Below are 144,179 nucleotides of genomic sequence, written 5' to 3' on the forward strand. Positions count from 1 at the left end.
ATCTGCATTCTTAGTCGAGATGTTTATGAGTCAAATGGATAGCATAAAAGAGGTTTTAGCGAATCAACTACTTTGTTGCAATGGTGAGTAATGCTATTTAATTTGATGCTAAAAACGATCTATTAGACACGTGTTACTACAACTTTAATTATCTTCTTTTATATTTTTGTTTGATATATAGCGTTGATCTGACGGTTGAAAATAACCCCATCGAATGTCGATTTGAGTAATTTATTTAATTATCCGAGAATCACAGATTAATCTCAATGAGGACAATGTCCTTCAATCATAGGATAAGGACAGATGGATTACAATTTTATCATTATTATTTCAATTTCAGATAAAAATTTACACACAAAATTGGTTGATGCGATTGATTACATTGAGCATGGAGACATGAAGTTTACAATTTGGCCAGGATTCCCAATGGACTTAAGTTTGTTCTTGGTATATTTCGGATTTATTACAACATATACGATAGCACTTTTGCAATTCAGATATTAATGTTAATTTTAATAAATTGTATTATCTCACGATGCAATACAATGCGACACATGTAACAATAAGACACGACATATCACAATACGACGCGACACGACGAGATACTACAATGACGCACCGTCATTAATATAATATTGTTCTTGTTTTTCCATTATAATAAATGCACGAGTTTGAGAGTGGGAACTTGTTTTATTTTAATTGCTGGTTATATGAAGAAAAAAAAAAAGTTTTGAGTTTTATAAATCTGAATTATTGTAGTAAGACGCTTAAAGAATCCTAAATGATTATTCTATTGAAGCTCAATAAATTTTGTTTCACATGGTCACGTACCATTAAAATTAATTTAGAGGCCAGTTTCACAAGTTTCCATAAAATTTCACGTAGCAGTTATAATACACATAATGAAACATAAAATAAAATAAGATATTTTATTTTTAATAGAACATGATACACACTTAGGCATGCATTATGTTACCTGATTAGAACAGACACTTATGTTTATGCGCGACAGAAGCGTATAGATATGTTCAGCTGACTGCCAATCTTCACTAGTTGCAGAGACACTACAAGAAGAAGAAGAAGAAGCGTCCAAATATGAATAGATAGATTAATATAATATTATGCCCTAGGTAAATTTTACATTTATTATTTTAATGAAGGTAGGGACATAGAAAAAGTCAAATTAATATCAGAACTCAATGTCTATTTCTACCGCCAAGCAGCAATGAGTAGTCACTGTTGTGTTCCGCTTTCGAACATTGTAGCCAGTATAACTCATGTTTCAGGATTAGTTGAATACGAAAGAATACTTTGTAATTCAAGGTGTTGGATGGTGTTTCTACTGTTTATGTGTGGTCGCACTGCTTACCATCACGCAAATGACAAGTTCGTCTCGTCATTGAACGCAATAAAATACGGTTAGCTAAAAATAATAATATCATTAATAAATTTGTCAATAATATAGTAAGCGTTATCTACAAGGAATTTATTTAGGTTGTTTTTTTATATATCGCTATTTTGTTCTCTCCAGTATCTCGAAATATTATTAAATATTTTTGGAGCCCTACAGAATATGCTGTTACTCATTAAAGCGGTTTTAGATGGTTGCTGATGAAGTTTACTATTGTCGCATCTATGTCGAATGATATAGTCAGATCAGACTTTCGTCTATATAAATTGGGAATGGTTTTTATAAACATTGCGCTTTCAAATATACATAGATTTCAAATATACTTGAAATTTTACATCACTTAATTACTACTCAGAGGAAACAGTAGAGCACCTGTGAAGGATTCATATCATTTTGTTAGCGACATGAAACACCTACAGTTAGTTGACAATGAAATAATGATCAGTTTTGATCCAGTCTCTCTTCACGAGCTTACTAGTATATAGTTGCATCAAAATATTATTTAAGAATTAGCAGAGTAACTCCCAACTCCCTGTGGAATATGCAGAACTACTCTAACATTGCCTTACATCTGGTTATATGTTGTGAAATTATCAATTCTATGTATGATGATATTACGGTCATTGTAGGGAGTCATGAGATTGGAGATGGCGCGAACCAAACTTTGTTTTGAATTTTGACACAGCACTCTAGTCTAAGTGCATTTAAAGTACTGGAAATATTATGTTACATCTTCTGTATGCAAATTGTTTCTAGATCATTGGTGAATTCTCACATAAAAACATAGTAGACAGTTTATTATATCTATGTATAACTTTATGAAAATTAGCAATTAATTTTGTCGTGCTTCTCATCAACGTTATAAATAAAGTATTCAAGGTTGCGTAATGTACGACAATAATAATATCAATAATGTAGTCCATAGTATTAATCACTAGTCTTCACTACTCGGTATTCGAACGACAGACGTCCATCAGACGAGTAACGATTACCGAAACCGTTCCTAGCCATCGAAATGTTCAATATTATATCCAAAATTTGTAATTTTTTCACCTCTGTAAATTTCGTCATTGGATATCGGTTTTGCTTGGGTTTATATTGCAATTATGGGCAAACTAAAATTGCGCAATACATCGGAAAAGTTTATTGTGTTGTAATACATATAGTTTTCGTGTATATTATATTTATGAAGATGCCTTCATTTTCTGTGGCACCAGCTCCTTATTTACATAATTCAATATTTATATTTGAATTAACCGTAAATACAATGACCGCATTGACAATGGAAGAGAAGTATTTCATTAACTTTTACTTAAATTTCAAAGCCTCTGATGTTATTACGGACGTACAAAATAGAATACTTACAGGAGTCTATCCATTGATAATAATAATAATAGGCTTATTAACTGTGGTCATGGATTTATTTTTATCATATTATGTAGACGAACATTTTCATTTAATAAAAAATGTTATCGAATTACTACCATATTATGCAATATATTCCAATACACTTTACATAATTTTGATCTTCGAGTGGACGCAAACCAGAATCCAGCTGTTGAAGAAAGTTCTTATCAGTGATTTGAACGAAAACATTACGGAACAACAAAAAATTGAGATTTTAAAAATGTACTCCAACAATTATATCGTTCTGATAAAACTATTGCAGCAAGCTGGTGGATTCATTAAGTTTACGGTTTGTAAAGACATATGTTTATGAATTTTGCATATTTTTAAATTTAAACATATAAACCTTTGCCTAATGATTGCTTAACATTAAGTATTGAGATAGTATAAATATGGCCACTGATGTGAAATACCTAGGAAGGAGCAAAAGAAAGCGCGCTCAAGTAAACAAACTCTACAGCTTTATATATTAGTATAGAGTTTCTTCCAACAAAGTGGAGGAAACAAGTGGTTACAGCTGTGTATGCATTTGAGAATCAACGAAGGTGCAATCTTGACTCAAAAAGAGATCATCGTAATAATAAACCACTTTCAAATATAACTTACAACAATGACCTTTTATAATAAAATTGTAACAGCCCGTTGTCTGTACGTTTTCATGTCTATAACCACGTCATGTCATATGAAACTGTTGCTAAAGAACTAGTATTGCCTACTTCGCGATGGTTTTATTTCTGTCTGCAACCGAAAAATATGTAAATCGGTTACTTATAGTGTAAAGATGTTTGATGTATTTTTTCAGATGGCTGCAAACATTATATGGTTGTCTACCAGAATTTTTCTCTTAGCATATTACATCTTAAATAATGATTTCGATTTGGTAAGCATATATTTTTTTATCTATCTCTATTTAAATTATGTAAAACAAAAAAAAATTAACTGATCCTCCAAAATTGAGATATCACACTTCAGTCACCATTTTATTCTATAGTGATCTCCCATATCATACTATATGAAGGTCACTAACTACTTTCCCTTAAGCGTAAATCGTGTAGTTAGTCATTAATATTCTATTTGAACAAAACTAGGAAGTAAAATTTCCCTTTTCTTTTAATATAAAACCATCTTTAGCAGACTTACTGAAATAAAATGATGCCCCCTTTTTTAACACGCTTTTATTTCATAGACGTTTTTTATCCAAGGACGGAGTAAAGCTGTGATAACAAGTCTGTTTCTCAGTGCCGATGGGCACTGTGATTGGCTAATATTGTTGTATCTCAATAATAATAACAGCCCTATGTCTACGCACTGCGAAGGCTGCCATGCCGTCAACAGTGAGAAACCGACTTGTTATCACTGCTTTGCTCCGTCCTTAGATAAAAAACGTCTATGAATAAGGGGGTTAATATTTATATTGCTTTTTAAGAGATTGGCGGATGGAAAATGGATAACTGGGACCACTTACGCCTCATTAACAATTTTCCTTCCTATTTTGTTAGTTGAGATAGCAAATCACGGTGTTGACACTTCGAGATCTGTCTTGGCTCTTCAATTAATTGATGTTAAAGGTATGCTATAAATTACACATCTAAAGAAGAACGTCATTTTTACTAGGTAGTGGGGAGGTCGTGTTTATGTCCAAACAATATTAGCAAACGGCAAAGTAACCCCGCCGAACCTGATGGTAAGCGGAGTGGGGATTAGACTGACTGATGATTATGCCTCGCTAGTCGTCGCGATTATGCAGGCCTGTTTGGTTACCAGATATACACACGCTGATCCAGGAACGCGACACACTTACGACAATATGGTGGATTTTACACCTAGTGTAGTGTGGTCTATCCAGGCAGATACAAATATCCTGCTACCCGCATTAATACGAGCACATGGTTTTAAGCCGTCGATATAGGTGCTGCTTTAGTGATGTGGTTGTATTGTGGTACTATTACCGTGCTGAGGTCTCTGGCTTGTTCGGGTTGAGTAAAATAATATTAGATTTCTTTGCTCAGTACCAGCCTGGTGAGTGAAATGTTCTCAATATAGCAAAAGGCTCGAACCTTAGCATATTGTGGGACGGATAACCATAGCTGCCAACTCGCGAGCCTTTTTCAATAGCATGCATTCGCGACACCTTCATCAGATATACACGTGGGCCATCATTTTGTTGCAGATAAAGAACTACGCCGACAAATATACAACGCACTGGATTTGATGAGTGTACATCCACTGTCAGTGTTCATATGGCGACGCTTCCCGATGAACATGACTATGATGATTGGATTTTTTAACCTCGCGATCTCTTACTTCATAGGATTGATGCAGTTTAAGTATTAGTCAATGCTAATTAACTTCAGCACTATGTGTCTTTTTAGAGATATCAGTATTATAAAATAATTATAAATGTTTGATATGCATACTTCTGATCAATAAAATATAGTTTTACAAATATGGCTGTGTAATATTTGATAAACCTATAAGCAGATGTACAAAGCAGATATCTTTTGTGCTAGTGCTAGATCCAACAATGGATGTAAATTTGATGACAGTAGCAGTATGAATTGGCTATAGTGTCTGAAAAGTCCTAGGTTAATAGAGTTGAAAAAGTGCTAGTGATAAAACTCTCGTAAACGCGAAGCTGTATGGGTACCAATGTAATGTCTATTTCTGTTGCTTAGTAACATTGCGATAGCACTGTTGCGATCTGAAGGACACTGCTGGGAATAGTCCTCCTTTATTACTGAAAGTGTTTAGGCTTTAGTCCACTACGCTGGCCTTGTGCAGGACGATAAACTTTACATACCATCTAAATTCTCATGGAGATTTCTCAAGTTTCCTTACGATCCTTTTCTTTACCATTCAAGCGAACGATAACTGACAATCAACCAACCCTTTTTAAAATTCTAACACAGTAATCAAATCTACGTAGAGTTGGCTGTAAATATTTTTGTAGTTTAAATTAGTTCTTAGATCATTGGTAGACATTTTTTTATTTTATTTCTTCGAATGACGAGACGAGCTTGCCGTTCGCCTAATAGTAAGCGATACGACCGCCCATAAACTGTAGAAACACCATCCAACACGTTGAAATACAAAGTATTATTTAGTATTCCACTGCGTTCGCCATCCTGAGACGTGAGATGTTAAGTCATATTATGTCGAGTAGTTACACTGCCTACAGTGTCCTTCAAACCTGAACGCAACAGTCATTACACACTGCTACTTGGCGGTAGAAATACAATATCTATTTCTATCAATGGTACCTACCCAGGCGGATTCTCACATATGAGAGACCTACCAACAGAAGACTCCCAAAAGATTACATAGCAGGACAATTGATTACAGCTTATGGTATAACTATTTACAAATCACTTAATGCAAAGTTAGCAATTAATTATGTACTAATTTTAAATTCTCATCAATATTAAAGCGAACAACTCAAGGTTTCGTAATTTACAAAAATAACAGTATCGACCATGAAGTCCATAATAATTATTATAAGACTTCATTACTCGGTATTCGAACGTCACCTTCATCAAACGTGTAACGTGCGCTGAAACCGTTCCTATTCATCGAGATGTTAAATATTATATCAAAATCATGGAACTTTTTCTCATCTGTAAATTTCATCATTGGATATCGGTTTTGTTTTGGTCTATATTGCAATTACGGTCAATCGAGAACTGCGCAATACATCGGCAAAGTCTATTGTGTTATAATATCTGCATTTTTCATCATAATTTTATTTATGTACATGCCTCCGGTTCCATTTGCATCAGTGATTGGGTCCTTTTATGTAATGGCAACGTTACAAATAGCGATAAACACTTTTTCCGCGTTACAGATGAAAGAAAAACATTTCGTTAACTTGTACTTGGATTTCAAATCCATTGATGCTATTCCAGTTTATCCGTTTATAATAATAATTATAAGTGTCGTTAGTATGATTATGGGGCGCGTTGTAAAATATTGGAGACAAATAAATTTTCATTTAATGCAGGATGTTTTAGAAGTATTGCCCTACTACGTAATAAATACAAATATGCTATTCTTAATATTGATCTGTAACAGCACTCTGGCTAGAATTAAGATGTTTAAGAAAAATCTGATCAATGGATTGAACGAAAACTCTTCGGAGACCGAAAGGATTGAGATTGTCAAAAAGTACATTAACAGTTACAGAATTTTGATAAAACTAATGAAACACGCTAGTGAATTGAATAAGACAGTGGTAAGTATGTAACGCTATATTATAGTATAAGATATAAAATACTATGTTGAACGTGCAGAATGAATGATAAGCATACTTGAAGTTTATCGCAAAAGAATGTGAAATTAAGAATATGAAAATTATTATTTATGCGAATTGGAGCTTTATTTGCACCGGGAAAGCGTGGCTAGTCGGTAAATGCTATCATCTCTGCGCGGCGTCACAGCGCGATACTTGGTTAATTGTGGCCTATGGGTGAGCTCAGTTGGAGTACCTGCGTACCGGAGGATACCATCGACGTTAACCACAGTGTGAAGCCAACCACGCCCACTGCCGTCTTTTCCGAAGGTTACACAACGCTGAAAAGAGTTGTACAAAGTAGTTAAGATGATATTAATGTTAACTTTAATTTTCCATTAATGTTCGCAAACTAAAAGAAATAATTTATATTATTGTATTTTTAAACGACTTCAAAAAAGGAGGAGGTTATCAAGTCGACGTGGTTTTTTTTTTTTGTATGTTTGTTACCTCAAAACTCGATCTTTTATGAACCGATTTAGAAAATTCTTTTTTTATTCGAAAGAATTTCTCTCCAGATTGGTCCCATAATTTTTTTTCAACATCGCTTCGGTAGTTTGGTTTTAAAATTAAAAAACTAGAATAATTATGTCGTCCAAGAAAACGAAATCGCGAATTTAGCTTTCCTGTGACGTATTTAGTTATGTTTTTGCATTGAGTTTGGTTGACTGTACTTCTCACATACTTATACATCCGAGATAGTCCGCTGCCTCAATTGCCAACAATACGGGCATGTGCATAAGTTCTGCACCATTAAAACACCAACTTGTGCCGTTTGTGCCGAGGCACATGAAACCAAGGCTTGTCCACATAAGGACAATCGTGATTTTAAGCCCGTATGCGCAACTTGCAAACGTTTTAAGAAACCACACGACCATCGCTGTGGGTCTCAGGAATGTCCGTCATACAAACATAAATTAGAAACCCTCATTTTGTCAACTAATTATTAAATAAATTTAATATGGATAACTTTATTATCGGACAATTAAATCTCCACAACGATAGGGTGGCGACGTCGGAATTAGATACGTTAGTTCGGGATTATAAACTCGACGTTGTACTTGTACAGGAACAATATCAACACGCTCGACTGCGTAGCAGAGTCGTACAGCTTGATAGCAGCTCACGAGCTGGCATTTATGTAGCGAACTCTAATTTCACTGTAACTTCAGTGCGTAATCTCATGACGTCACACTGTGCAGTCGCGGAGGTTTCAAATCCGAGCTGTAAGGTTTTCATAGTGAGCTGTTACTTTCAATACTCGGACCCGGTAGGACCACATATACACCATCTCCGCCAGGTTTTACGATCACTTGCAGGTCGTAAAGTAATTATAGGCGCTGACGTTAATGCGTCATCTACTCTTTGGTATGGCAAATATCGATCCACCGATACCGATCGGCGTTGCGCCGTCGAAGATTTCATCGCAGAGATGAATCTTGGTATTCACAATACTCCCGATGCACCACCAACTTACTGTAGCCCTACGGGCGAGTCTTCTATTGACGTCACACTTTCTAGTGGAGACGTTCGACTTGATAGGTGGCGTGTCCTGCCGGATGCGTCATGTAGTGACCATCGCCTGATTGTGTACGAATTCTTGCCTAGATTGACACAAGGTTTTATTCATAACAACTATGATTTTAGATATAAAACTAAAGGGGCTAACTGGGATTTTTTTAGCTCTTTATTTGCTAGACATGCCAGAGATTTTACTCGCAATGATCTCTCACCTGAAACATGTGCTGAACTTATGTCGGCCACGTTCACATACTGTGCAGATGTTGCTATCGGTCGAGGTTCAATTACAAATACTCGTAGATGTGATTGGTGGAACGAAAATCTAGTCCACCTACGCCGAATTTTTCGTAGGGCGCGCAGGAGGTTTAATAGGCTTAAAAGCGTTGTGTCACAGGTGACACTTTTACATCTGCTTTTAATGAACTTCAAATTGCCAGGTCGCACTATAGAGCAGCAGTACAAAAATCGAAAGGTAATTTATTGCGTAAAATCGCCGCGCGGTTAGATAAGGAGGGCCCGTGGTCTCCTTTATACCAAGAGTTTAAAGCAAATAGACCAATTCATTTATCTTACATCGATAATATTAAATTTAATAATAGCTATACGACTGGTATTGAGGAGACTACGGAAGCACTGTTGCATTCACTTATACCCGATGATATCATTAATGACAACAATTATCACAACCAAATTAGAATGTGGGCCGCGGAATTGCCAAACTCTCCATTCTCAAACCTTGCGACATTAGATGAATTTATTACCATTGTTGCATCTCTGCCGTTAAACAAAGCCTCCGGCGAGGATAAAGTGTCTAACAAGATGATTAAAGAAGCGTGTAAATCAGCCGGAGATTCGTTACTTTCTGTCTTTAACCGATGTATTGCTGAAGGTATATTTCCGCGAATATGGCGCTCCGGTTTCATTCGAATAATACCTAAAAGTGGCGACAAGGCTCCCGATGATCCCAAGTCATATAGACCTATTACGTTGTTACCATCTTTAGGTAAACTTCTAGAACGCCTCATTGTCCCTCGTCTGCTACCGGGCGGACCAGTATTTCACAAAAATCAATTCGGATTTACCATAGGTAGGTCGACTACAGACGCGGCAATATCGGTTAGAAGAACAGTAAGTATATCGGAACATAAATATGTACTCGGTATCTTCTTAGACATCTCCGGTGCCTTCGACAATGCTTGGTGGCCTATGATACTTCTTAAGTTAAAAATACGAGGCTGCTATAGGAATATATATTCCTTAATTTACTCATACTTCTCGTACGGAACATCCAAACTGAAACTCGGCCACCATGCCGTGTCGAAGTCGCTGAGTATGGGATGTCCACAAGGCTCAGTTGTAGGTCCTTATTTATGGAATTTAAGCTTCGATGATTTTCTTTCAATTCCCTTACCTGTAGGATGCACTTTAACCGGATATGCGGATGACGGCCTCTTACTAATAGAATCTAATAGTAGATCGGGACTTGAAAGTTTGGCGGATACGTGTTTACAATTAATATCTGAATGGGGTGAAAGAAATCGCCTTACATTCGCACCTCACAAAACGTTCCAACTGCTTTTAAAAGGTATATTAAAATCACCGCCGCGAATAAAATTTAATAATATTGTTGTAAAAGGAAAGAATCGGTTTGTTATTTAGGTTTGATTTTAGAACGAAATTTTTCCTTTCTAGAGTATATAAAAACGTCGGGGAAAAATCAAAACGTAACTTTTACGCCTTGACAAGGATATCGACCTCTACGTGGGGACTGTCTTTCACTACGCTCAAAATCATCTATGGAGCGACTTACTTAGCTTGCATTACATACGGATCACCTGTATGGGCCGATAGGGCAACTATCGGTGCTGTGCGCAGGAAACTGCTCCAGAGTCAACGATTGGCGTTGATATTCTTGTGCAAGGCGTATAGAACTGTTAGTACAGAAGCTTTGCCTGTCCTCGCGGGTGTACTCCCTGTCGACTTGGAGGTACAGCGTCGCGCCGCTATGTATTACTCAACCAGAGAGGATATGGATAAAAAGTTTCTTACGTCTCGCGAGCTCTTAAGAATCGATAGACTATTTAAACCGCACACTGATGTGCACAACGAGTTATTAAATGAATGGCAATGTAGGTGGGACTCGTCTTCGAAAGGGCGTTATTTATATAAATACTTTCCGTACGTTCGCGATCGCCTAATTAAAACTTGGCTAGAAATAGATTACTGTGTATCGCAATTTCTTACCGGCCATGGTAATTTTAAGGGTAAACTGTTCTCATTTAGGCTGGTTGATTCTCCTGCGTGCCCATGCTCTACACCTGGTTACGAGGTTGAACAATCTGCTCATCACGTACTTTGGGAGTGTGGTCTCTGGCATGAAGAGCGCAACATCATGTTAAATAGTATGCAAATAACATCTGGGGTTGTATACTACATGGACCTTGTTGAGACTAGACGGAATTTCCGTGCTTTCCGGCGTTTTTGCCATGCCTATTGTAATCAAATCTAACAGCTCATGTGATAGGACCCTTTCATTTAATTTTATCCGTGGTGCTTTATAACTAGCTTATCTAGTTGTAAACGTCCCTTTCCCTTGAGGTTAAATCGCCTCCTTACATCATAATTTTGTCACCCGCATTGCTCTGGAGGGAAGTGGACAATTAATATTTCCAACTCCTCCCTATTTTTCTATTTGATTAATTTCGTTGCGGGATAATGACATATTAGTTTTCCCTGAGACTCGCCGAGCTTCACTGCTCGGTGTCACAAAATGCGTGCCACTGCTGATCCTGGCTTACAGGAGTTGTAGTGGTGGGTGTGAGGGCGGGAAAGTCTCTATACTTATACATATAGCATAACACCTTTTCCCCGTGTTAGGGGTAGGCAGAGGTGTAAAATTTCATCGCGATAGTCGTACTGTGTGTGAAACATATCAGTTGTGTTTTTGGGTTGGGTTTAATTGACTCTACTTCTTACATACATACATATATGTATATAACATCACACCTTTTCCCCTTCAGGGGCAGCCAGAGGTGTTGGTATCGGTTTTGTTACACAACAACGCGATAGTTGTACTGTGAGCCAAATATATCAGTTGTGGTTTTGCGTTAGGTTTGCTTGAATCTACTTCTTACACATATATATATATATATATATATATATATATATATATATGTGTAAGAAGATATATATATATATATATATATGTCGGAGGAAGCTATGTGTCCGGTTGATTGTTATTTGCGTGCATAACGCACAATAATTATTAATCTAATTTTATTAGATTTGTTACATTTTTCTATTACTTAAAACCTTACGCATAAGCCATAATGTAATAGAAGTTTATTTAAAAATTATAATTTACGAAACGACCAATCAGAGCAAGGCACGTGCCTCGAGCGGGGTCGAGGCGCCATCTTTACTATTCAGGTAGGCCATGAGTGCTTTGGACATTCGTTGAAGGAATCATGATAGTGACTGGTCGAGTTGATCGAGTTGGATCGTTGAGAATATTTGTTGGTTAAAGTAAGATCGGTGCCCTGAACCCGCTGCTCGGTCTTAATTGTCCACTTTTCTATCTTCATTATTGTAAAGTGACAAATATTGTTTAATTTGAATTCGAATATAAAAATATCTGTTGATCATTGTGTTTTGTGCTCGCATTTTACCCTGATAACGCCCACTAAGTCCGCAACCACTAATGATGATGTCGACGGGAATAATGCTTCTCCGACATCAGAAGTGGGATCGGTGCAGGCACAACACGTGAGTGGATGGATGGCGGCAAATGACGGATGGTGCACGTTATTCGAAGCACATTGAAACCAATATGAAGCTACTCGTGGAGGCGCTAACCAACTCACCGAATATCTCGGATAAGGGCATCACGCTACCTAAATTCCAACTGGCACATACAAACACTGATGCCCAGGCTTGGCTGTCAACGGCAGGCAATCTGCTTATCGGATTGTGATATAGAGGGAAGTAAATTAATTCTCATACTTAGTAAGGCAATGAAAGGCTTGCCCGCAACATGGTTTTCTCAGATAGCTTTTCCTAATATGTAGTGAATAAATTTAAGGAAATTGTTATTTCTCGTTTCGATACGTTAAAAAAAAACATGTGCAGTGACCAATGACGTTTTACAAATAGACGTGTCATGACTAGCAAAATTGCACAAAGGAGCAGCGTACTATTTACTATAGTCACATACTTGTACAGCCCTTGCAGCTCACATTGATATGGCCCGAGCGTCGACCGCCGTGACCATCTAGTTTATTGGTCTCTGGTCGCCATGACCAGCCATGACAATCGAATGTAATGTATTTAATGGTTAAAAATGACTTGAATAGTGTATGCTTATTACTAACGTATGGAATGAAACGTTTTTTTTCATTCACAGTTGGAGTATAATTTGTACGTCGTTTAAAAATACAGGAAGGCGTTTTATTTATTAAAATACAAAAACCTTGTGGGCCAACTAGCCGTGACAGTGTTGGAAGTCAACTAATTGAATGTCGGGCAATTGCCTTGCTTTTGTCTTGCCAATATTGAGCTCGGACAACGTGTCTATATAATGAAAACATCTTAGGCAGCGACTATATTAAAAATGCTTACTGGTAGACCGTAAGAAGGAGAATGTCTTGCTGCAAATGCAAGTCGTTTATTTATTTTACTTATTTCACGATGGAGTAATTAAGACAAAGAAGAAGTGATAGTACCCTTAATACTTGCACACATGGGACAAATTGAGCCACGTTTACAACGTAATATTTTTTTTGTTTTTTCTAAAGAAGTAACGATCTTTCAGTCGACTACTTAACATGCAGAAGATAATCCCGACCTCTGAGCGCCGAAACACCGCCGTTGCTACACAGACTCCTGTTACTTGTTACAAGAGTAGTGTTGAGGGTCATGTGGCGTGGCGGTGCTCTAAAATATGGCCAGTTGCGAGAAGTAGCGCACAATCTGCCACCGTACCGAGCGTTGTGAAGCGAGTGGACGTATGTGGTATGAAACCTATCACTGGGATAATTACGTAATTTGGTGAGCAGTTCTCATTTTGTTTTGATTCCGGTGCTGACTGTTCCCTAATTAAGAAACAGCGTCTCTCTTAAGCTTGTTGGTACATTGTAGCGTGCAATTGTTACTTTGATTGGTATAAGAAAATGCGATGTATTATGTGATATTTTGATTGGACGCAATTTATTAGCCTTAGGTTTATCAGTATACACATATCGAGCAATAAACTTAATATAATTGCGAGGCCCTCTCTAGTTAATATTTGCAACGTAAGTAAACGTAGTGGCTGATTTTCTTGGCTTGGATACCGATATACCTGATGATTTTAAACATAACTAATAGAACTTCTTAGCAGCTTCAAGAACCCATTTGTTGAAGGCACGCCTACTAGAAGAAAAAGAGGTGAGTTACAAATGACTTTAGTAGATCCTAGAAAAATCGTGCAACGGCAACCATGTCATTGAGTCCTGAAGAGTAAGTGATATCTGCCGGATTTATTACACCAAACAACTCGCTCTTCTCTAACCCAATACTCTTAGTGAAGCAGCGCGATGGCACACATCAAATGTGCATAGAAAACCGAGAATTAAACTCTAATACTCTAATCGGTGATCAAGTTCAAAGATTATCCGTCGTGCGATTAAATTAGTGTCGACATGGCTAATGGATTTAATTAAATTCCTGTAGATGTAGAGGCAAATTCGATACAAAAACCGCATTTATTATTCAGAACTCTCATTATGAGTTTACTGTAATGTATTTTGGCCTACGAAATGCAACCTCTATGTATCAGAGAGTTATTAATACTGCTCTAGGCATCGATGTATACGTACTACGTGCTGGATCTGGTGTTCCGTACACTCATTGTGTTCGACTCAACTGTACTGCGATCCGTACACCTGACTTTAGTATGAATTTCGACATTGACAGCGTGCGGTTGTGTGTGGAGTGACGCTCATTATAAGGGAGCTCGAGTGGGTGTAAGCCTGGATGTGAATAAAAAAAAATGTTGATCAAATAAGTGAAATTATTTGTTGTTCAAGTGAATGAATGGGTTTAATAGTAACGTTTTGGTTGTCATTTTGGTTAAGATTTTGAACAAATAGTTTATATGGACGTTCGTGTCTATAGAATATACATCAATGGCTCTAGGTGACTTAGCGCAATCTTCCACAATTGTCTACATGGATAATTTAGTGAAACCTGCGAAAAATGTACAGTTTTTCATTGGTCAATTATTAGTGGTATTCATGAGTAAATTTTTCCCTTGGGTTGGGATAAAACTTAAGAGATGGCATGTTATCAACATTACTGGCTTCCCAGTATTTCAAGATACATCATAAAATTGCATAACATATCGAGTAGCTAAGTTACGAAGTGGAAAACAACCGATAGTGTAACGGTCCATACTGAAAGCTGATATTTCTTAGCTTACAGTCCACATCGGCGCCACAAGTAAGTTGAGTGGCAAAATGATGAAAGGAATATGTTTTCATTCTAGCAGACAGTTTATTATTTTATTTTTATTTTTACAGAAAACTATCAGCTAAAACAGATATAGTTTGAACAATTATATAACTGAAGGCCAATTTAAAGTTTTCACAGATATGTGTGAGTTTATGTTAGAAGTAATAACAGGCAGCTCAGAAGATTACAGAGATCAGATTACATAAATAAAAATTAAAATGTAGAGAAGTGACACGTATTATAAAAAGAAAGCATTAGCCAAGACTTTTCTTAGTTTCGAGACACTTTCAATGAATTAAATATTCTACTGAGTCTGGTTATATAGGAGCTTTGATGATAAACTTACTTCGCAGTGCGTACATGTAATAGGCTTGGTTTTCTTATATGGCTAGTATGGATATGTAATCCTATTTTTGTCCGTAGATCAGGACAGTTCACGGAACTATTCGGAATGTAAAAGAGATACGCTAAGTCAGCTATGCGCCTTCGTTCCTCTAAGGGATGAATGTGATTTTTTTGTAGTTTGGAAGATACTTATGGGAGCGATAGTGTAAATATCTCACAAATTTTCTCGGAATGCTTTCAATTCTGTCGATATGATGACTATTGTAATTTGGATTCCATACTTGTGAATAATATTCGAGATGGCTATGCACGAGAGTACAGTATAAAACATTAATTGTTTTTATATTGTTGAAGTCAGACGATATTCTCATTACGAAACCTTAAGGTTTAGATGCAGCCTTGATGATGTTGTTAATGTGGATATCAAACTAAATTTTCGAGTCGAACGTTACTCCTAAGTCTTCAATAGAGTTGACACTGGTTAAGGAGTTTCATCAATTGAGTATGTAAATTCAATGAGGTTTGGCTTTCGTGTAAAGGTACAGATATAGCATTTAGAGACGTTTAAATCTTTAAATCTAACTTGTTTAATCTACCGTTATTTGTAAAACGAGTAAGGTCCTCTTGTAGTGCGAGATTATCAGCTCCAGTAGCAATATGACTAAATATTTTCATATCGTCTGTTACTAAAGGATTTCACAAGAGATAAATTCATAAGGTAGCCTGGCAGGCGTGGTGGTGGTTATGGTTTCGTTAAGCTTTGAAATGCCAATTTGTTAGGCCATTAAAAAGTAGAATCAGTAGAATGAGAGGCGAGGTGGCCCTGATAAGTGTATAAGAGGCGAGGTGGCCCTTGATAAGTGTATAAGAGGCGAGGTGGCTCTAGAAAAGTAGTGTAAGAGGCGAGGTGGCCATTGTTAATAATAAAAAATGTGAAACGCGATAGACGACGAGGTGACTGTTTCGATACTGCGGACTTAATTCAGTATGTAATGTGGAGTCTATTGAGATTCAGATTGGTTACGGAAAGCCTAATTACTATGATAGCGCATCTATTTTGTGAAAATACCTTAAAGAAAGTTGTCGCGCAGAAGCCAAAATGTACACGATTTCCTTGGTCAGGAGTGGCCGAACTATACTATTATATTACTCTCTTTTCTGCAGGAAACTATGACGCGCGGCCTTCAACATTACACGAGGGCGTGTAATATGTCAGGACGGCCGTGTCGGAGGAAGCTATGTGTCCGGTTGATTGTTATTTGCGTGCATAACGCACAATAATTGTTAATCTAATTTTATTAGATTTGTTACATTTTTCTATTACTTAAAACCTTACGCATAAGCCATAATGTAATAGAAGTTTATTTAAAAATTATAATTTACGAAACGACCAATCAGAGCAGGCACGTGCCTCGAGCGGGGTCGAGGCGCCATCTTTACTATTCAGGTAGGCCATGAGTGCTTTGGACATTCGTTGAAGGAATCATGATAGTGACTGGTCGAGTTGATCGAGTTGGATCGTTGAGAATATTTGTTGGTTAAAGTAAGATCGGTGCCCTGAACCCGCTGCTCGGTCTTAATTGTCCACTTTTCTATCTTCATTATTGTAAAGTGACAAATATTGTTTAATTTGAATTCGAATATAAAAATATCTGTTGATCATTGTGTTTTGTGCTCGCATTTTACCCTGATAACGCCCACTAAGTCCGCAACCACTAATAATGATGTCGACGGGAATAATGCTTCTCCGACATATATATATCACCTTTTCCCCTTTTCAGTGGTACTCAGAGGTGTAACTCCTTAGCGCGATAGTCGTATCGTGAGCGAAACACAACTATGCCATTGAGACGGTCTATTTTTTACTAACACAAAAAAGCAAAAAATTAAAATAATTTTAACAAAAAATTAAACCGCATTCAAAAACCACTCAAAACCAAAAAATAATTTCACATAACAGTTATATTGTATACCAGTTTTGGAGTCGGTGCCTAATTGAAATTGCTAGTTAAGCTAGATAAATACTACCAATATACGAAAACAATGTGCTGCCAGCGTACAAAGTCGGCAAGTCAGATCGTCACCGGAGATGAACGCATCGCCGCAACACAGCAAATGGAAGCTATTAAGGAAATATTTAAATTTGTGAACTGTACACTACCCAAATTCTTCCCCTGTTAGGCGGTTTAATTTTTTGTTGAAATTATTTTTATTAATTAATTATGTTTAATTTTCAGCTGACCGTTAATATGATATGCACATATTTAAGAACTATTGGCTTCGCATATTATTTCATGTCTTATGATTTCATGATGATGAGTTTAAAATTGTATCAATCTTCTATTTAATACTACATTGCGTTGGTAATAAGCTACATAATTTTGAACTCTTTTGATTGTTAGGATAAAATTTATTATCATTTTTGTTGTGTTTTAGTTATTTGAAGTTAATATGATGTGGATAGTTGGGATAATTTATGAATCATTTTTAATATTTATGCCTGCATTACTGGCTGAGTTGATAGAAAATGAAGTCGCTGCGTCTAAATCGGTTTTGGCCCTTCAGCTCAACGGTATCAAAGGTATGTCAGTTCAGAAATCCAAGAGGAAAAATAATTACCAGGTACTGGATTTCAGAACTTTTAGTGTGTAATAATAATAATAATATCAGCCCTATATTATATACTGTCCCACTGCTGGGCACGGGCCTCTTCTACTACTGAGAGGTATTAGGCCTTAGTCCACCACGCTGGCCTAGTGCGGATTGGTAGACTTCACACACCCTCAAAGTATGCAGGTCTCCTCACGATGTTTTCCTTCACCGTTAATGCAAGTGATAATTCACAAAGAATATGCACATAATTTTCAGAAAAGTCAGAGGTGTGTGCCCTTGGAATTTAAAACTGCGGACGTTCGTCTTGGCAGTCCGTTCCACACCCAACTAGGCTATCGCTGCTTAGTTAGTTAGTTAATTTGTATGCAAGGTATTAATACAATTTGAATTTGGGTTGTGGAATCTGAATTCTTCTCGTTTTCCTGGCTTTGTGACTTCACGTTCACGTGTGCAACAGACTGATATGATAAAAATATCACAAATAAATAAAATACGCTCACTAGTTAATCTGAACACGTTTGAGAGTGACGGTTGCAATCCTTATTCTCCGGTTCTCCGTAAATTGCTCCCGCAAGCTTTTGTAGTATACGACAACTGATTTCATTGTTTCTTTTTTGGCACTCCCAAACGTTTTATTGTATTTTTAGCTCGAGCCTATCAACAAAAGAGGATAACTTCATAATATTCATTAACTATATTCATTATTTTTATGCATGCATGAATGTATGTGCTATGATTTACAAAGTAAAGTAATTTTGTGTAATTTGCCCACGGTGTCAATAATGAATTCCAAACAAATTTGATTATTTTCACTGCCTGACAGATGTGTCCCAGCCCAGTTTAGTATGGTTTGATAGATTTTAGGTGAAATATCTGGGTATTGTAATATTAAACTATATTTATATATTCTAATGTCTATGTGTAATCAGCCCATAACATTGCAAGGAGTTCTTGGCTGTATTATTTCAATACGAGATTGACCTACTAGTTTTGTATTTTATTGCATAAAAAGATATATTGTGTGAAATGTTTAATACTTTTGTTGCAGATAAAGAGCTACGTCGACATATATACAACGCCCTGCATTTGATGAGTGTACGTCCACTGAAACTATTCATATGGTGACGGTTCCCGATGGACATGACTACGATGATCGACTTCTTCAACCTTGCAACAGCTCACTTTATCGGCTTGCTGCAGTTTAAATATTAATCACAACATATAATTTACATTGCTTATTACTTATAATGTAGTTGAGAATGTTAAATTATACCAGATTGTTTTACATTCATTGATCTATAACATTTTGATTAGTACTATTTTAAGCGATTTTAATTAAGGTCAATTTTTCGAATTGATTTATATAGTAATAGAAACTAATTTTAATGATTCTTTTTGCATTGAATTTAATATAGAATTTTATTGATATAAGACTGTGGATTTCTAAAATACAACAGAAATATCTCTAAAATGAAATAGGATTTAAACATGCGGTACGGCTATCCGAGTGAATGTATCCCACTACCAGCATAAAATCATACTTTGACACATTGGATTTATAAATTCTAAAATTAACCAAATAAAAATGGCATCTAGTTTTGGTTAAGGATGTTGAGGTTGAGGCAATATAACTGTGGATTGTTAAATACTAATGCTCTTGTAGTGCAGTGGTTGGTGAGACAACTATGAATCGAGGTTTTATTGCATCAGAATTAGACCGTAAAACACTCGTTAGTTGCCACCTACTTGCATTTATCGGATATTTGCATGTTACTGTGGGATCAGAAATATGTAGTGATTATTTGGTCTCAATGTTTGAAATAAAACAGCGAAACTGAAGACTTTTTGACAGAAACGAAATCAACTTCGACAACCGCTAATAATAATAACTTCTTTAAATCCAGTTCCACATTCTGATCCGAACACTTAATAACGAAGGCTCGAGCAACACTATTTGGTATTACTGAAGTGGTTAACGTGCTAATAGTAACTAATTAAATATGGAGACTAGATCAAAAAGTAAATTTTTACGGCCATTTAGTGTGAGCGATCGCCGGAGCGCACTTTGAGCTGACGCTGAGTGTCACAGCATGCGTACAATCAGCGGCAGAAAGTTGAAAAGACGAGCTTCTACTGCGTCATCCGAAACATCACCATCCTCCTACTGAAACTATAGTCTTAGTCATTTAATTCTGTAGCCGTAGAGGTTTTGCTGGTAGTAAACACTAGCCTATAAGTCTGCTCCCAGCAATGGCCAGGCTCGCGTTCTAATAAAACGTATAAAGGAAATGAATGAGTTCCTTTCACGAAATTACCCCATTATCACACAATACGAAGGAGGATAAGTGATTATTTAGAACTACCCTATACGAAGTTCACAGCAAAATTTCCATCGGTCGTTGTATCTAAACAAAAAAAATCTGATCAATGGCATGCTATTGTCAGAAATCATTGAATTCCTCCTGTCTCTCTGTAACTATTCAAAGAAGTTACCCGTCATCTTCAACTTAATAACTTCCTAGCATCATACAATAACTTGTAATTAAGAATACAAAAACGAATAGTTCACGTATGCACTGGACAGATGATACTAATAACAAGGGAATACTACAGAATCTCACGTTGAATCTAACAGCCTTATTAGATTTTTGATTAAAATATTTAAATACAAAATGCACATACAAAATAGGTATTTTTCAAAATACCTTTTTTTCAAATAATATTCTTTTATATAAATCAATGAATGTTAAAAAGTTTAAGGGACTTTATTGAAGTAGATACGTACTTGTTCTTGAAGGGAGTGAAATAAGGGTTGACTGTTAGTAATGAAAACCAATAGTTTTTCAAGGTAGAGATACAAAAATTTCATTATATTTGCACTTTGATAAGGTATTCTTCCTGGTGGTGGAAATATGTATTCGCTCGGATAGCGAATACCTAATGCATTCCAGGTGTAAAACCCGGCACAGTAAGTGTGTCGCTTTCGATAATGGTATACCATCATCCGGCTTCTAACAATATTATATTTACCAGGGAAAAGACATTCAAATACGGTGGCTGATTGGGGGAATCGAATAATCTTTAATTTTATTGTAAAAGTAAAAAATTATAAGCGTGGTAATTGTCATATTTTATTTAATGAAACTTTACTTACATCGTAAAACTAATGCTATTGTTGAAAACGAATAACAATATCAAATTAGCTTATTATGTGAAACATTTGTAAAACTAACGAACGACGACGAAACAACTGAAAACGCATAATTCTTTGGGGGGTTATGATACCTCGTGTTTGAACCAATTGTGATTTTAAAGAAATTAAGACATTATCTATCAAATCATAAAATCTACTTCAAAAACTACAAACCAAAAAACATAAGAAAAAATCTTTATATTGTTTTAAACAAAAAATAATATACAACAGTGAATTTATAAACTAATTTACACTTAATTTACTTAACTAAAAGCAAAGGTTGAGATTGTCACAATGCTATCAATAAAAGTGCAAACACCATCAAAAACATTACATAATATATTGGTATAATTCTAAACTTACTAGTTAATATTTAAATTGTAATACTGCGATTATATACGTGGCACTAAGGCTAATATGTTTTAAGAACAGGCTGAGGTCCATGGAGATATCTGGCCATATCTGGAATATGATAGGCGACACTTCCAGAAAATCCAATGCATCATACAGACTGTTGCGTAGATTCCTACCTAAAATAAAATAAAAAAAAACTAATAAAGATATTTCCTTATCCAAGGTTCTTCTTCGAGTCAAATATTATAAAAGCAATAAGACTAGGTGACAAAGGTCAATCACAAAAAAACAGTTGAATGATATCCTTACTGAAATTACTATTTTAATTATATTCATCGGTCTTAGATAATAAAGTAAAGTCATGCATTGAAATCTATTTTTTCCACCTAAGTTACGTGACGAGCAAGTTACTCGTCCAAAGACAAACGCTAGAGATATTTGCCCACCAACAGTAGCATCACGATCTAATTTTTAAATACTCAGCTTTCACTGAACTGTGCCCGTCGTTTTGAAACACGAGATTCTAATCTCGAAAGGATCTCGGCAGTTCGTTCCAGCTAAGTGACTGCATATATCACAAATTTATTTATCAGTTGTACTTATTTAATTAATAACACAATATAAATGCAACACGTACCTTTGTACTTTATGAGCAAATCAGCCAAAATCAGTTTAGTTTTCCTTAATTCATATCCACTCAGTTCCAATAGCAATGCTGCTGTGTATATTACCCAAATTTCAAAAATCGTCATGAAAATCAACAATATTAGGTGATGCGACAGCTTAAACAGTTAATTGTTTATATTTATTAAACTCAAGACATAATTAGAACTAATGTTAGTTACCCAAAAAAAACTCTCTACTTACATAAAAAGGGTGAGTTAAAAAAAAACATGCTAGCATTAAAATTCTTGAAAATGCGCACAAAATGCCATGAAACACCTGTAAATTGATAGAAATGGTTAACAAAATTATGAAAACAATTCCTAACATATTCATTTAAGTTTTTATGTGGACTTATTTAAATGGGATACATAATTACATACCGTAATCTTGATGTATGACCGGCCGGATTCCAAAGAGTTTTGTACATTTCTGTAATCGGTTACAAGTTTGTTAATAGCATCGATCTTCACTTCAACTGCAGAATTGTCTTTTAAATCTTTGTCCAAATTCATTCGCAATAAACGCATTGTAGTGTACAGACTTTGTGTAATGATAATTGTTGTATAATAATCCGCGAACGTTGCTAAGTACCAAATCATATCTAATAAAATCTTCCAGGTTCGCCCCATTTTATTTATAGTTAGTAAAAAAAATACATAAATAACATATACTATAGCTGTATAAGCCAGTGGTATTAGACAGTTCGGCCGGTTGTCCTGCATATTCCCAGAGCTCTGAAGTTGTGAGAAGTATTTGAAGAAATGTTTTTCTTTATAAATTATATTCTTTGCTGTATTAAATATGAGGTGATAGGAACCTATTACGTTATGTAAATAAAATTCTAACGAAAAATTAAGCAACGGTACGTCATCTAAATTTATTATTATTTGTGTTCCACACAATGTTACACAGTATATTATTACAATAAACTTGATACACGTTGACTGGCTAACTTCATAGTATAATCCCAGAAGAAGTCTATGTAACATCATGAATTTCACTGACTTTATAAAATTCCACATTTTTTTAAGGATAGTATGGTCAGATGGATGACACATGTCGTTACAGTTGTGTTTAGACGTAGGACGGTTGAGACCAACTAATGGATTCGATACATTTGATATAAAATTGGCTGTCTGAATGCATTCCATTAACTCTGTCGAGTGTCTTCCATAATCTACCGCTCAGGGTCTGATCAGGAGCATGAACTGCACTCTCATCGGTTACAATATTTATTCTAACAGTTTTCTAAAGAGTATTGTGGCCTTAATAGCAAACATGTGTGAAAGCAAATATCCTACTATCGTTTTAAACTTACTTATTCATAAAAACCAGGAAACCCTTTAAAGCAGCGATAGCCTTGTTGGTTGTGGAACGGACTGCCGAGACGAATGTCCGCAGGTTCAAATGCCAATGGCATACACCTCTGACTTTCTAAAAAAAAATATGTGTGCATTCTTTGTGAATTATCGCTTGCTTTAACGGTGAAGGAAAACATCGTGAGTAAAACCTGCATACCTGAGAAATTTTCCATAGGAATTTTCGAGGGTGTGTGAAGTCTACCAATCCGCACTAGGCCAGCGTGGTGGACTAAGGCCTAATCCCTCTCAGTAGTAGAGGAGGCCCGTGCCCAACAGTGGGACAGTATATTATACAGGGTTGATATCATTATTGATATGTATGGAAAAGTTCATCCTGACACATTTACATCGGAAAGATTTCAAACAAGCGGTTGAGTGCAAAATCTGATAAAACATATTGTAAGGGTTAGTATTTATGTACCGAAAGCACACGGCCCTGCCACTGCTCGGACGTGTACAGCAGTGGACTGAACATCTAATGTGCTTTAGTGTTTTCGATTACTGCTTTATAATTATAGTATATCGCTAGCTCGCTATTACAAGGTTCTATGTTCCATTTTTACACGAATTGAATTATGTGTATCCCATAATTCTATATCATTTTCAGCAATAAATTCCAATAACCCTGAAAGTTAATAAAAAGGCCCCCCTTGAAATAGTGTCGATCCAATATTTTCCAAAATGAAAATTTTAATCTCGTTTTTTCAATAGTAAAAATTTACGAAGGCCCTTGTAATAGTGAGCCAGGGATTTGTCCCTCTCATGTAACTAATAGATATTAGGCTAGTGAGATACTGTCATTGATCACGGACATTATATTTTAAGTGTTTCAATTCATATCAGTTTCCATAGCAATTTGCTCTTCAGCTTGCCTCATTGCTGAAATAAACAAATGTACATTTTTATATCTTAAAAATAATTATAAAGAAGAAATATTTTTTTCTATGTTCTGCAACTCAACAAATTCAAGAATTTATTGTCAATTTTTTTAGTAATTTTTTGTTCCAAGAATAAGCCTTAATACGCAAGAAGCCGCGACTAAAAGGTAGTAATAAATATGAATAGATACTATAATGTAGGTTGAGAAATAAGTTTCTAAAACGAAGAACTTGCCTTCGGAGAGAATTGAACTCTCGACCCCTGGTTTACAAGACCAGTGCTCTAACCCCTGAGCTACGAAGGCTGCAATAGAGACTATAAAATAATGATCTTCTTTAATAAAATAAACACAAGTATCACAATGTCTAAAATTCTCGGTTTATCTCATCTCATCTTCAGAAAAAAGTGTTTTATTTTGAGACATAAAATAAACACATTAAATCCAGTTCGCAGACCAGGCAAATACAAAAGGTTTCCTTGTAGAACAGCCAGTATCTCCTGAGCTGCCACCAATTCTTTGCCGATTTGAAATTACCACTTACTCTCTGCACTCTCTATTAGATTATACTCCATGATAATATGTCGCAACCATATCGCTCGTGAATAAATTTTGAAGGCTATAAAATATAACCCAACTGCATTTGCATACTGAGCAAGAGTCCCATCCCATCAATATACCATAGATTTTATTACTGGTGCATGAGTATTCAACTCCTGGTAAGTACATACAAATTACCAAATCGGTGCGATGGAGTAATTGACGTCACATACGTTCAAGGACTGTCGTGGCATGTAAAAATGGCTCCACTGATCTTAAACCGAACATCGCGTCGGATCAAACAAGATGGTTGATTGATGTGATGATAAGTTTAGGAATACGATATTAAAATATTATCTTCAAACTAGCTTTTGCCCGCGGCTCCGCCCGCGTTATAAAGTTTTTCGGGCTAAAGTTTTCCGTTATAAAAGTCACGATATATATTTTCCCGGGAGCCTATGTTCTTCCCAGGGTCTCAAACTGTCTCCATACCAAATTTTATCCTAATACGTTGGGTAGTTTTTGAGTTTAACACGTTCGGGCGGACCGATGCAGCGGGGGACTTTGTTTTATGATATATTTTTGTAGAACTTTTTAAGAGGAACAATCCCGTCATACATTATTGTTGTATAACTTTAACCGTTTACGCAGCGCACGCAACAGAAGCTCTCAAAACTAATAAATTGTCCCCGTTTTTGCATCATGTTTCATTACTGCTCCGCTCCTATTAGTCATAGCGTGACGATATATAACCTATAGCGCTCCAGGAACAAAGGGCTATCCAACATAAAAATATTTTTTCAGTTCGAACCGGTAGTTCCTGAGATTAGCCATTACTGCTCCGCTCCTATTGGGCATAGCGTGATGATATATATAGCCTATAGCATTCCAGGAACAAAGGGCTATCCAACACAAAAAGAATTATTCAGTTCAAACTCCTAGTTTATGAGATTAGCCATTACTGCTCTGCTCCTATTGGTCATAGCGTGATGATATATAACCTATAGCACTTCACGAACAAAGGGCTATCCAATAAAAAATGATTTTTTTAGTTCGAACCGGTAGTTCCTGAGATTAGCCATTACTGCTCTGCTCCTATTGGGTATAGCGTGATGATATATAGCCTATAGCACTCCACGAACAAAGGGCTATCCAACGCAAAAAGAATTTTTCAGTTTGGACCGGTAGTTCCTGAGATTAGCCATTACTGCTCCGCTCTTATTGAGTATAGCGTGATGATATATAGCCTATAGCACTCCACGAACAAAGGGCTATCCAACGCAAAAATAATTTTTCAGTTCGGACCGGTAGTTCCTGAGATTAGGCATTACTGCTCCGCGCCTATTGGGTATAGCGTGATGATATATAGCCCATAGCATTCCACGAACATAGGGCTATCCAACGCAAAAAGAATTTTTCAGTTTGGACCGGTAGTTCCTGAGATTAGCGCGTTCAAACAAACAAACTCTTCAGCTTTATATAATAGTATAGATTATGTTTGCAGTTTGCCGAGTCTAACAATGCCTCGAAATGACTGGAAAAGCACAGTTTTTACACGTTGCTATCTAACAGTAAGAATAGACGAGCAGGAATTTGATAGACGTTCATTGGCGTATTTGTATTGCGTGCGCGGCATGACACCGCTCTGAGATTCCAGATTCGAATCCCAGGATGGGCAAAGTAATAAATTCTTCTCAATACCTGGCCTGGAACCTAGAATGTAGCCGATATGGCGACACGTCAACTCCCTATCATATTATGGAATGGAAAACCCATGGTGTAAAGTAGATATCTTGACTACACCCCTGGCTACCTTTTAGACACAAAGACGTGGTTTGAGATTTATTTATTTGTTTGGAATACTAAAGAGAGCCATCGAAACAAAAATATCAAATAAGAATTTATTATTAATCGTAGTATATAGTCGACATAGAATTAACTCTTATCTACGATACGACATACCTAAATAAAAATAAAGTTCCATTAAATTATTGATCTCTAGATACATTACTATTATATAAATACAATATGATTACTTATTACTTGGTATAACATAGTATTATTGAATACAAAAATAAAATTATCGAGTCAATGTCACGCGGTATTGAACGTGTTTTCTTCATGAATAGTTTTACCATCCAAGTTATTCAAAACGAAATCGAGAACGTAGTTTGTTGTGTCCCCGTGACACAAGTTCTAACCAAATCAGAACAACCACATAATGAAAATACTAAATATTATTTCCTCAGCAGATTTCGTCCTTGGTTATAGACTTTTACTTGGCATGTATTACGATGTCAGATGTTCCAAAGTGCTTATAATACTGGGAAAAATGTATGGAGTTACATCATGCGTACTTCACTTATCAATGTATTATCTAATTAATTATATGTCAAAGAGTTTTAGCGCAACCTCAACTTATGTGCATCAAATGTCTATAATCACTCAAGCGCTGTTATCTACGGCAGCATCACTGGTCACGAAGGAAAAATATTTTATTAATTTCTACTCAGCTTTCAAAGACAACAAATATTTTGGAGGGAAAAAAGCAAGCGCTCTACCATTTATTTTGATAGTCTTTTGTTTTATTTATCAATCAATTTATAGAGCTTTCAAGGTGTGGGTGGGAAGGTCACCTGATATTTTGGTAGCTTTCGGAAATAGTGCATATGTGTTTCTTATTCAAGCATATTTTTTTCCACTGATTATGATTTTCCATTTGCTATATAATGAAGCGCGATTGTGGCATCGCCATATGAAAGACGTTTTTTGTAAAGAAGCAACAGAGGAAGAAAAATTTTATGTTGTTGATAATTTCATAAATGCCTGCCATTACCAGTCGAAGACGCTGAAACCATGTAATGTGTACATTAAAATGACGGTACGTAAACCCAAAACATTACATAACAAAATATTTACATGTTGTAAAATTTGATTTTTTTTTCTAAATCTTGTTGTTGTAGATATCGTTTGGACTTCTGGGTGTCACTTTCAGGATTATAGTCATTATATATCACTTATTATGCGAAGAATTTAGCGTAAGTTTATTTTCGTTCTAGAGACAGTCAGACATTTACTATTTCTTATTATTTTGCCTGTTCGACAGCCAACTAAATTCACACTAGATTTAGTTATTCATCTAAGGGTCACACCACAATATTAAGACTAAGGATATTTAAAAACAAACTATTTTTTATATATAATAAAATTATTGATAATCATAATTAAATTGCCAGCTCAGCTAAAGATCTATTGGGCATATAAACATAAATACATGAATTCCAAAAAAGATTTGAATGATTTTTGAAATTACAGAGTATTTATATATTAACACATTTCATTATGACCTCATGTAATGAATTTATATCCGTCTTCGCATCTCCATTCTTAGTCGAGATGTTTATGAGTCAAATGGATAGCATAAAAGAGATTTTAGCGAATCAACTTCTTCGTTGCAATGGTGAGTAATAGTATTTAATTTGATGCTAATTTAGACATGTATTTACGACTTATATTACAAAATTTTACCATACGAAAGCATAACAATACGTGAAGTGATTAACATCGAGTTTCTTCATACACTGTTACAGTGAAAGCTACTTTTCCCTAAATAATTAAGGTCTCGGGAACTGTAGGAATATATAATAATATTATTATAGAGAAATTCCCTTGAAAAAGACAGTATAAAGTCTTATAGTTTTAATATACACATAATGTACTAAATAGGATGAGGATCCTACGATTGAGTAGCCAGAAATAAAATTTTTCGATTATAACATAAAAGTTATTCCTTAAAACGCCTTCAAATTAGTCACATTATAAGAGCGCTGAAACCTCGTAATGTGAATCCATACGAATTGCTATAACCCAAATGACACTTAAGTAAAAGACTTAAGAGCGCATTCAATTTGCCCCTGAGTGCCGCGTGGCTGCAGCGCGACAGCCGTGAAGGCGCCCTTAGACAAAATTCAACATGAACAAATTAGAAATGACAGTTGTATGAATTAAATTGTTTTATTGTCTGATTTTTATTTGATGGATAACTTTGATCTGAACATTGAAAATCATACTTTCGAATATTAATTAAAATAAATATGAATTACCTGAGAATCATAGCTTGATTTCAATAAGGACAATGTCCTCCAATTATAGGAAAGGGCCAGACAATTAATAATTATATAATTATTATTCCAATTTCAGATAAAATATTACACACAAAATTGGTGGATGCGATTGATTACATTGAGAACGGAAACATGAGGTTTATAATTTGGCCAGAATTCCCAATGGACTTTAGTTTATTCCTGGTATATATCGGATTTATCACAACATTTGTGATAGCACTTTTGCAATTCAAATATTAATGTTAATTTTAATTAATTGTGTTATCTCACGATGCAATACAATGCGACACATGTAACAATAAGACACGACATATCACAATACAACGCGACACGTCGAGATACTACAACGACGCACAATCATTCATATAATATTGTAGTTATTTTTCTAGTATAATAAATACATTTTGTGAGTGGGAACTTGTTTTATTTATTTATTGTGGAACAAACAGTTATACAATGAAATTATGATTACGTAGTCAACTACGTATTATGTTATAGATCTATAATTACCTTTATGTATTACATAACAATCAAAATATTTAAATATCTGTCAAAGGTAGACGAAATAATATTAAATACAAGTATAAGTCTTATTATTTATTATAATAGTAATTTTACTCTGGATTACAACAAGCACAATAATGTAGCTTCGAGAAATAATTTTGTAAAAAGTTATAACATACCCCATATCCTGCCCGGAAATATAATTTAAAACACACATTAACTAGCTAATCTAGATATCTCATTTTATTATTTTTTATTTAGCCTAGAATCGAATGTAGCGGTTTTAATTACCATCTTGCTAAAGATAAATACTATTGCTCTGCCCATCCTGATTCAAATTGACAGGGGTTATGACGTCAACAAGTTATACAAAACTATAAAATTCGTAAAGCTTTCACTCTTTTATCTTAAAACAGCATTTGCAGTTTTCTAAGACAGCATTTCCTTAAAACATTGTGTAACGTAATATTCCTTTTTAATCATTTCTGTGTCTAGTCCATTGAAAAGTTACATTTGTGAACGATTGCTTCATCTCTGCCAAAGCGATTCAGGATCCAAGTAATTCGCGTACAAGCCGACAACCGCGGGTTTGTGTTGTACGTAATGAGAGTACAAAAAAAGTATTATGAACCTTATAAACACACGTTCTGATGACGTTGCAATGGACATTGCTTAACATTGAATTTCTTAACATTTTCGCTTATAACTTTTTTATTTATAGTTCTACGACAAAAAGTTACTGGACCAAAGTTGTAGAGAAAATTAATTTGCAACAAAAAATGTTTATAATTTTTTTTTATCTGATAAATAGTTTAAGAGATACATCGTAAACACCATTTTAACTCTTATTTTCAAGATTGCGGCCGTGGGACAAGGGTGGCGACCCCACAAACTTGGTTTTAGCTTTACACTGACCCCCCCTACACTTCAAAAAAATAAAATTGCGTCCTCTAAAAAACGCAAGGTAAGGCCTAAAAAATGTAACATTTCAATGGACTAGTCCGAATTAAACGCAAACAATTTTTGTGCTCTATCAATTATTCTTTAGTCAACGACAAGAAATAGTAATCCAAATTAAAAAATAATTAATGGCAGGCTCGCACCCTATCACATCATGTGACGGTACACATAGGCGAAAAGTGGATGCCATGGTTGCCCCTCTGCCTACGCGGGGATATAGATATTATATGAGTGTGTAAAAAAATCCTTTAGGCCTTTTCAGCTGTTAATAAAGGAAAATATTATCTGAAATCGCACCCAATGCACCATCGATGCATCGAAATAGAATCGTTCAATAGATTGCAACTACAGTAGCCTCCGTAGCTCAGGGGTTAGAGCATTGGTCTTGTAAACCAGGGGTCGAGAGTTCGAATCTCTCCGGAGGCAAAGTGGGAACAATTTTTGTCTTTTTTTATTACTACGTATTTACTGGTTGAAAAGTGCAAATAAAATATAAATACGGAATGTAGCATCCCTACTGTAGATTTGAATTGATATTTCGAGATTGAAAACCTGAGTTTATATAATATCAGCCGTGTATTATATACTGTCCCACAGCTGAGCACGGGCCTCCTCTATTAGTGAGAGGGATTAGGCCTTAGTCCACAACGCTGGCCTAGTGCGGGTTTGTAGACTTCACATACCCTCAATATTCCTATAGAGAACTTTTCAGGCATGCAGGTTTCCTCACGATGCTTTCCTTCACCGTTAAAGAAAGCGATAATTCACAAAGAATACACACAAAATGTGATGTGATGAGATTACATCCTTCATGGCGTGGTTTCCCATAACTTCTTCCTTAAATTTTGCTTATAAGTTTTACGACGGTGCATAGTTTATCGATATACCTATTATAAATGGTTATTTTCTTATAAGATTTGTTTAATAAGTATTATTATCCCAACTTAAAATTGGCATACTGTACAATTGCCATAAAAAAATGTATTATGCTCATGGCACGTACACTTGTTGTGACACCACATCACAACATTATGCTGAGTGGTTACTTACCAGTCACGACTGCGAGCAGCCATTTTTATATTTTATTATTATTTGTAATTTAGTTACATTATATTTGTTTATGTTGGGACTGTAAAAATAATAGTTTTTCTGTCTTTCAATGCATGTAAGCAGGTTTAAATAAAACATAATTTTAAATTTCATACTTTATTGACATCAATATTATATTTTACCAACGTTAAATTTTAAGTAATGAAGCCTAAACGCTAGAATGAGTTTTTTTTCTGTTTTGTGTACTGAGCAACAATTAAAAATACCATTCTTGCTGTTCAAGATTGTATTTCTCGAGAACTATATGCGACATCTATTATTGGTCACAGGAATAAGTACTGACGTACAGTACACGTACTTTATCGCGATTGGTGGATTGTTTCCCTCCCTTTTACGCCACGAACGTTGTTAACACACTTTATTTGCTTTCTATTGTAACGACTAGGTGAATTTAAAAAAATTGTAAATTCATGTTCAAATATCCGAAGTCTATTCATTTATCCCACGAGCCAAAATTCAAAATAAATATAAATCAGCACTAAGCCACAACACTTGCTTTGATTATACAAATTAGCTAAAATTTGAACTGTAATAATGCGATGACGTAAGTTGCTGTTAAATTTATAAAATTCAAAACATAACTAATATCCATGGGGAAGGTTGGCCAGATGACGAACTTGATGGAACACGCCTCTATATAATCTAATGCGTCGTTCACACTACGGCGGAGGTTTTTATCTGAAATCATTAAAGATAAATTGTAACATAAATATTTTTTTATTGATCACAAACACAATGTGCCCGATACATAGCAATAGTTAAATAATATGACTGCTTTGGTGGCGCAGTTGTACTGCATGCGCGGTATGGCAGCACTCTGAGGTCCTGGGTTCGAATTCCGGGTCGGGCAAAGTGATATTAGGGTTTTTCTTGTCAGTATTAGCCCGAAGTCTGAAATTTGTGCCCGATATAGCTATAGGCTCATCCCCTATGACATCACGGGTCAAAACACACTTGGTGAAAAGTGGGTGTCATGGTTGCGCCTCTGCAAACCCCTTCGGAGATAAATGCGTGATGTGTGTTTATGTTTATAATATTATAGCTAAATGCCATAATAATAATTATAAATGAAGACTGCATGCAAATTGTACAAAACAAAAAAATAATGTATCTGAAATTACTAATATATCATTATAATACTGTAAAGATTAAATGTAATTAAATAATTAGACTAATATTATAGGTATTAATATTCAATTAAATGTCTTCTTTGTCTTTCTTCCAATGTCGACATTCGGGAGTATAGAAGAGCATTCGACCGTGTCCCTAACTCTATGTTTACACTACACCGGCATACCAACCAAAACCCGCGGTGGCCTTCAGCGCATATGGGACGCCTCGGGATATCTTGTTGCACTAGATAGTTGCGCGAAACCGTCCCTGATGCTAACTGTTACCTATGTATAAACATCCGTACTTCCAAAAAACCGAGTTGTTGCAGGTAAGCCTCTAAAGCACTTAGGTAGCTACTGAAAAGCTGATAGTTTAGCTAAGCTAGGGCTCATGTTCTCACCGGCGAGGATCGCGACGCGTTGTCCTTTTATTTCCCCCTATCTGCTAGCTTGAGCTGGCTACAGCTTTATAAATTTTATCCGTAATTTAAAATGTCCGTTTATAAGTGAATTTAATTGTAAGTTAGAAATAATAATTATTATTCTTATACATTGTTTTGACGTATCATAAGTGCAACTTTGTTCACCAACGTGATAAACAATCTATTTTATTATTAAAAGCAATAATATCTAGCAGTAGAAATTACCTTCATATTCTGATATCTGATCAGCCAATATAAATACTGAATTGTCAATTTCATTTTTAGCCAGCTCGACCAAGAATCCCGGCAAGAATATAACGCTAGCTTCGATAGCCATTGTACCGACTGACACTATCATATCCATACGGTTCTGCAAGAAAAGTACTTTTAATTACTTTATTTTATTTATTTACACTTCATATACAGAGAAGTACATAGGCGGACTTAATGCCAAAGGCATTTTCTTCCAGTCGACCTTAAGGTGGTGCAGAGATAAACAAGGTAGGTGCATCTTTAAATAGCGAAATAATATACATATACAAGCACGGAGAACATAAAATTTACGTTGAAATATGAAATTTAAAAAATTATCACCTCTATGTAATAGATAGATAAGATATAATATATTAGCAGCATTATTCTTACAAATAATCCCAAAGTATTGACGAACATCTAAAAAAAAATTATATTAGTTGGTATATGTTTTGTCTTTTTAAATGTGTGTTCTGTTTTTGATGTTAATGATACAGGCATGGCCTAGTGTGGCCATCGTTGTTATTACTTATAATAGTGTAATTTTTGGAAAATAAATTTGCTTCTTATTTATTTCTTGTTATTGCGTAGATACTGTTATCTCTCGCCCTAGAAACATAACACAAGTTGCCGACAACAAGCTGTAAAAGTTTCAATTTCATCCGATTATTAGGACTAAACTGCAGCTGCAATAAAATTGCTAAATTGATCAACAGTTGCTGATTAGTTGAGTATTTTGTGCCGCGTGTTTGATACAATAGTTGATTGAATAAGCGGCGCCTTAGTTTTAAGACGGTGCCCTCAGCAAAACGGGGTGCAAGCAGTACTTTTAGAAGCTTTCTATTCGAAATTTATTACACATATAAAAAATAATTAAACATCATATTTCTGTAATGGATGTTTACTTCAGTATTTTTTCATTAATGTGGACATTATTTCATTAATTTGACCATAAAAATGCTACTAAAATTATAGTATTTGTTTCCTCCTAAAGTACACATAATTTTAAACTCTATTTGAATGACAATTTAATTAGGATTACTTTGATACTTTAAATTTGTTTTGAAGGAAATTATTTGTATATTTTTGCATATTTCCAACCGTAACTAATGCGCCGTAAATTTATGGAAACGATGCTCAAGGCCGTTTTCTAGAAGGAGAACCTGAAATGTCGTTTAATACGTACCACAATCTTAATAGAAGTGCTCGCCATTTTTATATTTGTCACCAAATCTTGGTAATCACAGATAAAACTATCGACAACCATTTTTTTTCCCCCGTCTGATATGTTTTTATTCAAACCATGTTCTAATATTTGCTTCAATATTTTCGTAGTAGACAATACCCAGTGGAAAATTATTATTATTGGCAATATACATGCGTTTTTAACTTGAGTTTGTAAGAAGTCTATAGCTAATTCAATATTTGAACAAACATCGTCACCACAATAGTCGAACAATAAAGTACATATCATTTTCAAGCTGGATAAAATTAGTATAGAGACAATTGGAATAGCGCTGGACGGTTTCAGTTCAAGCCCAAATTCATTGTCGTAATAGGTTTTAAGATTCGAATAGAATCTGAAGAAAAACATTTCACGAGTAACCAATGATGTGATGGCATTAAATGCTATTAAAACTATTACAAACATATCCATCAAATAAATAGCCGGAGGCACGTTAATGACGTATTTAAAAAAACACGCATTCATTGCTATAAATAATGCCAATATGATGACGCAGTATAGTTTGGCTACAACTTGAATAAATTTTGAATTGCTGATATCACAGTATAGACCGAGTAACAACCGGTATGCCATCGTAAATTTAACAGAGCATAGAAAAGTCCACGTTTTCAAGAAAATATACTGAATTGTATTGCACATGACGAGTTTGATAGAATACTTCAAACTACGGTTCGAATACACATTAATATTTTATTTAAGTCTATTAGATCGACGATATTGGACGTAATATTTAAAATTGCGTTTTGAAACATGATGTTTGATATATTTATTAAAGTATATCAATTTTATTGTTAGAATTACTGTAGTTTAAAATACCATGAGGGAATATAGGCTTCTAATAATTATAAAATACATTTTAATGTCCAATTTTTCCATGAATTAAATTAATCCAATTATTAATCCATTAATCCACATTTTTTTATATATCTTTTCTATATAATTTTCTGATTCCAGAACAAGGTTCCATAATTTAAATTCCATTTGATATATTTTGTAGGCTTACGGTGATTTCAAGACTAAGAGCTTAGTTAAGTTTACGTAGTTCACGATTTATACACAGATATAAAAATATATCAGTTATGTGGGCTAAACTAAAGTAAGCTCAATTCTTGCTCCACGATTGGCATGAAGGCGTTCATATTATACAAGTATGGTATCTTCAAACGATTGACAGATTTAAGACAACAAAAATATGCTGCGGATTAAAAAAGAATAGACACAGCTTTTATGAAAGATCCAATACAGGATCATCCTATTTTTGATTTTATACATTATTCTATATATAACGGTAAATAGTACGAAACACTTCTACAAAAACTGCATTGAAATTGGTTAAAAAATAAGCCAGTAATTCATAGTTAATAATATATGTGTTAAAGAAGGCGCGTAGTGGAGTTATTGCTTCATCTCTTTCTTTCACACGCATCGTACGTCCGATGACGTCACATGTGGGTATTGCGCCTCTGTTCTATTCCTTGACACATACTTTTTCTACTGAAATTCAATGGGTTATAACTTAATACCTGATTTTAATGTTTCCTTCTGCATTAAAATTGACACGATGTAAATTTATTCTTATCATATGAAGCTGAAGAGTTTGTTTGTTTGAAGACGCTAATCTCAGGAAGTACTAGCCTAAATTGTTATTTTTCTTATTGTTGGATAGTCCAGTTATCGAGGAAGGCTATTGGCATTAAGCTATGACCAATAGAAGCGATTATCAATGAAGAATGTTGCAAAACGGGGAAAATTTTGCTCTTTTGGGAGCTTTCGTTGCGTGCGTTGTGTAAAAGGGTAAGAACCCGGTAAAATATATAGCGGGACTTTTAGTCCAGAAAACTCTTTCAGGCGGGTGAAACCGCGAGCAAAAGGTAGTATGTGATAAAAGTAAAAAACAAAAATGGGTCCAGTACTTAGTTTATTGTTAAATATAAACGTTATGTTTTAATCAAAGTAAGTGTGTTGAGTTAGAACTAATGCTTTAACAATCGGGTCCAACAATGCAATCAGCTAAATATACCAGAAAACAGAATACTTCAAATGTAATTAGTTCTAATAAAATACGTAATTAGTTATAACATTTCGATAATATTAAACTTTAAGTAACAAATAATGACTACACGTATGTTAACATAAGGTAAGAAAATTGTTTAAACCCATTGTTTTCGTAAGGGCAGGATACCATTTAATTAGTTTTATAATTCAGAGAGTTTCTATGTTACGTAATATTTTTTAAAGCACAATTAGATTACCCTACTTCTTAAGATTCTTTTAATTATATTATAAATGAGAAAGTTAGTGCAAAGGTATTTATATGTTTTAAAAGTAAACGCAGCAACAGCTGGACGAATTTGGATCAAATTTGCTATATGGCTACCACCATCTCCTATGTCATAGGCTTTCTATTCCGGTAATTCGCTCCCATGAGAAATAAAAAAATCATTTTGATATGATTTTTAAAAGCATGGCGCTGTGAATGTGAATCGTGTTATAATGTTGTAGCGAGAAATATTTGTCACGTGAACAAAGCCTCGATCATCACTTAGTTTTGAATAAAACGACTATTCACACGTTATTCCTAAGTCACGGCCCTGCATATAGAATGAATCCACTTTGCGAACAAAACATGTCCTTAATACTCGATAAACTAGAAATTCATTGCCATAAATAAGTTCAAAGTTATAATTCCGTGAATTTGAAGCGACCTCGAACGTTCAAGCGACTGGCTTTGTTCCAAGGTCCTTGACAATTTGTCATAGAGAATAGTATTTTTTGCTAAGGAAACAGCGGGAAACGGCCCCACTTCCCGAGGGAAAACATTCGCACAGATATTAACACAATGAAAGTGGAAAACCGCAATGTTGGCGATAATAACCATACTTAGTACCTTGGTCTTTATTATTTTCATTTGTGTTTATCAGGTCTACCACTATAACGGCTTTGACCAGAGGAAAGATTATTTCTTAGAATAAATAATGATTTTGTAGGCTACCGTTTTTATCTCCTGCGAAGTATTCTTTTGTCCTTCAAAATGTGTAATGTTTAACAGCGTTTCTTGTTAATTTGAGGTTATGTTTTGGATTTAAGCATATAGTTTAATCTGTGTGGAATGAGAATAGAACGGAACTTTGTTAGTTTTGCTATCAATGCGACGAGCTTGGCATTCGCCTGATGGTAAGAGATACGACCGCCTATAAAGAGTAAAAACACTGATCCAATACCTAGAATTACAAAGTATTGTTTGGTATTCCACTGCGCAAGCCATCCTAGGACATGAGATGTTAAGCCTTATTATATCTAATAGCTCACTGGCTACAATATCCTTCCAACCGGAACACAACGACACTCCATACTACTGCTTGGCGGCCGAAATAGACATTGCGGTCGAACTTATCCAGGTGGGCTCTCACATATGAAAGATCTACCACGTCGAAATCATATCGCAAACGGTAAAGTTTTCGTTACGCCATAAACATTTCATTTCATTGTGCTGTAAACAGAACTCTGTGAATATAAATAAGTATTGTATCGTGTCGAGCCTCGCGTAGTTTCTATTTTAGTAATTTTATTGACTCGATAGAGAATGTATTTTGGTGTTCCATTTATAAAGTTAGGATAAACAGTTGTTTCATTATATACAATAATATATAACTGAATGCAATGATGAATAAAAAAATTACGATATATTGAAAAAGATATATCATACGCATTTGAGATATTATTGAAAGACTTTAAGTATTTAAAATAGTAAGAACTAGGCAGATAGTGTTTGTGGTGTTTCGGGCATAAAGCTGTGTTTGTCAGTATTGCATTGAGTCGATATACACATAGCGATAAATTCTCATAATTCAAATAGAGAACTTCTCGGGTATGCAGATTTCCTCACGATGTCATCCTTCACCCTTAAATCAAGCGATAATTCACAAAGAATACACACATCATTTTTAAAAAAGTCAGATATGTGTGTGCAATTGGGTTTTGAACCTGCGGACATTCGTCTCAGCAGTTCGTTCCACAACCAACTAGGATATCGCCACTTCGTATTAAAACATAAATAACATTAGTTATTAACCAACTTCAAATAAAGATGCTAAATGTGTGTATCTTTTAATACAAATTACACTAACATTTTAACAGGTGTTAATAAAAATGCGTATATTTCAACAATTAATTTCAATCGCTGATTGATCATCATGATGGGAGCTGATCGGACGTCTCGTCCAGTCAATGATCAGAGATAAATGGCTTGACGGGTCTTCCATTGAATGCTTAACAAATGGTCCAAGCCGCGCCGGTCTTGCGTGACGCGGGTAACCTATTGTGCGTCCGTTCCATGTTATTTTTCGTAACTTTCTTACTTATATTTTATACTTTCATGCTTTTTTTGTAGGGGTAGGCAGAGAAGCAATTTGTTGCTAGTAGCTGCTATTATGCTCCTGTTATTTTTCCGGTTCTAACAAGCCGGCATAATTGTGTCGACTGAGGGAAAGTTATGGCTCGTCAGTAGTTACTTTATTCGACCCCACTACATTTATCATCAATAGCAATGGAGTTACTTTCATCATCATCATTTCAGCCGGGAATCGTTCACTGCTGGACATAGGCCTCCTCCATTGAGCGCAGGGTCCGGTTCTGGGCCGCCCTCATCCGTCGGACTCCGGCGACCCTCACCAGGTCGTCGGTCCATCTTGTGGGAGGCCTGCCTACGCTGCGGCTTTGTTACGGGGTTACTTTGACTAGCCCGCCAAAAAAAATAGTTGTCTCGGTTTTAAAATTATTCATTACCAATACGAATATTTAAAAGAAATATCTTCAATATTAGCTTAGATTATCGTAATCATAAATTATTTGTATACGTGAGTTTGCGCGTCGATCATTAAGAGTGGCTAAAATTGCATCATACCACATACCACGATAAAATAGAGGAAGGATTTTAATGAATACTGATTATAGTATGCCCATTTAGAGTTAAAAAGCAATCCATCCAGCAATGTCAGAGGCTCCATATAACCCGATTTCTGCCGGCTTGCCTTTCGTCATTTATGTAAAATCTAGTATCATTAAAATGAATTCCAGACTGCATTAATGCCTGTTATTAGTACCTAAAAGTTGTGTAGGATTCTTTTTCATACAATTTTATCCTTCGCCATCCAGAATAGTCCTGCGTATTTTGATTCTAAATACATATTGTAGTTGCCTTTGATTTGTACAGAGCACACTTATGCTTAATAACACCAATGAAAGAATAGATTGCATAAAAAAATGTTTACATAGTAAGCATTGAGACCCTACTAAGCTTACCATCAGGTATGAGTTCAATGTACCGTGGCTTAATAAAAAAAAATGTAATGCCTATTTATTGGTGGTAGCGTGGCCGCTATACTACGTGTAAAACCTTGCAAGTATCCGGGTTCAACTTGTGTACATCTGATTTAAAATAGACCGGCATTATCATGTCAACTGGCAAGGGGTAATCATCTCTAGTCAGGACACTATCTGATCACTCCAATTACGATCCGATGTAGTGTCACTTTGTCGTCCGCATATAAAAAATATTCAAAAAATAAAAGTAAACACGCATTATGAAATTCTCAAAGCATTATGAAGACTTAAGACCGTCTCCGAAGTATCTTCGTAAAACCGGCTATCTGTCAACCCGTGTCTTGTCTCACAATGCTCCTTTATTTATATGAATATTTCTCGGACTTCGGTTTTCGTAACAAAAACCATTTTACGTGAATGGTACGCAATCTATAGTCCCAGGAGTTTACGTTCAGTCAATAATTTATTTCTTTGTTAGTTTTTTGTCTGAATTATTTACTCAGAATAGTTTGATAAATGGATTGTTGTCGTTTAGTGAATTTGTGGAGAACTTGGACGTCGAAAATATATTGACGTAATAAATATCATAATAGCACGAATTGAATAGCAATAAAAGGTTTTTATTAAAGGTCTTATACATTCATAAACATATTGGCGGTTGAAAGGCTAATTGACTTACGCTTAAGCGACAATTTTTTTCGATAAAATTTAACTACGTTAAAAATCATAGCATAAAGTGCTGTTTTAAAATATGTATGAAACTAAGTAACTGAAAATAAATGTCGCTTAAGTCAATTTGCCCGAAGCCTTTCAACCGTCGATATATAGTTCTCAAGGTAAGTCTATGCATACAATTTATTCCAAAAATATGTTGGCTAGTTCTAATTTTATTTGAATTTGGATCCAGGTTCGAATGTTAAATTTACTTTTCAAACGACCATCACCTCAGTAACAACTCTGCCTCGCTATAACATATATTAGGATACTGAAACTTTGATTAAAATAAAAAGAAATATCACCGACAGACACACTTTCACAAATGTTTCACCAACCAACCGACCAGGGCCCTTATTCTGTATGATAGTGTAAGCGCGTAACGCGGCCGTGTCATGTTATCTTCGAGAAATATGCGTGGAATGGTATTCTGTAAGTCAAATTTCTATAGTCCTAAACATGATGCGTTGTGTTACGTGCTTGTTACGCACTGTCAAAATAACGTGCGGGATAGAGAATAAGGCCCCTGTACGACTGTCAACCAATTACCCCGGTCTGTCAACGCTCAGTGTTTTATAGCAAAAAGTGGCACAAATACTCTCACATTTTTTATATATAAATGCTCAGCAAAGTGGCTTCCCTGCACTTGATGTTAAGCGACATGATGCCTATAGAACATGCCGACCGAAGATACAAGCATCTCTGGACGGTCGACAGTCATGCCGGCCTGCATGATTGCTTCTACACCCTCCGTTTGAAGGACGCCAAGTTATAAGAAGGAATATTTTATGCTAACACATATTAGCTAATCTCCACGTCTCAGGACTTTCAGGACAAGAACTCATAGTCTCAAAACCGTGTAAAAACCTAAACGACATCGCAACAAAATTGTGTTAAAAATACAGTGGTAGTAAAATATTGGTAATAAATAATAGAAATAAATATTTGTACATAACTTTGGGCATATTCTCTCAGAATTTATTAATTAAATTTTCGTGAATAGTTCATTAGTAAAACGTTTATAATTTATTAAAATTTTAGTACTCTCAGTGTAATATTGTATAGAAAGGTACATGTACCAGGGTTGTCTTTTGAGACATTATTGGCCACTACTTCATCTGACAGACGTTGTCCTATCATAGTCTATGAATATTTAATAATAATTGCGGCTTTTCGTCTTATTTCTTCTCAAAACTATTTTGGCAACTAAAGTTGTATTCTAAAATTCACAGTCTTCAAAGTGAAATTGTAATAGTTGTAAAATTTTCCAATTTTCTTTTCAAATGTTCCGCTCAACTATCTTATATTTTTATTTTGTAATAAACTTCTACTGACAATAAATAATTTAACAAAAAATAATTAGTGAAATTGTTCCATTTGGTCACGCGTGATGCGATGATGCAAGGGAAATAGAGATTCAGTTATATACTTATGTTTTATAAATTTAGTTCTGCAAAATACAGGTACGTTACTATATCATTATCTTAAAAAAAATATTTTGAAATAAAACAATTAATTATATACTTCGACATTTTATTTAATCACATGTAATAAAAAATGCTCACCATCGACATTCCGATTTTAAATAATTCACAAATATCAATCCGTGCATCGTAAGATTAAATTCACCATAATTGAAGTTATGAGCAAATTAGTTCATTCTCTATATCGACTGACATGACGAAATTTAACCATTAAAACTCTATAGATTTAATTTATTCGATATTCAATTGTTCCGTTAATTAATTACAAGCTGCAACAGTTTCGTGGATATCTACTGCAGCTTATGTTTTTTTTACAAACCAAACGTTTATTTCGTTCCTAATTTAAATAAAACATGAATACTTAAAGGATTTTTTAATATTAACCTATGATTTATCATTAACAATTTAAAAATTTACAATTTAACAATTATTATTTTTACATTTAAATACAATTGCCCTATCGATGTGCGATAAGAAAAAATAAAGTTATTAATTATCTAAATTCCAAAACGTAAGTTTTCATACATATACAGATTATTTAGTTTTATTCTAATAGCTTAGAGCCTTATTCCCTTACCTCTTTAAGAGTAAATGAATTTAAATAACAAAATAATATCTAAATTACTTTCCTTAACATTCGCTCATCAGTCATTTTCGAAGTTAAATTGCTTATATCAACACTAAAACTATTCTAAATCAAAAAAGTCAGATGTAAATTACATGGTAATATACACATGCGTTTAGTAAGCGTGGAATAAAACTATAGGTCAGCGAAAATAACGGAGCGCAGCACTGAGAATTTTTTACTGCCAAATTATTATCGACATTGTATTCATTGAAATAATATTCAAAATCTATTAACATAAGAATACATTGCATTAAATTGTTAATTTATTTTGGATATTATTTCTATGAAGACTATGTCGATAATAGTTTGACGGTAAATTGACTGCGCTGCGCTCCGCCATAATATGCGCCAGCCTTAAATCTATGGAAGAAAACAAGTTCGAAATTAAACGTCATGTGTGTTAGAAGAGTATTTATAAATTCGTTAATGATTTATATTAATTTATAAATTCATGTGCCATTTAACAGTAAACACAATTTTACTGTATATAATTAAAGAAAATCTTTGGTATTTATCAAAATATTTTAATAACATTTTAACTCAATAAACTGTTTGAATAATAATATCCAAATAAAAAATATCATCGAGATCTTTCAAACCAATATTACTGCATTCCATTTATATACAATTATTTTTGGACTAATCATATTATTAATTTAAAAATATTAATTTATATTTATTTTTACAATTAAACGCAACTTTCTTGGTGTGCTGCTAGTAAGGGCGTTCTTGTGGTAACCACCTCTCGATGCGATCTGATGGCGCCATTCACGCCGCTTCTCCCCGACTCACTCTGAAATTAATATAATATAAATTAACACACTGCCTCAATGGCTTAGTTTTATTACATTACAAATATAGTGCCGAGGTCTCGGATTTGATTCCCGGGTTGGGTAAAATGATATTGGGTTTTTCTACAGTATCATCGCGGAGTCTGAAACTTGTGCCCGATATGGTGATTTAGTACCTTCTACCATATCATGGGACGGAATACACACGGAGGAGTCGGTGCGTCATTTGCGCCTTTGTTGACCCTTTTGACGATAAAAGGCATGAGTGTGTGTGTAAATTAATACCATTAACCTTATCATTAGGATTGTACAATAAATTTATAGTTAGTACTAAGTAAAAATATCTTGAAAAAGGACTAAACAATTCAATTTACTATAGCTCAAATGAATTAATTGAACAAAATTAAAGGATTTTTGAGAACAGCAATTGAACAAATTTCATTAATCAATATTGAGTTATTTTGTTATTTCAATCAAATATCTATTAGTTTCAAATTAATTTCTTAATTGATTATACTTTGCTCAAGCGGGAAAGTAAAAAGCGCATGCTCAGAATTCATTAGCAACAATAGGAAACAGTGCCAATATTAAACGGTGAATTTATACAATAAAACAATAACTTATTATAATATAATGAGCAAGGTGACGTAGTCAGTCGTGCGAAAAAAGAAAGAAAAAGGGCGCGAAACACAGCCGGCTGGCTCAGCGGACCACTGCGTTAGCGATACACTTTTGCTTGCATTTTGCTTAGGATTTCGATTAGGGATTCCGCTAGCTATATTTTTGTTTTTGCTCTTTTGCTTATTTATTAACTAATTTGATTAAAATTGTTGTCTTTTAGTAAATAAGTTATATTTTTGCTATAAGTACTAAATACTATTTTAGTTTGGAGTTAATGGTCAAAAAAAAATTTGTTAAATACGCTAAATATATATTAATTATTAATAGTTTTAATGCGCATTAAATAGCATAAAAACTATAATTTTAATAGACGTAGCAGACGTTTAACAGTTTACGACTATTACTGAATGTAGGCGTTATGACAATCCTCATTCACATGATATAGCTTCATTGAACGAAGAAATTATTGCTAGCAATTATCGTACGCCATCAGTGATTGTCGGGAGATTGTTGCTTACTGTTCACACGCAGGCGAGAACTAAAATCGCGTGCAATTATCACACAAATATCTCTAGAGAAATTGTATTTTTACGTCCACAGCAAAGTGATCCTAGTGCACCTAATGGTAAGTGGAGTGGGGTCCAATAGAATGTCGATTGATGAGAGAAGATAATAGGCAGTCAACACGGCCGGCTTATGAGAACCAGGTATACGTGTAGAAATCCGGCATAGTGGCTCACGTATGTGTGTCATGTTTCGGGATCAACCTGAATATATTCGGCTATAAGAGGTCGGCAGAATTATGTTGCGTACCGAGGTGTAACCACTTCTCGTCAGTCGACATTCTATTGCACACAACTCCACATACAATCAGGTCCAGTAGGGTCAAAATGCCGTGCACGTATTAAAAAAAGTAAATAAGATAAAAATCAGACTATTTTGTACACTATATTATACATATTTTCTTACTTCTATAAATTTGATAAAAAATTTAAATCTGATATAGAGACCTGTGACGGTATTATTTTTGCATTTTATTCAGATATCAGATTATATCGGATATTCGACAGCCAGCTTTAAAAATTAATCTAAATCTATTCAGCAACATGCTTGAAAAATTGTGTAGCCGACCTCCTATCGAAGAGTCAATGGAAAATAAATGTGACAGCACAGAAGCATTAGGAATGTTAGTAGCAAACCTGCGAATCAGTGTACTGGGCGTGGGTTGATATCGGCGTGGTTGGAGATTGCGTGCGTGCCAAGCTGTGGTCGCTGCAAGAGTTCTTTGGCTCGGGCGTGGTTGTTACTGCGGAGTACAGCGGTGGATCTGGCGGGCATTCCGTCACGCCTGCATAGAACGGTTGGTAAGTTACTCAAACCAAATGCATACTAATCTAGAAATACTTGAAACCTTGTCATGTTTACAATAGGGTTTTTTTTAGAAAAGTTCAAAAATTTTCTTTTACTTTAAGTGGTTAAATAGGTAGGTTATCATAGGCATTTTATTGTTTAAATGTGTTTTGGCCAAGTTGTAAACTTTCTTTCATATTAAATAAATAAATTACTTGATGAGCAACCCACTGATGAGCTAATAACTGCTGCGTCAGTGGATGCTATTCAGACCCTACTTCACTTACCATCAGGTGCAGTGGAGTCAATTTACTGAGTTCGTATAATGAAACTATGCCACCGTGGTGGACTTAGGCCTAATATACTTGCCCACTGCTGAGCACGAGCCTCCTCTACTACTGGAAGGGATTAGGCCTTAGTCCACCACGCTGGCCTAGTGCGGATTGGTAGACTTCACACACCTTCGAAATTCCTATAGAGAACTTCTCAGATATGTAGGTTCCCTCTCGATGTTTTCCTTCACCGTTAAAGCGAACGATAAATTCACAAAGAATACACACATGATTTTTAGAAAAGTCAGAGGTGTGTGCCCTTGGGATTTGAACCTGCAGACATTCGTCTTGGCAGTCCGTTCCACACCCAACTAGGCTATCGTCGCTATTTAATAATAGTGGAGGCCCGTGCCTCCTGCTTCGGAGAACTGGGTCAAGACATAATTCAGTAAAAAAGAGAGCTGGTATTATTAGAAGTGCTACCGTCGCCGCAGACGAGTTTTTTGCGTTTCATACGGTCAGTAGATTGGCGTAAGTCCAAAAAATTTCAAAATCCTGATTTCCTTCTTTATAAATATTTACCATTTATTTACTTTGATGTAACACTTATGATTAGGTAATCATTGTTTAAAATAAAGTACTGACATAGCATAATGCCTGTTTCCCTTTTCAGGGGTAGGCAGTTATGTAACACACCCACATTTCGTCAGCTATGTTAGGTCCCATATTGCATAGGATAAGCCTTTGGTCACGTTTCTAGACTCTAGGTACTAGTAGGACACCAACAGCAAATTATATGTAGACGTTTGGTAAAAGTAAGGGGCAAACGCTAAAACGACTGAATGGATTTAGATGAAATTTAGTACTTCGTTATACCATACATTATCGTAAAAGGACTATTTTAGAACGCCACCTCCTATAAATCACATTAAACTGCTAATTTCTTTACACATTCATATTCAAATTCTAAATTCTTTATATAACTTACAAAACACTAATGTAAAATCCGAGGATATCTATTTCCTAGGAGTAAACGTCGACTTAGCCTTCATTAACCACTTTCAGAAGCTCGTATAGCCTCCGCTAAAAGCTTTCTCGTGTATAATTATGAATGTAACGAGACATAACGGTTAAATGTTAACGTGCGAATATTTATAATTTTTTAACGTATATTAAAACTATCATTTAGAATAGAGAAATTCCAATAATAAATGTCGGTTTTCTGAATTTTAAACTTGGAAAGTGTAGTATTTTAGGTCATTTAACATTTAAATATTATTATTCTGCCTCCAATGACAAACTTTCTACCAAACATAGTAGAAATAATGATTTCTTATGTTTACGCGAATGTTAGATATCTTCTAAATTCTAAACTTGAATAGTGTAGTATTTTAGGTCATTTAACATTTAAATATTATTATTCTATCTCCGTAATAACTGACTTTCAACCGAATCTAGTAGAAATAATGACTTATATTTACGCGAATGTTAGACATTGAAATAAAACTATTTCTGGATTTTATCGTGTTTATTTATATTATTATTGTCTCCCGACGTTTCGAAGACTTTGCAGGCTTCTTGGTCACGGGGCCGACTGAGGTATTAGGCCTCCGTGTGGCGGTACAATTAGTATCCTCACCGCCATCTCGTCAACATCAATAGAACTATGAGAAGACCTATGTGGTATTGACACAACTGTAGTGATTTATCGCATAGCAATCACGCAAGATGGCGACAGACAATCCTGAAGTACGCTTGCACAAATTGCGCGACGTGCAGTCTGTCAGAGAGGCCGCGGCCGGTCAGGCGCAACATGTGCCTGACTGGGAATCTTCCCCTTCCATAGAGAAACGTAACCATCTGTTCCTCTACAGTGGCGTCAACCTTTACGCCGCTAAAGTCCGTAAGTCAAAGTTACAATATCTACCTAAATTTTATTTAATTTTTTTTAGCTGTTGACGGTCCGATCTACGCAGAATAAGTTCACAGTGTCTAGAAGTCTGACTTAGTAAAAATATTCCGTAAATATTTGTTGTAAATCTTAAGGACAGTAGTGTCATACTTTTAAATCCATGAGATATGAGTTTGAGTGTGTATTAAGACCTAAGTTAACGTGTGGAAGTAGCTTGTATCAAAATTCTCAAATAGCTAAACAAGAACCACGTTAAATCTTTTAAATATTTAAGAGAATTTTCTTAATATGACTTCCTAATATCATAATGTTGACTTGAGAATCGAACCTTACGGTTCCCACCCTAAGGATGCCATCTAAACCAATGTACCCATATAATTTAATAACTTTTTGATTGTAAAGTTATTTTATTCATTCAATAAATACCCTATTATTATTGAACAAAAAATATTTTGACTCAATTAATCTCTCATAATATTAACTTCTGGAAATGAATCCAATAACTAAATTCACAACGAAAATTTAAAAGAAATAAGCTGAACGTTTCATTTAATTTAATAATACATTTCATAAAACCCGCAGCGAATCTTAATCATTCGCTTCCAATCCAACTAATTTACATAGAAATGTAATTAGGCACAGACTGCGAAGCCGAATGATCGCGTAAAAACGTTGCATCCAACGAACAGCACAACCGTGAACCGGAGTTGCAACTAAACTAATTATTCAAGCTAGTTGGCCAAGCATCAATCCGTTGAAATAAATAAATAACGCAAGAAGCTCAGTTAACTCAGCTAATACTTTTAGCTGGCTAAAAAAGCGTTTCTGCAAATAGTTGCCGACTTTATAAGCAAAGTTTAAGGAAGACTCAGCGTAACAAAACATGGGCTAACGTTTGAGTTTTAAGTTTTAACCATACTGTTTGGAAACATCTGTGCTTTGCTAATTTTAGCTCGTTTTCACATGCTTGTTCTGCCGAGTTATGATCTGCGGATAAGATGCCTTTCTATAATGATATAATATATGGTTAGCGCTCATATTAATAATATCAACCCTGTATTATATACTGTCCCATTGCTGGGCACAGGCCTCCTCTACTATGGAGAGGGATCAGGCTTTAGTCTAATACGCTGGCCTAGAATGGATTGGTAGATTTCACACACGCTCAAATCTCCTATAGAGAACTTCTATGATTTCTTTACGAATTTTCCTTCATCGTTAAATCAAACGATAATTCACAAAGTATACAGACATAACTTTAGAAAAGTTAGACGTGTGTGCTTTTGGGATTAGAACCGCGGACATTAGTCCCGGCTTTCTGTTCCACTTCCAACTAAGCTATCGATGCTTCAACTTTAAACACTAATGAAAACCGGAAAATGAAAGCATGTGAAATATTTTATCGATAAGTCTATCGCGAGGATATGGCATTCTCATGTATAAGGTTAGCGTTAAGGATTATAGAAAGACATCTGCTTACGGCCCCTGAGATATTCTTCATTTGCAATATATCTTGTTTGTGTACGAGTAGATCATTTAGTTCGATTTGCATTAATGTAATGAGCTCACAGTAAGCCGATATCAAACCATTTGTAAACGTTAAAATGTTCATAATTAACAAGTCTGATTAATTCATAAGTTTCATGTAATGTTATATCAAAACGCTGCCTATGCATTAATAAAAATATCTAACACTTGACATATCAACAACGCATCTATAATTTCTTTTTCATCCAATCACAACGTAGACTTAACATCTAAATATCACCTACAGGTGTCCTAAAAACACAATCCTTCATATACCCAGATGTAGCCACGAAGGCATACTTTATCGTGAATTTTTAAAAGCGTTCACATGTCCGTGCGGAAGAGGGGAAAAACTGTCGTTCCTCCGGGGTACAATTGACCCCACTTGTCAGTTTCAAATTGTTCGTTGTCGCTTGTCAAGTTAATGGTCCCGTACCATTGGGAATTTGGAACCGATGTCCATCATTGATGTATGAAATAGAAAGAATTTCCATACCTTTTGAGAATGGAAACTGGGCGAAAGTATTTTCGGAGGCGTTTCATTTTGAGTGACGTTATTGTCATGGCAGCATTTGCTTGTTATAAACATTAATAATTATTTATAGACTGCAAGTGAGTATAGATATATTTATAAACCTTTTTAAATTTACAACATACTGAAAAGTCTTACGCCATATTCCAAATTACTCAAATTATTTAATTTGAAATATAAATCCGCGTTCATATCAAGTTGGGACTTGACCTGAATCATTGCTTATTTGAATTACACGATAAATCCCACGCGAATACGGAGCGGCAACAAGATCATTTGTAAAATGCATTTTATCAAATTACCTTTGCTCAGTGGAATGAGATCCGGATTCCGGTCGTCAGTACCGTGAGGAGAATTCCGCTTCGGCATTATGACTTTCTGGTTCTTCAGCGTCGGTATTGTCACTGCAAATAAATTAGTCTTTACTATTTGAATGAGAAAAATGTTCATGAAATGATAAATATTCATTAGTGTATTCATCTAGAGTTCATAATCAGAGATTTAATTTATTATTACTTTGTTCAAAGAAGTGGAAAATTGAGAATCTTTTAAAAAAAATTAAATACTCTCTTATAGTTAATGTGACGAGACGCACAATCTATTATTATAATGCTGATACATTTTTTTTATAAACTTTTCTCGACACTATAGTAAATTAACTAACTGATGTAAAAGTAAAAACACCAATGTAAAGAATACTCCTAAAACAAAAGACAATTTGAACTAACAAATGAACAAACTCACATCCCGTGTTCTTAAACTTTAGCAAGAAGCAAATAACCGCGAAGTTTTACATAACAACACTCAAATACATTTTGAAGTAATTGAAGTGTCCTCAAATGTTGACGACAATCTTGAACTAACTTTACGGAAGTTTACCGGAAGAATTTGAATAAATATGTGTTTTTTTCATGATCATTAAATAACGCGATATTATTAATACATTATATATTATAAGAAATTAATATGAAGCATTTTTTGTGCTTTAAAAAAACTTTTATTATCGTCTATTATTTTGACTGTTGAACGTAAAAACGAAAAGGCTAAAATATAGAATAATTCTCTCATTTATCTTAAACGAAATTTCTAGCATGTGTTAACATTTTTCGTTGTAAACTTCGTCAACGTCAACCAAAACCCTCTCACAACTAAAACAAGACCACATAACTAAACACTAGCCTTACCTTCGTAATCCCTAGCTCTCTGTCGCAGTCTGGTTACGATGAGTGCAAGACATAGTATAACTGCGACAGTTATTGCTGCACCGAGAACACCTCCCAGCGCCCAATTCACCTCCCAGGCTTCTTGCGCTTCTGACAATTGATAAGTTTAATTAATTCATAGTTTGACTGGAATAATCATCAAGATTAATGCTGATTTTATGTCTAATATCTGTGGGTAAGTTTGACTTGAGTGCTTGTGGATTTTCATTGAATTTATTACTATCACTAAAATCAACTGAATATTAATTTTTATTGGTATTTCTATTTTAACTGCTATACAAACGTCATCTAATATATGTTAATTGTCTTGCTATATTGAGGATACTAAGATTTTAATTGCTAGACGAACGTGGTCAAGTTAATTGTCTTTCTATGTTGAAGACCCTAAAATTTAACATCAAAACATTATTGTATAACTTTGACCTACAACGACTAGAAAGGTCCTAATATGTAGGTATAATGTATATTATGAGATACGCTAGGTTCTAACAATTTGTCAGCTGGCAGTATAGGACTTAATAGTTAATCCAATGTTAATGCAATGGCCTATTTAATGTAGTGGATAGCAGATTAATCACGCACTATATTAATTTGTAGGTAGAATTAATAAATACGTATTTATTAGAAAGTAAGATTAGAACAGATAGGATGATATTTAAGGGGGAGTTTAAATATTATAACGCAATTTATGGGGGGACGGGACGTTGCGGGGCGTTACAGACACAAGTGGGGGTTCCTACAACTTATTATGTAACATTGTTTTTTTAATTTTTATAAAAAAAAGAAAAGATAATTACAATCTCCTAATGTTGAAAATGTTTTTCGTTTATGATTTATAGGGAATCCCTCTATGGTACTGTACGTCATTTTTATTTTATTCTTGCAAGTCGGCAACCCTTTTCATTTGTTATAGTAACTTAAGTACTTTAGCAACTTTCCGGTACTTTGTACTAACATAATTGTGACATTTAGATAAAAATTGTCACTTTAGTGTTACGTAACGTTGTGGAGGGATAAGGTTACAGAAATACGATACGGCGCTTTACATGGGGAGAAGCGAGGTTGAAAAATCTACTAAATTGGGTTTGTTCCAACGATAGTTCATTGCAGAGCATTGTGTATCCTGTGAAACTGATTAAATTTTTATTTAAAATTGGGTTTTTTATGCAGCAAAATATGAAATGAAATGAAATGATTTATTTATTTGAATCTGTAAAATGTTATACATTATTTAGATTCCGTCAATATTAACTCTACCACCAGTTCGGAAAGCAGTTTTCACCAGAGAAGAACGGGCAAGAAACTCTGGTGTTGAAAGAAATATAATATAGTTCTTTGTATTACAAGAGCGACCAAAGCAACTGACAAGTCCCAAAAAGCAATCACTCATTTTTCTAAATATACATTAATATAATACAGACTAAAAAAGGTTTTATCAGGAAGAAGCATTAATATGTTTTAGTAATATTACATTACTCTTCAACAATAACGTATTCCTGTTTCAATTGTAGATCAGTGCGTAAAAACTTAAAGTCCGAATAGTATTACTGCTGTTTATGGATTGTCAAAATCTTTATCACTAGGAGAAAAGTTTTCTCGTCTGGTAAATTAATATAAAACTAAGATTTTTGCTTCAAAACTGTTGGAAATAACACTAGCATTAAAAAAAAACTATTAAAGGCATCTGCAGTAAATAAAATTGCAGAAAACAAACTTAATGACGCTGCCGATCGCTCTTCATATAAATAAGAGTCGAAACACACGAGAAACAAATTAGAATTGCTAAATTTAAAACCAGGAACAAAACAATGGATTTTAATTTAAAGAACTTAACTCGCGAGAGAAACGTGAAACTACTAAAAAATTCTTTAGTACTCCGAACTTGATAAAATGGAACGACTAAAGTATCTTCGTCCCGTCTATAGAACTTAAACTAGTTGTGCCTCTCGTAACCTTTTTATAGCATTTCAAATATGCTTTAATGGATATGGCGCTCAATATTTCCTTTATTAAAAGAATATTAATTAAATTTATAGATTTTATAAGTTAATTGATCGACCACCCGATCATGTTGTGTTTGCCTGTTCAATATCACTATTTTTTTTTTCTATTCTCATGATTGAAAACTATGATTGTAAATGTAGGCGAATGCACGCTGTACGCCGTTATTTAAGTATGAATCTATGTTCTCTTTTATTTGCTATCGCTAATTTTATTTTATGCCGCTCCAGGTTTAGTCGATTGGATTTCATCTTATCCCATGTTAACGGTGATGTGCGTGCATTAGCTTATATAACTATTGTGACTATGTACAAGAAAGACTTGGAAAAAATACAAAAGAAGTACTGAACAATTGATGACAAAAAGAAAGCCCGGAGTTTCTTTCTGCCTTTCTTCTTCGGGTAGTCATCACTTAGGTAGCTAGTGAAAGGCTGGTAGGTTAGCTAGGCTAGGGCTCATGTCCTCACCGGTGAGGATCGCGACGCGTTACCCTTCTATTTTCCCCCTACTTGCCAGCCCGAGCTGGTTACTTCGGTTTGTACCTAGTCTTTTGTATAAACTTTATCCCTAATTTAAAATCTCCATAGTTATATAAGTGATTTTAATAGTTGTTTAGAAATAATAATTATTCTTATTCTTTGTTTTGACGTATCATAAGTGCAACTTTGTTCGCCTACGTGATAAATAAAGTATTTTATTTTATTTATTTTATTTTTAAAATTCGGTCTAACAAATTTTTCCTTACAGCTTACATTAGCTATGGCAGTTTCTTAGAGTTCATCTATAGTGAGTAAAAGTCTTTTTTAATTTCATATTTTTTACAGGCACCTCAGAACGACTTTGCAGCACCTGATGGTAAGTGAAATGCGGTTCAGATAGAGTAATAACTAACGTGATGCATATCCGTCGCCAGTTGACACAATTATGTCGGCCTGTTCGAACCCGGATAAACTTTAGAGTTATAATTTTAACCCAAGTGTGTAACTGTGTCGCAGTTAATAATTTTTATGTACGGAGCCTATTTGTAGACATTTATTATACAAACAATAGACTGGGTACTATGTATTAGCGAAGTCCACTTAATACAATTGCTGTTGCGTTTCGATGGATCAGATGTTTGAAAAATTTCTCGAGCACCCACCGCAAACCAACATTATACAAATCCATACTAATATAATAACAAAAAAAAACCTTTATGCATATGAATCAACTGCTCTTAACAACTGTAAAAAACCAACTGTTTTTTTCCCTGTATCATGTACTTTTATACCTTAAACTGTTAAAAAAACATCAGTGTTTTTTGCCTGCTATTTTCTGGTAAGGACTGCTTTCCGAACTGGTGGCAGAGTCAATATTGACGGAATCTATATAATGTATAACTTTTTACAGGTTCAAATAAGTTATTTCATTTCATAACTCACCACGCGTAATTTTTAAAAATTCATTCCGAGTTTATTTGTCATATTGTCTTGCCTACTCGAAAATAGAGTATCATAATAATATATTAACAACATACACGTAATTACAGAGGTATGCGAGATTGTCTGCTCCTCAACCGGAATAATTTATTAGTTATAACCCTAAAGTGGTACTTAACGTTGTTAGTTAATGCTATTCCTTTGTCGGATATATGATATGTAATGATGGTCAATGAACACTACTATCTTACTAATATATGCGAGTTTTTGAAGATATTAATAATATCAGCCCTGTATTTTATACTGTCCCACTGTTGGGCGCGGGCCTCCTCTACTTCTGAGAGGGATTAAGCCTTAGTCCACCACGCTGGCCTAGTGCGGATTGGTACACTTCACACACCCTCGAAATTCCTATAGAGAACTTCTCAGGTTTGCAGGTTTCCTCACGATGTTTTCCTTCACCGTTAAAGTAAGCGATAATTCACAAAGAATACACACATAATTATTTAGAAAAATCAGAGGTGTATGCCCTTAGGATTTGAACCTGCGGAAATTCGTCTCGGCAGTCCGTACCACAACCAACTAGGCTATCGCCGCTTATGAAGATATTAGTTTGTTATAAATGCGAAAATAATATCGACGGGTGAAAGGCTAATTGACTAGAAGCCACATTTTTTTTTCCAAAAAATTTCAACTTGTTTATAAAAACACAGAATAAAGTGATGATTTTCAATTTGTGTGAAACTTACTTAGTGTTGCAAAAAAATGTTCCTTAGTCAATTATTAGCCTTTCAACAGTCGATGTAATAATAGTTACATTTTACTGTGACAGTTTTTAACCTAGCTTAATAATGTAACCAACTTATGTCTTCTTTTACAAAAAGGCAATAGAGAAATTTAGAAACTCAACCGTCCTATTTTCGGTTATTTTAATTAAGAAGAGACAGTCTAAGTCCTTCAACAGTTTTAATTACTTAAGAAGTTACAAAAGCTAAACACCAAATAATACGAACTTCGTTCTCCGCATTGAGCTTAGCAATTTATAAGTAATATCTTTATTACAAAAGGAATAAAATAGGTAATTGCCGGTTCAAATAGGTCGAGAGAGGCCTTTGAAGAGTGGAAGACCTACGGCTGATGTTAATATTACTAACTCACCAGTTCTGGGTGCTAATCTCGGCGCAGTCTCAACAGTAAACGAGACGTGTTCTGATCTTCCTCGTGCATTGACAGCATACACGATGATCCGCAGCTGCCTTTTCGCTCCCAGTCTTCGCAAATTCCAGAGAGCTGCTGCATTACTCATGTTTACAACCAGACCTTCATTGGCCCACACTTCTGCTATGAAGACGCAGTGGAGACCTCCTTCGTATCCTACGAAAATAATCACATTATTAGAAACCTTTTTCGAATTGGCGATGACACTAATTAATGGTAACTACAAGTAATGTACACCAAGACATATTGCAGTTGGCGGTTATCTGAATTACATCGACTTATCTAATTGCATATACACCAATTAACCCAGTACTAAGTTTATCTAAACTATTATTTATGCTTGCACGCCAATGTTGGGACTGCCCTGGATCTGATGGTACGTGAAGTGGTATTCAAATACAGTATCGATTGATAAAAGATGATTATCCCTCGCCAGACAACACAATTATGCTGGCTTGTTAAAAAAACCTTGCTACAATGACAAACGTCATCAACTTTAATAATATACGAAATACCTGGTTATCTTCAGTTTTCAAAATATTTTCTTGCAATATTTCTCAAAACTAATCAACTAATGGTAAACTAATTATCGTGAAAAGGTCATCGTAGGAACGGGTTTTTATCAGATCATACGGGCCAAAAGAAAATTTGACGCCTTGATGAACCACAATTTCATTTGCGATTAATCTTGGTCAGAGATGCCGAACCTTTAGCCATGGCACGAGAGAAAAACATATCTGTAGCTATAACATTAATTTCGATTATGGCTAATAAGTTTCCTACTTATCAACTTTCATATTTTTTTGAAGTCATGTTTAATAAACTCCTTTTTTATCATGTTACATATAATTTTAGACAATATAACGAAATTTCGTCCTTTGTGACCCAATATGAAAATAAAGGCAATTGGATTGGGAAAGGTAATATAAACCTTACCTTGATACCAAGATTGAAACCTCAGATATATACTATAGGATTCCTTTGATATTTTAGTTCATTTCGTGGAATTATCAAATATGAGTGTTTGTGGCAAAAATAATATTATATTACATTTAGATTAACAAAAAGGCCGGTTGGAAATTGAAGATTAGGAGAAAAGAAATTTCGTAGGTAAGAAATATATAATGGAATAGATATGAGGGTTTCGATATAGAACTAAATGTTGTTTATCTATAAGATATATCAACGATTTGGTTGCTAGGTTTAGTTTTATCTCTAAATATTATTGGAGGCGCCACGTATATGGGCCTCCAAAGGGGGGAGCGGCGAGCGGAGCGAAAAACTAATATAATAAAAAAATTAAAGTTTTTTTTCTGTTACCTCAGAACTTTTAACTGGATGAACCGATTTTGATGATTCTTTTTTTTTTATTTTTAATGTCTTTGTTATATTCCAAATTACCTGCAAGACACATCAAATCCAAAGAGTCGTGGGTGAGGTTGTACACGGTGCAGTTTGTAGGCGGGTCGGGCCGTGTCGCCGGCATCATTGTGTACAGACATGGCGACGTCTGTTGCCCGGCTAGGTTGGTCGCGCGACACGATAACGTGCCGTAGTCGTCGACTGATACCGGTGTGTATGTTAGGACTGATCTGCCTTCCTTCTCTTCCACTGTGAAGCGGTCCTGTTAAAAAAAAAAAAACAATGTGACCAAGGATTAAATATAACTATACAAGATGCTTTACTATAATTAAAGCTAACATTATGTATGAGAAATATGTAATTAATTTAACCTTTGTTTTACACCTATCGGGAAAGTATTTCCATAGAAGAAAACGAGGTAACACTAGTTTGATCAGTTATAATTCAGCGTTAGCTGTATTGATAAATTAATTAATTCAAGTTATTTATTGTCTCTTAGCCTTGTTTTATACAATATTCTTGATTGCTTGGAATTAACATATCATTTTTGGATCAAAGTTGATCGAACGTATAAAATTTTCTATAAACGCAACATCACGGTTAGCTAACTAGATCAGTGGACCTTATTGGGAAATAAATAATTTTCAAAACCGTACTGTACGTGCATCAACTCCACTGATAAAGTAGAAAGAGACTTTAGAGTTTCACTTGTAATGAAGTGTACTAGAACTTGTCGACATAGCTTAACAGATTAGGAAGCAGCCGGTAATGGGCTACAAATTTGCGAACCAACCAATATAAGTTGGGTGGAGTTTTAGATCGGATTTAGTGTCGTGTTCTAGTGTGAGTTGATTTAAATGGATTAAATAGTCACTTTCTTTAGGGTATATTTTTGCTTAATTTCTCGCCAAGGACTGGGGCGCCGTGGTTTCAAAACCTAAGTCAACTCTGTGGGGTTTTTTTCTTACAAATAGTATATTTGCCCGGATTTGGATTCCCCTGGAGAGGCTTGATGTCAAGTAGGTGGCTGGTAAAATATGAAATAGTTTCTGTAATGCTTAACATAGTGTTGGATCAACTTCATACTCAAGCTGGATAAGGGGAAGTGAAGTCCAAAATTTTGCTCTGGGATTCGAACCCAGGCTTTTCTGTTCTACTTACTGCGTGGGTATGTAGAATATAATATCACGGACACTTAATTTGTGAATGCTAATAAAAATCGATTGAAAAATACCTCAATACCATCAAATAATGTAATCAACATAATGCAAAAAAATTAAACGGAATCCTTTAGTGAATCGACCCACGTACATTATAAATATCAAACGTGTGAGCCCTTGAATGTCCTTTATGCAAAATCCACCTCCGCCTCTTTAAGCCCCCCAAAAATAAATTAGGGTCCCTATCTCGATATCCGACGATAAAGACAAAGGCTAATTCCACACAATGGACCCACTGACGGCCGACATTCGTCAACCGCCCGCATGCGGACGGCCTAATCCACTGCTCGTAGGCAAAAATTATGGTAAGTAAATATACTTGGGTTGCGGTTTGTTTGTGAATTGAATTACACTGTTTCAGCGGATACTTTTTTGTGTTAGGTTTCACCGCATTTCTAACAGACCTACAAAGCTTTTCGGGGAATGAGAATGATTTTCTAATAACCTAATGGTAAATTTCTTAACAAAATCTGGTCTTTATGAATATTTATTTACTTATTTGTAATAAGCACACCAACAGCACTACATATTACATCAATCAATATTATAAAAACTATAAGGTACAGCATCTGATATGTGTGCTACTAATAGGTGAACACAGCATTTACCACTAACAATACATTGAATTAAAATCTAAAAACATAATAATAGGAAGTAGAAAAGAAAATTTTAAAGTACTAAAAAATATTAAATCAATGAGTAACAATTATATACTAAATAATTTAATATGCATATTTTCGATGCGAAAACGATCCTTGTGTTTGTATTCCTTACGGTTTATAGCCGCATACTTGGCCACCAGAATATTAAATAAAAAATATGTCTAATATCTAACAGTCATCCTCAGGGCTGAAAAAATATGTGTGAATTATTTTAAAATATTTTATTTAGAAGGAAATCGAGTCTTTTGCTTTTAATTTTACAGTGGGCTCGTTGCTGCGTGTATAATATTATGTCAATATGAAGAGATGATAATTTATAATAGTCCTACATTCAAACTATGAATGTTTAATAAAAACAAATAATAAGCCTTTATTTCTACTACTCATATTTAAAATTTAATCTTATACGCTAAGAAATTTTTGTGACTTGATATATTGTAGACGTCGCCTCTGCGGCGTAGGTTTCTCCTAGTTTTCTCTACACTTCTCTTACGCATGCCTCTTGCATCCAGTTACCTCCACATCTTCGTCAAAACATATCACTCCACCTTATATTTGGTCTTAAATTTTTTTTTTTGTTTTCTCGTGAATACCAAGAGAATAATAATATAACCCACCTGTTCGATTGCCTATAGCTGTAAAAATACTTTCAGATATTTTTAATCTTTGAGTAACATAATATATTCATTACTTACTCATTCTACAAGCCACCAATGTTACTTTGCACGTTTCGAAAAAAATTTATGACACCGTTAAAATATATGACACCCATAACTTAAAGTGATACGTTTTTATAAGTTTTATGACATTTTTACGGGCCTATACTATATCTAACTTAATTTGGACTTAGGTGTACTCTTTGACATATCATCGAGGTTGATATTTAGAGCGATATTAATCCAATATACTATATCTCAGAACTTGGATATATTTATATGTAACCTGTCAGAATTCACTGAAATGGCTCATAAATGTATTGAAATAATTTGTTAAAATTAAATCTGTATAACATCGCATTAGTTTCAACTGTTATGGTGTTATAATATATGTATAAATAAATAAATATAAGATGACACCTCAACCCTTTATAGGATAGGTTGAAGCAACGCATCCATACTTTACTTAACGCGTTGGTACACTGGGTCATTTCGACGTTATGTTAATAAATGAAACCATATACTTGTCTTCTTCATAATAACACTTAACAATAATTTATTCTAGAGGCTAAAAAACGGTGTGAGTTTCGAAAAAATAAATGTTTATAAAAAGTAATTTAATTTTCATGTCCTAAGGCCACTACTACACAAAGAGAATTTCTCGGTTACATCGCACTTTCAGATAGAAATACTCACTCACACACAGATTGGTGATTAAAAAATTATCAAAAACTCTAAAAACTTAAACTGTGATTTTTGGCGAAAATATCCTTTATTCATAGATGATCTTGACACAGAGTTAACAAAGGTAAAACAAATATATGAATTAATTTCGTACGCAATGTAAAAATAACCTTGAATATCTCAATGACATACAGGCATATATCATGCCCATACTATGATATAATATGGAGCGAGCTTATCGCCATATCGGGCACAAATTCCAGACTCCGCACTGATACTAAAGAAAAACCCAAACATTATGTCCGAATCAGTATTCGAATCCGGAAAATGAGAGTATTGGTCAGACTGCGAATGCCATCGAGGAAGTCCTATCTCAATAATTCTGTTGTTAAATATCAAATCCGGAGCCTCAATTGAGCCCCTCTTTTTACTAATCCAAAAATTTCTTTCACGGCGAAACGCTACTATGACGTTATTTTACAATGTGTACGATAGTTTATATCCACTCCGACAAAACTTCATAATATATGATATTTTACCATCAATAAATAACATGAGAGGGTTAGGCTTAATACTGTGTTGGCATTAGTTAATGACAGTTACGTCATTTTTATTCTAAAATTATAACTGTGTTAATTCTTTGACATTGTTTTTTCAAGAGAGAGAGTTTAAGTTCTCTTAAAATACACAAGATAAATTGTTATTTATGGAGTACTAGCCTTTGCTCGCGGCTTCGCCCGCGTAAAGATGGTTTTCCAAGATAAAAGTCCCGGTATATGTTTTCCTTGGATAAAAAGTAGCTCACTATTCGGTAGTTTTTAAGTTTTTCGTGTTCAGACAGACAAACAGACGCTTCTCGGTACTTTAATTTATATGTATATAATATTATTATAAATATTTAAACTACTTTCATGACATGGATTTCCAATATTTGATGATATAACAACTTGATCTTTATACTTGTATATAATAGAAAGATAATACCTTTGTACAATTCATGGAAATACGGTTATTGCTTTTTTATCTATATAAACAAAATATTTTATTCGAAACCTACTGAGTTCAAGGACTCTGTCAGCATAATTATAGGGCAATTTATTTTAAGAATAAATACTATTATATATTTACTAATAGTTTTGTTAATAAATGATTTTAATTGAAAATCAGCGCAATAGTAAGTTAAGTTGGTACCGTAGCAAGGAACTGGATGAGGGTTCTCATTATTGGCACAATGGGTATGTTCATCATCATCATAAGCAACCGCAAGATATTCACTAGTGACCATAGGCTTCCCCCGAGATTTCCAAATCGATCTATTGTAAGCGACCCGCATCCAGCGACCAATGCGACTTTTACGAGATCATCTGTCCACCTCGTGGGTGGACGTTCGACGCTGCCCTTGCCAAGTTCATGGCATCCACTCTATATATAAGACGTATGCTATATTTTTTAAACATTTTTATGTATGTGTTGTACTGTTATTGCTCCAATAATAAATTTCCCTTACCTACCCGGTTAAGATGCTTCTACCTTGCCTACTACTAAGAATCCTTAGTGGCACGCTCTCGAACAAAATTAAAATTTCCACGAACAAAGTTAATTTCACCCTTTAAATAATAGAGATTACAATAACACATGTCCGGACATTAAAACAACGATAAACTTACCAAAACAACAGAAAACCCTAATTTTAAGACCTTGTATTTATGTAAATCAACGTCAAACAAAAAACCGTCTGGGACTACATTATACGAGTTAATTAACAATAAAAACTCATTTTGAACAATACGTTCCCAGCATCGAAAGGAACGATGGAGGTCAAGTGGGCAGACACTGGTTACGAATTTGTCATGAGATTTACAACCATATTTCTATTACGATATGGCGCATTCGTGGGTGGTAAATGTTCCGGCTGGGTCAGCTCTTTAGATGCAGCTGGCGAGGGTTTGATTGCCGCGTATTTAGATAAAGACTTGAAATTTCAGAACGAAATGAGGGATACAGAAATGTGTTTTTAGGAACATGATGTTGAATGTTTATTTTGTATTTGTAGGCTGGTGTTTTGTGGTATTTTATTATTGCATTGTTTTAATGCGAGTATTTTTATAACTCAATGAAAAGGCAACTTCAATGAAAAAGATTTCGAAAAAAAAATATGAGCAATGTTAGCAATTTGGATCTCCTTAATATGTAACTTCAGACTTAAATTACAATTACAGATATAACACAATTTGAAAATACTTTTAAATCTGCCACTTATTACAAAGAAGTAAACTTTATGAATTTGGATGTAACACTACATACAAAACTAATTAAGATTATTTGAGTTATCCTGAACGAAGGTGAATATGAGGTACTTTGATTTTTTTAATTAATTAAAGTGTTTCATCTCCCCTTACTACTACATGATATTTTTTAAAGAACTTACTTACTTCTACGTGAGCATAAAATTGAGCGAATTCTCGCTCAGCCTTTTTTATCCTCGAAGGGACAGATAGAGGTGTTCCTAATGTACCCACTTTTCGCCGTGAGTGCTGACTCTCATGATGAGAGAGGACGTGCCTACCGCCATATCGGGAACAAATTCCAAGCAATCAATCAAAAGCTGGACTATGGTAATAAGTTAAAAAGTATTCTCGCTTAAAGGTCAAAATCAACTATATAAATAATTTCAAAGAGTAAACGCATACTTTTATTAATGGGTCCAGTAAAGGTACTAGAGGGAATAGCTCAGAGTCGTTCTTTTTATATATCTCAAAGTTTCCCGTTATTAACAAGGGATTCTGTGTCAGAATTATTAATAGCTCAATGGCTTGAAATGATTATCTCGTTTATTTAAAATACTTAATAATCTTTTTCCAAGATGTTAAAATAGAAGTAGTGTTTACGAAACTAATTGATTAAAAGAACGGAAACCAATTTGACCATGCCTATATTGATCGACATCGTCCAGTCTGAGCAGTCTGGATGTTTTTTATGCACAGCTAAGTGACCTCACTGCACATGATAGTATGTGAAGTAGGGTACAATAAAATGTTGTCTCATAGGATGATTTCCCATATGTGATTTGCATGATAATTTCTTATGTTTACGCGAATGTTGGACATTGAAATAGAATTACTTTTCATTTTTTTCGTATAATTAATCCTTGAAAACTGCAAAGCTTCTAAGGTAAAAATTCAACAATAAATGGAAACAAATTGCAAATTACTTTATTTCAATGCATATTTATATAGTTGTAATAGGTATACGTACGGGATCGACCTTGATGAACCCCACGGAATTGTTCAGCGTCCACTCGAAGGTATTAGGCGGTGGGTATGCATCCACCTCGCACAATACTGACGAAGGTTCTTGTAAAGCAGCACCGATCAATCTTACTTCCTTCTTCCGACACAGCGGCTTATCTGTAGCAGAAATTATCTATCATTACTCTTATTTTTTGCTAATGACGAGGTGAGGAAGCAGCTCATCTGGTGGTAAGCTTTCTTCTATACGTGCTCGACAAAGTGACTCCACTGCCCCTGATGGTAAGTGGAGTGGGGTCCAATAGAATGTCGACTGACGAGAGATGGTTACCCCTCGACAGTCGACACTAATATCTATGAATAGTAATACTACACAAGTATAAATTAGAAAGAACTACAAAGCACTGCGCATGTCACCTTGAGTTAATACATTGTAAATTACAGAATTCGTAGTAGCACAGACGCTATAATGACCTTTACTAGGTGTTTTTTCTATCCAAGAAAGTTCTTGGATTTAAATGTGCAATAGATTCTAAATATCTGAAGGTTGCTGCTTCTATAATAATATCAGCCCTGTATTATATACTTGCCCACTGCTGAGCACGGGCCTCCTTGACTACTGAGATGGATTAGGCCTTAGTCCACCACACTGGCCTAGTGCGGATTGGTAGACTTGACACACCTTCGAAATGCCTATATAGAACTTCTCAGATGTGCAGGTTTCCTCACGATGTTTTCCTTCACCGTTAAAGCGAACGATACATTCACAAAGAATACAGACATGATTTTAGAAAAGTCAGAGGTGTGTGCCCTTGGGTTTTGAACCTGCGGACATTCGTCTTGGCAGTCCGTTCCACACCCAACTGGGCTATTGCCGCTGCTGCTTCTAACTTAAACTTATTTCTCATGTAGGTATAATGACAGTTTCTTTTTTATACAGACATGGGATACTGACCCAATTGTACCTGATGGTATAAGTGGAGTAGGGTTCAGATAGAATATCGAACGACGAGAGATGATCGTCCCTAGCCAGTCGACACAATTAAGCTGGCCTATTTGAAATATGATTTACACAGCCTGATCCCGGAACGCGATTTATTTAGGTCACTATAATACAGGGTTCTATTCATTATGTATGGTGCTCGTAATGCATCTACGCCCAACTTCACCATCATTCTTTCTCTTTTGCAGGCATTATTAAAGTCTTCAATATATTAATATGAGAAGAGTCAGTATGCGGAATCATTGACGTGATGCCGTCTACTGTTTTCAATCAGAGCAATTGTTACGTGATTGACAATCGCCATTAAGTATCGGAAACCTTTTAACATCTATCAACCGGTGACGCATGAGCTGGGATCTGATCTATTGAATAAATAATGTGACTATTCAGTCCATGAAATAGTAATGCTTATTTATTTTCAGTTAGAACATCGATTATAAATTGATATTTTAGGTGGTAGATGCTGCAGACTTGTTTACGGCATATAGTCCCAAATTAGATGAAGCAAATTTTCTCGCCTCGCACATACGATTTTTGAAAAGACATAATAAATTCCGTGTTTGAACACAAAGCCGAGGCAATTCTTGCTTGCGTTGAGAGGCTCGCCTAAAGAAACTTGCCACAAAAAATTCGCTCCGTCTAATTGAGGCTTAAAGAGGCTGGTTCTGCTAAGTTCAATGTGAAGTGGCAACTTTGCCATTGTACGGCCAGTAAGATCTCCAAACTACCAAGTCTCCTTCTTAGAGGTAAAATGGCCTTTGGAAAGATCAATAAAGGTTGGTAGCAGCCACTCCTCAAACTGTATGGTGATGTGTATTTTGTTTTTTTTCTTCCTTATTGCTTTGAATGACGAGACGAGCTTGCCGTTCGCCTAATAGTATACGACCGCCTATAAACAGTGCAATACCTACCCACTATGCAATACCTTTAATTACAAAGTATTGTTTGGTATTCCACTGCGCTCGCTATCCTGAGACGTGAGATGTTAAAGCTTATTATGTCTAGAGGTTACACTGTCGACAATTTCTTTCAAACCGGAAACTAACAGTGACTACATCCTACTGCTTAGCGGCAACAATAGACATTGTGGTGGCAACCAGGCGGACTCTCACCTATGAGAGATCTACCACCAGTTGTTTTGTTTTATTGAAATTGTAGTGCATGTAATTGAAATGGATGCTATTTCAGTTTACTTTTATAGGTTTACAATGGCCGTGTCGGCTTTAGACGACCTATCATTGTAAAGGTATATTTGATGCTATCTGCGAAGGCTACTGGAATACTATAATTTACTATACTATGTTATTTTATTAATATTTTTTATTGAACATTATTTATTGAATATTATTGTTTTATTGAACAGTATTTTTAATAACACATTTGGTGCAACATTTACTCCTTTAATAAGAAAATAAAAATTTCAATTAAATTTGTATAACATCAAATAATACAAATAATTCAACTATCACTTCTTTAATAGTTACCATAATAATAATTTTACAATCCAACCCCAAAGTAGAACTTCCATGGACAGTGCTCAAAAGCCAGTAATTCAATTCATCCAAGTCACATGTCACCAACTATCTAAATTATTTATCTAACGCGATATAGTTTTAATGGCCACCGTTGTTTCTTTCATTAATCAAATGGACAATTTTATTAAAGTGACACGCGAATGAAAGTTTAACTTGAACTTTTTCAAGTCACGACAACGTATGTTGGGCCTGATAACGCTATGTTATATAATAATAATAATATCAGATCTATAGATATTAGCCCCAGCAGTGGCTGGGCACGGGCCTCCTCTACAACTGAGAGGGATTAGACCTTAGTCCACCACGCTGGCCTAGTGCAGATTGGTACACTTCACACACCCTCGAAAATTCCTATAGAGAATTTCTCAGGTATACAGGTTTGCTCACGATGTTTTCCTTCACCGTTAAAGCAAGCTATAATTCACAAAGAATACACACATAATTTTTTAGAAAAGACAGAAGTATGTGCCCTTGGGATTTGAACCTGCGGACATTCGTCTCGGCAGTCCGTTCCGCAACCTACTGGGCTATCGCCGCTTAACGCTATGTTATTATCGCAAAACTGACCCCCTTAATCATAGACGTTTTTTATCTAAGGAGGAAGTAAAGCTGTGATAACAAGTCTGTTTCTCAGTGCTGACGTCATGGCAGCCTTCGCAGTGCGTAGCCATAGGGCTGTTGTGATTGGCTAATATTGTTGTATCGCGGTTAGAGTCTACGTAAACGATGCTTTTTAATTAGGTGACTACTTCAAACGACAGTCGCTGTACTTTTAGACGGGTATTACATCAAAAACGCGCTTCAATTGGTTAGTAAAGTTGTGTTCATGAATTTTACACTTTATAAAAACAAAGTAAAACTTCTGATCTTGTATGTTTTACATTCTAATAATTTAAAAAATACTTCATCAACCTACCCAGCCAGATCTAGTGGCCTCTTAATAAGCAGACATTGCCAGCGGGTTACAATCAAGTCACTGGCTCTATAAAACAGCATGAAATACTTACAAACAATTTGCACATGTAATGGAGGAGACCTGCCATCGCCCTCAACGTTGGATGCGGTGCAAGTATAGTTGCCAGCCTGATGACGCGAAACATTCCGAATGGCCAGGTTTGTATTACCGGTCATGATTACACCCGTTGCTCGGTTATGCTGGAGTACAACACCCTGGAGGAAGAAGTATGTTAAATTAAATTCGTAGAAGGTGATTCCTTCTTCACCGAATTTCGGCTACGTCGGCCAATCTCAATGGAGATCAACCAAATACGCCGGAGATATTATAGTGCACAAGTGAGTGCAAAATACACGGGTTCACGCTGTTCCTTCACTCTCATAGTCCTGTGAGATGACAATCCGACATGACCGGAGAGAGATCAGACGCAGGACCAAGGGCCTTACGTGCTTAGTAGGAGTTACCTCCTGTAAAAACTACGTCAAATCTTTTGTGTGATATACTTGAAAAATGTGTTGCGCCAATTTCATAATGGAGTGGAACGTTTTATCCCAAACATAGACGAATAAAACAATAGACAACACGTTTCTTTCTTTACATAAAAATGTCAGGCTATTTCTTTACCTTTGGGAATTTCTATGTCCTTATTACAGGGTCTCTTATTATGAAGTAACTGGAGTGGCGTATATATTTGTCAGTATACTTGGTTATTCAGAGCTTTTGATATTTTAACTTGCTACCTTTGGAAGTGCAAAGAGCAGTGGTCCATAGTATATTTAGTTTCATTAGAGTCAATCAATAAAAAAAAAAACAATAACTTATCTATTTGAGGTATGTTCCATTTTTATCTCGTTTCTTTTGAAATACATGAAAGAAATACCTTCTGTGACGAAAGCATTTTCCACAAACATCAGTTTTATCACCACAAGAAGCAGTTTGCAAGTACTACGATTCGGATTGAAGAAATTGTACCCAATGTAATAGTTGGTTGTTAACATATTTTGACACTGTTTGGTAAATTTTAACGTGCTGTAGCACACATCGTCATTATTTCTGTATGATATTTGTATGATTAGTAATATCATAGACAAGCGACTTCAATATAGGCACATTTCATGAAAAAAGCAAGCTGTCGTTATGAAGGGATACATCGACGCGTCGGCAGATATAAGAATTATTATAACCTCCAAGATAATCTAGTTGAGCATATTTTTCCCGACTCAAGTCCTCATAAACTTCGTCATACATGCGAAACGCTTTCATGCCAGCGAGCGCGTTTAATTTAATAATCATAACTTTGTTACGTCTCATCCTTTGCATAGGTTGTTAAGTGATATTTTTATAGGCTTATGTATGACATGTATTTTTATCACGTTAACTATAGCTGCTTACTTAATTTGAGTGGTATTCGCGTATAGATGGTTATCGAATCAGAATGATTAAATTTTTTTTTTCGGGGAACTGCCGTGTTTATCACCGGGGTACCCTGCTAATGGAGTACAAGCGACCCCCCGGCATAGCAACCACGGCAGCCCCATGACGAGTTGGTGGGCCCTACCGCTATCACTGGAGGCGCGGCAGCCTGCAGCTAGACGATCTTAGGGCCCGGGAGGAAGAAGGGAAGGGATAGAGGGAAAGAAGAGAAAAGGAAGGAGTAGGAGTTACTAGGATAGTTGGAAGGGAAGGGAAATGTTCACAAACCCTTAGATAGACCTCACTGTGAATTTAGCAACCATGAGATATACACACGAGCTGAGTGCCTAGGGTCGCGGCAAATGTTCCCCCGTGCATGGGCGTGCATTTGGTGTGGACACCAAGAGCACAAGAATTGCCTCGGGGAGGGGGGGGATACATGGTTCATGGCATCTATTAGTTTAAGAATTTTTAAAATTGGTTCAAGAATCGTGTGGATGGAACAGCTAATAGCAAATGCGAATCCAGTACGCGTACTTAACATATACACGCAGTGCTTATACGCCACACACTCGTATCTAAAGTGCGCTAGGCCCTTAGTGTTGGAACTAGTGACTTACATTATGTTCCCATATGACTTTGTAAGCTGGAGGGTTGGCGTCAACGTCACAACCGAAGTACGCGTCATCACCCTCTTCTATGTCGTTAGGGTTCATATTCGCTCCAAGGTGCATTCTTGATACTGGGATATCTGTGAACAAAAAAATATTTCTTAAAGGAAAAGCAAATATACTATCTAGAATTATGATATAATTTTGCCAATTTTCGCTGAAATACGACTGCTAGACTTCAAGACACTGTGAGCTCATTCGGCGTAGATCGGACCACTGATCGGACAACAGCTAAAAAAAAATATTAAGTTATATATTTATAAAATGTAGGTAAACATTGTAACTCTGACTTTGCGGATGAACAATACCTCAGTCCCCCCCGTGACGAGAAAAGAGAAGTGTCAGGAGAAAAGTAAAATATTGAAACCGCGATAAAATAGTTTAATTTAAATATCTAACATTCGCGTAAACATAAGAAATCATTACGCTGAAATAACGCTAAGTATGCTGAAAATATTAGCAAAATATAGATTAAAAAGAAAAATATAATATATTTCTTGTATATCTGTACAGCTTCAAGAAGCTTACGTATCTATGTATATCTAAGAAAAAGAACACACACGATAGTTAAAATGTAACAATACCAGAATTTAATTATCGCTAACAGTAAAAGAAAAACATCGCAAAGGAGGCACTTAACCGGCAAATGTCTGTCTAGAAGATAGTCTCGATTCAAATACCCTTCTGAGAACAAATTTTATTCTTAGAAATAGCAGGTAAGGAGAACAGTTACAAGAAACGCTTGAACAATACGAACGTTTTATTCTAATTCTACAATGCTTTCTTTTAAAAGAGCAAATGCTAGTTCAGAAAACCATCGATGTGACTTGAATTTGATATGCTATTTAAATGAAAAGTTAATCTAATTATTGTACTAATCTTAACTGACTATTGCTATTCAGGAACAACCATAATTTATTTATTTAGTACTTCATATATAAAAGTACTAGATGCCACAGGCATTCTGTACCAGTCAACCGTAAGGTGGTGCAGAGATAATCATGGTAGATGCATGAAAGGAAGGATATTCTATAATTGAAGCTAATCTAATTAATCAATAAATCAACCTGAGTTATTGATAGTAGGGATATATTTTATATTTGCTCGGATAGGGACAACCGTACACAAGGTGTTAAAAGCCGCCACAGTGTCTCACATAAGTGTATCGCGTTCCGGGATCAGCCTATGTATATCTGGTTCCAACAGGCCAGCATAATTGTATCAACTGCCGAGGGGTAATCGTCTCTCGTCAATCGACATTCTATTGGATCCCACTCCATTTACTAGTTGCAGTGGGGTAATTTTAACGTGGCCGCATAAAAAAAATCTACAAGTGTCGCTGATTTCTATACAAGGCCAGTTAATGTGGAGTGACAATGACACAAAGACGAAAATCTCTTGAATTCACAAGTAACTCTTCGTAGGTACTACCGCATAACCAATTTCTACCACCAAGTAACACTATTCGTACGGTTGAAAGGTAGAAAAATCAGTATATGAATTGAGGATGAGACTGCAGGTCAGTGCCCTGCGAAATTTCATAATTCGAATTTCTTGATGGTGTTGTTACTTGTCATGGACGTTTTGCCAGACGAGTGACTGGCTGTCTCACTGCTGGGCAGGGGCCTCCTCTACTACTGAGATGGATTAGGCCTTAGTCCACCACGCTGGCCTAGTGCGGATTGGTAGACTTCACACACCCTTGAAATTCCTATAGAGAACTTCTATGTATGCAGGTTTCCTCACGATGTTTTTCTTCACCGTTAAAGCGAACGATAATTCACAAATAATACACACATGATTTTAGCAAAAGTCAGAGATGTGTGCCCTTGGGATTTAAACCTGCGGACATTCGTCTTGGCAGTCCATTCCACACCCAACTAGGCTAACGCCGCTTTTTTTAAATCTGCATACTCTCAAAACAAAGCTCCACACTGATAGTTGAACAGTTTCAGAAATTGGACGCGCATCTATCCTAACTAATATTGGATCGAATGCACGAGGTTGTGGTAAGTCTGATTAAAATTCAACTGAGATTGACTGATCAGATGCAAATAGATTTGAATGTATTTGTTTATTTGGATGCAGAAGTTTTACTTTGTTTTATTTTCGAAATACCAGATGGTTTCAGATGAAGTTATTTCTAGGTGTATTTTGGTCTGATATATTTTGTTAAATAGGTATTAAAAGTTATTTTCAATAAAGGTCACAATAAAATCTTCCTTAAGGAATATTATTATTGAGGAATATTGTTAACTTAAGGGAGCTGGCATTTATAGCACATTTTACTAATTCTACCAGCAAAACCTTAACTATTCGCTTTCTTAATCGCATATTCGAATTCCAGGCAAATCAATATCAAAATTGTTATAACATTATTTTGAACATGTAGATTGCTAAGAGTATTCTATGTGTAGTTTGAAGGATACCCGTATCCACTTACAAAATAAATAATCTAGGTCATTAAGTACCAGAAAGTACTCTATACAATTGCTGTCATAAAAAAATTACCACAACAGATCAGATTAAACACACGAGGAGCGAATGCACTGTTCTAACTACAATGATTGTAACAACTGCAGGAAACGAATTAACTTCAACGAACCAGTATCACTTGGGAGATATTTCTCTCATTTGCTATAAACAAAAGTATAAAACGTTATGAGTTTTTAATACAATATATTTAGAATCATCTGGCAAAGCAGAACGGAGTAAAGTTGGGAAATAAAAATGAATAGAATTTTACAGAGACGGTTCACTACTTTGATATACGTTACTGCTATAAGTATATAATAATGCAACCAAAAATTTAATTAAAAAATATTAATTGATTCCTAACCGAATTTCGGTTACATCGTCCTATCTTAACGGTATTCACTCGCTTTTCCTTCACTGACATGAGGGGAGAGATCAGGCGCTTGACCAACGGCTTTACATACTTTCCGGGACACAGGGGTATCCCACCGCCAACTTCCTGATTCCGAGCTGCGACTGAATAATTTTTAAGGTGGAAAAAACCAGTTACAATTATTTTGGCCTAACCCGGAATTCAAACCCAAGACCTCAGCGCGGTAGTCGTACTTGTACCTTGTACAATTACTACACCACCGAGGTAGCCATAAATATTACCATGGGATATGAAATAAATTTACAAAATTTCACCAACACTTACTAAGTACCAAAACCAGATATTTATTCTATAACCAGATGACTTCACGCATAATCTTTTGAATATTATTTAAATTAGTAGCCACAAGAAATTAAGTTTAAGATCACTTATCAAAGGTAATTAATTAAGAAAATTTCTTTATTAATGAATTTCGACACTTCGCTTCATTAACGGGGCGTAGTCAAGCCTTTTTGTAATTAATTTTAAGAATTTTAAACATTTTATTAGTACAATAGGAACGTCTTGAATTATTGAATAATTTATATTTAAAATCATTTTGTTAGCAAAAATAGGTAAAATATGTAATCAGTTTAGTGCCATGGGCGTGAAAAAGAGCGAAAATACTGTTTTATATCTTGGACATATGCACAAAAGATTTATGGCTTTCGCGCCTCATCGCATACGTGTGTTTTTACAGTAGAATCTTTTAAATATCGGAAAAGAACATAAAAATGCTGAGAATAGCTCAATATTTCAGAAATAATTAACATTTCCCACAGCATTGCGGAAGTTAAAATATATACTAACGTGGTACTGAACTTTAGACATTAATAAACGTTAAAACAATATACTATTATGTAAAGCTGAAGGGTTTCTTTGTTTGAACGCTCTAATCTCAGGAACTACTAATTCAAATAGAAGAATTATTCAAGTGTTGCGTAGCTCATTTATCGACGAATAAATACCATCGCGCTATCACCGATAGGAGCGGAGCATCAATGAAAAATGTTGCAAAAGAGAAAAATGTATGCCTTTGAGAGCTTCCGTATCGTACAAGGCGTAAAGGTTAAAGTTAATCAACAAAAATGCATTCCTCTTAAAATTCTCAATAATATATTATAAAACCAAGTCTTCCGCCGCAGCTGTCGGCCTATTTGAAGGTGATAAAACCAAGGGCACGCACCTCTAACTTTTGTAATGTTATGTGTGCTGTAGTGTGTAAGTATAGTGTATAATTACCTTTATAATATCTTGTGTCATCATTTGTATGTATTTGCGTAATTGTAATATTTTATAGTTATGTGTCACTAATAAATAAAACCTAAACTGGTTTGACGTGTGCTCATTTATTTCACCAAGTCACACTACAGTGCATTCTTTGTGAATTATCGCTTGCTTTAACGGCGAAGGAAAACATCGTGAAACCTGAATACCAGAGAAGTTCTCTATGGAAATTTTGAGGGTGTGTGAAGTCTACTAATCCGCACTAGACCAATGTGGTTTGACTAATGCCTAATCCCTCTCAGTAGTAGAGCAGGTCCGTGCCCAGTAGTGGGTCGGTTATAATACAGGGCTGATATTTTTATATAGAATCCATAGGTACATAAACTTCTATTCGCAGTTTTGGCCGCATAATAAATAATATGTCTAGTAGAATAACCATGGCTTAGTAGATCATAACTCTCAGATCGAATGTGGCTATCGGATAAAAAAATAAAGTAACTCCAGAATTATCGTGAGCAAAGAAATATGATCTTTAGCCTTTTAGTATTAGGATATAAAGTGTGCACTCACAATATACGTTCAACGGCAGCTTGGTTTCAATTGTCGACCGGTTGAACTTGGGATGCTCTGCCCTGCAGACTAGTACTTGTCCATTGTGCTCCTTCAAAGGCACCCACTGGAGTAATGACTGCGTCTCGTTGGCGTCTTCCTGTAGAAATTATTAATATAAGAATATTCAAAGGAACTGCATCAAAAATCTTTAGAGCATCTTTAAAACGTCGTGGTAGTGTTGTCGTGGTAATTTTTTATTTGGAACAAATTCTAACCAATCTCAACCTTATTGTTGTATTTATAAGTATAATTTTAGACCCCTCCATTTATAAGAAAAACAAGAAAGAACTGAAATAAAAACTAAAAACTATTTAAACGGATTTTATCGCGGTTTTTTATATTATTATTTTCTCCCGATGTTTCGAAGACTTTGCAGCCTTCATGGTCACGGGGGGGACTGAGGACAAATAAATTATATAGGACAAACAAAAAGAAATATAGGGACCCGCGTAAAAGAACATATAGCTGACGTGAAACACCGACGCTCTACGAAGTCTGCAGTCGCTGAACATTCTGAAGGAGGCTCCAATCATTATTTGCGATTAGACAAGCCACAAATCCTTGCCAAAGAACACCGATTCCTGCCTAGGATGATTCGCGAGGCTATTGAAATTAAAAAACACCCAAATTTCAATAGGGAAGATGGTTGGAAGCTTGCACAAGCCTGGGATCCTGTTCTACATTTAATTAAATCGGATCCCAAAAGACCGGCTGCCAGACCTCAAGACACTGTGAGATCATTCTGCGTAGATCAGACCGTCAACAGATAAAAAAATTAAAAAGTTGTATATTTGAAAAATGTAGGTAGATATTGTAACTTTGACTTTACGGATGAACAACACCTCAGTCCCCCGTGACCATGAAGGCTGCAAAGTCTTCGAAACGTCGGGAGAAAATAATAATATAAAAAACCGCGGTAAAATCCGTTTAAATAGTTTTTAGTTTTTATTTCAATGTCTAACATTCGCGTAAACATAAGAAATCATTAAGAAAGAACTGTCTCGCCTGAGTAACTCAAAATATTATAACTTCATTGATTCGGCAAAAGAGGCAGAAAGGGTCATTACCTAGATATATTTTTTTGACATAAGTAGCCGTCAGTTATAGTCATTAGTAGTGGGAAGGAAGTAATGAGAAGTAAAGAAAAAATTAAATAATAAATTAAAGTCATTCGCATCTATTCTTAGAGACGATAAACTAATTTTTGTACTTTTTTTTGGGGTGCGTTCCCATGTAGCAACATGTATATTTCGAATGCTTTCATTTTTCACTAATGTCATCTCGGAATGCTTCCTATATAGAGCAAGAGCTCGTGAACCCCAGAACTTCATTATTTTATAAAAGCCGAAAGTTTGTCAGCGCATGCTCCCAACACAGGTAACAACGATGGGCCATTATGAAGTTTGGGCTACAGTGGCTTTGGCAGGTACACGGTACTTAATGTGTGTAAAATACCGATTTAGTTTCATCAAATAATAAAGTGAGATTTTATGGTATTACCTTCAGAAAATTATTAAAAATCACGTTATTCATTGACAGACACTTAACATCGTGGCAATCCCTTGCCAGACACCCTTAATGTTCATGAAGTTATAATTTTATTTACGTTATAGTATATAAGCTGATTTTTATATATAGTACTTGGGTAATAAGTAAATAATGTTTCCTCGTTAGCCAGACGTTTTTGATACACACACACCTTTAATACCGTGTACCTGCCAAAGCCACTGTAGCCCAAACTTCATAATGGCCCATCGTTGTTACCTGTGTTGGGAGCATGCGCTGACAAACTTTCAGCTTTTATAAAATAACGAAGGTCTCGGGTTCACGGGCTCTTAGACTAATAGCTAATGTTTTCTGCCAACATTTCGTATGACTTGTACCCGTAATATTTAAAATTAAAAAAGTTTTCGATACAAATTAAAACGAAAACAAAACCGTACCAGTTAACGTAACGCAAACCGAAACGTACTGCATTCCGGTATCGATTCCGACGTCAAACTAATTTCACGTTTTGCGTGAGCCGAACGGCGTGTTTGATCGTCGCTATTTAGGTCGAAAACTGAGTTCCGTGCAGTGCCGTACATTGTAAATGAAACAAGGAAATGTATAAATGGAATTATAAGTTCCTTGGTTTGCTTTGTTAGCATGTTAAACAACGACGGAGTTAAAGGTTTGCCCTGCGTAAACTTCCACGTTAAATATTGAGGTGTGTGGTATGATATATAACTTCTTATGGAAGTAGCTGAATGAGAAAGGGAGTGACCTAAACGTAGGTACCATAGTTCCAATGGTCATACATTCTGCAAGAGAATTATGAATATTCAAATCTTTGGAAGAATTATATTTCATAGAAAGTATATTGAAATTAAATGACATTCTTGTTCCAAAATCAAAATAAAAGTCTTAAACTTTAAAATATAATTCAAAGATTCATTCTGGTTCGCAGATAGAATAAATGAGCCAAATGAAGAAAAAATATACAACACTAATAGCTAGGAAAGTAACCGCCAACGGAGTCACGTTTACGTTAAATAATAGAAGTAATTCTATTACTTAGAATAGAATTGTGGAAAATCTGGATAGTCTCTTTTAAAACAAAAAGATATTAATAGCCACTGTAATGGAATTGATTTTATCGTCTTTAGAGACCATACGACTAATGAATTACGTTAAATACTCTCCCGGCATGAGGCTGAATGAGTTTCCTTTGCTAGCGCAGTCTTTTTATGTTTTTTTTTTTTATTTAATAGCATTAGTGTGCCAACAATAAAGCTTTTCTTTGCTTTACTTTTTTTCAATAATACATTATATTGCTACTTACACTATTATGCTATACGTTTTAAAGTCATAATGCCCGATATTGACATTAATTTTCATATGTTAGATTGCTACGCATCCATTGCTCCAGGCAAAACAGAATACAGTTTTCAGAGTAAATTAAAAAATTCTTTCTTGTGGAACAGAAATAAAAAAAAACTACGAAAAAGGTTATTAATGGGCTTTATTTTCCAAGAGCGATTTCTATCAAGCAACCTTGCTTGGACAGGAAAATAATTTGAAACATGCTTATAATTAATGTGCTTAGTATAATTTTAGTTTAATTTAATTATTGTGATAGTTATTGCTAAGGAAGTATTTTATATATATTTTTTTAGATGTAAAATTCATTTCAAAGTAATATGCTTGGCGAATTTGTGAGATCTTATTTTACAATTATTTTTTTTATTTGGAAACAAAGTTTTTTTCTTTTTTTTAATGGCAATTGTACATTATACCAATTTCAAGTTAGGCAAAGTGATCTTATTTTACAATTTAACTTTTGAATTTGGAATTGCTGAATAAAGATAAATAAGAATATAATTGTGATTGCAATAACAACTTACCAATTGCTTTGATATGGACTTCAACTGCTTCCCTCCAAGCCACCAGGTAATGTTCGCTGGTGGTCGCGCTCCAGTGGACTTGCACAACAACTCCGTCCTTCTGCCCACGGAGAGGGGCTGTTCCCGAGACAATATCTCGACCGTCAGCGGCCGCACTGAAGGAAAAGTGAGTAAATAAGATAACTTTGAAGCTAAGAATATGAATATGCATTTCTTAGTTTATAATGATGTAATAATAATAAGGACTTGACGCCAACAAGACTGCCTTGGTGGTGTAGTTTTACTGCATGCACGGTACGACAGCGCTCCGAGGACTTGGGTTCGAATCCCGGGTCGGGCAAAGTGATATTTGGGTTTTTCTGCTCAGTATCAGCCCGGAGTCGGGAATTTGTGCCCGATATGGCGATAGGCTCGCCCCTATCACATCATGGGACGGAACACACTTGGCGAAAAGTGGGTGCTTGGTTGCGCCTCTGCATACCCCTTCGGGGATAAATGCGTGATGTTGTGTGTGTATATAATAATAAGGCGTGCTTATCTGCATACGGTATAGGCTATACATATAATAGTATTTTAATTTCTTAATGCATTGTTCCTGTGGAATATGTAGTGCATAAGATTTTGAACTGCATCACGATCAATACCCAGTAAGAAATAAATCTTATTCGTATGTTTTCGTATAAAAACTCGGCCTTCCAACCGTGTTACGGTTGAAATAATAAAAATAAAATATTACAAACTGTTTCTCGGAACGTTATATCATGTTACCAGTGCTTGCCCAGATTAGGAGAAACAGTGTGACATTTTTCTTAGAGCTGACAGGATGAGCCTACATGTCTTACGGTTTTATTCGCACCCAAAACCTGTCTTGATATCAGAATGACATTCCGAAAAATATAATTTATAGACTTACACATGATAAACAATGAGGAGTGGACAATATATTTTAAAAACTCTTCAATATCAAAGAAAAAATACGGAATAAACAATAATTGGATTCATAATTTCATTTTGAACCTTAATATATCTTGGAATAAATGTCGTTCCTCGAAATTCTTTATAGGCATAATACTAACAAATTGTCATTAGTAGTTCGCAATCGATTTATGACTATTCATTCAATTATTCATTTTAGAGACCAGCTTAGTTGTAAGAACACCATATTCAATATTAGATGATTCCAAAAACAAAGGTAATGCAAGAGTGTAGCCAATTCATGATCGATATACCAGAAAGGATTTCCAAACCAACATACATCAAAAAGCTATCACACAAGCAAATACGATGAGTTTAGAGTCAACAAAAGCAATAAATTGGATTCGAATGTTTTTCCTCACAGTTGTATTTGTTTGTTACTTCGTTCTGAAGGTGCGGTGGGAATGTTGGATCCAGTTTCGAATTTAAATAATGCTTGCGACAATTCAGTAACAAGAATACTATATAACACTTGAATTTTGAAGCTGGAACTTTAACATTTCCATTAATTTCATAATAGTTTTGACTTTCAACTGCATTTATGATAGGAATTGTGTAATTCATAGTTTTCACGAAGGTGAATGCTGCAAATTAATTTTATATAGGTACAACTAAATACTAGTATGCATCTTTCTTAGAAGATGAATTAGTAGAATTTTTTTAACGCTCAACTACGGTACTTAAGGAATTTGTGTGGAAATTTTCATATATTATCAGCCCTCTATTATATTCTATTCCGTACTAGGCACGAACCTCCTCTACAACTGAGAGGAATTGGGCTTTAGTCTGCCACGCTGGCCTAGTGCGGATTGGTAGACTTCACAAACCTTCAAAATCCCTATAGACAATTTCTCAGGTATGCAGGTTTCCTCACGATGTTTTAGTTCACTGTTAAATCAAGCGATAATTCATAAAGAATATACACAATATAATTTTAGAAAAGTTAGAGATGTGTGGTCTTGGGTTTTGAACCTGCAGACATACGTTTCCGCTGTTTCACAAGTTCCTGTCAATTTTATTTAAGTGCTATCATACTGAATATCAAATGAAATACTATCCATTTTATTACATTGTTTTATTACCATATATTTAAGAGCTACATTAGTCGGACTTTTGTATTTGGTCGGCTTATACATTAATGCGACTAGTACCATTTACTCAGTTGTATAAGAGGCCCTAAATATTATAAATAACCACTAAGTAGCATACTTGAAATTGTAACAAATGTAGCATTCGGTAAAATTTTATCCTGTTATACAACGCCACATAACTGCGTGCGAGAGTAATATATCGCGCATTACAAAAATACCTTCCTTTGAGATCGCATTCCTTTCGCATCGTACGTTTGAATACATTTCGTTGATTGTGCTTTCTGGAAGGAAGTACGTACGAATACGTTAATGGAAAAGGAAACACAAATTAACAAGAAGATATGTGTTGAATTCAAATTAAGCTAAATGTATGTCTTGATTCGTTTGCTTTGCCGTCCGCTGTTGCTTTCGTATATGTTGAAATTCTAAACATGCTCGCTTTAGCGTAAAATCGGGAAAAAATATGTGAATTTAACGTTTGGTAAAATTATGTTAACGGAATATTAGTAATGATTAAGTTAATTATTTTTAATTAGATGTTTAACCTTTGTTAGCTATCTTAGAGCCTGTTTGGATGATACTACATATTGTAGTAAACAAAGACGATGACGGTTTTCTATTTATTTATTTCTATAATTTAGTGTTATAATTTTGCACATCAGAATATCGATTGCCATGTGCTTGATAGTCTCATAGCTAGCATAGTCTAGCTTGCACTCATATATTGCTGATATAGTTGCGTTGACCATATATTTGACTGGAATAAGAGCTGATGAAAGACCAGAAAATAAGCAAATTGAAAAGTACATTACGGATTACGTGATCTACTTACTAGACATCAATGACTCCTCATAATGATGTTTATAGTACGCAGTGATTATCAAGATGACTCACTTCATCATCATCGTCATCAGCCAAATAAAGTCGACCGCTGAACATAGGCTGATGACTCACTTATTCGTTTGAAAATGAGGAAGAAAATACTTACGATAAAGGTCCACTCGTACAGACGCCTTCTGGGGCGGCGCGAGGAGGGTATTATCAGCAGTGCAGGTATACACCGCAGCTAGGTGAGACCTAGTGGCATTCCTGACGACTAGGGTCAGCGACCTGGTCAACCCTGAGGGTTGAAGATCACCAGCTCCCAGAGTCGTGAGGACTGAGTCACCTTGCAGCCACTGCAATCTTGGTGTCGGTGTACCTGTGTAATAATAATATATTGTATTATACACTGTCCCATTGCTGGTCACAGGCCTCCTCTACTGCTGAGAGCGATAAGGTCTTAGTCCACCACGCTGACCTAGTGCGGATTGGCAGACTTCACATAGCCCCAAAATTCTTATAGAGAACTTTTCAAATTATCTAAAACCTGTGTAATAATATATTTTGTGACAAATATGAAATTTAGTTTTTTATTCTTTTATTCCTTTCCAAACTTTTATTACATTGTCGTGTAAAGACAATTTAATGTTTCTAAAGACATTGAACATTACGAAGCTTAACATCTTATGTCTCAGGATAACGAGCCCAATGGAGAACCACACTTTGTAATTCAAAGTACTATACGCTGTTGCTACTGTTTACGAGTGGTCATATCGCTTACCATCACGCGACGGGCATACTCGTCTCGTTATTCAACAGTAATAAAGAAAAGACACGTTGAACTTCACTGCTCGATGGCATACATTTTATACCACTTAAGATCATAGCTTATAGGAGATGCAGTTGTAACATCAGTGTGTACAATCAGATTCGTCTTAAAGGAATTTTAATATAATAATAATAATATCAACCCTGTATCATATAAGTACTGTCCTACTGTTGGGCACGGGCTTCCTCCACCACTGAGAGGGATTAGGCCTTAGTCCACCACGCGGGCCTAGTGCGGATTGGTAGACTTCACACGCCCTCGAAAATTGCTATAGAGAATTTTTCAGGTATGCAGGTTTCCTCACGATGCAGGAATTATAGCCTAAATAATTATTGGTAATTATTATACGTAATATAACGCTCGAGGAATGAACCAGCATAATGCTATTCAGTTACTAATTTAGGGTTATGTTGCAGTGTTCATGGATAAATGTGTCCGATTGCTAAATTCGTGTAATGGTAATCCATTAGGCGACTTGTTTGCCATTCAATTGTACAAAAGTAACTAAATAATGCAAAGTGTTAGTATGTAAATCTTTTACTTTGTGAAATCTTTATAAATACTATTGTAATGAAAATTTAACAATAAATGTATTGACAAAATTTTAATATAAATAATTTGACACATAATGTCTTAATACGTTATATAATTAACAATATTTTCTAATTAAGATAAAAAGTTACAAGAAAAAAATAATTTTTCTTCAAAAAAGCAAAACGAAACGTTAAATTATTCAAGTTTACAATTTTCTAATCCCCTCAAACAATACATTAATCATGAATAATTGCGTGACTAATGAGAAGTAGCACCGTGGTACGAGATTTGCTTTATTTAATATGCTAAGTTACTGCTTTTTAAATTTCTAATAGCTAATTAGTTATAATTATTCATGGAATAATCTCTACGACTTATAGTTTGCAATTATTCTGTAATAACTTTTAGAATTTATTTCAATCTAAAATCTACACTGTCGATTAATTCTAATTTATTATCACCAAGAACCTTAATGTGTTGTATATTAGAACTAAAATCTTATATAAACGAGGCGAAAATCTTAGTTGAAAATAGTTTTGACTTGAAATTAAAAAATAAATTAGTAAGTTCCATACTAACCTCCAGTGACTGAGCAAATCAGTTTGAAGTCTCCCCCTTCGTTGTAAGGACCTGTCACTCCAGATATCTCCTTTCCATATTCGTCAAATATCACCGGTTTACTCGGCAGCTCTGTATGGAAAGAAATTTCAAAGTTTTAATGGGTTTTTATTAACTAAAATATAATGTATTCCGTGTTAGGGAACACTAATTTTGTGTATAGAAAAGATCTTAATTTTATTTTCAGAATCAGTTCCCGAAATTGTAAGTACACAAAAATATGCTTTTAATAGCATAAATATAAATTATTATAGCTTGTAAATCTAAGTAAATACAATCACAAACTATAGTTTTAGATTATTGCCTCGTTTTATTTGAAGAAACAAAGCAAAATCAATTTCACGAACCAACACGTAAAACTAAACCGCTTCTAATGCGCTCAAAGTGAATACACCCATTATGAAGTAAACACTAACTGCATACGTGTCAGAGTACTGTATAATTGAGTGTCTATTAACTAAACCTTATAGAAACAGTACACACACTGACTCTGACAGTTTGAGGCCAGTTGTTCGCTAGAATTGTATGCAGTACTAAGCATTACTGAGAGTAGTCACAATAGTTTTTGCTACGGAAACATTTATGGAATTCTGAAATTGGTGTGTTACAATTTTCAAAAAGTTCTTTTTTAAACGCGCACGGCACGTTGGCCCCTTTGCACCTGATGGTAAGTGAAGTGGGGTCCAATAGAATGTCGATACAATTATACTGGCCTGTTGGAACTGTGGGCTATTATAAACAGGATTGGCTATTAAATGAGTAAGTGGAGCTGGAACACCTTGTGATAATTCAGAGTCAAAATTGCATTAAAATGAATTTGACAAACCAACAGGACTGGCTATTAAAAGAGTAAGTGGAGGTGGAACACCTTGTGATAATTCAGAGTCAAAAATTGCACTAAAATGAATTTGACAAACCAACAGGACTGGCTATTAAAAGAGTAAGTGGAGCTGGAACTCCTTATGATAATTCAGAGACAAAAAACGCATTAAAATTAATTTGGCAGACAAACATATTTTTATGATTGCAAAATTGTATGTAGCTAAGTCCTACATTAACACACTAATTACTTCCTATCCCAGAAAATTACAGTGTTCTTTCCATCAACCGAGTACAAAACTAATAAAGTTCCATCAAATGATTATATGCATAGACGTGGATAAATTAACTTAGGCTTTTAATACGAGCGATGAACATACGAAGTAGGAACATTTCGCACTGTCTGAGCATATGCTTTCAAAATTCGGATGCTATACTGACCAACGCTTGAATAATAAAAGTTAATCTCATACTACAAACTGTCGGAATCCCTAGTGTACGTCTGAGAGTAATAATTAAATAAGTTTTCTAATTAAACACGGCTATAAATATTATTGCTATTATAATAAGTAATACCAGCCCTTTATTACTGTCTACTGCTACGCACGGGCTTCCTCTACTACTGACAGGGTTTTAGGCCTAGTCCACCACGCCGGCGTGCGCGGCATGCTGGTGGTAGAATATATTTCGGGATCAGCATATATATATTTGGTTCCAACAGGCCGGTATAATTGTGTCGACTGCTGAAGGGTAATCTCTCGTCAGTCGACATTCTATTGGACCACAATACACTTACCATCAGATGCAGTAGGGTCACTTGGCCGCGCAAAAAAAATAGGATATCGGAAAAAGTTCATCATTTTTGGATATTCGCAAATACTTTAAGTTATTATACACCCTACTAGTTTAATAATTTATTGTGAATTATGTTACTGTTGTAGGTATTTGTATGTCAATATAAATATAAGTGATGACGGTATTCTGAAATAAGACTTGATTGTATACTTGTTGTTGGGCCAGATTGAACAGTTGTAAAGCTATCGACGAAGAAACATTTAAAAGTAGTTGTTGTGAAATATTAACGTTTCCTTGAAGAAAGTGTAATGTTCCTACTTTTAAAACTTGGGTTACGATTATTCTACGCGGACCTCTTCGCAGGCAAAGCGGTAGGGAAAAAGTAAATGAATAAACTCCATTCTCTATGTGGCATACCATTTTCGTATCATAAAACACAATCAAGCACGAAAAGTAATTGCTACGCAACATCTAATCAAATATCACTTTACGTAAAGCAATTCTATGAATAATGTCTGAACGTACATTTCTGTTCAAATTATTCATTTTTTATCTACGACTTACGTCGTCCATTATGTGTTATTGTTGTTTATGAAAGTAATGTTTTATTGCTAGGTATGGAATTAATATTTAACGGTATGCTTAGACTGTGTCTGTTTTGTCGTATCAGCAATGTGCACCTTATTGGTTTGATTGTCATTTGAGCCAGCTTAATCCATCGTTGTCATGGTACTTATGAGTCGTCAATACAATGCTGCTCTTTTTCTAATTAAATGTAACGTTATATTATTGTGGCTTAAGCCCAGATTTAATGTAGGTATTTTATCCAAATTTTTAGTAGACATTGCTAATTTTATGAAAACCTAGTACGTCACGATAGAGCGTTGTAATGCCAAGTTACGTAACTTTGAAATATAATAATGAGGGAAGCACTCATAAATGCAAGTATTAATTACTCATAAATGCAATGAAGATGTCAAAATCAATAATTTTGGAACTAACGTAGCAGGTTCGGTAGCCAAAAGTTTCTGACATAGCTTAAGTCCATAGGTGGCGGATACTGCTTACCATCAGGTTGACTGCTTGCTGGTTTGCCCATTAAGGTAATAAAAATGAGTTCCAATTCCAAGTTACAAGGTCTTATGAAGTCTTGTTTCCCAGCAACTCATTAAAAATAAACACGAATCAGCTCATGCCTTTGATCTCATCCTCGAACACAAAACGATACAAGAAAAATCCAAGTCGGCCCAGAATGGATTCCACTTATCTGCGAACAACTGTTTACCTCTGTTTCCGGCGAAATTTATTCACAATCAAAACGGAATCAGAACGCGGCGAAACGCAAAAGGCATCGGACGAGCTCGGAATATTCACAAATTGTGGATAAACAAACTACAATGAATGTGGTCGAGGAAATGAAAACGTTTTCGAAACAAAAGGTCGGATCGTTGAGGTCCCGAGGGAAGGGTCTGGCACTATCGGTTACTAAAATGGAACTTTGTTGCACTCTGAAGAATTTGAATGCTTTGAATCGAACGGTAGCTAGCGTAGTAACAAAAGAAACTTGAAGTTCAAAATTAAAATCAGCTCGAGTATCGACATATTTAATTACAATATGAAAAGACAGTTCTTCTGAAGTAGAAATAGCGTCTTGCATAAAACCGAGTTAAAGAACAATTTATATCATTTTATTTTTGTGAAAAACTAAACCATTCTAAAGATTTTCTAGAACATCAACTTTTTCGTTAGGAAGGAACTAATTTTGTTAAAACAAAACAAATTCTTTTTAAGACCAAGAACAAGACACAATTTTCTACTAAATAAATTTTCCTATATCTACTTAAACAGGACTATCTCCAAAGCCTTACTACTCTAATCACAATATCTCGGCAGATAACATTAGGGAAGGTAGAAATTACCGATGATTCCCCGAGATTTCCCGCTAATGGATTCTATTAAGGAAACAAAGGAATGTGTTCGGTCATAGATAATTAAGCATTGTTATGTACGGTTTTATTGGGATCTAATGGAGGTTTCAAAAGTGATGTTTGAAGACTTACAGTCGCAAAGGTTTAGAATAGCTAGATATAATTAGAATTCCTAGAATAGATAATACTTTTTTTCGAAGCAATTAATTTAACTATAAATATGATCAATAAATACGATAAGGTTTTTTTCTGGTCTGATGTAGAATTTGACTTTTCTCTTCACACGAAGTCTCATTGAGAGCTACTTGATATTAATTATGATTTGATTCGAGTCTAATATCGATATTCGATTTCTTTTCTCTTTCTACTATTAAAATATATGTCGACAAATTTTGAGTAAAATTAGATTTTTTAAGCCATTTTTTTATTATAGTACCTGGGTTGATGTCATCAGGGATTAAGCTACCTACACATGCATTTGGTGAAGTAATATTAGGTCATATAGCAACATGTAGAAACAATTTCATTGTACTTGTCTTTAATCCAATAAATAAAACATAGCTAACAAAAACATTTCTCAAAAAGTAATAAGAAAACAAAGAATAATTCCACAATCACAAACAACGATAACAGACCAAAGTAACTCATAAGTAATAACAAAGCAATTTTCAAAGGTCCTCACAGTACACCTTTAATCTGATCTCACAAAATAAAATGTTCCCTTTACACATATCGTAAAAAGTAAGAAGCTCGTAACATAAGCTGGTAATCCATTTTAGTATTAGGATTATCTTGATGTACATTCGAGATACCCTCAAAGTCCTCATAAAATTTTAATTCGCTAACTGACCCACATTTTTACTGTCAGCGAGCTCACGTAAATCATCCTAAGGCGAGTTTTGGGATAGGGATGCCGTGCGAGGGTCTGCTTGTCGATGTATTTATGTAGATAGTACACTCGGGCTTGTATGAAAGAAATTAATCATGGAATGAAAATATATTCGGATTGGTTTCGGTCGAGATATCTAAATATAATAATATTAGTCCTGTATTATATACTGTCTGTTAGGCACGGGCCTCCTCTAATACTGAGAGGGATTAGGCCTAAGTCCACCACGCTGGCCTATTACGGATTGGTAGACTTCACACAACCTCAAAATTCATATAGCGAACTTCTCAGGTATGTAGGTTTCTTCACGATGTTTTCCTTCACTGTTAAAGCAAGCGATAATTCACAAAGAATACACATATAATTTTTAGAAAAGTTAGAGGTACCGATGTATATTATGGGTATTCGAACCCTTGGGTTTCGAACCTGCGGACATTCGTCTCGGTAAACCATTCCACAACCATTTCGCCGCTTTTCTCTAAATATATTATTATTACATTTTTAGGGTAATAGCTTTTAAGTAGTGTTAGTGAATAATTATTTATTATTTAAAATTAGTTTCAAAGAAGTAATTTTTGGTACTTAAGATAATTTACGAATGTAAATGTTATACTTAACTAGATACAGAAAAAACTAGTATGTGAAGTTACGATCTATTAAAATGCTACATGATCAAGCTATAGTTTTAAACGTATCATAATTATCAATACCCCGGTCGTCATCGACAAGTATAATTTATTTACACAACCCTCTCTTTCCTTAAACTTTTCGTGTTGATTCCCCAGGATAAGGTCGGGTCAAGTTTACGATCGTACTAGTTTCATCGAGATTGCGCGACGACTTTTCATAGCTCTGTTACCCCTCTGTTTCAGGTTGAATTATTTTATTAAAAAGAACAAAAAAGGCAAGAGATACGGCACCGAGATTAGGTGAAAATTTAAGAGTTCCGCCTATCCGCCTCCAGATTGTTACGCAGATAGGAATATAGTTTTTCAGGTACCAGCAATAAAGAAAAGGTCTGGTGAGAACAAAGACGCTGTAGACAATGCTTTGCGTAATTAAATAAAATTTCTGAATATTCCCAGTTGACGTCAACTATGGTTGTTAATGAAGTATTTTTATTATTCGACGATAAGCCTCGAAATAAAACAGCGAATGTAATTTTAGATTACTGAGATAAATTCTGATTGACGTTAGCCATTTTTCTTCGTAAGTCTAGTTTGTAGACGTAACAAATGAGATTACTATTAGTCTGGTTTAAAGGATACATTAGAGATGATTAATCAAGTGCTATATGTGTCGCCGCAGTGTCCAAATTGTGGCAAATGGTGGGATATTTATCATTAAGCTACAAATTTATTTTATATCTTGCAATTTTAGTCCAATTTCTATGACGCTTTTAGTTACGTGTGTCATATCGTATGTAATTTTAGAAAAATGGATTTTATAATCCTTCGAGATTCATTAGATTTTTGATCAATAACAACTGAATGAACTTTTTAAAATATTTATTTTAAAGTGCTACTAAAATATATTCTTAGTCTTGAATAGCAAACTACCTACAGATGGCATAGATTTAATATCGTTCGTGTTAGCCTGATAAACAGTTTTAGCAAAATAAAGCCGGCACTGAACAAGCTGCCCGTATGAGAGCTGTAGTCAATAGCTAGCCTTTGATATGATGATGAGGTGACTGAGATATGCTTGTTTGATGCCTAACAAAGGATTAGGGCTGGCTTATTACTTCAGTGCCAGGCATTATATGCATACAACTGCCTTGGCGGCGTAAATCTATTATTGTGAGGTATGACTAACCACTGTTAGGACGTGGGTTTGAATTACGGGATATTGGATTTTTTATGGAATTTGCTACCAATATGGCGATAGGCTTGCACCCTACCACAGCATTGGAAAGTACACACATAGCGAAAAGTGGGTGCCCTAGTTGTACCCTCTGCCTGTCCCTTCGCGGGAATAAAAGGTGTGATGTGTGTTTGTTTTGTTTTATTAGTATACATCTCAAAGATAATGTAGCTTCCTATTAGTGAAAGGACCGACACAGTAATAGATTAACACTTCTAACCAATATAGATTTGAGCTATATAACGCAAGAATAGACCTAAGATATTCACGTAGGTAGACGTTTTAGAAACAAATCTCATGTGGTGTAATAAAATTTTCAATACACTTTACAAATTACAACTTTAGTTGTAATAAATATTTATGGATCACACAGACGTTGGATACGAAGTGGTAATTATGGAGTATAGGCCCCAATATGTTGGCCCTCTTAAGGAGAACATAAGAAGCTATGACATTGAAGTCAAGACTCAATTATAGCTAAAATTATAAGGGTTGAAGAAGGAAATTTACAAGTTAAGCATTCCAATATTTCAATGTAATGGTATTTTTTATTTTATAGGTATATTTAACGTTAGTAAAATCAAGTTCTAATTTAGTTTACTTAGTTTTTACAACATTTCTTTAATGTTTGTAAGTACTCTGTTGTATTATATCAATATTTATCCTCATTTTTTTCAAGCGAATGCTCTAATCATTTGTAATAGGATCATGAACGAACAGTATTGTTAAGCACTCCATTATATATTCCAAATACGCCGTAATGTAAAGAAAACAACACTCACCTATGACATCAAGAGCAATCCTGTAGTTCCTAGTGGGTGAGACTTGGAAGTCGACCCTGCAGCGATACGTGGCTCCCTGTCCCTCGCCTGCACGTTGTGGACGCGAAGACCTGAAGACGGCGTGCTGAACCAGCGAGCCCTGTCCGTGAACGGCTCGTCCGTCCAGTGTGCTGTTGGTCCTGGCACTCGGGTGTCGTAACTGTTGGAGAAAAGTTAGTTCATTAATATTGTTCTGATGGTAGTGAACGATGATATAGAGAAACATGTTAATATGTAAGCTGCTAAATATTGCACTGACTGCAAGGAAGAACAGGGAGAAACCCTGTTATGCGTTGAGGTCTTATTTCACAAGTATCACAAATTCGAGACTAAGCAGAAAAACCGAAATATCACTTTGTCCGATCTGGGATTCTAAGACAGGACCTCAGAGCGCTGCCGTACTTCGTATGCAGTGAATATGCAGCAGTATCCCTGTATATTGGACAGTTGGGATTTTTCAGGATAAGATTTTCATACAGGTAATGGAACACCTAGTAAACGAATTCCAACAATGCTTGAAAAAACGTCTTCCGCAATAATTTTTTTGAAGAAAACGAAGATATAAACGTGTTTATAAATTGAACAATATAATTGTACACTTCGATCTTCAAGCCAATTACATGATAAAGATGAATGAAATCCACTTCTTTCTTAAGATACATGAGCGTAAACATCCTGAACAATTTAGTTGGATGGATTCTCAGTTCAATTGCTTACATCTCGTTACATTTGCGAAATTGATTCTGTTCGATGGGAGACAATTTGTATACACAAGCGTAGGATGTGTGCGAAGTGGATGGCCTTTAATAGCCCGTTAACGTCGCAAGTAATATACGAAGCAGCTGACTGTTAGCGCGTCAACTTCTGACGACATATTTTGTTGGATATTTGAACTAAATATTTTATGTTATCGCTTCTTTGGTTATCGCAGCGACTAGTAAGGTCCTAGTTCGATACGTGGTCGGTTATAAAATGTTGTTAAGTTTTTCTAAAATTGATCAGTAATCACCCCATAGCCATCCAGGCCGACGCCTAATCATAAAAACTAATCCAAGTTACTAATATTAGGGTCATTTCTACAGATATTAGAGCTAATTCACATTATAGTAAGATAAAAGATGGTGGAAATAGAAGGTAATGTAGGTCACATCTGCATCCGAAGATGCTAAATGAAACAATTATTATAATTCCTCAATGAAATAGCACTAGCAATATCTACGAATGCGTTAAGAACAAATACGACGTATATATTCCCCATGACTCGGGAGTTATCAACTTATTAAACTACGGTTAAATTTAAACTAAGGTCTTGTATTCTTTATAGCTCTGTGTACTATAGTTAGCTGGCAGGGTCAATTAAAGCAAGTCAGAAACTTTGGTATAACAATTTTAATTTGAAATCGTTGCATGTCTGGAGGAATGCGATGCAAACATCAATCTACGATATGCTAAGTTAGAGCATAACTATAGCATTTAAAATATGTTAATAGCTTTTATTTAACAAATTCTTTATGTAAGGCACTGCGAAGACGCTGGAAATTTAATACCAGATCCTCGACACAAAATGGCAGCAAAGCGCTGTCGTATTTCATTTATATACAATTACTATGAAACTGATAGCTACTTGAACCTGCATTTATTAGTTATCCGTGCAGCACCTTATTAAAATTGAACTTACAAGCTCATTCGGTTGGAAAAAAATGTTATGTGACATTGAAAACCAACATGACACTCATGAAGCATAAACACGATAAAAATTACAGTAATATAATTTTATCACGTCTTAGAAATTTTGACAGAGACAAAAGTTTCGAGCCGGCAGCGGGGCTTCTTTGCATAATTGCTTCGGGGTTGAGTCGCTCGCTTCTTGGATACCGAAGTGACGAACATTGAAGTAAATTTTATTATGAACTCCACGAGTTTGGCAATGCACGACCTCACCTGAACTTGTCAAAACAGCGGAAAATTTTAAGTTCAATTTTCACTTTGTTGTGTACCGGTCTTGTTCTTGTGTACGTTGTGTAAATAACTTCCTTATCTATTTCTGTTGATGATGTAAAATTATGTTATTATTTATGAGTGTTCTCTCTTACTTTTTCAAGTACTGATGTATCTTATTAGACTGCTTTAAGGAGTGTTTACAGTTGAGCAGCCAGTAGACTGTTATTCCCTTTTTAATGTAGATAATATTTTTTAATTATGAATTCGAAGACTTGTGGAACAGTTATATTTCTTACAATAGCATGGCGATGGGGTTAATGCGAAAAGGGAACGAAAACCAAAACTTGAAGGGGAGTTCCTAACAAATTTCCTTATTACTAATTTACATGTTGCAAGAAGCATACAACGGAATAGCTGCCTTGCACGAACTAAACAGACTCAAACTTGTTCATAAGCTTCGACTAAGAATAGAATTTTACTAAAATATTTTGTAATAAATATATTTCACCACTTAAATTCTTTGACTCCGTCCAAAATGGTTTAGCAATATACATATAAACACACGTTACTCACTAGCAACGGTTTACTAAATCGGCTTTTAAATCTTTAGATATTAAACTTGAACAGCACGGTCTTGCGGGGTTTAAAAACTTTGTGTGAAGAGTGGTGCCATTTTGAAGCGGGTGTGGAGGATTTTATTTTGTTTTACATAATGTTTGCTCATCTAACATGCTTACCGTAGAGATTTGCAATATTTGCTCGTATGGTATGATTAATAAAGTACTTATTAGCAGTTTTTGTTTGGGGAAGTCGTAAAATACCAAGACGAATAGTAATAGAGTGATGTTACGTTGCGGAACTTTGTAGCCAGCGTAATTACTGGATGTTGTGGGACTTGTTTTGTCTCTAAATGTCTAACACAATTTAAGGCCACGTAAAATTTGTAATTCGACGTGTGTTTTGATCAGTATTTATAAATCATCAAGGGAGTCTTGTCATTTAAAAAAGTATTTAAAAAAATGTATTTTACAAGACTCACACCACGTAATGTTCGATAATGCTTATTTGAATAAGCCAACGTTACAATACGCTCCGAGGTGGATAAACCTGGCTTATATCATCTGATATGTTCTAATTAGTACAAATTACCGCATAATATTCGGCACCGTTTTCAGTCAGTTGAGACGCAGAGCAACAACGTTCCTAATTATGTACTATTTCACAAAGCACCCCACCTCATACGCGGGTAATGACTTACTTTCCTGTACGTTTAATAGCCGTTTTATATTTTAGCTAAATTAACCCGCAAATACTTTTTAGCCAGAGCGTAGGGTACAAAATTAATCCCATTTCTTGTGACCTGCTTCTGTTCGGTTAATGACGTCAGTTTTGTTAAACCTTTGATATGTACGCGTGTTTGAAGTGTTACTATGAATTTCTAATGGGTTTATATTTTTTGGACTTTTGCTTTGATTTAAAATTTCATTACTATGGAGTACTGTTGGTTGAGCGGGTGAGTTGACAGTGAAGCCGCTCGCGTGGTAAGCCAGTATTAATGACTCGTGAGTGAGTTGCCTCATTTTTGGTCGCCTCGTATATTCCCTCGTCAGGCATTTCCCAGCTGTCGCCGGTAAGCCGATGACAGCGTACTGTGCACGATACATACTCGTTATTGTGACCGGATGAAGCGAGTCGAGTTACTCTTATGCGAGTTAACGATGGCATAAGCTTGCCAGTTAACCAACTTGTACTGTTTACAGAAGAAATTCTGCCAAAAATAAGAAAAAAAGAAACATAAAATTAAAAATTATATCGCTGTTTAAAATTAAAGTTATTGTTATTGAGCCATAGTGTCAATAAAACGAGAATATCACAAGCACCTAATGACCGACTTTGTCTATAACAGCGTCTGTAAACGAGAAAGTAAATTCCTATTTTTAAAATATTACAGCTAATGTAAATTCTCTGCATTTTGTTTTAAAGTCTAATATCGTATAAATATTGCAGTACTATCAACTATGTCGTTTTATATTAGACTCTCAGTACATTCTCATCGTCTATCGCTTCATTTAAAAATGCAAATACCTTCGAATTGAATCGCTGCCTACAATTATTGTTCATTAACCTCAAGTTAAATTAATTGGCTTGCAAACAAGCGTATCCCGAGGCAATGACAATAGAATGTGTATTGTTATGATTATGTATGCCTTACGGCAGCGACAAATACTGATGAGCCATGACGATATATCAGCCCTATATTATATACTGTCCCACTGCTGGCCACAGGCCTCCCCTACTACTAGGAGGGATTAGGTGTTAGTTCACCAAGCTGGCCTATTGCGTATTGGTAGACTTCACACACCCTCAAAATTTCTATAGAGAACTTCTTAGGTATACTGGTTTTTTCAAGATGTTTTCTTTTACCGTTACAGCAAGCAAAAAAGTCAAAGTTGCGTGCCCTGGGTTTAGAACCTGCGGACACTCGTCTCGATAGTACGTTCCACTTCCAACTAGGCTATCACCGCTTTTTACCATATGGGTAAATTGTTAGTAGCTTAGAGGTTGTAAAAACAGAAAGTCCCGCATTTGATTTTAGTCTGATGTTTACGTTAGGTTAATAGATATCAACCCGTTAATAAGTTTAATTACGGGTATGATAAAACAGTGTTAATACCACAACTGCTTCGGCACATATAAGGTATGTGATACTGCTCTGAGGGCATGGGTTCGAATACCAAGTCAGAAAGGTGATATTGATTGATTGATAATCACAAAGTTTTTGATAAATGCCCGGAGTTATATTATATTATAATTTGTGACTGAGATAGTAATAGGTTCGTCCCCTGTGATAGGGGATGGGACCGGAACACACTTGGCGAAAAGTGAGTGATTGCGTCTTGGCTTATACTTAATTGTCAATAACTAACTAGCTCTGAGGTCTTGCAGTATATTCTTATTAGTAAATTTTGCCTATCAAACCGAATGGAGTGTTGAACCTATAGCCTCTACACTAACGACGTGAGCCATTAGCAATACTACTGCGACCAATACCGGTTCCTGTGAGTTCAAAATTTCCGTAAATTTATTATTATTATAATGATTTCTTATGTTTACGCGAATAAGAAATAAAAGTACGGATTTTATTGTGGTTTTTTATATTATAATTTTTGCCCGAAGTTATGAAGATTGCAGTCTTTGTGGTCACGGCGCGGTTTGACCATTTTATAATTCTCGATAAGTTTTTTTTTTAATATAGAACACGAAATTAAAATCACCAAAATGCTTAATTATTTTTTTTAAAATACAAGTTCATCTTGCAATTTCTGTATGCAGTTGAATATAAATTCAATTATCTTAAAACTGACCATACATTTATTTATAAGTCACAACTTACCATTAGAAGAATTGATATCATTTTGTTTAAAAAAATACTTTGTCCTACCAAAATAATTTTCAGTGTATTTGTTTTACCTTTTAAATTACAGGAAGGTTTACATAGGTTCTGAAAAGAAAATACCCAAAACATAGAATTAATTCCTGTTAAATTATACTAAATAAACAGTTTCTTTTCCTCCTTTAGTGTTAGTTTGATCTCGGGTGGGGCAAAGTAATATTGAATTTTCTATTCAGTATTAGCCTGAAGTCTAGACATTGTGCCTGATTTGGCGATAGATTCACCTACTTGGCGAAAAGTGTATGCCATGGTTGCTTCTCTATCTACATCTTTAGGAATAAAACGAATTTGTTAGTTTGTTTTGATTTTTATTATCAGTTTGTTTCTCGACTCAAGAAATAAATTCCCAACAACCTTAAAAGAGTACCGAATTATTTTAAAAAAATATACGAATATTTACTATGGCTCAAATTTGCCTACTCTAATATAAATACCATACTATTCATGTAACTTCCATCCATTAATTGCACCCAACCTTGGTGCAAAAGTAGTCTCCATACAAAAACGTAATAAAAGTCCATCGATTATACCGAATATAACTCGATAAATAGAATTGGCAGTTAAATCGCATTGGCTGAAACCACCCTTAATATCACCTGCACACCACCACTTAATTACAATGTTTATATTCATAAACAGTATACAGAACCCATTTGCATTGTGAGACTACATAAGCACAAATAGCTTCAAATTGATCATACCGGCACTGAATGTTCCCGTATTGCGGTTTGTAGTTACGCGCGTACTAGTGATGAGCGGATTGATATCCGATGTTTCAGAATTCGGATATTGAATGTAAATTTTTAATGAAATTAAATGGGACATTTAAATTTCATTCATTATGCGGTTATGATTAAAAACGTGATGTATTTTAATTAATGTAAATTGCATTATGACGTGGATTCAGTCGGTATTAATGTGTCATTTTGCGTTTTGCTGTTGAGAAAATACCCCGTATTTATAACCAACGTAATGTCGACTATCGAATTGTAAAATCCGCCACAGTAGCTTCAAACTCGTTAACCGCAAAATATATTAATCCAAGTCCAAAATTTATCCAAAATTAATAATTTGAACATTCAAAACTAAATGAACATACTTGGATACTTTGAAGTATAAGCTATTAAAAAGAACAGGTCAATCTTCAAATCACTAATGCTAGGCAATTAACAAGCAAAACTTTAAAGATATATAGGGATTGGAAAATTAATCGATAAAAATCCGATCCCATCCCATCACTACGATAGCAAAGCTAACCGAAACTAAATAGCAACACGCTACGTGTACCGCGCCCGTATTGATCTAGGTGTTTCTACGGCAAGGTTCATAACCGATTGGGTTCAAAAATATCCGAACGTTCAATATAGTAGGACCTATTGACTTTACGAAACGAGTGGATTGTATGGCAAATTATACGTTATTTACAAAACTTCTAAGAGGAAGCTTAGTACTTATATTTAAGGTTTATTATAAGTAAAGTTTCCAAAGTTTGTTATTAAAGTTGCTTGTTAATTTTTTGTTGGATCCAATTCTTCCCCAAGCCATTCCATTGTGTTCCATCAAAATTATGTACAGGCTATACTAGCGCTCTCCATTATTGTACGATTCGTAATCGTACTTTAATGTAGGGTCAATGTAATCTACAAGGCTCGGTCTTTATTTGTGGTCGCCTGCTTGAACTTAAAGTTACCACGTATTTATAAACCACATTTATATTCACCAAAATACCTGCCAGCAATCATTTACCTTCAAGCCTAGTATGCTGGGATCCTAAGAAAATGTAAACTAAAAAAAACTTCCAAATAAATCCCTTAACAAAAGCACCCCGAGAGTTACATCCAGTATTATTTTTAATAACATTTAGTACAAAATGTAAGCGAAATAAATGTTATTAAGGTACTAAACCGAGATAGTTCTATTATACGTGGCTTCTATATGGCCCTAGAATGAAATAATAAAGCGCTGTGTTTACCTTCCCGCCAAGGGTCGGCAGTAAACATATTCTAGTATCCAATATTTTGTACAGAATATCTCTATTCAACTGATTCTATTGTATAGGGTAGATTGGGTTATAGGAAACGATTTTTATAACAGAACAAACATGGAAGTAACGCTGTGGGTTTTCAAATAAATGGTCGCTTCATAAATGGAAGGAAAAAGAAAAAAAAACGAAGTCTCCACTGAAATGGATTGGCAGGTATGTTTCATTTCAATGGATGAGATAAAAAGTATACAATGTAGTCTGGTAAAAACTCAACTAACTAATGAACCATGGGACGAAAGTCCTATTGCAACCAACATAACTACCTAATAGTAGCAATCCAAGCGAAGTTTGGAATTACAAAATACAGCAAGGCAGTACACTGCAGTGGCCTTAGAAGATCGTCTGTAGCTTCACTCTATCAATCAATAACTTTCTAGTGGCTTTTAATCCTTAACAAATTACGTAATTTGCCTTAATTTTATTCTCACATGAACACGATCTTTGTAAACAACTCAAATGATAATTTGAAGGTGATATCTCGTCTTAATGTTAAAGGAGTTCTTCAATGACCCTTTAAAGAGCTATTTCACTTATCCGTGACTCTCGCAACACGAAACCAATTAGGAAAAAGTTATAATTGGCGCGTAAAGTGTTAAAGATGTTTGAATAGATTAAGTCATTGTAAATGCCTTGGAATTTCCGTATCCCTGGGATAAGGAATAAGGAAGTTTTAATTTGCGGGGGCTGTACAAGTTGAGATTTATTTATTTATGTTTTCACTAAACCTTGTCTTACTGTGTGAGATAGCAACTCACCTATATACGTATGTTGTAGATATGATTTGGATTACATTTTATGATTAGACGTTTGGTTGACGTCAACGCTTGCTAGGGATCCCATTTTGGGCACAATGGTTTGACTGGAACAAACCCACTATAAATCTTACCTAATTAAGGAATCAAATACAGAACTTTTCACTCTACGATAAAGAATAATAAGAATCATAATTTGTCCCTCCACGTACGTACGCAGTATATCAAAATTTACTTCCACTGACCTGCCTTTTACCATCACAACCAACCATTCTAATTTAAGATGTAAAAATCTAAATACAGGTCCATAAAAATGACGATAACAACATTCAAACTGAGCTAAGCATTTCATCGAGTCAATTAGACTCGTTGACCGTCGCAACGAAGTCATGCCCGAGTAGACATTATTAATGGCATAGAATTAAATTTAGTAGACAGTTTGTTTGTGTTGAACCTTTCGCATATTAACGTGGGTTCGATGGTACAGAATTCTAAAACGGAATCTGAAAGTTGCAAAGTTTGCTTAGTTTTTGCCTGTCCTGTACAGTGTGTGTGTGTCCTGTGATTTTAATATCGTTAGATTTAAGGCAGATTTTTGTATGTTACCTGGTTAGTTACATCAGTAGGTTGCAGTAAAGTCTGCTATAAAAATAGCCGAACAATATCAAAACTTCAAACTACCCGTACGTCAAAAAGATGAAGAAATCCAATTTTAGTTTGTAGTTCACAATTTTGGGAAATGCTGTTTGGGTATAGACAGTCGAGATGTCTGTGAGTCATTTTCTCGTTTTTTAATCCAATTCTATTAAACCCATTTAAGCTTCGTAGAACCGCGTTCCCATAACAACCTCTCATAAATTACTACTCCCTTAGCACCCGCGACTCCTAAACTAATATAAAATTCAACTACACATCTCCAAACTCACGTTCCCATCAAAACTATTTTCTAAGAGGTTACGTCTCAAACATGCAACAAAGTGGCTCCAGCGATGTCGCGCAGTGTATTTAGAAATTTCCATGTAACTGTTAAAGTTGTGAATTGTTCGTACGTCCTCGGATGCTTCTGAACACAGCGCTAGTTACCCAACTTAAATATTAACGTGACGTGTGACACAGTTTTTGAGTGTTCTGACTTCGCTATTCTTGTTTTACTGAATCCTTGTTTAGAGAGGTTTAGGATGACTGATCGTGGTTTATGATTAATGTGGACACAAGTGGCAGTGACATAATTTTATAAATATCGTTTCTTATTGACGAGGGATATATCAAGGATAAAGTATCAGTATTACTTAAAAGGTTTCTATCATAAATTATTTCTCTTCTTTTACCGTAATAATATTATACAAACTACAATGATCAGCGAATACTGTGAAGTTAACGCCTCGAGCAGTTTTAAACTTCGTTCACTCCGAAGATTCGTGAAACTAACATTTAGGAACTGGAATACCAAATTGGAATCATAATTCGGTGGAACAACGGTTAAAATTACGCTATCGCGAGTTACCGCCGGGCTTTTGTACCCTCAAATTCCAGATAGATACTTAAGTTTTGATATTTAACTGAGTCGGCCGCTCATTGCTCGTCGGAGCGTGTTGTGACAATATTTAGTTTGTGTGCCGCATTGCGCCGCGGCACACAAACTTTTTCCATGCTTTATATAAAATTTAAATACGACGCGCATGTATGTAGGTCAAAGCCGGCCATATTTCGGGAGGGCTCCGTAGTGGAATACGTGAAATATTATGAGGATGGATTGTTTGAGGAGGTTGAGTTGTGCTTTTATCTTTTCAGATGATTCGCTGGAAAGAGTATTTGAAAGCGCTGGAGTTTAGTAGCTCTGGAACGAATGCTTGTGTTATGTTTGTTTATTATATTTATTTACATTATTGTTATTTCGTGTTTGTGTCTATATTGCAAAACTTATTATGCTTTACTGTTATTCATATCTAGTTTAAAATGATGTGATACAAATATGGTATTACCGATACAAATGAGACTGAAAAGAGTCATCGTGAGCTCGACATAAAGACTGTTTCTTAAACTCATACGACATTTGCATATGACTGTAATCTAAAGGTGACAATTTAAATATCCTCATGTGTACCATACTCATGTATATAAATTAAGTATTTTTACAGTATATTAAAGGCATAGTATACGAAACGTATTTTGCATGAGTTCAACTGCAAGCAAAATTTAGTTAATACGTAGCCCCACTTCGTCTTTCTAATTATTACAGTATACGTTTTTAAACTTAAAAAAATTGCAAAACTTGATTTCTATTAGCATATAAAACCCATTGTAAGTCGTTAATTCATTTACTGACACGAACATAAGAACATAAAGGTAATAATAAATTAAAGCAAAATATACTTTTCTGTTAAATTTACATAAAGGCTTTCTTCGTAGTTTGTTGAAAAAGCAATCAAAAAGGCAATATCCAAACGGTCTTTAATTAAAAGGCAGAATAATTACGATACAATGATTTTAAGGACTATAGTTTTCCGTTTATTTATGAATAGTAATATAATAATTGGGTGGTGTGAATTAACTTTCGCTTTCATTATTTCATTAACCTCGACCTATTTTTGTTGGTTCGTATTTTTATGTTTGTTTCTCAATGTTTACATCATTTTGTTAATGTTTGACTTGTTATAGTCGTTTTAATGTTTTTGTAATGTGTTGCCCTTTTTATTATATAATTTTTGAACCTGGACTGGTAAAATAAAATCTTAGATTATATTATTTTCTACAAAGGTTTTGACGTTTATTGTTAGCTGCAGAGAGTGTGTGAAATATGTATGCGCCTTTTTTTTCGTGGGCAAAAAAACGCCTTGTCGCTACAACCGCTTGGGGGGTGAGTAGAACGATTATGTTGACTTCACCGGTCTTACGGCCCAATGTCGACACTCAGGAGTGTACCATCATCCGAGCGAGATTTGACTGAGTCCTACCCCTGTGTACCCTACACCTTGCTCGGATTTGTCCTTGGAATATGCATATATCTGAAAACCCAAAATGTATCTCGCAAGTCGATATTGAATGATAATAACCGGCCTATCAAGAAATCTTTGAAAATGATATGTGAAAGAGAAAAGAACGTAGCATCTAGGAATTTAGTCTTAAACACGCCTTTATTCAATGGAGTTAATACTAGGTCCTTTAAATAAGGGCATATACTTCAACAACATTTAATAGTAGTAAGCGGTCAATGTTTTTTAAATTTATTTTTATTGAGGTATCGGCAAAGTGAGTTTACCGCACCCGGTGTTAAATAAAGCTTAAGAGGAATGTCAATTGGTTAAGGACTCAACACAACTATACCAGCGAAATCTGTCTCAATCTAAAAGGCATAACGTATATTTTGTCACATTTAAATACCCAGAAATAAAACCGCGCAGTCACCGCGTCAAAACCAGCCCGCACATCAATCAAAATCGGTGCCTTGTTAAAAAATCTTCAAAAGATCTGACTTGAATTTAAAATGGCCGCCGTCAGCTGGCTTGTCGTCGTGTCCGGCCCGATCGTTTTGTCCAATATTTGACGTTTTACCGGGAAATTTATTGGACTTCTATAAGGTTTTGTTGTGACAAATGTAAACGGGCTCGTGAAAAATTGTTTTTCAAGAATTTTCAATAAATAAACATAATTGGAAATTGGAAAATATTATGTGTATGCGGTATGTGTTTCGAATCAGTTTTTAAAGACATTCATTTTTAATTTAACTTCACGTGTATTTGAGATAGTAACATCTGCTGTACATTTTTATTTCTTCTGTTTACGCGAATGTTAGACATTAAAATAAAACTATTTTCCGGATTTTATCGTGTTTTTTTTTTATAATTTTTTCCCGACGTTTCAATGACTTGCAGCCTTTGTAGTCACGGAGTGAACTAAGGTGTTGGTCAACCGAAAAGTCAAAGTTACATTAATAAGCCAAAAATAAATCAAAACACTATGATCACTCCCATTAAAAATGCCCTAACCCTTGAATCTCCATGGATTTTATCTGAAGAACACGTTTATACTAATTTCCTGGTATTATGTGACTTAACGACTAATCTCGAATGTTCTTAATGTCTCGTGAAGAACTCAGTGCCACGCAATCCTTTCTAATCATGATCGATAATTTTGCTACTGTTTATGGGGATATAGCACTAAACAAATGACTTGGTCTCGAAGCCCTAATTCAAGTATATCGATGGAAATAAACACAAAAATTCTTGGTGTAGGTTTATTATGGACTATAGAATTTAAATTATGCCTTATATGCAATTTTTTTATAAACCGCCTATTGTAAGAAGCCATACCAATATAGTTCTTAGACTTTAGAAAATGGAACAATATTTAAGTTTAAGTGTAAATTACCGTCCAGTTTTACACATTTGGCAATGTCCCATTGTAAGAAGGTGAATAATTTCCAAAAAATATCAAAGTATTCATTGAGAATCAATATAGATATCTGGTATATGTTTCCGTCTAGGTACAGTCAACTATAAAAAATAGATGAATAAATCGTAAACTTTAACTCACCTATACAGGTTAAGACTAATGTAAATATTTTTTCTCGGGTTAAAAAAATAAACGCTTTTTGCATTGTTTTAGTGAAGAGCCAAAATGTTGTACAACAGATTATAAATTTCAAATTAATTCAACAATTTGTGATTGACTATACCAAGATTTTACCCATTTCGTCATGCAGTTAAATGTAAAATGTTTTGTATTGCTGTTAAAAATACGGAAGTATTTTTTAATATCAGAGCTTCATAAATGTTCCGACATCACACTAGTCACTATCTTACAGAAAACAGCTTGATGTATGCAGCGCACTAGTATGGTAAGCTACTCACCCAGAGATATTAACGCCACCCCATTTCGGCTTCCCCCCTGATTCCCCTAATTCTTCCCCGTCCTTTTAGCCCAGCAGCGCATGTTTCAGCACAATCAAGAATACCTAATATTAGATGACCTATTTACTAGTTTCCCAGCTTAAGATGAAAAATACACGCCGCATACAGGTAAGATTTCGATATTCCTCTTACAAAAAATAATAATTAAAAGGTCTTTTAAAAGAATAAAATTCAAAAATGAAATTTCCATTTACTTTCATACGTTTGTCAAAGCACAAAGAGTCTTAAGATTTTACCGTCATCAACGAAAATAAATGTTCAACGTAAATTGCCGCGAATGCATCGGCTTTTCAATTCCAAACTTGAATAAAACCGTCCGTGTCACCGTGACATTGCGAGCTCCGATTTCTACCTTCTTTCTCGGCATAGCTCCTGGTTTGTTTCATGGAATTGTGTGCATTAAAATTCTTGTAAAGGTTTTTGATTTATAGAATTTGGGATAATGACACTATGCTCTGTTTCATATCAAAAAGTTTTTAAGTATCTAACAAAGTATTTTATTTGGGGATTGTATAAGAACTTCTAAATAGGTGCTACTCGTTACATATAATCCAAGCAAATACAAAAGACACACTGTAATCTATGCCCCCAAATTGGTAAAAAAGATAGATAAGTTTTCCAAACCTATTAGTAACATATAACACGTAAGTAATTGCACTAACAAATGCTTACTTTCTACATTAGCTGCTTAATACGAAAATTTACAAAAACAATTTACTATAACATTGTGAACCAAGCCCTTAATGTAATATTAAAATAAGAAATATTTAGACAACTAATTTGGGATCAATCCAAACAATGATTCATCATTTTGAATTTAATATTTTGTGATCTGATTAATCAACTCTCTTGGCTTGGGCTTGAATAATATATTAAAATACCAAATAAAATGTTGCCGTTGCTGGTATTTGAACTCAGCACGTTCTAGTCCATAACCTTCTCTCTTCTCTTATATCAGGGAAACAAAAAGAACTTTTTTTACCCGTTTCAAAAAATATAAAGCTGACGTGAAACCCTGACGCTCTACAAAGTCTGCAGTTGCTGAATACTCTGAAGAAGGCTCCAATCATTTACAGCGACTAGACAAACCACAAATTCTTGCCAAAGAACACCGATAGAAATCGGTCTAGGTAGAAGCCTAAGATGATTCGCGAGGCTATTGAAATTAAAAAAAAAACGAATTTCAATAAAGAAGATGGATGAAAGCTATCACAAAGCTGGGATCCAGTTCTACATTTAATTAAATCGGAACCCGAAAGACCGGCTGCCAGAGTTTAAGACACTGTGAGGTCAATTTGAGTAGATCGGACCAGCAACAGATTTAAAAAAAATAATAATTGTAAAATGTAGGTAGATATTTTAACTTAGACTTTTCAGACGGCCAACAACTCAGTCCCTCCGTGACAAAGAAGTTTGCAATTTTCCAAAGGGCTGGAGAAAATTATAATATAAAAAACCGAGATAAAATCTGAAATCTATTTTTATTTCAATGTTTTAGATTTTTTTTTTGAAGAAACTTAAATAAATAACACAACAACGAATAAATATTAAAAATTTTCATAAAAATATTTTCATTCGCTTGAAACATGCTCATCGTATTAAAAATAATGAGGAATATGAAGTAATAACGCTCGCGTTTACAACCAGCGATAATTAAAGCATTTGCTCGAATAATGTGAGATTTATCCACGATAATAATTAAAGAAAACTTATAATTTGAAACATTATATAGATGAAGATATCGGGTTTGTAACTTGACTAGCAAAGTTTTAAATACAAATAATACATGTTTAAATTCTTATGATAATTTGTTATCAGTATAAATTTCAAGAACTAATCACGAATCAATTTAGAAATTACATTAAATTGGGTATATTAAATTATTATTATCTATCTATTATTAGGTATCTCAAGATATTTTTTGGTTACGATAATATTTACTGAGATTTTCCAGATGTGCAACGATATGTCAATATTTAAACCCACTTTCCCTAATAATAGATCATTATGAAAATAGAGAGTCATAATCGAAACAATATTTAAAACATTTATATGGAGTAGCAACTCAAAAATCCTATTAGATATTGATTGATTATTACAGAGTGCGTGTACAATTTTATTTGCTTTACATTTGAACCCTTCTTGTACACTTCTTATGCGTACTGAAGTTTCTCATAATTTAATGGAGAGAATCTCTGGAGAAACGCTTTTAAGTGATTGATCTACAATTGTTTATCCATCCCCTACAAGATATGTTTTTCCTAGATGGTCCACCGTCTAATTGATGCTTCTTACAGCAATGGGCTCAGCAGCAGCTATTACATGGAAACTAATTAAATAATAAACTCTATCTATACATATTATAAAACAAACTTCTCAAAAGCTGTCTGTCTGTATGTGGTCGATTTTCTCAAAATCTACTAAACGGATACTTGTACAGTTTTACTAAAAGATAGTGCAATTCTTGAGGAACGTTAAGTACATTACGGTTTTATGTAAATTGACTGAAATATAACGATTACTGTTGAAGAAGTCGCGTGAATGTAAAAAAATCTTTTGGGTCAAGATTTATACACAAAACCTTGTGATAGCTAGTTTTACATATATTATTTATAAATTCATGTTACATTTTGCTGTCCATACAAATAAATCACTAAGGCCGACCGTTTCCTAATTTCATCCATACATACATTTTACAAAACTTTGTTGTATTAGGACGTCGCAGATGAATTTAGCTGTACGAACATCAGGCCCGCGGCAAAAAAAGGTCGGACCTTTTTGACGGGATTCATAATAATCAGTCGTTACGTTTTTCCTTTTGCATGTCGGCATGAAAACCTCATTCATACCCTTGCCCGTCTCCTCTTTCACGGAATAGTTAAACGTTACAAAACATGTAGAAAATTATTCCATTCAGACATTTTAAATAAACATTTTAGGTATCTTTGCTCGTTTTCGTGCTAAGGTATTGGATATGTTTGGAATATTCCTCATGTAACTACGCTATAGCATGTGAGCTATGTGAGTTTGTTTCGTAATAAAATGATCTAGACACGCTATGTGGATGTATGAAAGCGCCCTATTTGCAATCTAAGCGCCCTATTTGCGATCCCATATTTCGATGAGAATATTTCTGTCCCATGATAAAATAATAGCGAACAAGTCTTTCGTTATATCGAAAATATATACATATTATTTACTTAGCAGAAAACATATATAATAGTTACACAAGTTGGAACTCAAATACACTTTAATTCCAAAAAATTCTTTAATCGTACATAAAATTTGTCAAGGCCCATGCTAACACATTTTGTACCACTCTATAAACTGGCGATGTAAGTTTTTTATAAAATAAGGATAAAGATTAAAATTAAAGTATTATAAATATTAAAACCGATTCTACCGGCGTTTCGAAGCCTTCGTGGTTACAGGGGGACTGTCTGTCTGAGGAAAGAAAACTAAAATATTAAAACCGCGATGAAATCCAAAAAAATAGTTTAATTTTAATGTCTAACATTCGCGTAAACATAAGAAATAAACCATAGCGAAAACCCTATCGCATCGGATCGATAGTCTGTGAGAATGGCTGACATACAATCATACGGCACGAATACAGAACCTTCATGTTTGAAGTCGGTTAAGACATAATAATTATAATAAAAACAAAGTAAAACATCCACAATAGTACTATAAAGAGTATAAGCTGATCCCGCACTTGCCATATCACAGTTGCGTCACTCCAATCGTCAACACTACATTGCGCTCGGACTAGTGATGTAGTCAGACTAGCTAATTATTTATCGACTAGCTACATAAAATTTTTAGTTTGGTGAATATTTGTCATCATTTGACTTTTATTAAGAAAATATTGATAGCAGTAGGTCTAAAAGTATAATGGCCTAAAAGTAGACAAACTTTACGGCAACTCATTAACAAAGTTGCCAGTCGACGTCGGTTTATTCTGAAATAATTCAGCATTTATGCTGTAGACGATTTTTTATAGCTTCACTTATAATAATAATAACAAAGTTTATTATCGAAGAACTGAACAGAAAAACAATATTCATTAATTATTAATTTAAAATTATTCTAAAGTATGTCTCGAATTTCGGTGTCACTTTTTTATTGCTTTGAATGACGAGACGAGATCGCCCATAAACAGTAAAAAGATCATCCAACACCTTGAATTACAAAGTATTGTTTAGTATTCCACTGCGCTCGCCATCCTGAGACATGAGATGTAAAGTTTTATTATGGCCAGTAGTTACACTGGCTACAATGTTCTTCAAACCGGAACACAACAGTAACTACACACTGCTGCTTAGCGACAGCAATAAACATTGTTGCAAAGGCCTCCTCTAACTGTTCCCATTATCCTATCGCGACCTACCCACCTCCAGTTTCGATTTGCTGTCTATTGATATCCTCTTCCCATCTAGTATCCCCCTCATTTTCTCTTTCCATCTCTATGGCTTCACTAAAAACTGTACATGAAACAACGTAGCCGAAATATAAACAACGTATATTTATAGCTTGTATTTTTATTTCACTTTGTGTGTAATCGTATTTCAATCTAGACGGCAAATCACACGGTACTAGGTCGCCTAAACGATAAGTTTGCCTCTACCAGCAACAATTTCACCGTCGTGTAATGACAGATTTTCCACGAGAATGACGTAAACCATTATTTGCCGCTACAGTTATAAAATTGATATTGTAATTGCCGTCGTGGATTATATCAACTGCAATTGCTGTCGTCGTAAAATCTGGAATGGTAATAGATTTTATGTTTGTTGATATATACGTAGTTGTAGAAGTAGTGAAATGGTTTTTTGAAAACATAACGTGAGCTTTAACGGTGAAGGAAAATATCGTGAGGAAACCTGCACATCTGAGAAGTTCTCTATAGGAATTTCGAAGGTGTGTGAAGTCTACCAATCCGCACTAGACCAGCGTGGTGGACTAAGGCCTAATCCTTCTCAGTAGTAGAGGAGGCCCATGCTCAGCAGTGGGCAAGTATATAATACAGGGCTGATATTATTATATTTATATTATTACATCTCTCTTGAACAAGACAGAAGAGTTATTAATGATTTTACGCTTCGTCGATGTTCTGTTCCCATGATCATTACTAACCACGTCTTTGGGTTTTTTGCTTTTTTCACTTTTTTTTCTTCATTCATTCTCTAATGTTATATATGTGACTTTTGGATGTGTATAAGAAGTAATGGTGAAAAGTTATGCGTGAATGGATTTAAATAAAATTTGGCAGAAAGATATATCATGTCCTGGATTAGACACTCAAGATTACACATTCAGGCTTAAATCCCTGGAAAAGTATATTTCGCGAGCCATTCCCCTACCACCCAATTTATTATATATGTCATTCGTCTCCTAGTCGACAATTAAACTAGTATTACTTTTAAGTAGTCGCCAGCTAATCCCATCACTAGCACACAGTTCCGCGCAGTGAATTTTACGTATAGTAAGGTTGGAATCGCCGACGCGTGAAACTGCAAAGCGATTTCATACGTCACCGTACACCAAGCGGAGTCCATTTTCTAAACCGCATTATTTATGTCATCTCGTTGCTTAGACGGGACGATTTTGTTGCTTCTATAAACGTAGAATCAAACGGAGAGTGGAAAATAGATAAAATATAAGTCTTCGCTTTGTTGGAATGGGTTTTATATGATCACGACAAAGTGGCCTGCATCTGATTGTAATCGGAATGGTTCTAGACCATTCCGATTACAATAGCGTCGATGGACGAGAGAAAAGTATCCCACGCCAGTCGATATAATAATGCCGGCCTGTTTGAACCATACACTGGCTGGTCTGAACACCTACTTGGATCAGAATTACTGGTTTTAACAATTTATGTATGAACTTGCTATCGGGGCAGGTACAGAATATATCCTACTACCAGGTCATCTTTCACATGGATCTACTAATACAATTGAGATATGTCCACTTGACTAAGCTTCGTAGTGAAAGATTTCTTATATTAAAATTAAACTATTATTCGGATTTTATCGCGGTTTTAATATTTTGTTTTGTTTGTATTTAATACTGCCCCCCCCCCCCCCCCCCGTGACCACGAAGGTTGCAAAGTCTTCGAAACTTCGGGAGAAAACCAAAATATTAAAACCGCGATGAAATCCGAAAAATAGTTTAATTTTAATATCTAACATTCGCGTAAATATAAGATTTCTTATAATAATATCCTACGTTGTATTTACTTCCTCTAAAGCGTTCAAAGAAATTCACTAATGAGCGAGTGTTAACTATAATTGACTATACACGTAAATGCGAAAAGGTTATCACTTCGAAACAGATCCCAAGACGATTTTTAGTCCGTTTAAATCACTCTAGATTATCGCCGTTTTAGAACATAGAAAATTCTTCAAATAACTCTCAATTTAATTTCATTGCCAGCCGCTAATTGATTCGTGATTGGGTATTGATTTAAAAAGATAGTATAAAAATTTAAATCCTTTGAACTCTTCATAAGAAATCGTCAGACAATTTTAAACATCTATTGAATGGACGATTTATGCTAATCCATTGAAGAATGTCGAGGGTATTTATCTAATCACTGACTGATAATCTCGACTTTGTTGAGGCTGCGTTGCTTCATTCAGTAGCAAAAGAAAAGGCATCATTTAAAGTTGCTTTCATGTTGTTATCTACGCGTAGAAAAAGTTTAATAATCAAAATATGTTTTTAATTGTAACAAGCAATGTATTTTATAGATAAATAAGTTAAAAATGTTTTATAGATAAATTCTTAACAACGTAGATGAGCAGTAAGCAGAGATTTTTGATAATTCTTTATTGCACATAAAATTGAATTTTATAAAACACGGCTAATAATATAATCGAAATATTATTGTATGTTGGAGTTTAATAGTGAAATATGTCGAATATCTGCAATATTATGACGAATATCTGTAACAATTATTAAATACATATATCGACGGACCTACTATCATTTAAAAAATCCAGTGCATAATAGACGAAAAATTCAATTTTTCTCAAATATTACACTTTTTCCAATGAAAGAAATTGTGCCGAAACTGACGTTAAATTCAGTTCAGTTCAAATTCACCGACAAAGGAGCCTGGTGATCGAAAAATGTTCAATGCTACATTTGATTTATTGCCTACATTTAGTTTGTCGCTCTCTGCAATGCAGTGGATAATATGGGAGCGAAGGTCGAAGATCCAGTTGAATAACTATTCTATGTTTTAGAAGAAATCTTTGTTATCTATCACTGAATACCTTAACATTTTTAATGTTTTTTTTTGGAATCCTATTTAGAAATATCTGGAATTTTTTTAATGGATCTGTATTATAATTCTTGAGGTCTTATATACTTTTAAATTTTCTTTCATCTAACATTAAGTTTAAAGTAGCTATGATCCTTAAATACGAGTATACGTAAATACCGCCAATTGTACTAATTTAAGCATTTTAAGACTTTATTTTCTCCATTTTATATTAAAAGTTTTTAAACAGGCCGGCTTAATTATATCTGCTGGCAAGAGATCTATCTATCGTAGGTCGACACTAGACTTCACTCTTACCATCAAATGTAGTAGGGTTACTTTTGCCTCGTATAAAAAATAACAAGCGTTTGACATGCAAAAATATAACGTATTCACCTGTAAACAGGGTTGTCGTCCCTATACCACACGACGAGTAGTAGACTGTCGTTGCGCTGCGGCGGGCGGCTGTCGCAAGGCAGCTCCGCTTCGCCTCCGACGACTGCCGACACGCGCGTCACCGTGCCTGTCACCGACATCGGACTTCCTGCAAACAGTGCGTGGATTAGGTGTGTGGCAACCCTGTGTTTAAAACTATATAATGGTAATGTTATTTATTTTAGAATTAAGTCTAATACAGTAGGGTTGCTATTGCTATATGCAATGGTATATTATAATTTATTATATAATTTATTCCTGCCTCAGTGGCGCTGTACTGCGGGTGCGGTACGGCAGCACATGCAGAACGATTGGGTTCGAACCCTGGGTCGGGTAAAATGATATTTGGGGTTTTTTACTCAGTATTAGAGAGACTGGAATTTATGCCTGATATGGCGAGAAGCGACATAGCTTGGGATAGGGTAGGACTTAGACTTAGGTTGCACCTCTCCATACTCCTTTGGGAACAAACACGTGATATGTGTGTGCGTGTGTATTTAAATAACATATTGTAGCACCAAATTTATATAGGTAGTTGTTGCTAATTGGTGTTATTTATTATGTCACGGAAGATGTCGACCTCCTGAATTTATTCGACCAATAAAGATAACAGAGTGGCAACCCTATTGTGTTACTTACTAATAAGGTGATATCGTGGTACAATTACAATATTGGTTTATTAAAATATCATTGTATTTATTTTACTCATTGAAAGGTGACTTAAGTTCACACTTTTTTCCGGAGAGGTTCGCAAAGGCGGACGTTTCTTACACATTGTTCTTTTTTTTCGCGTGGACAAAACGCGTTGTCGCTACCACCTTTTGGGGGTGAGTAGAACGGTTATGTTGGTTTCACCAGTCTTATGGTCCAATGTCGTCATTCGGAGTATAGCATCATCCGAACGAGTATTTTCTCAAGTCTCTAACCCTATCTATACCCTACACTGGCATACCAACCCAAACCCGCGGAGGCCTTCTTCAGCGCAGACGAAGCGGACCCAGGGTATCTTGTTGCACTGAGATAGCTGCGCGGAACCGTCCTTGCATTGCCTATATCGTGAGTTTATATTAAGTTACGACAGAGTTTGAGCCTTTCGCTTCCAAACATATTTTTTTATAACTAGTTGTGCTCGCGACTTCGCGTTGAAATCAGTTTGACGCAAAGTTTTCCCGCGAGAATTCTAAAATAAAAAGTAACATCTACACTTTCCTTAATAATTGCACTATCTTTTATTAAAAACCGTACAAAAATACGTTTAGTAGATTTTGAGAAAATCAATTACATACTTAGCTTTTGGGGACTTTGTTTTATAATATGTATTTATATAAAAACAACTTTTATATCAAAACATATTTTATGTTAAAAAGCCCTCGCATATTGTATTATGACCTATTTAGCTCAGTAACAATGGCTCAGAAGCGGGTCGCATGTTTGATTTCCGGTTGGGGCAGCGTTTGTTCCTAAGTGTAGTTATTCGTAATGTGCTTTGCAATGTCTATGCGCACATACGACATTAGTTTAAAACTTTCTTACTATAATATTGTTAATGTTAAATAAATATTTAAATTATTATCTATAGGTATAATGTTAAAGTTTTGTATCTTCTAGTTTAAGGTTTTACTCCTAAATATCATTCCCTCTTAACCGAATTTCAGCAACGGCGGTCAATCTCAACGGAAATTAACTAAGTACGCAGGAGATATTATAGTTCACAAGTGTGTGCGCAATACACAGGTGCACTCTCTGTTCCTTGACTCTCATAGTCCGGTGAGACGGCAATCCGATATATCTGAAGAGAGATCATACGCAGGACTATCGGCTTTACGTGCTTTTCCGAGGCCCGTGGTATCTAGCTGCGACGTCATTTTTTTTCTTAGATGAAAAACCCCAGTCACAATTATTTTGGCCCGACCCGGGATTCGAACTCAGTACCTCAACGCGCTAGTCGTACTCATTCCGCGTACAATTACAACTACGCCATCGAGGCAATCAAATAAATATTACAACAAACGCTATACATGATATATCTTTAAAATACGTAACCTAATGCCTTAATCTTCGAAGATTAGGCGAAACATAATGCACCATAATTATGCCGAGCTTTCTCATTTTTGCCAGGTTTCATGTAAAATTTCATATTGTGGGGCAAAAACTTTAATCGAAGGTTACTTAGGCGTGTTAACCAAAATAATTCTTATAAATTCCTGCTGAGCGACTTGTGAAGCGACAATAAGAACGCAATCGTCGACAGTTTTCACATGTGAGAATAATGTTGGTCTGTTTTACCAATCTACCACAATAAACAACTGGTGAAAACAATATTTCGTAATTCAAGGTGTTGGATGATGTTTGTAGTAATTATAGGCGGTCGTATCACTTACCACCAGGCGAACGGCAAACTCATCTCGTCATTCAAAGCAATAAAAAAGGGACAAAGAAAAATTTATTTTTTATAACAATATATAACGGCTGTAATATGTTCCTTTTCATTTATATACAAATTCATCAGACAGCCATAACTGTTCCTACGTCAACTGCCCCAAGGTATAATTAAATAATACCATCAATTTCAGTACGTGGCCAGTAAAAAACAAAATCGAGTCAAAAATATTATTTCATTTTCAAACGAAATCCGACCAAATCCCTGTGTTTATCTGTTTAAAGCCTCGCATGAAACAGTGTTACCCTATAAGCGGGTACAATCCTCAACAACAGGTCTGTGTGATAAACTTGACGCGGTGCCAGAAAATGAAATGAGGATTCATTCATGAGATTGGATTCATTTGTATTAATTTTCTCTATCAATAATCTTGTTAGGTTATTGAAACTAGGAAGTTATGGTATTTCAGAGATTATTGGACTTTTAAGTTGGAAAATCAGGGTGGTATGTTTTTAAGTCCATAAACTGTTTAGGCCAGCGTGTTGGACTAAGGCCTCATCCCTCTTAGTAGTAGAGGAGGCCTGTGATCAGTAGTGGGACAGTAAATGATACAGGGCTGATATTATAAGCTTTTTGTCTATACAATGTACATTTACTCTAATTAGCGTAGTAATAATGTTTTGTAATCACCGTATTTCTTTTGCCGCTATCGAAATTTCATACATTTATTATTTGTAGTCGCCTTTAATTTGAAATTAATGATGCTAACACGAATAAAATAACATTTACATCGACCTATACTCCATTCATTAATGAGTGAGATATCTGTTTGCCCAAAATTCGCCTTTATTAATTCGTAAATCGCGTCAGTTCATCCCTTATGGTATATAAGGGCGAAAACAAGAAAATGACATGCAGCGGTAGGACAAAGAGCCGGGTCCGTTGTACAATGCGGTTGACATACACCTGGTGATACCTTTTTTGATATTCACCCCTTTACAGGCTTCTATATATTAATATGTGAATAAAAAACTCTGTACCCCTTTTTAAACATATGGCGTGCACAGAGGAGTTTGATTTGGCATAATTAAAGCTCATAAAGAGAAGTATAGTAAAAGTAAAATTTATTCATATCTAGCTTTTTTAATCTGCTTCGCCCTCATGATTTTTTTTCCGGAATAAAAGTCCCGCTCTACAATTTGCTAGGATAAAATTTAGCCAATATTTTATGTTATATCTCTAGCAATACATAGGTGAAAATTGTATTAAACTCCATGCAGTATTTTTTTAATTAGCTTTTGTGTGATGCGTGTACAAACACACAGAAAGATAGACGGACGGACAAAAATTCCATAAACTTGTTTTGGCTTCTGTTGCTCTAAAAAGACCTCTCTTATTAGTATTTCTTCAATATCGAAAATGTAGACATTGGCCCGTTATAATTTAATTGTGTGTTACAAATATATTAAATTCAACGGCCGGATTTCCACAAATGGACGACTACTAGTTAATAATTCCTTATTATGCCCATGTTTACCACTGATTCGCCTAAGAGGCTATGAGTGTGGTAAGTGATGAAATGATAGTAATAATTTTAGGATAGCTGTATTTAGTTCTACGCCAGTCTGTGAAGTAACTAGGTATTATCTATCTATATATTCTTAAACATCCATAAGGCCATAGTATTCTTGATTGCTTAACGATGCACAAGAAATCAATCAACAATTGTTAAGGAGAAGAAATACACATGAACTTTCAGTTATGAGTTAAACAATTTCTCTCGAAGAGATAACTGTATACTTCCACAAAATTTTTAAACCCTACAAAATTTTCGAGAGTATCAAACTCGAATCTTGGTAGAATTATGACGCTAAAGTTTAAACTGTTTTTGAACATCTTCAGTATATAGGGCAGTTTCTCTGGCGGCGTGGCGTCATTCCTGAGATCGCCTGAGGGGATTACGTTGACGACTAAGTCGAGGCATCTATTTTGAGCGTAATCCTAAGGCTTTGAGGTGGCGCTCGTTTCAGATATCAGCGGAACCTGTCTGATCTTTGCGAATTTGCCGCGTCAGCTTATAGATAACGTTTGATAAAAACGCTTGGCTTTAAGGTTGGAGATATAATTTCAAATTTAATTTCAACTTTGGTATATTAGCGAATATATTTACTTTTACTTTGTATATACTACGTTGTATAACTACTAGACATAATAAACCTTATATTTCATGTCTCAGGATGACAAGCGCTGTGATACCAGACTATACTTGTAATTCAAGGTTTTGGATGAAGGTTCTACTGTTTATAGTCTCATCATTTAAAGCAATAATTCGTACACGAAATCAATAGGTTTAGTATTCAACATATTTTACTCTCATCAAATATTATTCAAATACTAAACTATGAAATTAATCACCTAACAGTTGAAATTTATTAAAACTATTCGCGTCCCAAATGCCGAAGCAGCCCTGTAAAAGTGACTGTTTTCTAGGAAAAGGAGCGGAGATATATTTTTGGCCCTATAGGCTTGTCTGCTATTACTAATACCCAATGGGAGTCCAAGCATTTTCCTATCTTAGTAATACTATGCTTAACCATATTCCATTTTTGCCACGGAAACAAATTGCTGTAGCATCTACTCCGTGATACAAGAAACTGTTAAAGTACAGAAACAAGAATGTAATTCTTTCTTAAATCAAAACCTGTACTAGACTGTTCTCTTTTTGATTGACTATGAATATATTACAAACACTGCAGTCGTTCAAATAAACAACCAAAACAATATTTTCAATATAGCAGAATGTAATTTTATTCCATATTTCATCCAGTATATGTTTATATGCGTAAAAATATACTAACATATTTCTCAGAGGCAATACCGTAAATTGACAACACTTAAGCTAATAGAATGCGACCCTATATTTTGCACCTGCGTTATCAAAAAATCATGCTTTTATTATATTACTGCCTTACTAAAGTAATTGCTTTGTATCTGTGTATGTGGTGATAGAAGCAGGCTGTAGGTTTTATGACGATTTATAGACAGTTTGATCATAAACTGTAATGCTACGTTCAGTCATTGTAACGGGTCGGCGATGAATAAGAAACTTCTAAGAACGTAATATCATAAGAGACATCATAATATTCATTATTAGTTTTTCCGTTTTTTTTTTATTGCTTTGAATGACGAGACGGGCTTGTTCGCTTGATGGTGAGCGATACAACCGCATCCAACACCGTGAATTAAAAATTATTGTTTGGTATTCCACTGCGCTCGCCATCCTGAGACATGAGATGTTAAGTCTTATTATATTCATTAGTTACATTGGCTACAATGTCCTTCAAACCGGATCACAACAATAACTACACAGTGCTGGTCGGCGGCAGAAATAGACATTGCGGTGGTACCTAGCCTGGCGGACTCTTACATATGAGACCTACCACCAGTAAAGTTTTCCGTTTAGTCCTAACTTCAAATTACAATGTAACATTATATATGTCGCCGCAGCACCTCGTTATTCGTTGAATTGGTGAATTTCCGGAGCGATAGTGGTGCCATCTATCATTACATCGAGGAAGTATTAGAAGAGGAGGGAGGTCGACTGCTGTCAATATAAGGACCGGCCGAACAACGACGAGCAAGAATCTTTTAGAAGTTTTTGTACGAGTCTTGTTTGGACGCTCGAACCGAGCACATTGTGTATTCCGCTAGTGTTACTATGCAGTAAATTGTTAGTGAAGTAAAGAAGTGTTTCAATAATCGAATAACTGTCTGGAAAATAAATATAGACCGGTGATACTTTGCCGGTCATGTAAAAAAATGACCAAGTAAAGAGTTTTCACTCCGACATCAGAATTGGGATAAGTAATCGATGCCCATAAAATTGGATTGTGTTCACTACATACCTACGCTATATAGCATACCATGCTATGTGTAAACAACTTTGAATGATAAAATGTCTGCGGGTACCGCGATCCAATTGCTACAGCGTTCCTGTATGGGTGCCGCGCATGATGTGGAAATTCTACGGAGGCGTCTTGGTTGAAGTGACTACGTGAGTGGCGAATGGCGGTTGATGCTAACTGGTCTATCGCAGAGTGTGTTTATCGACGCCTGGAAAGTGTGGTATCGTATGACCCATAACCCTTATTTTATTTGACTACCTTCAAAACATACTTGTCATGCGTACACAGTACGAGTACGACTACTGCGCTGAAGGCCTGGATTCGAATTCCGGGTCGAGCTAATAATAATTCTTTAGTAGCAACTCGGAGTCGGGTAGTTAGTAGTGTAATAACTCCGTGCCCCGGAAAGCACGTAAAGCCGTTGGTCTTGGGCTTGATCACTCTCCGGTCATGTCTGATTGCCGTCTCACCAGATTATTGGCCACTGTGGCAAAATTCGGCTATGAGGAATTCATTAATTAATTAAACACTTATTTGAGGGTAAGTTATTTTCCCGTAATCTCAGGAGAATTAGTTTTACCATGTGTTATTGGAAGTGATATCCGATCTACTTTGTAGGTAGATTTGTTTGTGATGCAATAAAATTGCTGTTGACAAAGAATACTTTGTAATTCAAGGTCCTGGATGGTGTTTTTACTGTTTATGGGCGGTCGTATCGCTTACCATCAGGCGAACGGCAAGCTCGTCTCAGCATACAAAAAAAAAGGGAGGGTTTGAAAAGTCCGACATGAATGAGATTGAGGTCGGAATAGGCCAAACGATGATGCTGTCTTGGTTTTTGTTTTTATGTGCAGAAATATGTTCGCGACTCAGGGCGTGCGCAGACGCGCCTCATGCGGTGCGGGTACGCGCATCAGGGGGTGCGGATGCAAAACTACGCGCTCCAGGCTGCGCGGGTACAAGCATCAAAATTGGGAAGAACCTGCGAGGACCTCCGAGAACCTACTAACCTTGCAAAATTGATTTTCTTAGCAGTTTTGCTTATGTTACAACTGTGACAAAACAACGCAAGTTGCTTTGAGTTAAAATTCAATTATTCATTTATTATTTTCATAATGCTTACAACTACACTTTTACAATAATCTATGAGAATAAAATATCTGGAGAGTGGTACCTCTGAGCTAAATCATGTGTTACCCTTGTGCTAACCACGGGTCCTTGATGTATCCACTTGTGAACCCTGAGATACCGTTGGGACGCCTTGTGGAACTGTGGTTAGACATGTGCTCACCACAAATTCTAAATTGACAAAACCGTGCATTAGGGATGTCTTTGTGTACTGTACTTTACAATAATCTGCGAGAATAAAATATCTGGAGAGTGGTACCTCTGAGCTAAATCATGTGTTACCCTTGAGCTAACCACGGGTCCTTGATGTATCCACAAGTGAACCCTGAGATACCGTTGGGACGCCTTGTGGAACTGTGATTAGACATGTGCTCACCACAGATTCTAAATTAATAAAATGGTGCATTAAAGATGTCTTTGTGTACTGGCTTTACAGCAATAATGCTTTCAAAATAAGCAACATGGGTTGCTCACATTTGTACTAATAAGAGGAAGTTCTTTCTAATCTTACAGAATCAAAATCTACTTTCGAGAATCAACGAGGTCGGTGCAGAGCATGCTGCACCGCCTGTCTGTATGGCCATGCTGGCGCAAATACAACAGTTCAACACATTTTATTTGACCAGTACTCACGTGGAGTGAGCGGTGTCTTTTATACTCGTGAAACCCATGTTCCATATCCAAAGCTATGTTGCTTACAAATAAATTGACTGAGGTGTACTGTGGAAGTAAACACCTTGGCAATGAGTTTCTGTTACAGAAAGAGAATGACCCAGCGATGCAGAGCACACATCGCATTTCAGAATGGCCGTGTCGCCGCAGCACCTCGTTATTCGTTGAATTGGTGAATTTCCGGAGCGATAGTGGTGCCATCTATCATTACATCGAGGAAGTATTAGAAGAGGAGGGAGGTCGACTGCTGTCAATATAAGGACCGGCCGAACAACGACGAGCAAGAATCTTTTAGAAGTTTTTGTACGAGTCTTGTTTGGACGCTCGAACCGAGCACATTGTGTATTCCGCTAGTGTTACTATGCAGTAAATTGTTAGTGAAGTAAAGAAGTGTTTCAATAATCGAATAACTGTCTGGAAAATAAATATAGACCGGTGATACTTTGCCGGTCATGTAAAAAAATGACCAAGTAAAGAGTTTTCACTCCGACATATATTTATCACCAATATTTGAATTATACATTGATGTATTTGAATATACGATTTTGAATTTTAATAAAAACTACTGAATAAGTTTTGCTTGTCTTACATACTGTATCTGCCATAATACGTCTGATTAAACTTTCATAATGAACTTTCCTTGTATTTAGTTGCATTTAATTACCATTATATAACGTGAAACTTTGAGATAGGCACCTAAAAGTTAGACTCAAAGAGGATTTTCAGAATATGCAAAAACTTCATGTTGCGCGGACTTGAGGGCTGATATCAAGAATTGATAGTTCAACTTTGAGTCAGTATTTTATCCTATTATAAATAAAGCGAGTTTGTTAATTTGTCCTTTTTCAGACAGGAACCTTGACTACTTACGTGAGTATAATTTGAGCAAAAATGTGACGTTATAATAAAACTATTAGGAATTTTTTTCTTCAAATTAAATATTATGTTTGTAGATTCGGTAATCAGTCTTAAACCTTAGAGATAAGATATATATTCAACCATTTCGAAGATGGCTAACTTTTGGATGGGAAGCGAGGTTCATTGGTTAAAGTTTTAAGTTTAAAAAGTTAGTTGTAATAGGTTTTTCGTGTGCTACAGTCCGTTTGGGTGGATAACATCGCTTTTGTTCCGCCGCCAAATAGCATTGCAGGTTCTAGTGTCTTCTGGTTTAAAATATATTGTAAGGAAACCGTTGGTATTTTCGTAAGGTATTAGCTTACGGGTAGACTTAGTAAAGGCTTTGATAGAAGACCAAAACTATTTCTAATTGCACTTGATGGTAAGTGGAGTGGGATCCAACATAATGTTGATTGACGAGAGATGATTACCCCTTGAAAGTCGACACAATTATGCCGGCCTGTTGAAACCGGATATACACAGGCCGATTTCAAAACGCGACACTCTTACGTAGGTCACTATGGTGGGTTTTATGCCTTGTGTACGGTGGTCACTATCCGGGCGGATATTTACATCCTACCACCAGCTGATATGTAAGGATGGACGTAAACATGAATTATTATTAGAAAACTTGACGGACTGGATGACGTACTATAATTTATTATAGTAATTATTATTCTTACATCGTTACTGTTAACATTTTATTCTAGAGATATGTGTAATCGACTGTTTCGGTAGCACAGTTGTAATGCCTAAGCGGTATGACTACAACTACCGCGCTGATATCCTGGGTTCGAATGCCGGGTCGAGCCAGAATAAATAAGACCGGGTTTTTGCATTTTAAAAATGACTCAGTCACAGTTCGGAGAAGGGAGTTGATGGTCTGATACTCCAGTGCCTCTGAAATCACGTAAAGCCGGTTGGCCTGCGTCTTTTCTCTCCGGTCATGTCGCATTGCCATCTCACCGCTCTATTAGAGTGAAGGAACAGAGAGTACATCTGAGTATTGCGCACACACTTGAGCACTATAATATCTCCTGCGTAAGGCTGATCTCCGTCGTTATTGGCCGCCTTGACTAAAATACAGCTAGAAGGTATTCATTACTTCACGTGTATTGTCATCTAATACTTTATTATCAAGGCTTCTCATAATATACTATCAAAATGTAAGAGGATGACCTAAATCTTATATAGTAGGTATACAAACTACATCACGAAACAAAAACATTTATAACATTTCGTTTCACAAATAGAACTTTCTAGCCCGGAGGTCATAAAAAGAGAATAAAAGGCGTTTTTATCAATTATGGCCAACACAAACTTATGTAGATTATCTGAGTGTTAAAGTTACCAAGCGGCAAACTTTGCCACACCTTTAGCATCATAAATTTTTATCCAGAAACTTCTTATCTTTGGACTCGTGGTTAAGTAGCGTAAAAAGTTTACAAGACCATTGTGAAATACGTGGCAACTTTAGCTTGTTTTGTCCCGACACGGCGAATTATATTGCACCCGATTGTTTCTATACGGGGACGGCGAATCGACTGATGGCAAGTGAAAATGCGTCCAATAGAATGACGACTGACGAGAGATGATTACCTCTCGACAGTCGAAACAATTATGCCGGCCCGTTGGAACCGGATTACCCAGACTGGTCCCTGAATGCGACATTACGTGTGCTTGTGATTATAACTTATATGAAACTAATATACAACAACACGTTGTTAAAAAGGAATAATCGCTGTATGGGGAATCTATTAACTCTCAGTGTTCGAAACTGTTCATAAACTTATTACACCTAATTAGAGAGGAACTGAACATTATGTGTAGTGTGTGTGTATAATAGTAGTATATTGTTTTTGTTAAGTTATGCTGTATAAATAAGTACTCTGTTGCCTATAGGGGTAGGTATAGTTTGAGGTCTGTTTAGTCCTAGACAAACTGTTAATTGTGTAAACTTCATTGTTGCCAATTCGCATTGGGGCCTGTGAGGCTTCCTGAACATTTCCTGGCATTCTCCCCTCCTCCTACCCTAGGGGCATTCCAAGTCCTTCCCCAGATATCGCCTCCCATCTTTCTTCCTGGTCCCTGCAGATGCTAAGCCGGGAGATTCTGGTATTGCATTCACAAATTTCCTTCAGAGTTGACTGCGGGGCCCGATACAAAAGAAATTATATAAATTAGCGCTAACCTTGATTCACCACAGCCATTATTACCATAATACAATAAACATAACCTAGAAATCAGTTCGCAACGCTTTATTATAAAAGGTGATTTTCACTTCACCAAAAGTGTGTATCGCATGTTACAATGAAATTAATGACAATTATGTACGTACTCAAAACACACCTATAACACCATTTACAAGTATTATTGATGATATAGGGCGTGGTGGAGGAAAATTCGACCTTAATAGCACAACGAAAAAAACCTTGTTAAATTCTATGCGTGGTCACAATAATTTGAATATTAAGAAGGTGAAATTACTTTAATTAAAAGCACAAGTTATCGGCATCGTAAACATTTTAAGGTTAATTTTGAAATGTGGCAAGGCGGAAGTTTGTTAGAACGATAAATTATTTCGAATAAGGTTCACGTGATGGGGAATGTGGTTTTGCTCGATGCGGTTAATAACTTCTTCTTTCTCTTTGAATTAGGTTGAATCCATTTTCATCGTATTGAATTCATTGAGAGTTTGAGTAAGAAACAGTCAACATAGTCTTAATATTATGAAAATCTCGTGCCGTATGTATCAAGAAGCTATGAGTAGATTTTAGTCCCACAATACTCAGATCCTAGACAAATTGCAGATCATACAAATATATGTCTTAATTTTCGATTTCATTAAGGTCCAATTGTAACTCAATCTCTTGAAAATACAACCGTGAACAAATATTCGCTGTTCCTTTCTCCGAACCCATCCTTAACTAGTTCCATGGTCAGTTCTACTTTGACGTACTTCGCCTAATTTTGAGCATCCTCAATGAAACTCTTAGCTCATTTGCCTACTTTCACTTTAAAATCTTCAATATTGACGCACTTGAAGTAATGCCCGAATACTGTTTTATATAAGCGTTGCTCCCAGTGAGTTCTTAGCTTAACGAGCACTTCAAGACATAAAAGGGGCGCGATTAGTATCATTAAGCTGTCACCTCGCGACACCTTCTTCAAGAAAATGGCGTCCATTGTTGCAAATAGCCTATTTCATTGAGTCCTAGAGCGTTTCTTGCTACCGTCTTATCGCTTTCATGTAGGCTCATTTTGTTTTGCGATTCTTCCAGTTTCCTGTAGATCGATTTGATAACAATAAACAGTTCTTTTATCGTTTCGAGTTTTACGAGAATCTGTGAATTCAAATATTTGTTTGATCATGAATTATAGTACCAACCGTAATAGCACAACTCTCTTTAATAAATACCAACCAACTTAGAAATACAATAACTATATCAGATGATTATTACATCACATATACTCCGTTCTATATACAAACAATCTGGAGTAAACTGGTTCGTATATAGCATCATTCGACCATAACATCGAAGCAACGCAACGAACGTGTTCGGGCTAATTATTGACAAATGTGCCAAATGAGCCACGCTGGTTCAAGCACTATTGTCTCGCTCATAGCTGATTGATCGCATTAAGCTTACGAATAGCTGGGCCGTCATTATGTGCAGATTAACTACTCAATGTTGCATTTGCATGTCAAAGACGCATTTGGTGGTATACCGCGAACACCTTAAGCCGTAGCGCAAACAACGTCTGATTACACTGCAGTGTTGTGTTGGGACCAGATTTTATCAATGATGAGAAGAGTTCGATTGCGTTTAAATAAGCGTCGGGTTTATGCATAAGCAAGGGTACTTAAGTTTCACACCACGTATTTATCCCCGAAAGGGTATGCAGAGTCCCAGCCAGGGTACACACTTTTCGCCAAATTCCAGATTCCGGGCTGATACTGAGCAGAAAAACCCAAATTTTACTTTGCCCGACCCAGGATTCGAATTCAGGACCTCTGAGCGCTGCAATAATAGGCATACAACTATGCCGAGGCAGTCATGATAAAATTGTACAAAAAAAATCCTCATTTGCTAATCACGACAATATTAGATTTCCCCAAACACCACTAATATTCACTCATCCAATTAGAAATTCAAATCTTCAATTAGCAGAACATATAACCAAATGTGCGCACAAAATATATTCCGTTCTAAACATAGTTCCCTGGCATAGAAATTGGATGTTAAACGAGACCGTAACACGTGTTTCGCTTATTGTTAGAGTCGGTATCTCGGTATCAATTTATTGCGACGCGTCGTCATCACAAATATTGTAATGTAAAAATAACTTTTTGATTTCTTTGTCGGGTAGGATTGTCACGTATGCCTACATAATATTTATTTTTGAATATCTGTGACATTTCATTTAGGTAGAGGAATGATAAAAAGTATTATTAGTAATATTGTTATCCATTAACTGTTCATGTTATTCTAACTTATTGCTGAGCATGAGTCTTATTATCTTATGGGAGTAGGGCTTTCGGTTTTTAAAATTGTATAAAAATTTAAGCCGTAATTATACTGGGATTTATATAGCATGGCAATTACCATCAGTTACTGGGTCTTGGTAAAGAAATCCGTATTTAATTTCTTCTACCTGGTAATTTAACCAGTTTAGTGCTATAGCTCGCCTTCCTGCAACAATGCTTCCACTTCGTTCACTCTTCAGCATCGTTAGGCCATTGGCTCTTATATATTTTTCTATAACGTCAATTCAAGATTCATAATATACTATTGAGATACAACGCTCTGTTTACTCTATCAATTTAATATACCATTATATTTTCACAAAAACGAATTTACTGTTACATTCGCATAACGTATTCTCTTTGTGAGTCGCTCTTCATAAACAATATAGGAATATAAAATTCTTGCGTCACTCTCAAGAGCTCCATTTCTAGGATATCATCCTTGACTTCAGAAACATTGAAGGAAAATTGTGTTAGACAAATAAGAAAATACGGGAATGTAATTATTGTTAAAGTATAGATAGGTATATGGATGGACGGATAAATAGATAGATACGTTGGAAGAGACTGCCTTGGTGGCGTAGTTCTACTGCATGCGCGGTACGATCAGCACTCTGAGGGCCTGGGTTCGAATCCCGGGTCGGGTAAAATAATTCTTGGGTTTTTCTGTTCAGTATCAGCCCGGAGTCTGGCATTTGTGCCCGATATGGCGATAGACTCGCCTCCTATCACATCATAGGACGGAACACACTTGGCGAAAAGTGGGTGTCCTGGTTGCGCCTCTGCAAACCCCTTCGGGGATAAATGCGTGATTTTATGTCTGTGTGTGTGTGTATAAGTTGGAAAATAAATAGATTTATGGTTAATTGATATTTGACTCATTTATTTAATCTGCGATAAACATTTAAGCAAATAAAATCATAGACATAATTCTATGTTCTACTCACTCCTTTCGGTGCATATATACCTCAGATGCTAATAATTTTGAGCTCTACATTCAAAGGGACTCAAAATTGTTGGACCCAATTTTATTTTTCATTTTTGGTTTACTTACAAACCTAACCTCATAATGCATATCATGATTTTAAATATCATAAATCATTATAAAATTTTGATAGATCTGATATATAAGCAATAGATTTCTAAATTTAAAAAGAAACATGTATGCTCTCCGTGTGAGATATCATAATTAATTTTCGTTTTTATTTTTCCGTGAAAATTGACTAAGTATTGGTTAATTTACCTACTACGTTAAAGGATATAAAACTGTTACTTTATAATATAGATGTAGGTGAATGGATAGAGGGATAGAACAAACAGATTACCTCTTTGGTGATCACCTTCGCCCACGAACACCCACACGGATAGGAATTCATTGCAATACCAAAAAAGAAAGGGATTATGAATAGGTTTGTGTGGGCCTTCAAATGCCACTAACCACAATTAATACATGTGCTACTTACTATTCTAGATTTTGATTAATTACAAATGTAAAAAGCGGCGATAGCCTAGTTGGGTGTAGAAAAGTCTGCCGAGACGAATGTCCGCAGGTTCAAATCCCAAGGGCACACACTTCTGACTTTTCTAAACTTATATCTGTATTCTTTGTGAATTATCGCTTGCTTTAACGGTGAAGGAAAACATCGTGAGAAAACCTGCATACCTGAGAAATTAACTATAAGAATTTTTAAGGTGTGTGAAGTGTACCAATCAGCACTAGACCAGCGTGGTGGACTTAAAGGCTAATCCCTCAGGAGTAGAGAATACTCGTGCCCAGCAGTGGGACAGTATATAATACAGGACTGACATTATTATTATTATTATATAAATGTATATGTATATGAAAATACATAAACCATTAAATTTAATTGCAACTTCGTAATCAATATTTTGAATTAACTATAGACAATTTTATATAAAAATGTGCTAGTCTTATTGCTGGATAAAACTTATATTATTATTAATAAAATGTAATGATCAGAATAAAACACCCTCCGATACTATTCGCCGAGCCGCATTCTATATTATCTTTCACTGTGTAACCCGTGAAAACAAAGCGCTGTGACCCGGGTCGACGAGGCGCGAACACGCCACCTGGCCGGTCACTTCATGATATGCTAGGTTTACCCTATATTTTCATCTAGCTTTTTGTTCAAGTGTAATTGCCGTTTAACGTGCCTACGTGTCATATACTACATGTTTGAACCGTATTGGTAGTTTTATTGGATATTTCGGTACAAATCGATACTCAGTACTAATAGCTGGTGATAGGATATATTTTATATTGGCCCGAATAGCGACCACCTTACACATGTTGTTAAAACCCGCTATATACTCATGTAAGTGTGTCGCGTTCCGGGATCAGCCTGTGAAAATCCGGTTCCAACAGGCCGGCATAATTGTATCGACTGCCGAGGGGTAATCATCTCTCGTCAGGCGAAATTCTTTTGGACCCCACTATACTTACCATCAGGTGAGGTCATGTTGCCGTATAAATAAAATACTAATAATATAAATGCGAAAGTTTCTGTATATATGTTTGTATGTTAGAAATAAGAGCAGGAACAACTGAACAGATTTGTATAAACTTCGCACATAAATAGACCATTTCGTGGATTATCATATAGGCTACTTTTATACCGAAGATTTGTTTTCATGGAAATAAGAGATTTTTTTAAACTGAATTTTAAATAGATTACGCTGACTACAGTTGGCACTGTGTGTTACTACAGTGTTTCAGGGCCTTTAGCGAAAAAAGGTCTTTACGAAGAAGAAGCCGCGAGCAACACCTATTTTTTTATATTCTTTGTGTTAGAAAATTGTATATGATTTTTTTTTAACCTTATTTAATGTAATGCTATTTATGTACACTATTAACTAAAATTGTGTATCAAAAATTTAAAAAAATTAAGCACTAAAAGAAGAAAACGTAACAAAAAGACTACAGATTAGATTTTTTCATTTTCTAATATAATAAGTAACTTGAAATTATAAATAAATACATATTTAATAGAAAAAGCTAGTCACAAAAATCGCAGCATTATATTAAGTCATGACAAAACATATCAAGAGATCACTCAGAAGTTGCCTTCTCAGTAATCATTTTAGAGCGTAATCTTTCACGCGTTACCTCGACATGGGTAATAGAATTACAAATTCGAGAAAAACACCTCGTGAAATAATTCGAATATATCTTATTTTGCATATAATCTGTTAGTGTCATGTCCATTTAACGGTGAAATATTATTTCGTGCGTTCTGTGGGCACGTTATGTTTGAAATCCAGGCTCATTTTAACATTGGTTACTAAATGAAACACATATTCTACTTAACCTCTGATAATATTGTGCCAAATTTACTTACTGGTGGTAAGTCTCTCATATGTGAGAGTCCGTCTGGGTTGGTACCATTGCAATGTCTATTTCGGCCGCCAAGTAGCAGTGTGTAGTCAATGTTGTGCTCCGATTTCAGGGACCGGTCTCAAGATGGTGAGCGCAGTGGAATACCAAACAATTCTTTGTAATTACAATTATTGAAGGTGTTAAATGGTGTTTCTACTGTTTATGGGCGGTCGTATTGTTAACCATCAGGCGAACGGAAAGTTTGTCTCGTCATTCAAAGCGATAAAAAAAATCATCAGTGAATAACAAATATTTTCGCCCTCAAAACACGCTCTCGGTTTTTAGATTTTTTATTATTTTATAGTTTAGTTTGAATATGGTGTGGGTGAAGCTGTATTTATGCCTGAAAGTATGATGTTTTCGCTCCGACAAATTCTTTTTGTGTAGAAATAGTCGCCTTAGGGCATGGAAAATTAAAATTACTTTTCAAGTATTTATATTGTTCGAAACCTAAACTTTTTTATTTTACATCTACGGTTAGTATAAATTATTATAGTATTGTTGTCATGAAGACAAGTATATGGTTTCATTTATTAATGCAATGTCAAAATCACCCTGTATATAAATGCGAAAGTGATTCTCGTATGCTGTTAGGGCTATACCAGGGGAACAAATATGTTTGGACATAATTAAAAAAAATATTTGTCACGAATTTGACGTATTTGGGTCTATGTGGTCGTTATCGACTTCTAAAGCAACAAAGAGCTGGACTAGAGTCTCTTGGAACAATATCTATACCTAACTAGCTGACCTGACAGACGCAGTCCCGTCTTAACTATGAATTTGCACCGGGCATTCTGTCAATCGCTGACAGTTATTTCAAACAATTGACAGTTATATAAAATTTATATTTTCATTAAGTTTTCTTAAATTTTCTAATTTTCCGCGCAATTTTTAGAATTTCTTTTTTTCATAAGAACCTCCTGACAATAACAAACACAATAAAAAAATTAATAATGAAATCGGTCCAGCCGTTCACGCGTGATGGCGTGACCAAGGAAATATTATCCTCCATATTATCTATATATATATATATAGATAATATGGAGCGGAAATTTGATGGTATCAAGGGTACCTTAACCGCTGTACAAGTTCAAGTTAACTTCTGTCATTAACTTAAATCAATTCAATTTGATTTCATCCACATCGCAGCTCTGATGGATCGTTATATAGACATTCAGATCTGGTTAGGTCGAGTGCGGTTAGTTTCTAGACATCCATACGGCGGCTTAATCACGTCCCACGCGATGCTGCGACTATGGAGAGGTTGTTTCCAATGATACTGTCAGTGTCCCCGTGGGTTTAGCGGATACTTATGTTGAGAACTGTGGGATACTAAGTTCGATTACAGGCCGGTCTGTTAAAATTTATATCGAAAAACGAGTTTCCACAATATTATTTTGTTTATGATATTACATCACGGGACGAAAATCTGATTTAGTAATACAGTTATTAAATCTCTATGTGACTTCGTGGAAGTGATGAATTTGCATAGGTATATACATACGTAATATTAACTATCACAGAATCCGATAAGAATGATTTAGAACAAAATTATGTGCTATTTTAAAATATCACGTAATGTATATTATACTGCGATGGCGGAACATATTTAAACAGATAAAAATTTTGCAATTGATGTATATTTAATTATAAATAACATAATATATTTATCAATAAAAGTACAAAATCAAAATTATCAAGGTCGCTGGCCATTAACCAACTTTAGCTTTATAATCCGCAGTTTACACAGACCAGACACAGAACAGTAAAATAGAGCAGACGAAGTCACACAAGCCTGTTCCACCCACCCGTGACGTGACAAATCATAGAGTTAATAAATCTGTCAACCCCCCAGTGCGTGAGCGTTATACAATTTACAGTAATGATAAATTATTATTTTCCAACATGCGGTATCGTTTCGACCTTCTGTGAAGGGTTTAGGGTCAATGTATTGATACAAAAGGTCATTTGGTACCAAAATAGATAAGTGATAAAACATTACTTTTCTTGTTTTCCATTCCTAAAATTTTGTTTTATTCATTTGTCTTTGTGGTGGGTGGATTTTCCCAGAAACAAGTTACCAAGGGTAGATAAAATGGCATTTTTAGGTATATAGGGTTCTTCCTCAAAATAATTTCACTGTTGAACCAAGCGATAATTCACAAAGAATTCACACATAATTTTAGAAAAGTCAGAGGTGTGTGCTCTTGGGTTTTGTACCTGCGGTCATTCGTCCTCGGCTGTCCGTTCTACAACCAACTAAGATATCGCGGCTAAAACCAAATAATATTAATATTAAATAATAAAACCACATACTCGACTCTAATTCTGGTAACAACACCACAGCAACAATCATCCATTAATAATGATATTTTTCCAAAAATCCCAGTTTACTTTTCTCATTTATTATCATTTTGTAGTTTAGTGCGAATGTGGTGTGTGCGTGAATTTATTTCTGACTGCAATTGTGATTTTTCCGCTGCTGCAATTTTATTAGAGTACTAGTAGTGGGATTGGGGCGTGTAAAAATAAAATTACTTTTTATTCATAGTTTTTATCGAAACTTACGTTTTTTTATTTTACATACGCGGTCCGAGTAACTTATTGTAAATGTTTTCAAGAAGTTGGTTTTATTAAATAACGCTTCATATCATCATTATCAGCCGCAAGATGTCCACTACTGAAAATGGGCTTCCTCCAAAAATTTTCAGATCGACCTACTGTAAGCGGACCTGTATATAGCAGAGAACAATATTATTTATAAGTTATTACATACGGCGAGGTGCAACTAGTGCGTTCACAGGTCACTGAGCTTGTTTTCACCCCATGTGGTAGGGACCAGCCTATCGTCATACCGAACATTCTAAGGATAGGTAACTTGATTCTAGAATCGGAAAACTTGAATTATTTTTTCTTTGTAATAATCGAACTCTGTGTCAATTCGAACTTTTATAACACTATTAATGATTATAATTATTATATATTGTTTAATTTTGGGACGTAATGTCAAAATGAGCATGTATTGCGTCCTTTTAAAAAAAATTGCATTAAAAGCAAATTGACATCCTCTGAGTACATCAAGTTTAAGTAACAGTCTAGCCATACTGTAGGGTGTTTTGTTTGCATCATAATGGCGAGATAGGCCAGCTAGCGGAGTTATGCTTTATCTATTTTATTAATCAAATATACTCTATCTCCTGCTAAAACCTCTACACTACCCACCTCTTTTCCCATTGTCTCATATAAAAATCCTAAACCCGAACACAATACAAAGATTAAAATGAAAACTGACCCAATTCCAAGCAATTATCTTAAGAAATTCCCGACATAATCCACTTCGCAGCTGCGAACTCTAGTCTTATTTACAACAGTATTGAACACAAGCTGTCTAACTATGCAGCTTAGCTTAACAAGGCGGATGAAACTTCGCAGCACGACACAGCTCGTTAACTGACGCCCAGCAAGTTTGTCACCAAATAGCATTATAAGTGACGATGGACACTTGGCTGATGGTTTGATGAAGATTTTAGTAGTGTGTGGCGCTTGGAAAGTTTCAGAAACATTATCTTGGCATCGCTGTGCTAATTTGGTATATATCATGAGGCGAGACTGCTTGGTGGCTTATCGTAAACGTTACGATGGTCTAAGGTTCTAATCTTGTGAAAATTTTGATTATAAAGTTCAGTATAGATAAATAATAAGAGCGGAGTAGTGTTGTGAATGTTTACTTGTAATGTTTTCTATGCGTTTATTTTTTATAGGAACTATCAACCTATCTAGCAAATCAATAAACACAATCCACCAGTATATTACTTACTCTATGGCAGTAGCAAAGGGTGAATTCATCTGAAAGAGTAGCCGGCGCAACATATAGGTAGTAATAATATACATAAATGCAGTCTGCAAATCCTTTTAGTGATAATTAAATTTTACAAAAAGTGAAGCCGATAGGAATCGGATAATATGGACCCTTTGCCACTGCTCTATGTGCTCACTTTCTCTTCCTGGCTACCACGAAGTGAACGTTTTGGAACTGTCTTCACATTTCACAATTTACTAATAAGTATTGTCTTTTTTACAATTGAACTCTCTATAAATTTTCCAATATATTTCATAACTTAAACTAATTTTATACGTAAAATATTCTACGAAAAGGGAAAGAGTGAGATAAATTGCCGTAGGCGTGTCGTAGCAATTTCGCTACGAAGGTCGGCTGGCCGTAGCACAGGTAACTCCGAAACAGTAACTTTAAGTTCATGCAAATTACGTAGCATATGCGTAGGCGTTACTTTGGAAGTAGTTTCGAACTAACATACAGTGTAAGTTTTTATTGTAGTTATCTTGTTAATGTAAATGATTGCGTGTTATTATATTGTAAAGTTTAATTTTATATTCAATTAGCAATTAACAAAGACAATGCGACTGCAACTGACTAGTCCATTAATAAAAAAATCAAATATGTCATTTTTCATCATATAATGTTACCTTTATTTAAATCTGCTAAATAACATTACAAAATCATTCAAAGGTTTATGCTTATATTTCTAAGAAACATATTAATTTTGGAACATTTCAGATTTGTAAAAGTAAAACATCTGCACTGGTGAAGGGTCCATCCGGTTCCTATTAGCTTCCCTTTATGAAGAATTTAAGCAGAATTTAAATCATTAGAATGATTTGCGGACAGCATTTATGCATATTAGTACCTATATTATGTTATGTTGAGTTCAATTTCGGAAAATTCTACCTTTCACTGTGTTGTATTTATTATACAACTAAAACAATCAACACAAAAAGCGTACAAATAACACATCAGATAGTTCTGATCTCAGACAAAGTTCTACGGCGTTAAATAATAAAACGCGAGCAAAGCTGCAGTTGACAAAAGCTTATTAATAATTTAAATCTAAAAGTCGCTCCGTTGGTTACAATTAAAGCTGGATCTATTAGGAATCCTTGGATCTTTTCCGCTTAGTTTTTTGTTCAATTTTTTTTTGTATTTAGTGCGGTATATTGAAATACAGATACCGGATAAAAAAAGAAAAATGTTTTCTTGTTCACGAAAATACTAAAGGGATTGGCAGGGAAATGTTTACGTTTATGGAATGATATTGTTAATTATATTTCGTAAGGTAATAGAATTTAATTATATTGTTACCAATGCAACGTTTTTTTTTACAAAATATTTGGATTATTATTATAAGTAAACGTAGAAAATGCTGAACGGAAATATTTGTTTTTTTTTTTCAAATGAAAGAGCTGGCGTCCTCAATTAAAAAAAAAATCATACAGTGATTTTGGGCTTTTACGCGAGTAAAGTCGCAAGCAACACCTAGTTTTTTTTTAATATTGTAAATTTTTTTCAATGTCGCAATCGATAAGAAGTATCGCGTCTTAAATATTTCGGTTTGGAAATAGTGAAACTTCAGAGCAAATCATTTCGTATATATTACACGATCATAATATTTAATGATATTTCATTTATTTTTATTAGTACTCAAAATTAAAAAGTTTCATGATACAAAAAATCTTACAAAATTGATAAACATTTGATAACTATCCCACTTTATGCCACAGCTATTCTTTTGATAGATCGACGCAATCAACATTTTTCGAACTAAATAAATTATAGTCCTTTAATAAATAGCTCACATAATAAAAATAATACATTTGGGCTATTGTGGTGGCTATTCTCTATAATCGATTTACATTAATAACTGTCTACATTAACAGAATGGGTTGTGTTTTTGACTGTGCAATGAAAAAAAAGATAATCTGAGGAAATCTTGATCTATTTCCGTCGAACGAAGTAGCCCTTTAGCGTCATTTATTCACTTTGCTAACCGCTGTTCTTTTCCTTTGTCGGAATTGCTTGAGTTATGGGCTTTGAAAATCATCTAACATCAGATTACACGCTGTCTTGTGATATTTAAATTAAAAATATTACATTTTATTTAATACAATAAATTAATAATAATAATATCAGCCCTGTATTATATACTTGCCCACTGTTGAGTACGGGCCTCCTCTATTACTGAGAGGGATTAGGCCTTAGGCCTAGTGAGGATTAGTAGACTTCACACACCTTAGAAATTCCTATAGAGAACTTCTCAGATGTGCAGGTTTCCTCACGATGTTTTCCTTCACCGTTAAAGCGAACGATAAATTCACAAAGAATACACACATGATTTTAGAAAAGTCAGAGGTGTGTGCCCTTGGGATTTAAACCTGCGGACATTCGTCTTGGCTATCCGTTCCACACCCAACTAGGCTATCGCCGCTTTATACGATAAATTAATTATAAAAAAATCATCGTAAGATTTTTTACTGAATCCTTTTCATGAATTTCAAATTTCTTTTCCAGAGAGTAAAATTTTGCAAACCTATACGAATGATATGTGAAGCCTACTTAAGAGAAACAAATGGACCACAGCCAATAACTGACACAAAAAGATTTCAACCTTCACGCTTCGGTATAGAATAGATATTCGAGTGCAATCATGAAGAACAGGTATTGAAAGCTGTCTAGGAAGCGCCGCGTGGCTTTGCGACTACGACCAAAATTCATTACGTTCAAATACAAATGGTTCCGTCGTCGTTGGTTCGCTACGGATTTCGAAAATGAATTTAATCTTGAGCCGTGTTACTGATAGACTGACTAGGTAGCGTAATGTCTACTTTATATCTAAGCTTCATAAAACTTTTATGTTTCGGTTTGAAGGACATTGCCAGTTTCATTACTAGGCATTATGTGACCTTACATAATTTCTCAGAGTTATGAGTACAATGCAGCGCTGAAGTACTTCGTAATTCAAAGTTTTGCTTGTATTTCTACTGTTTATAGGTAATCATGTTGGTTACCATTAGTCGAGAAGACTGCCTGCTATAGAGATGTTTAAAAAATCTTGCTTGCTGTTCGGCTGATGGTAAGCGATACAACATCCCATAAACAGTAGCAACAACATCCAACAATCTGAATTACAAAGTATAGTTTGGTATTCCACTGCGCTCGCCATCGTGAGATGTTAAGTCTAGAACACAACAGTGACTACACACTGCTGCTTGGCGGCAGAAATAGTCATTGAGGTAGTATCTACCCAAGCGGACTCTCACATATGACAAACCTACCACCAGTAAATAAAGTTTCAGGATAAAACAAAAGAGCGCTCTACACTCGGCTGTCATTGAAACAACTGCACGCTTCAATTCGCGGAAGGAAGTTTCATTTCTCTATTTCCGTTTATACTTTAGTATTAAAGTGACATTATATTTACTCGGAAACTGTGACTTTATAAAATTGGAATCTTTTTGTGAGTCTTCGAATACTGTGGGTGGATCGTGGTTATTTTTCATGTTGAGATGCTCTCATATGTGATTTACAAAACTATGCAGCATTGAACAATTGATGTTAATATTGAATTTAAATGTAAGGTGCAAGGTTATTTTGACCCAGATCTAAAACAAATATTTAATTATTGTATTAACTGTATCCTGCTTCGACACCACGACCCTTCGTTTTAAAACCTAATAAGGTATTTGATTATGTTTGATTTTGTGCATTTTCAAATATGTAACAGCATATGTACAAATAGAAATTCTTCTGTGAAAACAGCTTTAAAATTAGATAAGAAATGATACAGTAATTCGAATTTTAAATATTGCTGCGTGCAGGAGTGAGCGTGGAGTGGGGATATCGCTCCATCTCTTTCTTTCGCACGCAGCGTAATGCCCGCTGACGTCACATTTAAGTATTTCGTCTCTTTTCTGTTTTTTGGCACTTAACCCTACTACTTCATTTCAATGACTTATAACTGATTTTTCACCAGATTTTTTTTGTTTTAGAATATATGTATATGACGCACATATTTTGTAAAAGTTACAAATAAAAATAAGTAAAATACCCTATTCAAGTTCACTATGCCATGAATTCAACCACGGTAGTCTAGGGCAGACGTATTTTTAGCTTTTTTACGACTGGCCGTTTGCCTGATATGCCCTATTAGGGAACTGAAAGCCAGACAAAAAATATAAATAAAAAATGTTTGAAGAATTCGGTCTTGGAATCCTAAATGCTTAAGGGTTATAACCTGTAGACTAGTACTACTACCAGTACTCGCTAGATCGATAAAGTGACAAAAAAGTAGTATATCCGCTATTTTAAACTTTAGTACTACGTAATTAAGGTCATGCCGTACAGATTCAAAATATTATATTAAGTCTTATGTGTCGGTTTACATTAAACCAACTGTATTAATGTAATCAGAAAGTATTATAGACTCTCAGAAAACTCATGGTACATTTTAGGAGTATGATATAAAGAAATGGCCAAAAAAGTTCCAATGGTTCCGCTGATCGTCAAATATTAATGCATTATTTATGGCGTGCAGGTTGTTATTCACTAGTAATTTTCCCCGCTGCTGCCTTCTGACGACTCCCATCGTGGCCCCTATTACTCGCTTCTTATGACAGGCAGAGGATGCCGTGGTGGAATTCTCCATACGATCCCATTCTACAGGACGGTGCCTTAGCTTTACCTGACAACTCTGCCAAATTGTGATATGGACTCTAAGCGCCGCGCCGTATCCTAGCCTTTGTCTTAAATAATGTATTTTAAAGTTATCTACCACAATAACTACTCATAAGATTATTTTTTTATTCAGTGGAAAATTTAGCCTGCAACTAAAAATAAGTTAGACAGCTGCATTGCCAGTTATTGAACTCTAAAATGACATTTAATACTACTAGTATATTGTTTCGTTCATTGAAAAATTCAGCCTGCAGCCTAAAATAAATCGGACTGATAGCTATGTAGCCAGATTTAAAGCAAAAATGACATCTAAAACTACTAATATGTTATTTTGATCATTGAAAAATTCAGCTCGCAACCTGAAAATAAGTCGGACTGTCAACTACGTAGCCAGATTAAAACCTAAAATGACATGTAATATTATAATTTATTTTATTCATTGAAAAATTCAGCCTGTCGCCAAAAAATAAGCCGGTCTACTACATTGCCAGGTTTAACCCTAAAATTATATTTAACTAATCATTTTAAAGTAAAGAATCGTGTTCGTCTAAATCTTAATCCAAGAACACTAAACTATTCGTTACACGAACGTTGCACACAAATTGGCGCGGTAGTAAAATACAGATAAACCATTCTAGGTTTACAGACGTTAGCTGTTTTTATTTATGTCTATGAAGCTCATGGATGGGCCATATTCCTAGGTTATTGCACGTGTTCATAAAAATAAGAGCTGGCGTGTGTAAAATGTCTGAATGTCGTATATGTTTGAAGGTCAGTGGAGTAATTCGTGCCGATTATGGTTACTTTAATTAAATATTTCGGTACATGTATTCGTGAAAGGAAAACTATAGTACTCTGAGAATGTATTTCTGTCCTATTATATATAGTGGTAAGTCTGTCATATGTGAGAATTCGCCGGGGTAGGTGCCACCGCTATGTCTATTTCTGCCAAGCAACAATGTGTAGTCACTGTTGTGTTCCGGTTTGAACGACATTGCATCTACCGGACATCTCTACTTAACATCTCATGTCTCAGGATAGCGAGCGCAGTGGAATACCGAACAATACTTTGTAATTCAAGGTGTTAGATGGTGTTTCTACTGTTTAAGGGCGGTTGTATCGCTTACCATTAGGCGAACGGCAAGCTCGTCTCGTCATTCAAAGCAATAAAAATATATATATATTTAATATATGGATAGATACGCAAAGGCGTTAACAGGGTTGAAATTAAAAAGAGTACGCTTTGCCCTAAATGTTTCTCCGTTACATAATGATAAAGGGTAATAAATCACTTTAAAATGTTCAGCAGGACAATTGTTCCGGCTGATAGAAAAATCGTTATATTATAGGACAAATTCTATCAGAGTTATCGAAATAGAAATTTCCAAACACTTTATTTGGCACAATGGGATAGAAAACAATACGCTACCAATAGCATTTTATCATATTAATGAAGTGATTGAATCGAATATTAAAGAAATGTACATTTGTGATAAAAATATTACAAAAAATAGTGATACCTATTATACAATTATTTTACAGTGTGTATTTAATTTCTACTATTACCTTAATTTGATTTTATAACTTAGTTCGTTTCAGAATTATTTTAAATAATACCTACTACTTTAATTTAATATCATAAAGTATAAATACGAGCTGCATTGAATGAGGCTGATAGATGTTTACGAATGAAACGAATTATTTCAAAGGCCACAGGCTCGACACGCGAAGCTATTAAAATCTCACTCAAAACTGCGGTCCTGAACAAAATACGTCCGAAAAACAAAGTGAAGAGCTACTATGATGTTACTTTGGATTTTTTGGTTCGCGTATAGTATAGTATGTTTCGTGAGACCCAAAGATATGTTTTGGGATGCGATAGTTATCTCTTATAAATGAAATGCTATAGATTATATGAACAGCATTTGAAATTAAATGACATACACCGGTTATAGTCTACGTGAAATCCGAAATATTAATCTAAAGTTAAATGAATTTCAAAGCTTTCAGAGTGACGCCATGCATGCACTTTCATGTTTATACTTTATGCTTCAGTGGTATTATTTGCTCGAAAAATACGTCATACTAACGCTACTGTTGCGTACATATTTAGATAATTTGTTGAGCACAGTTTATATAAAAAACTTAAGACATATTGAATAGTATCGCTCTGTAATTGGACGATGTATCGTTTAGATCCGTTATCCTAAGTATCTTATTTATAATTTTCACTAGCTTTTGTTCGCGACTTCGCCGACGTGCAGGGGTTTTCCGGGATAAAAGTCCCGCTACATATTTTCCCGGGATAGTTACAGTAGCCTATAACCTTCCCAGCGTCTTAAACTATATCCATACCAAATTTCATAAAAATCCGTTCAGTAGATTTTGAGAAAATTGATAACACACAGACAGAAAAGGGGACTTTGTTTTATAATACGTATTGTTGATTCAAATATTTTGTATATTTCTTTCCTCACAGATACCGACCATCATACACACGGTGTGAAATCTGTTTTACTGGCTAGCAAGTCGTGTTCTGGAATCGTCTGTTTACATCCCGTTTAAACAGGCCGACGAGGAGTAATCGTCCCTCGTATACAGTCTGCAATATACGAGATGGTCCTAGAATATCATTATGCACACGCGGAACCATCCCTGCATTCGACCCCATTGCCCCATATAAACAGACCGCCATAAAGTGTCAACTAGCGAGGAGTAATCGTCCCCCGTCTACGAGATGGCCCCAGAATATCATAATGCAGAAGTACGCGGAACCGTCCCTGCACTATGCCCCATTGCATCCTCCCTCTATATTACGGGGCTTCAGATACCAAAAGACGCGCTTGGCATTTACCACTGCGGGAGATCAACCTTCCGCATTGTCATACTGCTCGAGGTCGTTTAATCAGAATAGTAGTAACAGCCCTCCATAGCTCGCCATACTATAACGTGGCGAAATTCTCTAAATGCACCCGTACAAAGGCACGGAGCATACAAGTATATTATTAACTAGTGTTTGAATGTGTTTTCCGGGATAAACGTCCCGCTATTTATTTTCTCAGGAGATCAACCTACCTCCACATCATAGGTAGTTTTTGAATTTATTGCATTCAGACAGATGTGGCGGGGGACTTTATTCTATAATAATTTTATAGAACCTTTTAAGAAAAGCAAATTCCGTCATACATGTTTGTTGAGTTAACCATTTACGCAGCGCAAGCAACGAAAGCTGTCAAAAGAAATAAATTTTCCCGTTTTTATAAAAATTTTCATTGAAGCTTCGCTTCTATTGTTCTTCAGCCTTCCCCAATAAATGGGCTATCAAAGAGTAATTTTTTTTTTTTTTTAGTAGATCAAGTAGTTCCTGAGATTTACGCAACATTAGGGCCTCCTCCACTACTGAGAGGAATTAGACCTTAGTCCACCACGCTGGCCTAATGCGAACGCTTCATACACCTTCAAAATTCCTATAGAGAACTTCTCAAGTATGCAGGTTTTCTGAGGATTTTTTCCTTCACCGTAAAAGCAAGCGATAATTCACAAAGAATACACACAAAATTTTAGAAAAGTGGTTTGGTTTTTGAACTTGACATTCGTCTTTCAGTCCGTTCCACAACCAACTAGGCTATTGCCGCTTTATTATTAGAAAATACTGTTTTGAATCTGGAACATACACATGTTCTGGGAAAGCATTGTCACATAGACAAAGCTGAGAGAAAACTGTTTAATAATTATGCATTTCATTATATTTAAAGCTACCACTGCGCTTAACAAAGGTAACAATTATTTACGAACTGTAGTTACTCGTTTCGCGCGACTTGATATTCAACCCCAGGGAAGGTTTCATTATCCTTGGATAAAAGGTACGGCGTGTTCTGCTATACGCCAACGAAATTAATTTAAAATTGCTTGGTAGAGTTGGATTAAAGAATGTTGAATAATCTAACTACTGATGATATTTGTTGAGATTTATAGAAAGAGCTAATTGGATTTCAAATATATGTAGGACATAGACAAAGTCCTAACATTATAAGGTAATTTGTTCTCAGGGAAGTGCAAGTTAAAAGAAGGATATTATTGTGAACGGAGCTGGGAGCACACACTCATTTCAAAATAAAACACAAATCAAACACAATATCACGCATTTATCCCCGAAGGGGTATGCAGAGGCGCAACCAAGGAACCCACTTTCGCCAAGTGTCTTCCGTCCCATGATGTGATAGGTGGCGAGCCTATCGCCATATCGGGCCCAAATTCCAGACTGCGGGTTGATACTGAGCAGAAAAACCCAAATATCACTTTGCCCGACCCGGGATTCGAACTCAGGACCTCAGAGCGCTGTCGTACGCTGTAAAACTACGCCACAGAGGCAGTCAACAAACACACAAAATACAAATCGATACAAAAATACCCTCTTTTTGGTATATAGTATATTTTATATCCAACATCAATACCTTTGGTTTCTCTGATCTATAAACATTAAGCATAATGAAACAGCGATAAAAGTTTGGCGTACTCTTCAACTTCAACATTACGTAATGGAGATGAGGCGAAGTAATTGTACTTGTAATTGACATCGTTCAAGTTATTACCTTAGTAACGATGTTTTTAACATTAGAAATGAACAGAAAGTAATCTGAAGTTACTGAGATCAGAAACCATAAACAAAAAATACTTATTTATTAAAAATAATAATAAATTAATTACTAACTGGATCGAATTTTTAATTCGGTTTCTGAACTAGTACCTATTTATATTACTATATAGCTCACTATATTTTCTGTAGATTCGTTGTACAGATTTAGTTGTATAAAATAAAGTTTCAAATATTACTTGAACCCTCTTTAACTAAAATTTCCTTATAGGCTAGAATCTAAAGACTATGTTGTGGAATTAATAATGTACTTTATAATTAAATACAAGAGTATGTTTTATACATACGTATATACATAGAATCATGCCTCGATCGTCGTATTTACATACTTAATTTTAAATATAACATAAGTAACTCAGTGCAAACGTTTCCTGACGCCTGACGATTCAACTGCGAAGTTTACTAGATTTCATTATGTCTTACGACTTTCTTTCCTAGTATAAATAATTCAGCGAATGAAGAACCTCGGTGGCTCCCTTGACATGTTATGGTCGGCAAAAACTACCATGGTTCAGCTAACAAATGGTGTACGGTCTGCAAATAAATTATGTATGCGTTTAGCAAAGATCTTATGGTACGTAAAGGTAATTTCAGAAATGGTTTGCATGTGTTTTCAGGGTTTTTTACTTGCTGTTGTTGTGTTTCCAAAACTAATCATTATAACTTAGAATTATATCTATATGGAAAGGTTCTATGCTTGGTGGATTAAATGTGAAGTCTCATAATGCAAAGTATATACTTTAAATTATAGTTTGACTAGAGGGATATTTACTACTCATAAAATATGTGTTTTTTTTTTTATGAAATAGAATTTTTATGAATGAGAAATTACGAGTTAAGGCCATGGTTGTATACTAGTATATAACAAAAAGCTTGATAACAAGAGGATTTTTTTTTCATTTATTTTTTTATAAAATCTTAATTTTTATAATGATTTCTTATGTTTACGCTAATGTTAAACATTGACATTAAACTAATTTTCGGATTAGTCCCCTCCGTAACCATGAAGGCTGCAACGTCTTCGAAACGTCGGGAGAAAAATAAAAATAAAAAAACCGCGATAGAATCCGAAAATTAGTTTAATTTCAATTTTAATTTTTGCTAAAATTATAAGTGTCTGGATATTCAAATCTTTGGATTTTGGTGAGCAATAAATGCAGATATAGATGAAATTTACCACACTGATTGACCGTGTTCTTTACTAATATATGGAAACATCCTGGTAATATGCCCCTATGGGAATATTTGATCATTTAATCTGAAATTTAAAATAAACGGCTAAACTGATTACACGCTTCCGAAATCTCGAACACCTCCTGTAATATAACTGATAGAAACAACATAATTTTAAATAAAAGCCAGCATATTTAAATAATACAACAATGTCATTAATGTAGAGAAAAATCGAAATATATTTAATTAATGACCAAATTGATTTACAATTTTGGAATTCTATTGTAAAAATTCACCATTTTGAACAATAATAACCATGGAATGTGCGTTAAAATGCAACAAAGAGATTAAAATAGAACAAGGTTAGCGGGGCAAAGATTAAAAGAAAAATAGAGGATTTATCATCCTTTTAGCGTGAAACACGGTACTGTTATCTCAAGGGAAATATTCCAGTTGCCGGCAAAAGGGAATCGGTTTTATTATTTAGAATATGAACAACTAATGTGCACTCAATTACTGATATTTGAGAAAAATGAAGACCAACGGCTCATTGTGGACGTACGGCAAATAATCTTATAGTAAATATAGATTGTCCAAATAGCGACTAAGGAGAAACCTTCAATGTTTCTAAAATACGACTTACTTTACTGAATGCACACCAGTGTTCAATGACCCCTCAGAACTAGCCTTTATAGCGGACTAGTTAATTGTTAACTTGTCTCTATATAGTATAAAATATTTCATACACACACGACTTTATCCTCAAAGGACAGCAACAACTATCTATATTAATTTGGTGTCAAAACATGATATTTAAATAATAAATTATAAACAGACACACATCACGGATTTGTTCCCGAAGGTATGCAGAGGCACAATCATGGCAAACACTTTTCGCCTGTGTATTCCGTCATATGATGTGATATGGGAAAATATATTTTATACAACGCGAATAAGAATTCAAAATTAATGCTGATTTGTTAACTCTAAGTTCTGCAACTACGTAACCCACCCTCTATTCAATAAATCAAAAAATTGTCCTTGTTTAACTGTTGTAAACCAATAAACTAAATAAATCATCCATTAGTCAAAGAAAACCTAAATTAATAGGAAAAAACTACAATGTCTCCGATGTTTTTATCGCTCCGTTGTGCCGATGTACCAGAGATTCGCCTGGCCTACTCGACCAGAAGTTATTGTCAATCTCTCCGTGAAGCGAAATATTCAAGTACGCTCCTATTTTTACTTCAGCATATTGATTCGAATTTTCTGCATGATTATATGTTGAAAGGTCTCATTAGAATTCTGTTTTGCTTGTGTGGAAATATGAAATGCTCATTTTTCGTTTTATACGTTTGATGATTGTGTATGAAAACTTCTAACGACGGTTTCAAGCAAAGCGTTTGAATAAATGCTTGGAAGAAACGTAAAAACAATCATATTTTATTACTTACCCTCTTACTTAATATTATAAATACTGAAAAGACAGTGAATACACAGGACTATGAAAGTGAAGGGACAGAGAGTGCACTTATGCACTATAATATCTTCTATGTATTTGATCTCCTTTGAGATTGGCCGCTGTTCTCAAATTTCAGCTTGGAGGAATTCATTCAATTATAATGTGCAATAGAAATATTTTTTTATAACTGTAACACTAAAAATTTGCCCAACTTCTCGCATATTCAATGTGACCTTCTCTTTCCATTTTACTTAAATATTCATACCAAAACTTATATCAACGTAAAAGTCCAAAACAGAATTAACAGCAAACATCGCAATCCCGTTGATGGAGATATAAAGTCCGGACCAAGATTAAGATAAAACGGCCTGGCCCGGTTATAAATCTCGCTGGATAGATAAAGGGCCACGTGACCAGCCGAGCTGATTATTTGACAGAAAATTGGTACCAAGGAAATTTAATAACGATTCTAATTAAGATAAACAAATATTGTTTGTTACGTGATGGTTTGGATATTTTTGGGGTTAATGCGATTTGTTAGGCTCGGTTTTAACAAGAAAGTTTTTGAATAAAAGATCTATATGAAGTAGCTATAACAATTATGAGGGTTTACTCTTGGTGTACCGACTGTGTACATTTATGCATAATTAAAACTTAATAATAAATATAATGCTTCATAAATAATACTAATACTTTTAATAATAATATTTAAATGATAAATAATACTTCCCTACCTATTTTCTAATATAGACATGTGTTTAAGAATAAGTATCAATTTGGAAAAAACGTCAATTACACTCACACATAAGCCTTTTCTCTCCAAAGGGTAAGCAAAGGCGCAATTAGTGTACCCACTTTCCACCGTGTGTATTTTGTCCCATGACGTAATACTGGTGGTAGGTCTGTCCGCCTGAGTAAGTACCCCCGTAATGTCTATTTCTGCCGCAGGCAGCAGTATGTAGTCACTGTTGTGTTCCGACTTAAAGGACATTGTAGCCAATGTAACTACTGGACATAATAGGACTTAACATCTTATATCTCAGGATAGCGAGCGCAGTGGAATACCAAACAATTCTTTGTAATTCAAGGTGTTGGATGGTGTTTTACTGTTTATGGGCGGTCGTATATCTTACCATCAGGCAAACGCAAGCTCGTCACGTCATTCAAAGCAATAAAAAGTGATGGAGGCGAGCCTATTGCCATATCGGGCACTACTTTTATTCCGGGATGATACTGACTAAAACTATAACATTTAACAGTAATTGCATTGTAAATAAAACTACCTAAAACTGGACTGATATATAGCGGTAAACCTCGTGAACATTCCGAGTGTT

The 144,179-nt window shown here is 35.1% G+C and overlaps 1 protein-coding gene and 2 non-coding genes across 3 annotated transcripts; 1 reads left to right on the top strand and 2 right to left on the bottom strand.

The window, feature by feature from the left end:
• Positions 1-24,755: 24,755 nt before the first annotated feature.
• Trnat-ugu lies at positions 24,756-24,828 on the bottom strand. The gene has a single exon. It is a non-coding gene; the product is annotated as a tRNA-Thr (tRNA).
• Positions 24,829-31,003: 6,175 nt separating this feature from the next.
• Positions 31,004-31,076, top strand: Trnat-ugu. Its single transcript has one exon. It is a non-coding gene; the product is annotated as a tRNA-Thr (tRNA).
• An 11,284-nt stretch (positions 31,077-42,360) lies between these two features.
• Positions 42,361-118,200, bottom strand: LOC115452913 (nephrin). Its single transcript, XM_037441487.1, is given in 20 exon segments — positions 42,361-43,733; positions 45,552-45,700; positions 50,248-50,349; positions 51,130-51,258; positions 55,746-55,961; positions 57,207-57,429; positions 63,645-63,796; positions 67,183-67,345; positions 69,164-69,294; positions 73,899-74,037; positions 77,327-77,481; positions 80,381-80,593; positions 82,157-82,267; positions 89,272-89,344; positions 89,347-89,470; positions 110,078-110,260; positions 111,073-111,165; positions 117,599-117,700; positions 117,812-117,883; positions 118,163-118,200. Coding segments are annotated over 20 exon segments (2,673 nt in total). The 3' UTR covers positions 42,361-43,628.
• Between the last annotated feature and the right edge of the window lie 25,979 nt (positions 118,201-144,179).

Source organism: Manduca sexta, chromosome 22 (genome assembly GCF_014839805.1).
Source record: "Manduca sexta isolate Smith_Timp_Sample1 chromosome 22, JHU_Msex_v1.0, whole genome shotgun sequence".
NCBI lineage: Eukaryota > Metazoa > Arthropoda > Insecta > Lepidoptera > Sphingidae > Manduca > Manduca sexta.